We start from the raw sequence: 144,179 nt of genomic DNA on the forward strand, positions 1-144,179 counted from the left end.
GGAAAGTAAATACCTTGCTGATCGCACAGGGCAGTGCGCTGTAAAAAGCGCACAGAAACGTCCCTGATGTGAACGAGGCCTATGAGTTCCGGCCGGACGATGAGCACACATCCCGCACGTTTCTGCGCCAGCGTTACATTGGGCACTTCCAGCGCAGCATCCCGCAATGTGGGGAGTATGAACTTCTCCATAGGGTTTCATTAGGCTGCGGTAGCAGTGCGGCAATGTGCCACACCGCGCCAGTGTGAAAGGCCCCTCAAGGTGGTCATACATCTCTCGACTTGGCTATTAAATTGATCGACCATCCGATTTGATAATTATTATTGAGTCAGATGAAAATCTGTGCAGCCATGAGCATGCCCAAATTGGTGGCATGTATCGATCAGCCATGCTGCAAGATGTCAGGCCATTGTGGTTGGTAATGGCGAGCGATATCGGGATTGTGTGTGATGTCACACACAAGTCCATGTTACACCAGCAACCATGTCGGGCACGTGTATGCAGATTGCAGACAGAGCCAGCGGTGATCGCATACAGGTAAAGTATTGTACACTCCACTGGGCTGCGGGGGTGGGGTGGGGGTGGGGGATTTTGCATCAGGGGGGCAGGGTAGTGCTGGTGGGCACAAGGCAGATTCCCAAGCGATTTCATGCTGAAATTGATCGGGAATCGGCCTGCATTGTATAGGCAGATGACAGAAATCTCTCTAAATCAGATTCGATCAGCGAGAGATCTGTCTCTTGGTGGAAGTGCCCATATATGGTCTGATGTATAGGCACCTTAACGCCTGGGTACAGATTTACTTTTTTAGCACTATTTTAAAGGACATCTAAGGTGAAAATTCACAGATGAGAAAAATAATTGTATCTATACTCCTTCTCCTAAAAATGACTTTTTTGGATAGCCCACAGTTTCATTTTATCTAGTTTTTAAATGTTTTACTGTTTCATTGTCTCTGCTTGATGACACCTTCATTGAAGTATGCTAGAGCTCAAATCTATGAATTATTGGACCTTTTTGTCTCTTTCCTACTCTCAGAAGCCATTTACTGCCAGGAAAGTGTTCTATGGCTGTAATTACTTATCAGTGAGGGTTATGCTATAGTCTGACCCAGTCCGACCCAGACAGAAACTGTCACTTGCATGCCTGATGTTTAACTTTTTCAGGCAGGGAAAGAAAAAAAAGGCAGGGAAAGAAAAAAAAGGAACACAGCCAAGTTATTTGTGTGCTTGGTACTGTACATACACATGTCTATCTCATCATGTCACATGTCACCTCGGTTGTCCTTTAAGAACCTTCTCTATTTATTTGTTCCTCCTCATTCTATATGTATTCCACAGCTGACTGCAGACTGTACTAGAAACATAATTTGTAATAACATTATATTACATAATAGCTAATAAACATTATAAAAACATTTTTTAAAGCTTTTTATCAAAGTGAACTTTGACTGTTAAGACTGATGCCAAAAGTCAAACATATGTGCTGATGAGATGCATAGATAAACACAATGTGATATGTCTTGTGTGTGCATGTCTGTACTCCGAGAGTCACTCACCACCTTTACCTCAGGGAAGCAGACGCCAGCCAAGAAAAGTCATCCTGATCATCAAACTCTCCTCTGATAGGTAAGACAGATCCTGGCTGGCACAGCAAACTTGCATCATAACCACATAACCTCAGGCACCGGGGAGTCTTGCACCAGAAAGATCTAAGTGAAGTAGGTGATGGAGGCAGGGCCAGTTCTAGACTTTTTGCTGCCTGAGGCAAACTTGTGAGGCGGATGCCCCCCCCCCCAAATTGCAATGATCGCACAGCACCCCGACAATTTCCACCACACGTTATAGCTGCGGTGAGCCCCCCAAAAAACACCCTCACTATAGGTAGGTAGCCAGTTATTGGTGCCCTCAGTGTTGGTATCTAGGTACAGTTGCCCCCAGTATAGGTTAGCCAGGCACAGTTGCCCCCAGTATAGATTGGCCAGGCACTCTCTTCACTTCCTGTTTCTGCCTGGTGCCACACCCAGACTTCTGCCGCCTATGAAAGTCTCCTCACTTGGCATCATGACCGGACCTGGTTGGAGGACTCCAGTTCACTTTGAAAAGAGCCTTTAGGCCATTATTGATTCATTTATGCTTTGTGGCTTTTATGGTGACAAAACTCTCAATTGGTTGAAGCGTGGGCTTCCCAGAGGTAACCATTCATGTGGCCACATATTTCGGTAGATACAGATGGGTGTATTACAGATTAGGCTATTTGGAACTCCAGGTTTCATTACCTGCCACACCAGGTTTGTTGTGTACACCCTCTTGTTCCCCTGTCCACCTCTCTATTTTAGGAAAACAGTTAGGTCCGGTTCACACTGGCACGGATGGAAAACTGATCCATGTAAAAACTGATTAGTGGAACGGATCAGTTTTAAAGACATGGCTATACCTCTTTGCTCTTCTGCGCTGGATTTTAAGAGACTCTGTAACAAACGTTTCAGCCTTATTTCTTCTATCCTATAAGTTCCTATACCTGTTCTAATGTGGTCTGGATTACTGCAGCCTTTTCTAGTTGCACCGTCTCTGTAAAATATCTTATCTTCTTTCCTTTGTCAAGCTTTGTCGACATAGAGAGGAATGCACTGCTCTGCTGTGATAGGCAGAAGTTATGCATGTCTTCTGCAGGGGGCCTGCAGGCTCTGTGTGTGCTTTGTTTATCCCTCACAGACAGGCCTCCGCTCTCAATTTCAGCTTGTCATGCTGAAAAACTGTGTGAATCCCTGACAGGAGTGCAGCAGATAGTTCACTTTGTAATAAAAACTTGTAGTATACTGTAACATGTTGTTTGTAAACACTGCCTAAAACTGGCGATTAAAAGCCAGGATTGTGGCGGGGAGCGACGGAAACGGCAACGAGGGATCCAGGAGATCACAGTGACTCGATTGGTATGTTTTGTATTGTACAAATCGGACAGTAAAGATTCTACATTCCAAGTCCTTGTAGAGGAGGTAAACAAGATCAACAACTGTTATAGCAACAATGTTAGCATGACTACTGTTCCTTGTGGAGAGTACAAAGATGCATTTCATTGATTTATAATTAACATTGTACACTGTGCATGTATTAGGTTTGTTATATTACCGGCTTGTGTCTTTTGATCTTGGTGAATTTCTATCCACCTTATACTGCCACATACTAGCCATACATATAACATCTGCCTCTGCTGAGACTCCGACTTGTGCACAGCAGCCACCGACTCACTTTGGCCTCCCAGCTAGCAACATGCCTGGCGGATCGCTTCGGCCAAGCAATGGCCAAGAGCATTGTTCTTCCCACTCCCCTGGCTCCCCCGTGACATCATACCTGCGCCACTTCGTCAGCCCTCCCACCCTGCATAGCAACAGAACATGTCTCTAGCCTACAGACTCTGATGATGCCACTCACAGCGAATCATGAAGGGTAACAGTGGGGTGAGGGATGTCCAGCTTTAACCTTCTCTGGTAGACTTTACGGAGCCGTGGTTTCTATTTCTTTCTCACTACATCTCTTGGCTTTGCACTGGTTATTATTGCTACTCTGATACTTTCTGTTACTCTGATGCTTTCTCTTTTAACCACACTTTTTCTTAATGTTTAATTTGCACACATTCATGGTTTTAGAGCGGTTTCTTACCTGCTCTGTTCATGTTCACTGCATTGTGTGGCAGGACATTTACACCTATCCCCCCTATGCACACCCATCATCGTGGCCCCACCTCATGGACTGACTTGGAATCACCCTCTCTTGATCTCGTTCCTTGTATGAACTAATGATTTCTGTCACCCTTATTTATCATTGTATGTAACCCTACTTAATGTCCAAGGCTGCGTAATATGTTGCCGCTTTATAAACAATAATAACTTACCGGTATTTGGAATCTGCTGGATTTTTTCACATTTGGGTTTCTTATTTATGCACCCTAAAAGGGAACCTAAACTGTTGGAATAAACATTAGTTTAACTCACCTGCTGGGGCTTCCTCCAGCCACCTGTCGTCATCCTGTGCCCTTGTCATGCTTCCACGATCCTCCAGTCACCCACAGTGCCCCTCTGCCAGCTATACGCGTGGTTTCGTTCCACCCACCTCCCGATCATGCTCTTGCAGACAAGCGTTATCGAGGACACATGGACATTGACCAGCGACTCGCCAGGTCCCTTGGCTGGCAGAGGGGTACTGCGGGTGAATGGAGGATCATGAAAACATGGTGAGGGCACAGGATGACGAAAAGGGCTGGAAGAAGCCCAAGGTTAGTTCAACTGCTTTTTTTTTTTTAGTTTAGGTACCATTTAATCTACCTCACAGAACTAGATACTTTATTAGGCGAGTTATTGTTTACTGTACTAGCACTTTATTTCAAATGTATGCACTTAGCACCTTATTTATTTTATGATAACTACCCAGGAGGTTATTATTTGCATTATTTTGCTAGTGTATTGATTTATTGTTCGTACGGGCCTTTAGTTCCTCTATCCTATAAGTTCCTTTGCCTGTTCTAATGTGCTCTGGCTTACTGCAGTTTTTCCTAATTGCACAGTGGCTGTGTTATCTCTGTTATATGATCTAATCTGTTTTCTTCTGTCGGCTCTGTCGGGCTAAGGCTGGAATGTGTGGAATGTGCAGGGCTGCTTGTGATTGGATAGAAGCGATACACACCCTCGGCAGGCCCCCTGCAGGCTCTGTATGACTCACACACTCTGCTTATGTGAGCCTATCACAAGCTGGTTAGTTTGTTTGTAACCACTGCCTAAAACTGGCAATTACAAGCCAGGTTTGCAGCAGAGAGTGGCAGAAACAGCACATAGGGGCCCAGGAGAACATAATGAATAGAATGGTATGCTTTTTGCTGTAAAAAAATTAGAGCACAGATTCTCTTTAACGTAATGATTCTGTTATTAGATGTTTTTAATGTAATGGATTATAAATTGAACCTATTCATAATACATAGTGGCTTGGTTTCGTGATAGATAGATAGATAGATAGATAGATAGATAGATAGATAGATAGATAGATAGATAGATAGATAGAATATGATGTTGATCCATCCAGTCACTTTAAATGCACAAACATCCATCTATAGCCATAGACCGATTGACCATTTGCCTCTGTATGCTACAAGCAACCATTCCTTACTGAAAGATCAGTGTATTTGGAGGCTGTGTAGCCCTGAGGTATTTGTGCCAATGTCACTTGGATATTCACTAGGGCGTTATCAAAATTCAGCAGGTTAGTCTACTTGGCTTCCCTGCAGAAGGTAGGCTGGCCGTATGGAGTTTTTTATGGCTACCTTCATACTAAAACCTGTGGAAAATTCTAAGCATTTACTAGCACTTTTGTAAAAAGCTGGATACTGCTGACTGGTACTGTGGTGCTTAGGCAGTGAGGCCTTTTCCACATCATTTTCTGTGGGACATCAGGGTTAGTTCACTTGTCACCTATGCCTCCTGCTTGTTTGGTACCCTATGACTCCAGCTGAGGCCCAGATTTTATCCTGCCTGTCTATGGCTATCATTCATAAAAGTGTGTTCGGTAACAAAAATCTGTGCGGGAAAATACCAAGGGAGCGGTATTCCCCGTCCTCATACTGCTTGCTCTAATCTTTATAAATTTACTTGGTGTTACATTTGTTAAGATAATCACCGCACAAGGCGGTAATTTATCGCTCTGCTCGGTAATTGTAGCTTTTCATGCGGAAACAGCCTTTATGAATACACATTTGCTAAGTGCTCGGTAAAGTAAGCTGTTTTCAGCATTTCCGCATGCGTGAATGCTTTATGAATGATAGCGTTTGCCTCGGTTGCTTTACTGCCACAGGATCAAAAATTACCATGCCACAGGAAGTACCGCTGTTTAAATCTCAGGTCATCAGCGTTCTCCTATAATAGTGTGCTGGTAGGGGGCATTAGCAGATGGTTCCAAGATTCAGCATCTGGTAAAATGACGGCAGAGCTAGCCAGTGGAACACAAGCCAACACACATTTGCGTTATGAATTGGCTCCAGTGGTGTAGCAATAGGGGATGCAGAGGTAGCAACTACACCAGGGCCCCTGGGTCAGGAGGGCCCAGTAGGTACCCTTCTGCAACCATTTTATTAGCTCCTTATTGGTTCTAAGCTGGTATGATCACCTCTTCTTGTGCTTTGATTAGTTATAACCATTGATAGAGTGTTACCCGCCCCCCCCCCCCCCCCCCTCTTCCTTAGCCTACACTTATGTGACACTGCAGCTGTACTTCGCAGGTTTTGGTGCTCCTTATCAGTTATGTATAGAGCGCTTGAGGGGCATATATGAAAAAAAGGAGGCTGGAAAAAAGGGAGTAGGGGATTCTACTGCTGGATTCCGATAGTAAAATATTGTTAATGTTTATTGATATTTCAGTGTTCTCCCCAGACTTTTTTAGTTCGGCAAATTTTGATGAGCACTTAGCTGACCTCCTTATCCTCCTCCTGTGCTTTAAGTAGATTTGCACAAGCCTTGCATTCCCCATAGTGCCCCACCCAGCTACTTTTTCATGCCACCCAGCTGGAAAAAAATTCTGAGGAAAACACTGTATTTTACTATGGCTAAACCTAACTCTGCTCTCACACAGAACCCTTCCTCTACTGATGCCTAACCTCCCCGGTGATGCCCAGCCCTAAGAACTACCCCTCCCCTGGTGGTGCATAAGACTACCCCCCCCCCCTCCTTAACTCCCCCTCTGCCGCAAATCCTCGATATGTGGCAAAGAAGGTAAATTTTTGCGCTTGGAGGCACCTGATTAGTGGCAAACAAGCTAAATTTCAGAGTCTGGTGACGTTTGATAGAATCGTGGTCACTGGGGTCTTGTGGAAATGTAAACCGCAATATGCATTTCCACATGCCATTGCCACCACTGGGCGCTGAAATTTAGCTTGTTTGCCGCTAATCGGGCGACAAAAACCTACCTTTCTTGCGCATAATGTGGCCATTATAAAAGCCGTGATTTGCAGCATTGAAGGTAAATTGAGGTGCTTGGTAGACGGCACCACCGCACGCTCAAATTTCTGTTCTTCAACACAAATCGCGGCTTTTATAATAAGTGCCTATGGCGGCACAGTTTTTTCCGTAAGGACTCCTGTGCCCTTTTTTCCTGATTGATTCACTTGAGGGGAGTCCAGTGTAAAACTTGCGCTGGGACCCATAACTCCTAAACTACGCAACTGATTGGCTCCATAGAAAAGAACTGAGGTTCTTCTGTCCTGATTATACTTTAGCTGCATTACCAAAAGGCCATGATTTTCTGGGAAGCAATGCCAGCATGAAGAAGCCTTTATAGATCACAGCTATGCAAGTTGTTTGAAGACAGGCATACATTTTACCATCTGTTGTTTTCAAAAGAGACATTTGCCAATCCGATCTACAGTGGCTATGTAAACTTGGCAGTCAAACTGTGCATTTAACTTTTTTGACTCAACCCTGGAGGTATGAGGACACTCTGCTGCAGCTGTTGTCAGATGTCAGCTTGCACAGCCCAGTCAATGCCAGCCATTGTTTGTCTGCTCCGCTGTTTAAATTATTTAGCAGGCATGGAATCAGTGTAAAATGCTGCAATATCGCCATCTAGTGTTTATTTCTTAGTAATACATCGTCAGAAGTTAGAGCAGGTTTCTGTACTAACGATTGAGAATTAAAAAAATAAATATATGTAAACAGAACTAAAGCACAGTCTTTGTAAATCAGTGACTTTAGCGCATGTTATCTGTTTCTGGCTCTGAGTATTTATACCCCCCCTCCCCCCCCCCCCCCAATAATTATAACGCAGCAATGTTTCACCATAAAATAATCGAAATGGGGCAATGTTTCACCAGAAAAGAATCATAATGCCACAATGTTTCACCAGAAAATAATCATAATGTGGGCAGCGTTTTACCAGAAAATATTCAAAATGCGGCAATGTTTCACCATAAAATAATCGTAATGCGGCAATCTTTCACCAGAAAATAATCGTCATGCAGCAATGTTTCACCAGAAAATAATCATTTTGTGGGCAGTGTTTCACCAGAAAATAATGGACCTGTAAAAAAAAACATTTATTCACCTGGCAGAAGTCTCCTCTCCCGGCTGGCCTCTGGCACGCAGCTCATCCAACGATATACCTACAGCCAGTGCAAATCTCCTGTGCTGACACTGCAGAGCAGGGCTAGGGAAAGATGGCGCCTGAAGCCCTGTACTGGAAACACAAATAGTCTCCAGTGCAGGGCTTCGAACACCATCTTCCCGTAGCCCTCCTCTGCCTGCCAAAAGGCTGAGATAAGCTGCGGGCTGCTGGGAGTGAACTAATAGACGCCGCGGCCAGTTCACCACTGGGGGGGGGGTCACACAATCTGTAGGGGTTTTGGGCACCCCCCCCCCCCTTGCAGAGGTGCCCTCCCCCCGAATGGCGTCACAGGCGACTGCTTGGTCGGTCTGGTGGACTAGGTGCCCCTGTGTATACCCACACCACAAACTTTGTATTAATGTTGTAATGCGGTAATAAAAAACAAATAAAGACAAACTTGAATTAATGGTGTGAGTATTGAAAGTGGGCTCTGCCTCTGACGTAGGAGACCTGCGTTCAAATCTTTGCTTTTCCTATTCAGTAAGCTGCACCTTTTCAGTAAGGAGTTCTTTGGGCGAGACTCCCTAACGCTGCTACTGCTTACAGAGTGCGCCCAATTGGCTGCAGCTCTGCCGCTTTAAGTCCACCAGAAGAAAAGCATTAAATAAATGTTCTGTGTCTTGTCTTGTCTGTCTCATCCCCTTGCATGCCCATATCTCTTACCTCAAGCGTATACACTTTGCACTATATGCATTTGATGTTTGTGGACTAAATTTGGAATTAAAATCCCTATACTTTTTCAGTGCCTGGATTCAGTCTCTTCATTATTCATCATTGGATCCTTACCTTTGAGACCGGTTTTACACTAGATGTGTACGATTGTGGCGGGGTACGATGCTCCTGCTGCACTGCATTGGCATCGCACCGCAAAAATTGGCCTTCATATGACTATGCACAACTGTTCGGCCAAAGGTCGTATGCCCTGCTAGGCAGGAAGTATGTCACTGGGACTCCCGTTGGTCTGTGCATGCACTGAGCTCCTGTGGTGCACACACTGGTTGCGTAGCCCATTGCTGCATGCGGTAGGCAAAGATCATGCAGAAACGGGCTGCAGACTTTGTGTCAGATGGGATGCTTCCGGTGCATCGCACGGCATTAAGGCCCGGTTCACATCTGCGTTTTTTTACGTAACGTAACCAGAACGTATACTGTACAAACGGAACGGATGTGAAAGGATCCAATGTTAACCTATTGGACTATTCACTTGCGTCCATTGGTATGGATACGTTCCGTACGTTCGCTCTCCGGACCAAAAAAAATCCTGCAGGCCTTAATTTTCAAGACCATTCTGCCCAGCGGACCAATACAAAAAAATGTTTTTGCATTGGGGCAATGGAGAACGGAACATTTCTTCACACTAGGGAAGAAACGGACCGTTCTACGGGGGATGTGAGGACGTGAACCTGAGCAGTGGGAGGGTGAGGGAGGGTGCAGCAGCCAGGCAGGTGGGTGAGCAAGGGTAACCGGGCCTTAAATACATACCTAAAGGCTGGCGGTAGAGGCTTCCGTCTTCCTCCGCGTCATGTGAGTACATCACGCGTCATGTGGCTAGTCACGCAAGAAGAGGAAGCCTCTGTCATTATGTATGTATTTGCTGGCAAACAGAGTGAAAACCGATCCGATACATCGGTGATCAGATTAGTTTTCACAATCCGTTTGCTAATGTGCACAGAGCCATCCAGAATCGGTGAAGCGGAGACCGGATCCATTTGGCTTATATTTTCTAATGTGAACCAGGCCTAACTGTGCAAGACTTCATTGACTTTCTTGGCACCTTGTGGTAAGAAAGGGTAATGCAGTACAGGTTTTCAGTGCTAATGTGAAAGAGGCCTAAATCTTCCCTGGACACGTGCACCTGGGATCATCTCACCCACCTTGGAGAAGTGAGCAATCTAAAACTGTTTATTCACCGTACCCCAACCTTAAACTAAGTGTTTAGACCTTAATAATTTGCTTTTGTGTCAAACGTAACTTAACCTCTTGCCAACCGCGTCACGCTGATGGGCAGCCCCAGGACCGCCTAATGCTGATTGGCGTAAGGTCCTTGGGGCCTGTTTTACAGGAGATCGCACGCGCTGATATGCGTGCATCTCCGCTTGGTAGGCGGATCTCCGCTTCGCCTTCAGCCTCCCGCCTTCTAATTACTCTGTACAGCGATGCGATCTAAGGCAGCGCTGTACTGAGGACAGTCGTGTAACATGGCTGTCCCCTTTGTAGCTGCCGAAGTGATCCACTGTCACAGGCCGAAGCCTATGATAGCAGATCATGCTGATTGGCTGGCGGGGGGAGGGAGGGGGGAGTAAAAAATATTAAATAAATAGTAATGGATAACTTAGAGTCTACTCCACTTGTCTATCCTATTGGCCTCTGAAGAAGCTTTAGTGTAAAGCGAAACAGCTGTCAGGCCTCCCTCACCCCCACTGTGTACCCTGCTGTGACCTATCACCGTGGATTAAAGGTATTTCTTGTTGCAACGATTAGTGCCTCACTTGTCTCTTCTCAAATATACACTTGTCTATCCGCGTTATCATAGGGATATGCTAAAGTCACATGTATAGCAACTATCATATATTTCCTTACAGATCTGGATTGTAGCTGTGCATCAGAGAGACACCACAAGCAATAATCAGGACACAGAGGGCTATTCAGTTTCATTGTGTGGCCGCTGCAGTCCCTAAGGAAGCATCAGCAGAGATGGAGAGCTCTAAGTTTCCTGATTCATTTGCATGGGGAGCATCAACGGCAGCCTATCAGATTGAAGGTAGGCATAACATTGTTTATCATTCTTCTGAAAGTATTTATTTTATTCAGAATTACACTACGGTGGGAAGCGAAAGTTTGGGCAACCTTGTTAATCGTCATGATTTTCCTGTATAAATCGTTGTTTGTTACGATAAAAAATGCCAGTTAAACATATCACATAGGAGACACATACAGTGATATTTGAGAAGGGAAATGAAGTTTATTGGATTTACAAAAAGTGTGCAATAATTGTTTAAATAAAATTAGACAGGTGCATACATTTGAGCACTGTTGTCATTTTATTGATTCCAAAACCTTTAGAACTAATTGTTGTTACTCAAATTGGCATGGTAAGCTCAGTGACCCCTGAACTACATACACAGGTGAATCCAATTATAAGAAATAGTATTTAAGGGGGTCAATTGTAAGATTCCCTCCTCTTTTAATTTTCTCTGAAGGATAGCAACATGGGGGTCTCAAAACAACTCTCAAATTACCTGAAGACAAAGATTGTTCACCATCATGGTTTAGGGGAAGGATACAGAAAGCTGTCTCTGAGATTTCAGCTGTCTGTTTCCACAGTAAGGAACATATTGAGGAAATGGAAGACCACAGTCTCAGTTCAAGTTAAAGAGACTCTGTAACAAATTTTTCAGCCTTAGTTCTTCTATCCTATAAGTTCCTATGCCTGTTCTAATCTGCTCTGGCTTACTGCAGTCTTTCCTAACTGCACTGTCTCTGTAATAAATCAATGTATCTTTCCTCTGTCCTGTTTGTCGGGCTAAAGCTTGATTGTGTGGAATGTGCAGGGCTGCTTGTGATTGGTAGAAGCGATACACACCTTCTGCAGGCCCCCTGCATACTCTGAATGACTCATACACTATGCTTAGCTGAGCCTATTAGAAGCTGGTTAGTTTGTTTGTAAACACTGCCTAAAACTGTTAATTACAAGCCAGGATTGCAGCAGAGAGTGGCAGAAACAGCACAGAGGGGCACAGGAGAAAATAATGAATAGAATGGTATGCTTTTTATTGCAAGAATATTAGAGTACAGATTCTCTTTAAGGCTCGAAGTGGCAGACCAAGAAAAATCTTGAACAGACAGAAGCGACGAATGGTGAGAACTGTCAGAGTCAACTGACAGACCAGCACTAAAGGCCTACAACATCATCTTGCTGCAGATGGAGTTGCCATAGACCGCACGGGCCAGTCTTTGATCAAGTCAATCACTCAGAGTCAGAAACTTGGTCTCGCTGACGCTTTGCGCATAAATGCCCATATGTGGATTCGCAGTCTATGAGCCGACTAGCCGAGAGGAGCGCCCTGACTCCAAAGGATTCACCACACACGTACAATTCAAAATCTTGCCACCACCTGTGAGACAGCACAGGACTGTAAATATTTTAGCACACTGCAAACACTGTAAGTTAACCCTTAGCTGTATGCAGGGATCGGCGCCAGATCTGTTCATCTGTGCCCGATTCCAGCATACGAGTTATAAATACAGGATACTCTAGATCAGGGGTCCCCAACCTTTTTCTCTGGGGGTGGGGGGGGGATTGGGGGTGGCGGCTAGTATAGTATAGTGCCCCCCGGTGCGGCTAGTATAGTGCCCCAGTATAGCTAGTATAGTGCCCAGTGTGCCCCAGTATAGCGCCCCATGATAGCTAGTATAGTGCCCCATGTGCCCCAAGATAGCTAATATAGTGCCCCATGTGCCCCAGGATAGCTAATATAGTGCCCAGTGTGCCCCAGGATAGCTAGTATAGTGCCCAGTGTGCCCCAGTATATCTAGTTTAGTGCCTCATGTGCCCCAGGATAGCTAGTATAGTGCCCCAGTATAGCTAGTATAGTGCCCCATGTTCCCCAGGATAGCTAGTATAGTGCCCCAGGATAGCTAGTATAGTGCCCAGTGTGCCCCAGGATAGCTAGTATAGTCCCCCAGGATAGCTAGTATAGTGCCCAGTGTGCCCCAGGATAGCTAGTATAGTGCCCCAGGGGGGGGGGGGTGGTTGGGGGTGGCGGCTAGTACAGTATAGTGCCCCCCAGTGCGGCTAGTATAGTGCCCCAGTATAGCTAGTATAGTGCCCAGTGTGCCCCAGTATAGCTAGTATAGTGCCCCAGGATAGCTAGTATAGTGCCCAGTGTGCCCCAGGATAGCTAGTACAGGATAGCTAATATAGTGCCCAGTGTGCCCCAGGATAGCTAGTATAGTGCCCAGTGTGCCCCAGTATATCTAGTTTAGTGCCTCATGTGCCCCAGGATAGCTAGTATAGTGCCCCAGTATAGCTAGTATAGTGCCCCATGTGCCCCAGGATAGCTAGTATAGTGCCCCAGGATAGCTAGTATAGTGCCCAGTGTGCCCCAGTATAGCTAGTACAGTGCCCAGTGTGCCCCAGTATAGCTAGTATAGTGCCCCATGTGCCCCTGGATAGCTAGTATAGTGCCCCAGGATAGCTAGTATAGTGCCCAGTGTGCCCCAGGATAGCTAGTACAGTGCCCAGTGTGCCCCAGTATAGCTAGTATAGTGCCCCAGGATAGCTAGTATAGTGCCCCAGGATAGCTAGTATAGTGCCCAGTGTGCCCCAGGATAGGTAGTATAGTGCCCCAGGATAGCTAGTATAGTGCCCAGTGTGCCCCAGGATAGCTAGTATAGTGCCCAGTGTGCCCCAGTATAGCTAGTATAGTGCCCCAGGATAGCTAGTATAGTGCCCAGTGTGCCCCAGGATAGCTAGTACAGGATAGCTAATATAGTGCCCAGTGTGCCCCAGGATAGCTAGTATAGTGCCCAGTGTGCCCCAGTATATCTAGTTTAGTGCCTCATGTGCCCCAGGATAGCTAGTATAGTGCCCCAGTATAGCTAGTATAGTGCCCCATGTGCCCCAGGGTAGCTAGTATAGTGCCCCAGGATAGCTAGTATAGTGCCCAGTGTGCCCCAGTATAGCTAGTACAGTGCCCAGTGTGCCCCAGTATAGCTAGTATAGTGCCCCATGTGCCCCTGGATAGCTAGTATAGTGCCCCAGGATAGCTAGTATAGTGCCCAGTGTGCCCCAGGTTAGCTAGTACAGTGCCCAGTGTGCCCCAGTATAGCTAGTATAGTGCCCCAGGATAGCTAGTATAGTGCCCCAGGATAGCTAGTATAGTGCCCAGTGTGCCCCAGGATAGCTAGTATAGTGCCCAGTGTGCCCCAGGATAGCTAGTATAGTGCCCAGTGTGCCCCAGTATAGCTAGTATAGTGCCCCATGTGCAGCTAGTATAGTGCCCAGTATAGCTAGTGTAGTGCCCCAGTGTGCCCCAGGATAGCTAGTATAGTGCCCAGTGTGCCCCAGTATAGCTAGTATAGTGCCCAGTGTGCCCCAGTATAGCTAGTATAGTGCCCCATGTGCAGCTAGTATAGTTCCAGTATAGCTAGTATAGTGCCCAGTGTGCCCCAGTATAGCTAGCATAGTGCCCCATGTGCAGCTAGTATAGTGCCCAGTATAGCTAGTATAGTGCCCAGTGTGCCCCAGTATAGCTAGTATAGTGCCCAGTGTGCCCCAGTATAGCTAGTATAGTGCCCCATGTGCAGCTAGTATAGTGCCCAGTATAGCTAGTATAGTGCCCAGTGTGCCCCAGTATAGCTAGCATAGTGCCCCATGTGCAGCTATTATAGTGCCCAGTGTGCCCCAGTATAGCTAGTATAGTGCCCAGTGTGCCCCAGTATAGCTAGTGTAGTGCCCCATGTGCAGCTAGTATAGTGCCCAGTATAGCTAGTATAGTGCCCAGTGTGCCCCAGTATAGCAAGCATAGTGCCCAGTGTGCCCTAGTATAGCTAGCATAGTGTCCCATGTGCAGCTAGTATAGTGCCCCAGGATAGCTAGTATAGTGCCCCAGTGTAGCCCCCCTCCCCCCGCAGCCGCCGCTTCTGTTACCTTTTAGGAGCGGGCGGCCGCTTCCTGTCACAGATTCCCTGTAGCCGCTCTGAGGAATGCAGCATCTCCTATTGCAGCAGCGCTTGCTGCGCAGCTGCTGTAAGGAGGGAAGGAAGCAAGACAGCGCTGGTTTCCATGGTAACGGCGATCGCCGCTACAGAAAGCCGCTGCCCCGCTTTCTTCCCTCCTTACAGCAGCTGCGCAGGAAGCGCTGCTGCAATAGGAGATTCTGCATTCCTCAGAGCGGCTACGGGGAATCTGTGACAGGAAGCGGCCGCCAGCTCATAAGGTGACAGGAGCGGCGGCCGCGGGGGAAGGGGGGTGAGAGGCCAGACCCGCCGCGGCCCAGCTGGCAACTGCCCACGGACCTGCAGTGGGCCGCGGCCCGGTGGTTGGGGACCCCTGCTCTAGATCACAAGGTAACATTTTCGGAGGAGTAAGTACGATTGTGTATGTTCAGCAACAGGTCATAACCGCTAAATGATTTTTAAACGTTTAATAACAAAAAATGCATTACACACATTTACATACACTAATTAACATATACACACAAAGCTTAAAATAAAAGGAAATAATTGTGAAAAGGTTTACTTAGCCGAAATGCAGTCTGTGTGGGGATATTTCCTTCTGGGAGAATAAATGCAAAGTCCTTGGTTTCAGAATCAGAGGTCTTTAGGTATACTTTGTAAATCCGAACTGAGGTTACAGTTTCAAGATGGCTGCTAACCACATGGTCCCCTGGTTAGCAGCAGCAGGTCGAGATGTAATCCAGATGATGTTAAAATTGAGGACTCAAGTCCGCCTGCTGGCAATGTGCTTTTGATGAAGCTGGTTTGGGGGTGTGGCAACGCCTGCCCCCTCTAAATTACCCACCAATGACAGTCCACCTCCTCCTAGGAGGATTTGAACTTAAATTGTAAAATACTGTAACTCATAAACTATACATGTCATATTTGGGGGGATTGCAGATTCATAATTGTCAGAAAATACCGATTAATATGACAGCTTGCATTAGGGCGTTAGGCTGAGCGGTATCCAAGGAGGGCCATACACCAATAACCAGACAAGTTATTGTTATGAATTTTATATCAGCACATTGGGCAGATTTTAACGAAGAAGACTATATTAATTTCATAGCTGTGCTATATACGGTTTTCATGTTAACTACCGAAATCATAAACTACATTCATTTAAACCTGTTTCCTAGCAGTGCCAGCTTGTCTGTGTTCGTCAGTGGACTCCTGCGGAGCTAGCTTCCCCTGAATAAAAATACTTTTGGTGTACAATTAGCATCTGAGTGTGACAAGCCAGGACACCCTTTGATGTAGTATACCAGGCTAGGTTTCACACCTCTTGGCTACTTAACAAGTCAATTCAATGTGGGTGAGGGTTTGTTTTCACACAGCAGAGAGGGAAAGACATCTGTTTAAAAATAAAAAAAAAATGTCTTCTGTTCTGCTGTGCAGAACGGTATAGAATCGTCTCGATTTCTGTATCATTCATCACAGGAGTCACTGTGCATTGTTCAACCATTCAGCGCACTTTACACAAGGAATGTAACGATTTGTGTCAGCAAGAAACAGAGGTCTGATTATTAGGTGATCTGCAGTATCACCTATAATGCAGATATATGCCTGATTATATGGTGATCTGCAGAATCACCTATAATGCAGGTATATCAGACAGCTGATGTGACAGCAATAGCAAGTATAGTGATTGGTGCAACAGTAGTACTGATAGGTTTAGCTATACCTCACCAGAGGAGCTGGTGAGTACTAACAGTACAGCGCCCCTCACCAGAGTCAAGGGCCCTCTGGTGAGAGTAGAGTGGTCAGACTAATCGGGTTGTCAACAGACAGACAGATGCAGTACAAAATCGGAAGGCAGAGACAGGAAGGTTTAAACAGGCAGAGTCAGCAGCAAGATCAGATGGGTAAAGGTACAGAATCACTGAGCAGAAGAGTAGTCAGAACGAGCCAGAGTCATGCACAGATAATAACACAGTAATGAATAATCTTTATTGCTATCAAACAATTCCTATCTTGTGTGGAATCCCTGGTTTCCTCCCGGATCAAAGCACACCGGAACTATCTAAGGTCTGAGCGCTAACACCAAGTATTCACAACAGCAGACAAGTTGCGAGTGATTCAGCTTGGCTTATGAAGCAGAGGAGACCCCTCTGTCACGCCTACTCCTCTCAGCCATTGAGGAGCGGCGAGTGTCTCCTTTGACGTCAACCGACCGGCTGGTCAGCTGACGCACCTCCTCCCCGCATAAAGGTCCTGTCTGTGCGCGCACACACGCGATAAGGCGACCTTATGTGCAGCTGACAAACCCGTCCTCGGCATGCTAGACGCCCGAGGCACGGATAAATTGCTAGGCAGAGAGCTGGAGGCAGCTGCGGTGGTAGCGCTGTTCACCGCAACTGCTTCTCCAACGTTTGTTACAAGGAGATGCTGTATGCGAGAGGGATGCAGAGGAAGCCTTTTCTCCGCCCACAGCACAAACAGAGCCGCTTCAAGTATGCTAAAGCACATTTGGGCAAGCCATCTTCATTTTGGAATAAGGTGCTGTGTACTTATGAAACTAAAATTGAATTATTTGGGCATAACAAGGGGCATTATGCATGGAGGAAAAAGAACACAGCATTCCAACAAAAATACCTGGTACCTACAGTAAAATATGGTGGTGGTTCCATCATGCTTTGGGGCTGTGTGGCGAGTGCAGGGAATGGGAATCTTGTCAAAGTTGAGGGACGCATGGATTCCACTCAGTATCAGCAGATTCTGGAGACCAATGTCCAAGAATCAGTGACAAAGATGAACCTGCGTCAGGGCTGGATCTTTCAACAAGACAACGACCCTAAACACTGCTCATAATCCACTAAGACATTCATGCAGAGGAACAAGTACAACGTTCTGCAGTGGCCATCTCAGTCCCCAGACCTGAATATAATTGAAAATCTGTGGTGTCAGTTAAAGACAACTGTCCATGCTCAGAAGCCATTAAACCTGAATGAACTAGAGATGTTTTGAAAAGAGGAATGGTCCAAAATACCTTCAAAAAGACTCCAGACTCTCATTCTAACCTACAGAAAGTGTTTAGAGGCTGTAATTTCTGCAAAAGGAGGATCTACTTGATTTCATTTATTTTTGTGGTGCTCAAATTTATGCACCTGCCTTATTTTGTTTTAACAATTATTCCACACTTCTGTAAATCCAATAAACTTAATTTCACTTCTCAAATATCACTGTGTGTGTCTCCTATATGATATATTTAACTGATATTTTTTTATCGTAACAACCAACAATTTATACAGGAAAATCATGACAATTAACAGGATTGCCCAAACTTTCGCATCCCACTGTACATCTGTCACATTTACAAGTAAGGATAATCAATGAGATGCAAATCATTTCTCCTTGTATTCAAATATTATGTGAATGTTATACAGCTTGAACCTGGACCAATAAGAAATTGACAGGACGTTATTCTGATTGGTCCACTTTTAAGCTGCATATAATTTAAATAAAATGTGATTGTAAGGAGAAAATATTTGCTTCTCATTGATCATCCCGTATTTACAGGCTTGTTAAAGGACTCACAAGTCCAGACAAGAAATATAGTTTTATAGTTTACCTGGGGCTTCTTTCAGCCCCTAGAAGTCATTTGTGTCCCTCGATGCAGCTGTGGTCCTCTCCGGGGTCCCACTTGCACAGGGCTGGCGCTACCATAGAGGCAAAGGGGGCATTTGCCCCAGGGCCCTGACCTTTGCTGAGGCCCCCGCAGCGCCGACCCTGTTCCTTTCTGCCTTCTCCCCGGGCCCTGCAGCTATAATGGCAGCCATAATTAACTATAAGTATCATCAGGTGAGCGGGCGGGCAGTGGCTGTACTCTGAGACACACTGTCTCCCTCTCACTCTGTGACCCGGCCCGTGTTTACAAATGATGCGCCGGGTCATAGAGTAGGGGGGAGACAGCATGTCTCAGAGGACAGCCGCTGCCTATCCGCTCACCCGCCAGGACTAATAGGCATTTATGGCTGCTTGCAGGCCCCGGGGAGCAGAGCGGTAATAGTGGGGGGGGGGGGGAAGCTTTGCGCTAGGGGGCCCCAACGCTATAGTTTGCTCCAGGGCCACAGGGCCCCTTAAACCGGCCCTGCACTTGCAGAATTTAACGATCACTGATCCCTGATTAGTTGGCACCTTCTGCTTAAATGCGCCCGCGGGCTAACGCGCCCAAGTCACCGTAGTTGTCTGCGCAGGCGTAGTACGTTCCTAGTGATGTGAGGGCGTGGGCGCTCTCACGTGCCCGCTTACACGCCCCCGCGCATGCGTAGAACACTTAAAAAATTGCACTATTAAATTACACTATTTAAAGTGATGATCATAATCTGCTAATTAAGATTACGCAAAATTTTGGCCATATGTAATTACGATTTGGAAATTGAATTGATTTTGTTGTCATCCATTCATAATTTTGCGTAACTTCATGCCAACTTTAGCGGTTAATAGCAAAACCCTGTGCTGTGTTTGGTAATGTAAATAGATGAACTGTTCAAAATAATAATTATCGAATGTGATGGTCGATTGGCCGCCAAGTCTACAGATGTATTGCCACCTTAACAGTACAGCAACCACAACTGACCTTTAGCAGATCTGACTGAATGGTTTAGATATCTGAACTTTGCATAATATATTTATTCTTCAGTGAACACACATGCTTAAGTGATCGCTAGATATGTAGCTTCAGTCACAGGAAAGGGATTGTAAAAAGCTTTCAGTGCAGCCAGAATGGAACCCAATAGCCTGTTATGACTTGTAATTAGATTCTGCAGTTGTTTTCCAAACAATGAACCACTGATGTGCACAGATCCAGGGATGTGCTGAGCACACTGCACTTTGCTCAGCAGCACAGGGGGTTGTGGCTGATACACAAACACATGGCACTTGTGTCGCTCTGCATTAGGACTAAGACCCACGGGTGTTGCTTCAGCTGTGCAAAAGGGCCAGACTACTGAAAGCCAATGGAGGTGATCCCCCAAATAGCATTCTTGGGTCCTGCAGCATTTGAGAAGCAACTGCGCTCCAATACAAAATATAGGAACACAGCAAAATCGCTCTTCAATCACTCGTACAAAGTGATTTAGCAGCAGTTTTACTAAAAATGTAAATATTTACCTCTCCGTGAGCCAGCGCAGGCGCAGTAGCGGCTTTTCGTTCGGGTAAGGTGGAAATAGCCGAACCCGATCGTTCCGCTCTACTGCACAGGCGCGAGTCCTTTTGCACCTGCGTAGTAGAGCGGATACGATCAGGTTCGGCTATTTCCGCCTAGCCCAGCTACTGCGCCTGCGCTGGAGCCAGGAGAGATAAATATATCAAGCCTTGTCAGGCTTGTCGGGGGAGGATTACGGGACGCTTCGGGGAGCCAGCGCTGGATTCCCTGCAGATACAGGGATGGGGGAAGCCTCATTGGGACCCTGAGGCTTCCCCCTCCCGAGGTAAATACACCCCAGGGGAGTATTTTTTTTTATACAGAGTCTCTTTAATGATAGATCATTAATGATAATGATAGATCACCTACTGCTTTCCAGTCTTAAGCACAGTATACAAGCTAGGTGACACTAGGGATGAACACATTTCATTAAAGTGAACCTCCGGACTAAAAATCTACTCAGCAGAACTGAAAAGACTTGGTGTTTCTTTAACAGTTTCACAGCATCAGGACTTTGCTTTTCTTACTAAAGCATCATTTTTAGCTGCATTTTTAGCTAAGCTCCACCCATCAAAGAAAACTGCCCGGGGTTTTTTCCCTGATGCTGTGCAAAGCATGATGGGATTTCCTATGTTGTTATTCATGTTGTCTAGCAACTGGGAGGGGTGATCAGCACACGGGAAAGTTTGAACTGTGTCTCATGCTCCCTGTCACCTCTTTTCAACCAAAAAGATGGCTGCCCTCATGAAATCAAACATTTGACTGTTCTTTTAAAACAGGGTGGATAAGAGATTATATTACCTATCTATTTTAATTAACATAACTAATGTAACTTAATGACAGTATGTTTGTTTAGGCTGGAGTTCCTATTTAAAGTCAATGGGCCGACTTGAAACGTAAATAGCAAAATCCTCTATACATGTTAGAAAAAGGTCCAAAACACCTTGTGGTTTCCAGAAAATGGCAGTGAAAGTGACAACAGGCAAATCGTTTTTTTACATGATGGACAGCATACAGAAGGCAGCAATAGGGCGTGGAGGGAAGACCTGAAATTGAGAAAGGGAGACACTAAGTGTGAACTCAGCCCACTAGCAGCAGTCTCTGCCATCAAAACAGCAGGAGGCTGCATTGCAAGCTGGCATTAAGAACTGGATGACATCTGGGATTAATGCCACCCATAAAGGTAAGCAGCACAGTGACATTATGCCCAAGGATGGAGTACCCGAGACAAAGCATGGGTCATTGAGATCAATGGCAGTGTGTGACCTCTGGTCAACTATCAATGAGACCACATTGGTAATTGTTGTCTAGAGCTGGGTTTAGTATTGGCAGTGCCACCCAGAAGTATATAATAAAAGTTTGGTGTGTGTCATAGTTTAAACCGCCTGTCACAGGAGCCCTAGTGGTCAGGCCGCGAAATGCCTTCCAAACGGTGCCAGCGCACGGATCGTGCGAACTCTGGTCACAGTCAATGCGTAGGAACCGTTGGGAATTGGCTGCAGAAAAACCAGAAGGGAGCCTGTGAGGTACGGTAATTACAACTTTACACACTATTTCAGGGTATCTGCCACCACCTCTGTTACCATGGGACAGAGGAGCCCGCTGCCTGTCTGAGCCTAGATCTACAAATAAAACGGTTAAACACACTCTATTCTGTCTAGTTAAGCACAATACAATAGTAGCGTCTCTTCAGAGAACTGGGATCAGTTTCTGTGTATGCTGAATAATAGGGTAGCTAGAACAACAACTGACGATAGCGTTGGTTTATTGAAAGCAATATAAATAATTAATATATACAGAAAATTATTAAAATCAACAATTATTGAGACATGAGATAACACAGTATGAAAATAAAGGGGAGAAAAAATACTTAGTTTCATGGAAAATGTCCTTTTGTGGGAAAATCATCAAGTCCTTGATTTCAAGTTCCGCAGAGTTCTTTGTTTCAGCTAAGTTCAATCAAAATGGCCACCACTTGTTCCTCACGGTGGCCGTGTGTTCATGAAGGTGGAAAAATGGAGGAATGAGGGAAGAGTCCCTCGCATATGCTTTTGATGAAGCTGGTTTGGGGGTGTGGCAATGCCGGCCCCTCTGAATTACCAACCAATGGCAGTTCATTTCCTCTGAGAGATTTTAGGTTTTAAACTTACAAACTGCCGTAACCCACAAACGATATACGTCATATTCAGGTGGATAACAGATTCATACTTGTCAGAAAATACAGATTAATATGACATCAGACATGGCTAGTGCAACAGACCCAGTTCTTGAGACGGGTCATACCTCAATAACCGGACAGACTATCACAATGAATTTCACATCAGCACGATGGCCAGATTTTTTCGAATAAGACTTTATGAATTTCATAGCTGTGCGATATACGTTTTTTGTATACCGACAGGAAATCATACCACCCAGGCTTTCAGATTGGCCATTCATCGTTGCCAAGAAGTCTAGGGGGAAAGTAGGTTTGGAGTAGCCCCCTGTTGGGGAGGGAAGCCTTCTCTGAATAGAGTCCCCAGCTGGTGACTAGAGAGGTAATGAAAGATAAACATTCTAAGCTAATTAACACATCAAAAGACATCCTGCATCTAAGTCAGGGGCAGAGGAGAAAACTTGTACTTTAAAAAAAAAAACAGGAATGTCCGTTCTGATTCCTGTAATGGCTGCACAAATTTAGCCAGACAGCGATCAGAAATTGGACTGCGCGGCTCCTTCCAATTCGCCCGCGTTTCTCACGGCTGTTCCGTGACACCGCCTTATCAAACATAAACTGCATTCAATTTGGGTGTGCCTTCATGGATTAGCGGCCTGGACATTCCTGTGTGACAACAAAGCCATTCTCAGGGAATCACTTAATCTGCAGGTAACTGAATAACCAGCTGAGAGCAATACACCAGCCAACGGACATCCACTGGTGATTGAGCTGATGACCAGAGTCACGGCTCCCAGCCCAGCCTCGCACAGACTCCCTCTGATTTCGCCACCTCAAACCTGACAGTCATTTTTCTGTAATTTACCGTATGTTGTAGATTTTTTATGAATTGACATTTACTGACATGTGTTGGGGTGTTTACCGCGCAAGTCGGTAATTTACCTCACTGCTCGGTAATTTTAGCTTTTCATGCAGTAACAGCTTTTATGAATTGACATTTTCTTAAGTACTCGGTAAAGTCAGATGTTTTCTGCATTACCGTATGCTTTATGAATCTACCCCATTGTCCCCTCAGGCTCCTCACTAGGAAGTGAACAGGAAGTGCAAATATATAACCAAACTTGCTTTATATGACAAAAACGCTATTAATCCCCCTGGTGGTCTGATTATTTCCGGATTTTAGGGTCTTTTTAAAAGATTTCAGACATTAAAATCAGGAAAAATTCCAGCGCTGCAATTTTACCTCCGTTGTTCAATAACTTTTTGGTAAGATCGATGACGGCGATCTCACCAGAGTGATTCAGAACCTCTGAGGACAGAAAGGAGAGCGGCTACTGACGTCTGGATCCCCCAGCAGGGGAGTTAAAGCTCCCGATGCGCGCAATACTCTGCATTGATCTCCCGGCAGCTAGCCCGAATGTTAAGGTTAACCTCCCTGCTCTTGAATGTCAAAAAAAAGGTTAACCTCCCTGGCATTTAATTACCCTACAATTTTTGTACCAACAGCGGTACAATTTTTTAAAAGTGTTTCTTTGTATTGTAAGCATTTTTGTAGACCACTTGCAAGTTGCAGCCTTGTAAGAATGTGTACAGTATATTAAAAAACACCTGTCTTTTAATTTTTATTCAAATATTTTTTAATATATTTTTTTTCTCACTTTATTATTTGCTGCTATGTGCAGTAGTGCTGCCCATAGCTTTTTTTTTTACACTTTTTTTTTCATATTGGATCTAGTACAGATGTTTGCATTGGATCCAATACAAAAAATTTGAATGTGCTGCCTGCTGACTGATGACGCTGCGTATGCCCGACACCAGGTGGTGCATGCAGTGTCATCAGAGGGACACACCGAGGGCCGTGACACCGAGGGACAGGAAGCGATGGAGGAAGAAGAGTAGATCGCCACCGAGGATCACTGAGAAAAAGACTGGAATACATGTGTAGTCAAGCCGCGAGGTGCCGGCGAGGGATCCCGTACGCCAGCGATGCCACAGGTGAGTAGTTGCAATAACTGGACGAGTCTGACTCTTCCTTACCGATAGTAGCTAATTTTTTAGGATGAGTCTGGTTTGTCCATAATGCTAGGGAGGTAAAACACACTACCTCTGTACCTCCATTGACATGCATTATGTGTATTTTAAATGCATTTTCGAAAAATATGCAGCAAGTTGTGCATTTTGCAAACGCACATTGCAGAACGCAGAACTATGCCTTTTTTATGCGGCGTAAAGGTGCCCATACACGGTACAATAAAACGTTCAAATTTCCCATTTATTCAACCAAAACGATCAAATCGAATGAAAGTTTAAAAGAGTTTTTTTCGATCAAGAAAAAAGAATCAATTATTCAGTTTTTTTCAATAAAAATCCGATCGGACATGGAAAAATCTTTAAATTCGATCTAACGGAACAATTGAACAAAATTGTGTAATCGAAAAAAAATTGTACCATGTATGGGCCCCAATAGACTTCCATTATGTGCGTTTTACGCAGTGTTAGTGTTTCTGCTTAGTGTGGTCCTAGCCTGACATTTGTAGACCTTTTTTTTACTTCTGTCTGGTCATTTCTTTTCTTGCTTTTTTTTTTTTGAAGTCTTGAAAACTTGTAATTGATTTGAATAGCAGCCATACTGTCAATAATACCTGCATAAAGTTTAGTACAAGAGGACTAATACTTCCTTGGCATGCAGTTTATTAATTGAGTTATTGGCAAGGAAGGCCACTTAACTAGTGATGTGTAGCTTGCTTATGCTCTGCCACACAGTGTGCATCTGCTTGCTCTACTTAATTATCTGCAAGTAATTTTGTTAATTATCTTTGCATAATAGAGTTTATAAGGCTTGTGTGAGGTGTATAAGAAGTATGTGCTCTTTTCATTTTAGCCTTAATAAATTCAGTGAGCGGATAATTTAAAGCAGGCCACAAAATCGCCCCCTTCCAGTGCTGTTCATTTAAAGGGAAAATGTGCCTTTCTTATAACATTGTCCTGGGCATATATACAAGTCTCTTTGTAATGTAATGGCAACCAACTCAATGATGGTTATACCCACCTGTCTGACTCCAGATCTCCAAACATGCAGACTGCCATTACTCTTCTGAATCACACTCACGTGATGGTCAGTGTGACTGTGGAGAGGGATGGCAGTGCATGCGGGTGGGAAAGGACTGCAATGTGGAGCAAGGGAGGTGATTATAACCATCACACTACTGTACACTATTCTGCACTGGAGATAGGGGTGCACAGTGGGGCATAAACAGAGGCATTCTAGTGAGTGAGCCACTGTGATGAAACTATATGAGTGGCCCACTAATAAGCACACTGTAATAAAGGGTGTACTATTGGGGATACCTTAAAGAGACTCCGTAACAAAAATTGCATCCTGTTTTTTATCATCCTACAAGTTCCAAAAGCTATTCTAATTTGTTCTGGCTTACTGCAGCACGTTCTACTATAACCATCTCTGTAATAAATCAACTTATCTCTCTCTTGTCAGACTTGTCAGGCTGTGTCTGGAAGGCTGCCAAGTTCTTCAGTGTTGTGGTTCTGCTAAGAACTCTCCCATTCAGGCCCCTCTCTGCACACTGCCTGTGTATTATTTAGATTAGAGCAGCTTCTCTCTTCTCTCTTACAAGCTGGATAAATCGTCCTCTGAGCTGGCTGGGCTTTCACATACTGAGGAATTACAGACAAGGGCAAAGCTGTTTGCAGGAAGAAAAGAGCAGCCTGAAACTTCAGTGCATGAGAACAGGGGGAAAGAAACACACAAATGATCTCTTGAGATTCAAAAGGAAGGCTGTATACAGCCTGCTTGTGTATGGATGTATTTTCTATGTGTGGACATACTGTACATCAACCTACTTCCTGTTTTGGTGGCCATTTTGTTTGTTTATAAACAAACTTTTTAAAACTGTTTTTAACCACTTTTAATGCGGCGGGGAGCGGCGAAATTGTGACAGAGGGTAATAGGAGATGTCCCCTAATACACTGGTATGTTTACTTTTGTGCGATTTTAACAATACAGATTCTCTTTAAAGAGAAACTGAAACGAAAAAAATATGATATAATGAATTGGTTGTGTAGTACGGATAAATACTACAAGATTAGTAGCAAAGAAAATATTCTCATATTTTTATTTTCAGTTATATAGTGTTTTTTATAACATTGCATCATTCTTTAATATTTGCAGTTTAAACACTACTCAGCATTCTAATTGTTTTTTTTTACAGAGCAGTCTTGTGAACTATTGACCAGTCCTCTGGGGAGAAAAAGAAGATACAATGGCTGACAGTTGAGATACCAATCTTCAGAAGACGGAGCTCTCTGTGACTTTGAAAGTCGTGGAGCTCAATGGCTCTTTTGCATAGATAACAACTGGAGCTTCTTAACTCTTCCTGTACAGGAGACAATATTAGACTTATGTCTCTGCTCCTAATGTTTTATTTCTTAGCTGTACTACACATACAAATAATTATATCATGTATTTTTTTTATCGCTTCAGTGTCTCTTTAATGAAGGGGACATAAAGGAGTTTATTATGATGAAGAGATCACTGTGGGGGGGGGGGGGGGGGGGTAAGGGGGACTGTAATAAGGAGAGCACTATGGGATGGAAAACTATAGTGAAAGTAACATCGGTGGTTTCTTAAACCGAGGAATCGGAGTTGGAGTCAGATGATTTTTGTACCCACTCCATAGCCCTGAAAGAGCTGTGGAGTTGGAGTTGAGGAGTCGGAGTCGGTGGTTTCATAAACTTTGGAGTCGGATGATTTTTGTACAGACTCCCCTGCCCTGAATGGAAGGCACTGTAAATTCAAGACCACTATGAGGGCACTAAAATGAAGACAGAACTGTAGAGGCATCATAATGAACAGATTACCTTTTGGGGGCACTGTAACTAAGGGAGCTCTATGTGGGACACCATAATTAGGGGAAAACTACAAGGAATGCCATGCCCCATTTTTGCCATGCTCAGAGCTGATTTGAAGATTGATAACTACGCATGAAAAGTTTAAGAACCATTGACCATAACCTATCTTAGATAGAACAATAGCTTAAAGAGACACTGAAGCGGAAAAAAAAAAAATGATATTATGATTTGTATGTGTAGTACAGCTAGGAAATAAAACATTAAGATCAGATACATCAGTCTAATTGTTTCCAGTGCAGGAAGAGTTAAGAAACTCCAGTTGTGAACTCTATGCAAAAAAAGCCATTAAGCTCTACGACTTTCAAAGTCATGGAGAGGGCTGTTTTCTATCTTTTATTATCTCAACTGTTCCTGAACAATTTTCTTTTTCTCTGCCAGAGGAGAGGTCATTAGTTCACAGACTGCTCTGAAAGAATCATTTTGAATGCTGAGTGTTGTGTAATCTGCACATATTATTGAATGATGCAATGTTAGAAAAAACACTATATACCTAAAAATAAAAATATGAGAATATTTTCTTTGCTGCTAATCTTCTAGTAATTATTCATAGTACACAACCAATTCACTATATCATATTTTTTTTGCTTCAGTGTCTCTTTAAAGGTGTCTCCTAAACAACAGTAGTCTTTTATTTCTCTGGACAAAAGTACACGGTAAGGACTGTATGAGGCCAACATTCAACAGTTGGAGCTGTAAAGCTGTTTTTTTTTTTTTTTTTTTTTTACAAACCAGAGTTTACTGGAACAAAATTCTACTGTAATAGCTTTTCATGGAGTTTGAATTTGAAACTGAATATCCAAAGTCAACCATCATTTTTGAAGGGCTTCAGTTATAGGAAAGTGGAGGAATATCTCTTTGTATTTTGTTGTCTTATAATTTGTGTACTTTGTATTTGCACGAAACTGAAACAAGGTGAGGCAGATGTCTGTTTTCAAAACATTTTAATGTGGTATAAACACAGATGAATGTGAAGTTATTAATTAACTACACCTTAGCCTTCCAGCTCAGTAGTCACAGAGCATGGTCTTAATAAGATGCTGAATAAAATCAGGTGGTCCAAACAAAACAATCTGTGGGGGGTTCGATAAGTCTTTAGGTTTCTTCACTAGTACCACATCTGACTCTATAGCCTTTCCTTATTTTCATAGCAGAATGGTGCCCTTCCAGTGTTGCTAGAAGTCTCTTTCAGCTTGCTTGAAGAATCTCATCATGTTGCTTGAAGCCAACATTCTCCACAGTCTAGTCTGCTTGCTTGGAGTCTTCTCCAGTTTCTTGAAGAGACTTTTGTGTCATCCTTCCTCTTTAAAGTAAATGTAAAGGCCCCCCCCCCCCCCCCAAAAGTTAGATACTTACCTACGGACAGGGAATCCCCTGGATCCTGTAGAGCCCTCCCTGTCCTCTCTTGTACCCCTCGATCCAGCGTTGTTAACCCCATTTAATTTGCCATCTCGTGAGGCTTCGGAAGCACTTGTGTCGCCAAGTGCTCTTGAAGATGGGTGGCTCCGTACTGCACATGAGCAAGTGCGGGCGCAAGCGGGCTCACGCATGCGCAGTATGGAGCCGTCTGTCTTTGGAAGCACGCAAGGACACGAGTGCTCCTCAAGCTTCCCAAGGGTGCACAGTTGTGTATTCGACAAATTGGTCAAGTACCCATAATGGGAGTGACAGTGTTAGAATGAGGGGAGCAAGAGAGGACAGGGAAAGCTCTATAGGATCCAGAGCCTTCCCTGTCCATAGATAAGTATCTAACTTTTTTTTTTTTTTTGCCCTTATATTAACTTTAAGCTCCAATGCTGAACTGGTGCAATCCGGCTGGCAACTTCCTGTAGCTTTAGGCACTCAGCAGAGTGATGTGGCACAGTCATAGCTACCCAGCAGAGCTTGAATGAATGAATATGGAGGTGGCCATATTTTTTTCATTTTAAAGCGGACCTGTACTCAGTACTTCCTCTCTGCTCTAAAAGATAAGCAACAGCATAATAACCTTTAAATTAAAAACATTTTTTTTGTTACAGCTAATACAAATCCTGTAATAAATCTGCAGCATGTCTATTTCCTGCTTTCATGGAAGCAGACATAGTGTTAACATCCTGTGTTTACAAATTAGATGTTCTGCTGAGGCATCCAGCTGACAAAGCTGAGAGATCAAATTACAGTTGAGATTTGTCAAAGATCAGGAGGGCTAGACATGTTAAACTCTTTAAATACATACAGGGTGTATTTCTCTGTGTTTTCCTTCTGCCCTGTGCAAGAGTTCATGTCCACTTTAATATTAGCTATCCAATGTATATGTTACGGCCAGAACCCGAAGTTTGGCCACTTCTAGTTCTGGCCGGCCACTTCGGGTTCTGGCCGGCCAATTCGCGAAGTGCCCGCTGCGCTGCGGCCAATGTTAGAAACGGATCGTTTACTCTGATATGAATGTATCTTCTGGCCGCAGCGCAGCGTCCAAACGTATTAATTTGTTGCAATTTTTAAGCCGGCGGCAATGTAACGATTCAAGCCGCCGGCTTTTTCATCTGCCTCATCTCTCTCCCTCTCTCTTCTTATGGCCAGCCGGCGGGGGGGGACACGCGAGTCCCCCCGGGAGTCGTTCGTCGCAGCAGGGGCAGCAGAGCGGGGAGGCTGCAGACATTGCTTCTGCCAGCACCCGCTCTGCAAGAACGGCAGGCTTCCCTGCCGCGACGAACGACTCCGGAGGGACACGCGTGTCCCCGCCCGGCTGCCCATAAGAAGAGAGAGGGAGAGAGATGAGGCAGATGAAAAAGCCGGCGGCTTGAATCGTTACATTGCCGCCGGCTTAAAAATTGCAACAAATTAATACGTTTGGCCGCTGCGCTGCGGCCAGAAGATACATTCATATCAGAGTAAACGATCCGTTTCTAACATTGGCCGCAGCGCAGCGGGCACTTCGCGAATTGGCCGGCCAGAACCCGAAGTGGCCGGCCAGAACTAGAAGTGGCCAAACTTCGGGTTCTGGCCGTAACATATAAACTAAAGTCAGCAAGAGCCCAGAAATATGGGAGAAGACAGGAGGGTTGAAAACACTAAAGATTAGTGTTTTTTTATGGCCACAAGAGGGAGACCTCATCAAATAAAAGAAGATGAGCATTGGGGAAAAAAATCCCTTTTCTGATATAATGTAAGAATTGCTTTGGTATTCATCTGTTCTTGGATAACACCTGATGCAATGCTGTTAAATTATTGCTAAGAACAGAGTAAGTGAACAGACTTATTTATGATTCGCAAATGCTCAATCTGTTTTGAAGGCTTATATACTGTATAGTAGTGCTGCTTGATATTATATCCTACTTGCTATGTCTATGCCCCAGCTATATATATATATATATATATATATATATATATATATATATATATATATATATATATATATATATATATATATATATATATATATATATATATATATATATATATAATTCTATTACACCAAAGCTATAGTAGTGATTCCTGTAAAAACCTTATACTACCTATATTTTGAATAATGAAGTGAGGAAATATGATTTATTTATATTGGTTGCCAACCTAATTTCTATATTTTTGATGGTCAAAAGGCCCAAAAAAGAAGGACACCCACAATTTTGGACAGACAAGGGGCAGAGTCAGAAGTGCAGTTGAGTTGGGGAAGGGGTTAAGCTCTGGGCATTATTATTTTTTAGTATTTAGATAGCACTGACAGCACTTTACAGAGTACATAGTCATGTCACTGACTGTCCTCAGAGGAGCTCATAATCTAATCTAGTAGATATCTTACAAAACACAGACTTTTGAATAGCCCTGGTTATTAGCTGTCCATAATGGTGACATGGTGGCTTTTTTCTGCTGTCCAGACTCTTATGAGGCTATACAAACAAAGTAAGGCACTAAAATACTTTTTGGAAAAAATTGGCCTGTACAAAGCCACATGCACACTTTGGAGTTAAAGCGGACCCAAATCAAACATTTTTTAATTCAAAATATTTAATTGCACCACTCTGACACATACACAGATAAATAAGCACTCCTTAAAGCCTATGAGCATTTCAGTGCATGCTTTTCACCCTTCTCTTTTCATAACTAGGGTTATACAGGTGGCAGCCATTAGCAATTCCTCCTTTGCCAGACACCACCTACTCCACCAGTCTGCTGGATTCTGTCCCGGCAATATGAAAGGAAGGGAGGGGTTCCTCCAATAAATGTAAAATATTTTATATTTGTCATCATGCAGCTGAAAAAAGGCTGCTATTTATTATTATAATTTAGAAAATAGATTTTATTTTTGAAATCTTGTACTTTTAATTTAGGTCCACTTTAATGGCCTGCAAGATCCCCAACTAGCTATTAACTGAGACATATGTAGTATTATTTTAACCCTGATTGTAGAATAGATTTTAGGTTGTTTTAGGGTTGAGGTTTATGTCTTGTGAATTCTTTTTAGTGATAAACTGATTCAAAAGCAATACAATTTTTATTTTCATATATTCTGTACCAACATAAAAAGCTTGTAAAAAAAAAATGACAGAAATGTATATTGAATACATACATTGTTACCTTAGGGATTCTGCTTTTTAAATATGTATGCCATGAGGGTATATTATTGTTATTTTTGCAAATAAGTTCTTGCAATTATTGCTAGGATACAATGATAAAACAAAAAACACGACATAGAAAAAATACACCTTTATTTCCAAACATTTTATTTTCCCCATACTAGGTACTTAAATAAAATGTTGGGATTACCAAGATAAATGGGGAAATAAAATCTTTGGCGTTTGTCTACGGTATAATTGTTTATTTTAAAACTATGGTGAATGGAAATAGACAAATAGTGTATGTATATGTATATATATATATATATATATATATATATATATATATATATATATATATATATATATATTTCTTTTTCCCCTTTATAATGCATAGAAAATACCATATTTTCTAAAGAAAAAATCAGCCACAAAAAGCCTTATTTTTTTGGGGGGAAAAAACAAGCTAGAGACCATTTAGGTGTGAGGTACAGTCAGAGCCGGGACATGGTCTTCCAGCACCCAAGGCTGAGACATCAAAGCCCCTCCATCCCTCCCACCCCAGCCGTCACACACTGACTGCTATTAGAGTAAGAGGCGCCCCAGGGCCCCCAACACCTTCATCTCTAGTTATTTGGATTGCAGTCACTGCCATGTATCCCCTTTTCTTATTTCTCTCTGCTTCAAACACAATAGGGGAATGATAGCTGAGTGAGCTGTGCGCCCCCTCCAACACTTTGCCCTGAGGCTGGAGCCTCTCTCGCCTCTGCCTCGGCCCGGCCCTGGGTACAGTGATAAAGTTATTGACAAATGAATAGGAGGAGTGTTGAAATGTGACAATTACTTGCATCCATAAGGTGACAACAACCCTGAGTGCTAACGTGGTTAAGGAGACACTGAAGTCTCTTTTTTTACCTTATTTTCTTATAAAGTCCTCCAGCATTAAATTCTAAGCTGATTCGCTGCATCCCCGCAGCAGAACAAGTTATTTATTGCCCAGAAATAGCTATGCAAAGTTCCAGGGCTTGCAGATTTTTCCTACTGGATAGAGGCAGAGCTTTGCACAGTATCTCTTCCTCCTTTCCAGTTACTCTCCGCCTCTCTCCGCCCCTTTCAGTCTTCTTTCACTGAGTGGGGCGGGGAGAGGAGAAGATCAGCGGAGATTGACTAGATAGTAGGCAGAGCTACTGTACAAAGCTCTGCCTCCCCTGACAGCAAATTCTGCGACCAGCAAAGTCGTAAAACTTTGCAGGGCTATTTTGGGGCAATAAACCATCACTCGTTCTGCCGCGGGGATGCGGTAAATCCGCTTAGAATTTAATGCTGAAGAGGACTTTATAAGAAAATAAGGTAAAAAAAGAGACTTCAGTGTCTCTTTATGGAAGGAGTGTTCATCCTTCGTTAGAATACCCTTGCCAAAAGCATTCGCTATCGGCAAAAAAATTATTCTTCATGAGGAAAATTTCAGTGGGACCCTTAGGGCTCGTTTCCACTATAGCGAATCCGCATGCGGGCACTGCACGCGGATTCGCATAGGCAATGTAAGTGGATGGGGCTGTTCCCACTTGTGCGGCTGCGGCAGCGTTTTTTGGTGCGGCAGAAATCTGCACGGCAGGGCTGTCAGATTTCGTGTGCAGAATTAATGTGCGCGAATCGCCGCTAATGTAACTAATAGGGAAATCGCATGCGGGGTGACCATGCGTTTTTTGCCGCGAAATTGCATGCGATTTCGCATAGGTATTAATGTTAATTTACTCAGGCAGTGACATGGTTAAATTCGCATACAGCCTTACTTATGCGGAATCGCATGCGAAATCGCGGCAAAAACGCATGCGGAATCGCACCCGCATGCGATTTCGTCCGCGGTGGAATGCAGGCGATTCCGCAACGCTATGGTGGAAACGGGCCCTTAGGGAGTTTTCTATCGTAGGTGAAGTCACTCAGAAGCTTTTGGGCCTCGTTCCCCCACACTTCTGAGCGACTACCACTCCTCCATTATCAGCTTCCCTTATCACGAGTTTGTTGTTGTTTTTCAACATTTGAATGGCTTAGTTTAGACCTATTAAGGTTTTTATTTTTTAGTGGTAGTGGCACCTGTCAAAAAGCTCAGGCTAGTCATTCATTGGTCGTCACCTATCATGCCTACCTGTACATTCGAGTCTCGTATGATATTCCGTTTGGATTTTAAAACAAAATAGCACCGTGGAAAAAGTTTTTGAACAAACGATTGAATGGCTACTAGTAATTTATAGTAATTAAAATGTGTAGGTTACTGTTGAAAGAGAGGCACATGAGCAGGAAAGAGGGACATAGGGATTTGGTGCAAAAAGAGGGACTGTCTCCCCCCCCCCCAAAAAAAAAAATCCCCCACAAACCATTGGAAGTTGCAGTTGACCGAATAGCAGTTTTTCAATTAAAAATATTAGCATTTCCTTAAAAGGAATTCAGCACGCCACCCGCTGCGATCGTTCGTTCGACCGCCATGCTGGGTTAACTCGCAGAGGATCGATCCAATCCTCATTGACTTTTGCAAGGTTTTGCCGCGATCATGTAAACAATCATTTACATGATCGTTTATTTTCACAGCGCCAATGCAAATTCAGCCAGATGGATCAGGAAACGATCGTTTATCGGTAGTGTTCCCAGATCCATCTGGCCGAATGTGATCTTTCGATGCGATTTTTACAATTGAAAATAATTGGAAGGTATTAATCGTTCAAATGTTCACATTTACTGAACGACACTTTCTTCAAATTTGATCATTAAATCCATCTTTCAGATTGATTTTATCCTATTTAGCAATCGACCAAAAAAAAATCGCTTCTTATCGATTGCCTTCATCATTAGAATTGCATCGAAAAATCGCATTTGGTGAAAAAATTGTACTGTTAATGGGCACCTTTAGGCAGAAGAAAAGGTGTTCAGGTAAAGAAACAGCCCCTGCATCAATTCACTACCGGGTCTCTTCAACCATAAACAGATGGATTGGGTGACGAGATTGTAAAGTCTGTATGTAGTTTAAGCAACATGAGGTGAGGATTTTAAATGCATTTTTTTTTTTTTTTTGGTAAATGAAAAGTTTTCTTTCCCACAGCAGAGAGCTACATCAGAATTTGAGCGTTAATTGACCAGGCCTGTGAGTCACTTGCATCTGCATGAACAATAGACAGCGGTCAGAAGGCCTTCACAACATATCTGGTGAAGCTCAGCCCTCCATTCACTCATTGATTGGATTGCTTAGCCGCACAGATGTTCCCAGCATTGACCAGGAAATGCTGTAGACTGTATGTGAGGCAAATCTCACCAGAGACATGGAGACTTTCGACAGCATTTATTCCTTATGTGAAGCTTTTATTTATTTGTTTTGTAAAATAAATGAGGATTTAAAAAAATATGAGAAATGTTTAAAGCAGCTCTGAAAATAAAGAAATAGCTGCGTTAGGGCCGGTTCACACTTGTAAAAACATATCCGTGGCTCCACTTTTGGGCCCGGACCAAAACCGGAGCCACGGATTACAATGTTAAAAATAGCAGCCGTCTTCATGCACTTCAAAAACGGATCCGTTGGCAATCTGTGGTATTTGTTTTGAAAAACTGAGCGGAGAGTCCGGACTTGTCAGTCCTCTGCTTGATTTGTTCCCCCTTCACCATAGAAAGTGCATTGTCTCAGCATGAGAAATATTGGCCAATCAGAGAGGAACAGAGGTGTGGGAGGTGAAAACAGGAGGGAAAGAGGCTTCAGCCAATCGGGCTGCATTAGTTAAGTCTAAGAGGAAGTAGAGAAGCAAAACAGAACAACCCAGCATGCCCTGCAACTTCCTTTTTGTGTACCAAATTTTATGTGTACCAAATAAGAATCAGGTAAACCGGGAAATGATCATTTATCAACAAGAAAAGTAATAGTGATTTTAACTTTTGGATTGCCTGTTTAGTACCTTTATTACTTGTTTACCAGATGATAGTAAAGAATTGATTTTTGATTTTATGTCCGACAGTTACACTTTAAAAAGAATGACAAAGTTTATTGCTTCAAATTTCAAACAATGTACTGTCAGTATGTTATACAGAAGCATCACTGTGTACAAATTCTCCTAAAAATTGTTGCCTTACACTAATGAAATGAAAATGAGAAATAAAAGAAGAAAAAAAATCAACTTTATTTTTTATGACCCCGATTTTAATGAAGGCCTGTTCACTGATAGGAAAGCATTAGCCAGCCATTAATGCCAGCTCTCAGTACATCAGAGCCTGAGGGAGAGACAAGTGCAGTCACAGCAAGAGAGGAAGATATGACATAAGTGCTGCATTTTATAGAACAAAAACGAGCTGCTACTGATGAAGGTCATTTTCAGCATTTTAATGGCAATATCCCTTGGCAACTCTTTTCATGCTTAGGCTGTCAAAATGTAGATGTATGCATTTCCGATCAATTAATGCACGCCAATGTGTTTTTCCCTGCCCACTCAATAGCAATAATGAAAGTGTTAATGATAATTAGTGGTAAAACCCATCTCCAGGCACCGATCTAAATATACCAACTAATGGCTTAGTAATCAGTGTGCTAAGACGTTACTTTTTTGTGTGAAACGAGACTTCCGCTGATTAAAATTCTGAAGTTTTTCTCAGATCAAAGCAGGAAGCAGGTTTAGGGAGATAGTTTTAGGCCCCGTGGCTGTGGGTGGAGATGCTTTTCCCTGGATTGCATCATCCTGCTGTTCAAACTATGTGTGGGAGGCACAGCCTGGCTCTCACTGAGAAGATTCAAGCATATAGCGCAGACAGCATGTTTTGCAGCTAGTCCCTGAGAGCAGGTGCTTTAAAAGTTAGTCATGTGACATCAGCTAATCAAATAAGCTTGTTGACAGGCCGAACTAAACCCAGTAACAGAGTGCCTAAACAGATCTAGGAAAACATTTGTGTCTAGAATGAAGCTTTAGGCTGCTTACACACTAAGACGTTACAGGCGCACGTTAGTGCGCCTGTAACGCTCCCCCAATGCACAGCAATGTAACACAAGTGGGTTGTTCACACAGCCCACGTTGCGTTACATGTAACGCTGCACGTTCTGCCGAAAGTGCAGCATGCTACGGCGTTAGATGCTCAGTGGAGGGCGGAGAGGAGGCGGGGAGATGCAGCTACAGTAGCCACGCACATGGCTACTTAATATTCACTGCACTGGCGGCCGCTAATTGGCCGGCGGGACCACGTGATGTGGAGTGTCTTGCTCCGCATCACGTGGTCCCGCCGCCCAATCAGTGCCACTCTGGGAGACCTTATACGGATAGAGCCGCCTAACGCGGCTCACTCTACCGTCCTCTCCCGCACCACCATATGTTGCGTTAGGTGCACGTAATGCGACCTTAACGTAGCACCTAACGCAACGTCTTGGTGTGCAAGTAGCCTAAAGGTTAATCTGAACCAGTGGTGTAGCAATAGGGGTGCAGAGGTAGCGACCGCATCTAGATCCTTGGGCTAGAGGGGCCTCGAGGGGCCCACCCCCCAACCACAGTATTAGCTTTTATTGGTCCTGTGCTGATAATATTCACTTCTATAGTTGATTTGAATAGTAGTGATCATTAAAGGAGTTATCAGGCAAAAAAAAAATAGTTTCACTTACCTAGGGCATCTACCAGCCCCATGCAGCCATCCTGTGCCCTCGTAGTCACTCACTGCTGCTCCAGTCCCCCGCTGCCAGCTAGTTTCGTTTTTGCCAACCTCGGGGTCGGCAGGCCGCATTGCGTACATTTTTACGCATTCCTGCTAACACATACATTTTACGCGTTGGTGGTTTAATGTGTAAAAATTTACGCATTGAACCACGACCAAAATGTATGGGTTGATGTTCCTGCATCAGCGGGAATGCGTAAAAACGTACGCAATGCGGCCCGCCGACCCTGAGGTCGGCAAAAACAAAACCAGCTGGCGGCGGGGGACTGGAGCAGCAGTGAGTGACTACGAGGGCACAGGATGGCTGCATGGGGCTGGTAGAGGCCCCAGGTAATAGAAACTCATTTTTTTTTTTGCCTGATAACACCTTTAATGGACTGTTTCCCACCCCCTTCCTGCACCTCTGACACTGTGGTTGTCCTTGATTGGTTTTGGGGTGTTGTATCAATTGTTATCTATGGCATGCTTGGGGGCCTAAGCTTGCACTGGGGCCCACAGCTTCTTAACTACGTCACTGATCTGAACACAACCTAATTAAGCTTTGGGTATACCAGGGAAGTCGGCATCTTTCAATTAATCGTGTCTGTGGGGCAACACCTTATGTCAGTGTTTCTCAAACCTGTCCTCGGGACTCCCCAACAGTGCATGTTTTGCAGGCACCTCACCTATGCACAGGTGGGGTAATTAGTGTCTCAGATAGGGGGATTCCATGTAGCAGAGACACTAATTACCCCACCTGTGCATAGGTGAGGCTGCCTGCAAAATATGCACTGTTTGGGAGTCACAAGGACAGGTTTGAGAAACGCTGCCTTACATAGATGAGTTTAAAGGGAACCTTCATTGACATGTGACATAGGGGTTGATTCATTAAAACAAAAAAGCAAGGTGCACACGCTACGCAGGATAGTGCTGCTTAACATGCATTCCTAAGTTACGCGCACACTTGTCTAAGTTACGCACGCTTCTTTAACTGCAGCACGCTGTGAAGTAGCGCAACCACGATACTTCACTAGCACAACCGCTATAACATTAATTAATTAACGTAGTAGTAGCCGCGCTAATGAAGTATAGTCTGTGCCTACCCCTGTTACTCTGGGCAATGGAATAATGCAAATTAGGCAGTAGCAGCCAATCCACCCATAGAGACTCAAACTCAGTTCCTGGTCTGCTGCTTCTGGTCGTATTGTCAAAAATTCAGGGAATGCTTTTGAAAACAAAGAAAACCCTGATAATCCCCTCTGAGGATATGCACTAGTCCAAAACCTGTTGCTTCTGTCAGATTTTAACTGCTTACTTTATTCGCTATAGTGATCCTTAAAGGGGAACTGAAGAGAGAGGTATATGGAGGCTGCCATGTTTATTTCCTTTTAAGCAATACCAGTTACCTGGCAGCCCTGCTGATCCTCTGCCTCTAATACTATTAGCCATAGCCCCTGAACAAGCATGCAGCAGATCAGGTGTTTTAGTCAGATCTGACAAGACTAGCTGCATGCTTGTTTCTGGTGTTATTCAGATACTACTGCAGAGAAATAGACCAGCAGGGCTGCCAGGCAACTGGCAATTATTAAAAGGAAATAAATATGACAGCCTCCGTATGTATACCTCTTACTTCAGTTCCCCGGGTCTACATGAAAAGGGCGCCGGTAAAAAAGGGTGCCTGGTGGAGCCCATATATATACCAACTTCGGCTACAAAAAAGGCGCCTGGTGTAGCCCATATAAAGTTCGGCTACAAAAAAGACGCTTGGTGTAGCCCATATAAAAACTTCGGCTACAAAAAAACCAAGGCGCCTGGTGTAGCCCATATAAAAACTTCGGCTACAAAAAAACTCTGGGATGTGTTAATTACTATTCCCCCTCCAGGCCGCCATGGATAGTGGGGAATGAAATAATTCGGCTTCCAGCGCTTGTAGCCCATATACAAACTTCGGCTACAAAAAAAAGTCAATAATATGGGCTACAGAGGGGCACCTTACTGTAGCCGAAAAAAAATATGGTCTACAAAGGGGAGCCCGCTTGTAGCCGAAAACCTTGTAGCCGAAAAAATATGGGCTACAAAGGGGAGCCCACTTGTAGCCTATATCAAAACTCGGGCGCCCTTTTCTACACCTTGTAGCCCATATTTCCAGAAATAACATTGATGTCTATGGCGGCGCCCTTTTCATACAGGCAGCTCGGGCGCCCTTTTCAACCGATCCCCAGTTCCCCTTTAAAGGATACCCGAGGTGACATGTGACATGATGAGATAGACATGTGTATGTACAGTGCCTAGCACACAAATAACTAGGCTGTGTTCCTTTTTTTCTTTCTCTGCCTGAAAGAGTTAAATATCAGGTATGTAAGTGGCTGACTCAATCCTGACCCAGACAGGAAGTGACTACAGCGTGACCTTCACTGATAAGACATTCCAACTATAAAACACTTTCTTAACAGAAAATGGCTTCTGAGAGCAGGAAAGAGATAAAAAGGGTCATTAGTTCATAGATTTTAGCTCTGGCATACTTCAATGAATGTGTCATTGAGCAAAAACAATAAAACAGTTAAAACTTAAAAAGTAGATTTAAATATAAAATAAAACTGTGGAATACCTTAAAAAGTCATTTTTAGCAGTAGGAAGATAGATACAATTGTTTATTTCATTAGTTTATTTTTGCCCCGGGTGTCCTTTAAATGTATTTCCAGCTCGTAAAACCCAACACCTTCATACATGAGATTTTTTTTTTAGAAAAGCATATAGGAGGCAGAGATACACTTTACCAATGGCTCCATTGTCATCTTCTCTTCTCTTTTAATTTTGTTGAAAACATTACACAAACATCTACAATGACGGAAATGTAAAAAGATCACAAGTCTCACACTCTCATCCTGAGAATTCCCAGGTACTCTCAGTGGAAGCTGTAGGGCAACATATACATTTCATATAACAGGGACTTTGATGAAGGAAATCCATGGTGCGTTGCCTTGACATCCATGGGTGATTGCTGTAGAAGAGGCAGACTTACATTGCATTTGACTGCTTCCTTTTTCTCCAGGAGGATGGGATGCAGATGGAAAAGGCCCCAATATCTGGGATACATTCACCCATCAGGGAGGAGATCGAGTTTATAAGAACCAGACTGGAGATGTTGCTTGTGGCAGCTACACTCTGTGGGAGGAAGATTTGAAATGCATCAAACAGCTTGGATTGACTCATTACCGCTTCTCTCTTTCCTGGTCACGTCTGTTACCTGATGGGACGACAGGTTTTATCAACCAGAAAGGTAATTGTTTCTTACGGATACAAGGTTGAAGCTTTAATCAAGGTTATTGCTATTGTCTGGCATAATTAATTCTGGGTGTTCACCACCATCAATCTATGTAGGGGTACATTGGGAAGATCAAATAAAAGGCTCTCCACTATATTCGCTGTCTATTAATAACATGTTCTAATTAGTATAATATGTGATATATTGACTTTGTACAACCTCTTCGCTGTCAATTCAACATCTGAATTGTATCGCTAACGGTGGAACAATATGTGAACATGTAAACAGATTTGGAAGCCTCGCATAGACAAATTAAAATCTTCTGGTACTAAGACTACCCTGGAGGGTAAACAAGGAATCTGTTAGATTCTGGGCAGCACCAGACTCCTTTTTAGATTCTTAAGGCACATTTCCAAAAGTTTTAGGCCCTTAGTCAATTTACTTTTTTCTCCTAAGTTTTCTCCTAAGTGATATTTTCACACCGTATCAATAAAGTTCCCTTTAAAAAGGAAAGAAAAATAGTTGTTACAGCTGATAGAAATCCTCCAATAAATCTGGAAGCAGACATAGGGTTAACATCCTGTGTTTACAAATTAAGGTTAGAGAAACCGAGAGCCCAATATAGTGTAGTATGTTCAGCATAAAATTAGTAAAGATAATTAGTGAGAAGAGTATACTCACAAACGTGGGTTACCACAAAGGCAACCACTGTATAGGCAGGTGAGGAGATTAGACCTGTCCTCACTCAGGATTAAGAAGTCGCTCTCTGTAGATCAGAAAAGGGGTAGATCACCCCTCCACCAGGGGTGGACACGGTACCTCAAACGGGGAACAGAGGCGCCAGCAGGGTAAAAGTGGATAAAACCTTCAAAATTTGCTTGGAGGAAGCGGTGGACTTACCTCCATAAAGCAGACACGAAAGACTGTATAATGGTAATTACATTTATTATATAGTACCCCAAAAATGCAACGCGTTTCGCAGGCCACGTCCGCTTCATCAGGCAATAAACGTGGGGACAAACAGAATTTCAGCAGTAGCAGGTGTAGCGCCTCAGTCAGAGGCGCTACACCTGCTACTGCTCAAATTCTGTTTGTCCCCACATTTATTGCCTGATGAAGCGGGTGTGGCCTGCGAAACGCGTTGCATTTTTGGGGTACTATATAATAAATGTAATTACCACTATACAGTCTTTCGTGTCTGCTTTATGGAGGTAAGTCCACCGCTTCCTCCAAGCAAATTTTAAAGGTTTTATCCACTTTTACCCTGCTGGCGCCTCTGTTCCCCGTTTGCTGTGTTTACAAATTAGCTACCCTGCCGAGGCAGCCAGCTGACACAGCTGAGAGATCAAAATACATTGGTGATTAGTCACACAGATGAGGGGGAATTAGACAGGCTAAACTCTCTAAATACATACAGGGTGCATTTCTCTCCGTTTTCCTTCTGTCCTGTGCAAGAGTTCAGGTCCATTTTAAAGCCACCAACAAGCAAAAAAAATACTTAGAATAATTGTGATAGTACTTTTCACCTACTTTTTGGTACTTTTTCAGTTGCAGAGTGCTAAAAAATTATTTTAAACAAAAAATGTAATATTGTCTCGGCGCAAACTTAGGAGAAAACATTGAATAAGGGCCCTAGGGCCTACCAAGGACAAAAACATTTGAAAGAGGATGAAAATGGGAAAAAGAAAATGATTGTGAAATATAAAAATCACAATCAGTTCTATTTGTATAGTGAGCCCGCCCCAAACTGTCAGTGTATAGTGAGCCCGCCCCAAACTGTATAGTGAGCCCGTTAATAGCTGTCAGAATACGGAAATAGACAATTAGATGATTGGGAAAAGGCACAATGTACTGCCCAGCTAGAGTAAGGTGTAGTGGTTAGATGGACACAGTGGATGATCTGCACAGAGCAATATTAGTTTGGCTGTGGCACATGGGTGAGCTGTGGTGGTTATCAAGTGTGTGTGAGTCTAGCAGTACATGCCAAGAAGTTTTGAATCAGGATGATACCATTTATTGGCTAACTTAAAAGAATAAGAGTAAATTAATAACAATACTCTACTGCTACTACCAGCAGTAATCATGATTTGGCAACCTGTTTAGTAGAGCTGAATGATGGCTCACTCTGCAGCTAATGAAATACTGGGCGGCGTTGAATACTATTCCCCCTCTGAGATGACTGTGGGTCGTTTTCCACCAGCCGAGGCAAGTGAAACCTATTCAAGTAAATGGACAGCTCCGGTAGCATAGTTTACCACCTTTTGACCCTTGAAGCTTCCAGGTTCAGTTACTGCTAAGTCTCAGTGTCCCTTTGCGGGAGTGGAAACCACCGGAACCTGTAAAAAGCTGTCAAGATGTCAAATGCTTTTCTGCACACTTGTAGAAAAGCATTTGACCGACATACCAGCAGACGCCCATGTGAACCAGCCCTAACACCTTCAACTAAGCAGAGATTGTTGAGTCTACATGTCCATAGAAGGTGGGCGAGACCTTGAACCATCCCAAGGTCAATCTTATTCAGGGCTTCCTACACTAGCGGTGGATGCATACAAATACTGCCCAAGTGCATGTCCTACGAGATGCATATCTATATCGATTTAAAAAATGGTGTTTTAAAAATTGTAAGCATGTATGTAATGCGATCGCACTGTGATGTTATTGCGCTTCTTCCCAATTTCTTCTGCTGTGACTGGGCTGCGATCCATCAGTGTGTGGTGTGATTGCAGTGCGTTTTGCATTTGCAATTTGCACCAGAAAAATAAAAAAAACAAAGTGAAAGATAATTTCAATCAACAAATTGTGAGAAAATTGCATAGCGGTGCTATTTTCCTGCACTCCTGTACAAAGCGTAGGAGATCAATCTCACAGAAAACACAGCAGGGCGCCAATCGTGCTCGGGAGAAAATGGTGTCGCAAACAGATCGTCCTACTGTACGTATATATACAGTGGCTTGCAAAAGTATTCGGCCCCCTTGAAGCTTTCCACATTTTGTCACATTACTGCCACACACATGAATCAATTTTATTGGAATTCCACGTGAAAGACCAATACAAAGTGGTGTACAAGAAGAAAGCCATTGTTAACAGAAAAGCATAAGAAGTCCCGTTTGCAGTTTGACACAAACCGTGTGTGGGACACAGCAACCATGTGGAAGAAGGTGCTCTGGTCAGATGAGACCAAAATGGAACTTTTTGGCCAAAATGCAATACGCTATGTGTGGTGGAGAACTAACACTGCACATCACTCTGAACACACCATCCCCACTGTCAAATATGGTGGTGGCAGCATTATGCTCAGGGGGTGCATCTCTTCAGCAGGGACAGGGAAGCTGTTCAGAGTTGATGGGAAGATGGATGGAGCCAAATACAGGGCAAACTTGGAAGAAAACCTCTTGGAGAGGAGACTGCAAAAGACTTGAGACTGGGGCGGAGGTTCACCTTCCAGCTGGACAATGACCCTAAACATAAAGCCAGGGCAACAATGGAATGGTTTAAAACCAAACATATCTATGTGTTTGAATGGCCCAGTCAAAGTCCAGATCTAAATCCAATCGAGAATCTGTGGCAAGATCTGAAAACTGCTGTTCACAAACGCTGTCCATCTAATCTGACTGAGCTGGAGCTGTTTTGCAAAGAAGAATGGGCAAGGATTTCAGTCTCTAGATGTGCAAAGCTGGTAGAGACATACCCTAAAAGACTGGCAGCTGTAATTGCAGCAAAAGGTGGTTCTACAAAGTATTGACTCAGGGGGCCGAATAATTACGCACACCCCACTTTGCAGTTATTTATTTGTAAAAAATGTTTGGAATGATGTATGATTTTCGATCCACTTCTCACGTGTACACCACTTTGTATTGGTCTTTCACGTGGAATTCCAATAAAATTGATTTATGTTTGTGGCAGTAATATGACAAAATGTGGAAAACTTCTAGGGGGCCGAAAACTTTTGCAACCCACTGTAGATAATTTCCAACATGTTGGAAATGATCTATCTAACCATCTATCTGCCTAGCAATTAAGCATTGTTCTACTCAGCAGGAGATGACCAGAAGACAATGCACCCGAGATAATGACCAGTCTCTACCAGCACTTTACAGAAAATAATCTAATTACAGAAAATCCAATCAGATTTCTTGTTTTTTTTTTCGATTTTTATCTATCTGGAATACCAGATATTTTTCTTCAATTCTTCTAAAGATTGTATGGTGTGTGTTACATTGTCAATTTATTGATTTACACATCCAAGCAATTTTCTCAGTTTCCAATCATTTTTATCATAATTGGGGAAAATTGAACATAGGTGTGTGGTACATTGGTCATATTTTTGAAATGTTACAATCAGTCAGAAAAATTGATTGCAATTCTAAAATTGAACAGATATTTAAAAAATTGTATGGTGTGTGCCCACCTTGAGAATGATGATGGGCGAGTGGTCCAAACAGCTTTCTGTCCAGTAGCCATGCACTGTCGCCTCAACAGGAAGTGGAATTACAGGAACCAGCCAACCAGGTCATTTTAATATCTATAGTGCAAAAGGTGCAGATGGGCAATGCACAAAATATTGTGTATTGCTAAATAATGCATATTTATAACCATAAACATAAAAAAAAAAAACAGGACGATGAGGTGGGTTTTAGACATAGCCATGGTCCTTTATGTCATATTACAATAATTTGTAAAAGCACAATATACAGGTAACGGTCTACACACAAGACTGGCACCGCTGTCTGCAAATATAGCTCTTTTATTCCATACGAAAAGGCAGCAGTGACAGACTGCTGTTTCGAGTACACAACTGTTTATCAAACTGCTTATAGCCATAAAATCAAGTGATCACATTCCTTTTAAATAAGCCCTCCCCAAAGCGGGGGAAGGATCCCAGAGCAGACCTGATGGAAGACTGTGCCCTCACAATATGTAAATGCCCAGTAGGTGTACCTTACCTGTGGAATGTCTAAAAAGAAGGAGTAGCCAGCCCCACACGCAATAGGAGCAGCCAATAGGATGATCCCACTGACGTCAGCGGCCCGAGTCCCCTTGTCAACGTCCTATACAAATAAGCAGGCCCTCTTATAGGCCGTGTTACCTTGTGCATAGAACGCACCGCGCGCTGGCCAAATGACATCATCAGAGGCACTTATCAAATGAAACTGAGCGGCCAGCTTCCCTCAAGCGGTGCACCGTCCTAGCAGCACGCCCATCAGTCCAGCCAGGCCCCCCGGCGGCAAAGGCACACCGGGCGGGCGTAATGACATCACAGAGGCGCTTGTCTCCAGTCAAGGGAAAAATGTAGGCTGTAGTATCAAAAAAAGGCCACAAGATGGCAAAAAATATCGCCTACTGATGCGACCAAAAGGTTGCATACAAAGAGAGAGAAAAAAAATAAAAATTAAAAGATACACAGGGCAAAATTAACAAAACAGTGTCTCCTACCTGGTCCGCTACCGGGTTACATAAAAGCATGTTCCTAGGAATAAAGAATATAGAAAGTGTCAAAACTTCATAAACATCACATATTCTATACAATCTTCAAATCACATTGTATGCAAAAGCTCAAATCATATTGGTGGTTAAGACCCCCCACACCACAAGTGTTTAATTAGCTTCCTTATCCAGAAGGCCTCCTTCTACAGCAGGCAGGGCCGGGCCGAGGCATAGGCTGGAGAGGCTCCAGCCTCGGGGCGCAGTGTAGGAGGGGGCGCACAATTCATTCAGCTGTAATTCCTAACTGTGTTTGAAGCAGAAAGAAAAAGGAAAAGGAGATACATGGAAGTGACTGCAAGCCAGATAACTAGAGATTAAGGTGTTGGGGGCCCCGGGGAGCCTCTTAGTCTAATAGCAATCAGTGTGTGATGGCTGGGGTGGAGGGATGGAGGGGCGCACTTTGGTGTCTCAGCCTTGGGTGCTGGAGGACCTTGTCCCGGCTCTGACAGCAGGGCCCTATTTCTGTCAGACACCCTCCATGTATCGGGAACCCCATCAATCGCCATGATCTTAAGCTGTGAGATCGTATGTCGATGCACATGGAAGTGTTCAGCAATAGACAATGTGCAATTAGGGTCATGTATGTTAGACTTATGTGAGGAAAAACGGTCCTTTAAACGTTGTGTAGTCTTTCCCACATAAGCCAATCCGTGGTCAGTTTAGCTGCGATTTTTCCTATGTCGTGTACTTAGTGAAGTGTCCATGCGGATTGGCTTATGTGGGAAAGACTACACAACGATTAAAGGAACGTTTTTCCTCACATACGTGACCCTAATTGTGATCGCTTAATTTTATGGCTATAAGCAGTTTGATAAAAAGTTGTGTACTCGAAACAGCAGTCTGTCACTGCTGCCATTTCTTATGGAATAAAAGAGCTATATTTGCAGACAGCGGTGCCAGTCTTGTGTGTAGACTGTATTGTGCTCCCCCGGAGGCACTGGGGTGAGACTTGGGAACGCTGCATACACCTTTTGGTACGGTGCTCCCTTCCTTTTGTGTCAATATACAGGTAACTACATATATGAAAAATTGATAAATATGCAGTAGATATAAAGCATGATTTTTGCAATGATTAATAAAAATGTAAATTGATGTAAGGTACAAATATAAAAGTAGCGCAGGCTTTATTTTCTGAAAATGAAAGGTAATAGCTTATGACAAATCTACATACCAAAAAGCATTCACTGCTATAAAGGCAGCCATGACGCTCTGTGAGAATCTCTATGTTCCTGTTCAGTGTACTTGAGCCTAGTATATGGCGTCTGAGTCAGGGAATGGCTGCTGTGGCCATATAGAATAGCAGTTGTTCTTGGGGCCATGTACCATGTAATATGTTTCTGTCATTACATAAAAAATGAGATTCTGCAGCAGAAGTCGAGAATGGAAGAGAGTTCATGCCCTTGTTTTTTTCCCCTTCCGATGAAAGAATGTTTGGAAGGAAAATACTAAAGTCCTACCTTCTATATTAACTAAGTAGTCCAGCTGTACCAACCTGCCCACAACCAATAAGAGTTTGTAAGGGGCTTAGAGGAACCAAGAATTCCCCTTACTAAAAAAGCAATGCTAAGTATACATTTACCTTCTTAAAACAGAAGAGAATTGCAATTATTCAGCTTTAAGTGAACAAGAATGAACTCCCGTAATGTTGAATATGAAAACCATTCCTTTATGTCCCAGAAAGTCAGACTCACAAGCCGTTCAGCAGATCTAAATGTGCTTTCTGGGGCATAAAGGGAGGGTTTGCACATTTAGAAGTAATGCATCATGGGAGTTCCTTCTTGCTTAAATGAAGCTAAATAATTGAATGTACCTTTTGTTTTATATTTATACAACACCCAATAATGACAATGTGAAAAAAAGTTTAAATGAGATTTTTGCAAATGTATTAAAAAGAAAAAGAAAAAAGAAAGCGTATGTACATAAGTATTCACAGCCTTTGCCATGAAGCTCAAAATTGAGTTCAGATACATCCTGTTTCCTCTGATCATACTTGCAATGTTTCTGCAGTTTAACTAGAGTCCACCTAAATGCAGTTGATTGGACATGATTTGGAAAGCCGTACACCTGTCTATAAAAGGTCACACAGTTGACAGTTCAAAGGGTTCATGTCAGACAAAAACCAAGCATGAAGTCAAAGGAATTTTGTGCAGATTTGACTCTGCTGTGGTAGAATATTGGCACAGTTTTCAGCTGTCTGTATTGAGAAAAGTACAGGCCGGATGTGTACTTTTTACCGCCCTAAGCCGACTATCTCCAACCGCCCAATGATTACAGTGAGGGATTATCCGACATGGGGAAGGGGGGTGGTTAGGGACACTCATAGATCAAGTATATTTAAAGTTAGGCAAAAGTAACAAATACAGTTAGTGGAGATTAGGGCCACATTCACAGTGGTGTGTTACGGTGTATAGTATGCACCACCTATGTTCAAATTGTGGCAGGTGCATTGCGGTATAACAGGTTGTGGTACTGTATCATACTGCATGCAGTGTGTTGCTACTAAATGCTCGCAATAACAGTGAAAGTGATGCATGCTTTTAATTGACTGTATACTTCACTGTACCCGACACAAGGCTAACATAACATGCAGCACCGCTGTCCCGATCTGTTGCGTTCCTGCTGTCACAGGAAACGCAAGGGCCACTGTGAATGTGGCCTAAAAGCTAGGCCCTTTGGCAATCTTGGGTGAGACTACAAATTTGAGAATAGAATTATGGGAAAAGGGATAACAAGTATCAGCTTAGGGTTACTCATCACAAGATTAGGGCGATTACATTGACTTAGGACTCAATGACATGTGGCTATGTAGCATAAATATTAATAATAATATGGTAGGACATTAGACTATGACGATGGTAGGATTAGATTGTGACAGAGCTGTGGAGTCGGAGTTGGAGTTGGAGTCGAAGAGTCGGGGCAATTTTGGGCACCCGGAGTCGGAGTTGTAGTCGTTAATTTCATAAACTGAGGAGTCGGAGTCGGGGGATTTTTGTACAAAATCCACAAAGTAGATAGTCATGTCACTGACTGTCCTCTGAGGGGATCACAATCCAGGGCTGTGGAGTCGGTATAAAAATCTTCCGACTCTGACTCCTCAGTTTATGAAACCACGACTCCGACTTCAACTCCGACTCCGGGTACCTAAAATGGCTCCAACCCCTCGACTGCGACTCCTTAGTCTAATACTTAACAGGACATTAAGTATTAGACTAAGGAGTCGGAGTCGAGGAGTCGGAGTCATTTTAGGTACCCGGAGTCGGAGTTGAAGTCGGAGTCGTGATTTCATAAACTGAGGAGTCAGAGTCGGAAGATTTTTGTACCGACTCCACAGCCCTGGATTGTGAGCCCCTCAGAGGACAGTCAGTGACATGACTATCTACTCTGTAAAGTGCTGCAGAAGATGTCAGTGCTATATAAATACATAATAATAGGACATTAGATTATAAATATGGCAGGGTTAGGTTGTGAGCTCTTCTGAGGACAGTCAGTGACATGACTATGTACCATGTAAAGTGCTGCAGAAGATGTCAGTGCTATATAAATACATAATAATAGGACATTAGACTATGACTATGGTAGGATTAGATTGTGAGCTCCTCTGAGGGCAGTCAGTGACATGACTATGTACTCTTTAAAGTGCTGCAGAAGATGTCAGTGCTATATAAATACATAATAATAGGACATTAGATTATTAAGATGGCAGGGTTAGGTTGTGAGCTCTTCTGAGGACAGTCAGTGACATGACTATGTACCATGTAAAGTGCTGCAGAAGATGTCAGTGCTATATAAATACATAATAATATGGTTGGACGTTAGACTATGACTATGGTAGGATTAGATTGTGAGCTCCTCTGAGGACAGTCAGTGACAGGACTATGTACTCTGTAAAATGCTGCAGAAGATTTTTGAGGGGAGTTACAGACTGCACCATAGGATAGAAAAGAGAGCACTAGATGACAGAGAGGGGAGAGGAAAAGACAGCATGTGATGGTGAGGAAAGTGTAGAGAGAGAAGGAGAAAAATAATTGCAGTCTCAGCTGTAGAGTTGGACATGCTGGTCCAAGAAAAACAGTCAATAATCAGCAGCAGCCCCCCTCCCTCCTGTACATTAACTTATCTTTATTACAGCTGATAGTAGATAACTTTAAAAGTGCTGTTACTTGCCTGTGATAGTAGAAGCGTTTGCCACTATTTACCACTGACAGCAGCTCCTGCAGTATGAATTAAATCTCCCGGCAGCGGCTGTGCGTGTGACAAGCAGCCCGGAGAGGAAGGGGGCGAGGCTCCGTACAGGGAGAGAGAGGGGAGGGGGAGGACTCAGGGAGCGACAGGCTGCAGGCATACACGTCATGCCTGCAGCGTCATCACCTCCCACTGCCTCCGGCTCCTTCTACATCCCTGACCTGGCTGTCCGTGGCCGCCCGCAGCTATATGCAGAAAACTCAGAAGCTGGGCTGCCGCGGATGGGGTCTGGCTAGCTGCACAGAGGACCCTCCACAGCACACAGACAGGACTATACGGCAGTCAAACAGTCTCTAGGAGGGTGAAAATCGCCCTTGCTCTTTCAGGCGCGTAGGCCACGGCCTATGTTGGCTAGGCTGAAATCTGGCTTTTGTGCAGGAAAGGTCAATTCACATATCCAAACTGAGTTGACATATACAGTCAGTGCAACATAGTGTGTCCCCAGTGCGCAGTCCATTATAGTCTGCTGCAGAGGTGTGCCATTTATCATAAGTAGAGATGAGCGTAATGACGTAATTACGATTTCGCGTAATTAGTGTAATTACGATTATGGCCGTAAGTACATAATCGTAATGAAGAAGGATTTCGTAAAATTTCGCGTAAGCGTAATTTTCACGTAATTTTCGCATTACAGTTGGTATTACGAAATTAATGCGTATGGCCATGCTCCCAAGCGGAAAAGTTGACGCATGGATCAATGTTAGGTAGCCGCCGACTTTAAGGGTTATTAGCAAAGCCCCCTTAAATGCTAAGAGCCTGAAATTTGGAGAATATATTAAGGAGATCAGAAGGAATAAGAGGAAAAAATTTTTTGGGTGGTTATGTTTTTTGTTCAATTAAAATACTTTTTCTAAGTGTTTGTGTGTTTATTTACTTTTAACTATTAAAAGAAATGGGTAAGGGGTACAAGTACCTCTATACTCATTTCTCCTGGGAGGGGGGGTGGGCATCTGGGGGACCCCTTTTTAAAGGGGACTCCCAGATGCCACCATGAACCCCCCCCAGGAAATCGCGACCTCCACCTCCACCGCCCATCGGAGGTGGAGAAGAGCCCCTTGTCCTTGGATTGGACAAGGGCTCGGAGGGGGAGGGGAAAGCTTGGCTGCCCCTCCCCTTCCGAGACCCCCCAATCTATGGACCATGCGGGCTGGTATAGTCAGGATGCGGAGCCCCACGCGGCCGGTGCTCCGCATTCTGGCTATCCCAGCCTGTATGGGGGACAAGGGGTTAAAGAGGTCTGGGAGGGGGGACCCCACGTCGTTTTTTTTTTATATTTCCCACACTCAGAACGAAGTAAGTAAAACTCTTCCCACTTGGGGGAATCTATGAAAATAATACACTATTGTTACCTGTGCAAAAAAAACTGACATTTTCCGCATTTGAAAGACATTTTTCCCCTTGAAACTTAAAAATCGATTTTCTCAAAAACTATAAGGTCTTTTTGAAAAAATTTTTTTCCTCTTATTCCCACTGATCCCCTTAATATACCCTGGGAATTTGGTGTTCCTAAACTTTAAGCAGGCTTTGCTATTAACCGTTAAAGTCGGGGTTTTTTAAATGTATACATTTTTCCTTTGAAACTTTAACATCAATTTTCTGAAAAACTATAAGGTCTTTTTGAAAAAAAAATTTTCCTCTTATTTCTTCTGATCTCCTTAATATATTTTCCAAATTTCAGGCTCTTAGCATTTAAGGGGGCTTTGCTATTAACCCTTAAAGTCGGCGGCTTTTTTATATTATACGGGAGCGTTACGGTTCAATGCGAAATTACGGTATGAACGAAACGTGAAATTACGCGTTGAAAATTACGCTTACGGTATTTTCAATTACGATTTTAATGGACATTACGCTACCGTAATTTCGCATCGTAATCGCAAATTTCACATGCGTAATTATAGTAACGCGAAATTACGAAAATTTCGGCTCAACTCTAATCATAAGCGCCAATACCACTGCCCTGATAATATGCAGTTCACATAGCTCCCAACTGTCCCTCTCTTGGAGGGACAGTCCCTCTTTGGGAGCCCTGTCCCTCTTTCCTCCTCATTTGTCTTTCTTTCTATTTAAATATATATATTTCTCTACTAAAAAATGTGTTTGATTGACTCTAAACTTTATTCCCATCCTTTAAATTGATATAATGCTAATTTTAAAATGTTAATATGAAGGAACATAAACCAGGATAGAAAGGACCAGTGTGAATTATATTATTATATTTTTCTTATGTAATCTTTATGGTATGCGTGACTAGGGGTGTGACAAGGTGTGATCATGGGTGTGGCAGGGGCATGGCTTAAGTGTCCCTCTTTCTCATCTTAAAAAGTTGGGAGGTATGAGTTCAATATTGTACTGTAGTTCACCGGATTGCAAAAGATATACATGAATGGGTCCATGGGAAAGCATAAATCCATTGCACATGTCCGCACCTTGTCTGGCATACACTATAATGCAGTCTGCACCAAGAACCTGAAAAACAGCAATAGTACTTTTAGGGCCCTTTCACTCTGCGTCCCTTGCATTGTGGTGCAACGGACCGTATAATCGCATAGCAAGCAGTACTGCTCGGATACCCCTTTTCAAAATCCGTGTTGAATTCGGATCCAGATACCCAGATATCTGATCCGAATCGGATATCCGAGTTTGAAATTTTGAAATCCGAATCGGATATATCCGAATCCAATATCCCAGATATCCGGCCGGATATCTGGATAGAAAACCCGGAAGTGGCCTTTAAATTGCTGTTAAAACGTTTTTTTAGGGTAAATGAGGCATGTAGCATCATTTTTTTTAAAGGGAAACACTGGTTGATGATGTGGGGACTTTAAAATCCCCCCCCCCCCCCAAAAAAAAAAAATGGCTGTAAGGCCTAGTGCACACCGGAGCGTTTCCGCTGCGGTTTGCGATCTGCTTGCGGGTGCGGATCCGCTAGGGTAATGTATTTCACTGGGCTGGTGCACACCAGAGCGGGAGGCGTTTTGCAGAAACGCATACTCCCGGGCTGCTGCAGATTTTGGATTGCGGATGCGTTTCTGCCTCAATGTTAAGTATAGGAAAACCGCAAACCGCTCTGAAAAACGGCACTTCAGAGCGGTTTGCCAGGCGTTTTTGTTACAGTAGCTGTTCAGTAACAGCTTTACTGTAACAATACATGAAATCTACTACACCAAAACCGCTACACAAAACCGCAAAACGCTAGCTGAAACGCTGCAGAAAAATAAGAAAAAGCGTTTCAAAATCTGCTAGCATTTTGCGGATCTGCTAACGGTTTTTGGTGTGCACTAGGCCTCAATTAACATCAGGACTAGGTTCCAGACAGCGGTTGTGCAGCCCACAATGGGCTTGATTCACAAAGCAGTACTAACTGTTAGCAGGCCTGTGAAAACTTTAGACGTGCTAAGTAGGTTAGCACCGCTTTGTGAATCAAGCCCATTGTGTCCAAAGTCCAACCGCACAACTGGGACATGGCAGTTTTCAGCATAGACACCTCCAAAAAATTACGCAGCAATTGTGTTTTGGGTTAAATATAGGTGGTATCAGCACAGCAGCCGTGGCCTATGGCACCCTGGCGGTGGAAGCAGCAAAGGCAGCAGGAACAGGGCAATGCAGCAGCAGCAGGTGTAACGTCTGCCAGGAGCATGCTGGACATGACACTTCACTTGGCAGTGGCACTTGGCATTTGGCACTTTGCACATGGCCAAGTGCCAAGTGCAAAGTGCCACGTGCCGAGTGACAGTCAGACAGCAGAGAAGATACTAGTGCACACTAACTGTCACACTGGCACTGATCAGCAGCACATCAGTTCTGTAGTAAGCTAACACAGTAGTACTACTACTCTAACAACTAACTAGCATTGACTGCAATAGCACAGTACTAACTACACAATAACACAGTAATCCTATTCCCTAAACTAACCTATACTGTACCTAAGGCTAGCTGGCCAGCAGGCAGCAGCTGGCCTGGTCTGTACACAGCGCACACACACAGACACATACCAGCTGCCTGCAACAGCCCTGCAGCACACACTCTGACTGTCACTGAATGAAATCTAGCTAGCTAGCTACCTAACAATACAATAGTGTAGTGATAGTGAAGGGGTTAATCACTGAACAGCTTTAGGTTTATCACTGTATACAGCACTTGCTAGGCCAGCAGCACTGGAGCATGTCTCTCAGTGAGCAGTCACAAGCAAAGGACAAGATTTCTCATCATGGCACCCCTCCTTATTATACAGGGGGGCCTGGCCAGGGTTCCTTTCTGTGATTGGGTGCTAGGGCTTAGGCTGGGAGCCCTCTGATTGGCTCAATGAGGTCAGGTGGGGCTGGCCAGGGTTCCCTTCTGTGATTGGTTGCTAGGGCTTCTGCTGGGAGCCCCTGGGAGCCCTCTGATTGGCTCAATGACGTCATGGACGTCATCTCCTTAGTTACAGTTTCTCAATAGTCGAATATCCACGGATATCCGGATTTCCTGACAACTATCCGCGGATTGCTATCCGGATTTCGGCCCAGGTATCCGGAATCCGAATCCGGTCGGATAGCTGAAAAAAGTTCAGATATCCGGGTTACCCGGATATCCGGATTCCGGATGAGCACCACTGCTATTAGCAAGTATATTTCAATGGCGCTTCCACACTGGTGCAGTTGCGGTGCAATGATTTTCTGTTGAAATAATGTGTTACAACATGTGGGTTGAACAGATAATTTACAACAGGTCCGATCTGATTTCTGATATTTTTTTTCTGATCCATTTTGTATAGACATGATTGGAAAATCAATCAGAAATCAGATCGGACCTGCCGGAAATGATCTATTCAACCCGTCTATCTGACAGGAAATTGCATGCTATATACCAGACATTAGGCCTGGCAGCCACTAGAGCACTTTTTTGAGCATTTTTGGAGCTCCAACAATCGATGGCGCTTAAAAAAACCTTTGCTAATGTATTGTAAAAAGTCTATGTTTGTGAGCTCACTGGAGCGACTGCAGTTTTGGAAATCGCAATCACAGAACATGCAGTATTTTGTGAACGTGTGGGCTCAATAGCAGTGGCTTAGCAATAGGGGGTACAGAGGTCTCGACTGCACTGGGGCCCTTGGACCAGAGGGGCCCCGTCGGGCCCTCCCTCAACTGCAGTATTAGCTCTAAATTGGTCCTGCGCTTGTAATGATCACGTCTATAAATGCTTTGAATGATAATCATTAACAAGCTGTTCCCCATCCCCTTCTTGCACCTCTGACACTGTGTTATCCTTGGCAGGTTTTGGTGCGCCGTATCAATGTTACGTATAGAGTGCTTTGGGGGCCCATGTAAAACTCGCATCGGGGCCCATAGCTCCTTAGCTATGCCACTGCTCAATAGAATACCTAAGTCGCCAGAAAATGCACCTCAAAATGCTTACAAAATGCTTACACAAAGCCCCTGAGATTGCAGTATCGCTTTGCAATTTTTAATGTGTCCATGGCCTTAGTAAACACATCTCTTTCACATTATAGTAGTGGATTCATATGCCTGGATTCACTACCCAGTTTGGTGGGGAGTGGCATGTTCTACAATGTTCTTTCAGTAGCAGGAAAAAAGAGCGCCATCTCAAGGTGGATAGATTTTAATGCAATTATCGTTAATACGGCAAAAAAAGGGTGCCACAATAAATATCATTAACAACATTAGAACATTAAAGTTTTTGAAGTATGTTATCGTTTTAAAAGCTTGCAACGTTATAGTTTTTATCATATTTCGTTCGTATGTATAGATTCTATATTATCAAAGATATTATCGTTTCTATGTGGAAAAGGGTGTTTCTGCAGAGGGAGTGGTTAGGCAACACCGGGGGGAGTGGTTAGGGTTAGGCGCCACCAGGGGAAGTGTAATGATCTGCTCAGCTGCCTGTGCAGGCAGGCAGCTTTTTGACCATTGTTTAGGTTTGCATGCTGCAGGACTCTGGAAAGGAGACCTTCTGTCAGTTTTGCAGCTTGTGCTTGCTGAGGAATTTGCATACGTTGTCATGCAAATTGCCTGGCCACATTCATTGGAGGCGTGTACTATAAGTACTATGTGTTTCCCACAATGCTTGGCTGGTCATAAGGATTCCTTCCTGTGAAACACTCCTGGAGGAGTGTCAGCCTTGCTCTTTGTTTGAAGTTCAGCTTAGAGTAATTCCTGAAACTGCGCTAGGCAGGTTCCCCTAGTGCAGTTAGGATTGCTTATCTGTTTTGTTTGTTCTGTTGTGATTGTCCTGTCCCAGCGGTGGTCGACAGGAAATCGTTCTGATCTCTGTTCTTGGAGTATAGCTGGTGCAGCGGTTGCTACCAGCTATCTCTTCTGATCTGTCTCACTTGGATCGCACTAGCATCTTGCGCTAGCGCTGTGGATCCTTCTGTTCTGTCCTCTTGGATCGCGCTAGCCACTTTCCGCTAGTGCTATGGATCCTTCTGTTCTGCCTTCCTGGATCGCACTAGCATCCTGCGCTAGTGCTGTGGATCCTTCTGTTCTGCTACTCTGTCTGCCTGGATCGCACTCGCCTAGCGCTAGTGCTGTGGATCCTTCTGTTCTGCTACTCTGTACCTGGATCGCACTAGCATCCTGCGCTGGTGCTGTGGATCCTTCTGTTCTGTCTTCCTGGATCGCGCTAGCCACTTTCGCTAGTGCTGTGGATCCTATCTCTCGCTTGTCCCTGTTTTTGTGTGTCTGTCTCGTCTGCTACGAACGCTTGCTGGAGGCTCGGTGAGGTAACCGTTAAGCAAGCGCTCGCATCCTCTGTTACATGTTTGTGTGTCGATGGTTAGTTAGGCGTGCTTGTCTCTATTGTGCTTATCATGTGGAGGCCGCGCATGAACGCGTGCACTTCTGCGAATGAGTGCGGTGTTCGCGTTCAGTTAGCGTTTGTTATTTTCCGTATCTCCTCATTGTATGATTTGCTGTGCTTTGCTATCCTCGTATTCTGTTCTCGCCTTTCTTGCGGTTGCGTTTCTGTTTCGTATCTGCTGTTGTGTGTGCGCTGTCGCGGGGTGGCGACTAGATTGGCGCACACACATACAAACTGTCCCTTTGCTCGTTCTCATTCGCAATCGCTTCCCTTGCGATTGCGTTCTGCGCTTCGTACAATTCCTGTCTGGCATTTGTGGAGGTACAGAGGATTGGTTCCTCTGCACTCCTCAGCGCCATCTGCCAACAGGACGTTCCCTCTACGGGTGCGTAGCACCTTTTGCTGGGTTCCTGCAGTTATACGCTTGTGGGGGATTTCCGCCGTATCAGCGCACGCATTGTGCGCTGATCACGGAGGAAGTTCCACAATCGTTACAGGAAGGTTCTGTGTGAGAGTAGGGTTGGGTTAAGCTGTATTGTTGAATTACGTAACGATTTTTAACGTTAATATATTTTGGTTATTACTTCCCGTCTGTTTTAACAACGGTATTTTTTGTTAACCAAGTTTGACAGTGAGGTCTATTGTTATCAGATTTCGTTATCAACCGGCGCCATTTCGTTGTCCAGCCGGTTTCTTTGTTTCACGGCGCCCTTTTTTCATGCACACGTTCTTTCTGCCCACACTTGGGTTTTAGGAAGACTTTTTGAAGGATTATTAATAGAAGTGTACTGAAAATAACCTTGTAAGTAAATGGTTATTTGTTCACAGCGCAGCACATCAATCACTCATTCCTCGGCTGTAATATTTTGTTTTTAATGAGCGACTGTTCCATTCATTAAGATTTACAACTGTGCGGTTATACTGAGAAATATGGTTAGTATCAGCAAATAACCTTTTCTACAGTTCTCTTCTAAATGTTTATGCAATAATAAAACAAATGGGAATTCGGTATTTCAATTGATATTTTGCAGTCATGATTAACATCCTTTGTGCGCTGTGATGTGAAAAAGTATTCACCTCTCCCTAATTTCTCCTGTTGCTACCCGTTTTTCTGATCGTAACCTGTTTCCCAGACCTGGACTTTTTTTGTTGTTGGTAAAGGTGAATTGTGAACTATTATATCACTCTCACAATTTTTATACTTGATGCAGCTATTCCAGAGAAATTCCCTTTGAAGACGTCATGTGACTCCAGAAATGCCTTTAAATAGCATAAAGCTAGAAGTACCATGAATGTTTTTTTCAATAAGAAAACAGCTCTCTGTCTCCAGATCTTCCCTGTGCCACTGAAAAATTAACTCATGTGAGCAGCACTGGAGCTGAGCAGATTCTTATCATTATGTAACTCTGTGGTCTCTGCAGTGCTGGCCACAAAGAGGCAATCTCTCACCAGCAGAGGGAGGAGTTGGGACAGGTGATCTATGTTCCCAAATGGAGATTGGCTACTGCCCCTCATAGCTCCTCAATGGCTACTTCATGTGAGTGACGATGGGATTGGGGAGGAGTCTGAACAGCTTTCTGTCCAATAAAATCCTTCTCAAAAAGGATGGAAGCTGCAGGAGCTTGCCAGGAATATTCAGTACTTGTTTTACAAAAACTACAAGCTCCCAATGTACAAAACATGGGGCCCAATCCAATTCACTTTTTTCAAGTTTTGTTCAGGTAATATTTTCACATCAAAATGCGTTATAAGCAAGCCACAAGCAAGCAAGAGAATACTCAGAATAATTTTGACACTACATTTTTAATTTCAGAATGCTGAAAAGTTATTAAACAGAAGATGAAAAGTATCTCACAGGAGAAAACTTAGGAGAAATAGTAAATTGGTTCAGGCCCATGGTGTTTTGCCAGCTAATGCAATGTTATATGTATGTTGGAGGCTGTCCTTGGGACTTTGTTAGATCAAAGGAATCTAAGTAAACATATAGCACAGGATTTATTATCTTATTTCCTTATTTTTAGGCTAATTTCACACCAGGACGTTGCGTTAGAGGGGGCGTTAAGGTCGCATAATGTCCCCCTGACGGAACGCCTGGTGGTGCTGGATCTGGACGTCAGAGTGAGCCGCGTTGTGCAGCTCACTCTGGCGTCAGTGATGCCATGATGCGCACTCTTGTGCGCATGCGGCATCACGTGGTCCCGCCGGCCAATCGCCGCACAGAGCGGCCACTCCAGGAAGTAAACACTGCACGTCACAACGTGCAGTGCATATTAATTAGTTATGTGCCTGTCCGCTCTCTGCTCCTCCGCAAGATTACTGAGCATGTGCAAGCAGTCTAACGCGGCTCAGCCACGTCTAAAGTACTGCATGCAGTACGTTGTCTTGTGACGCAGCGTTACAATGTAACGCAACGTGGGCACTGTAAACAGCCCCATTGATTTTTCATTACTGTGCGGTGGGCTGCGTTACAGGCTGCTCTAACGAGCGCCTGTAACGTCCCACTGTGAAACCAGCCTAAAGGTAGAAAGGGCCTGATTCATTAAGCTGCGCTGCATTAGCTCGTTAATCCACACTTTACATAGTGCAGCGCTTGCTGCTATGTAGGAGCGTTCTTTCCCTTAGTGACATGCATTGCTTTCTTAGGAACGTGCGTAACTTTCGATGCGGGTGGTCCTGTGAAGTGTTGCTCCTGCGATACTTTACTAACAGCCGCTACTATGACAATTAACATGATAATGAAGTATCAGTTACCACTGTTCCTAAGGAAGCGAGCGATGCTATGTAAAGTGTGGATTTGCGAGCACTAGTGCACATTAAGCTGCGCTGCTTTAGCTTTGAATCAAGCCCAATGTTATTTAAAGCGGGATTGTCACCATAGAAATCAAATTTCAACAGCAACTGGTCTGAGTGTAGTAAGTGATAAAGATGCTAATCCTGCATTCAAAACTTTCAAAACTTTTTCTGCTCTTATGATTTGGAGTTATCACATACTTAACCATTTCAGCCGCCCAGATGTGATCCTCATTTACAGGCGGCTGCTCTGCTGCGGTGCCACACTTCAGCGCGCGATCGCGCCCCCGTACTGTCCCCCGATAGCCCTGGGATCAGTGAACGGGAACCAATCCGTGTCCCCAGCAAAAAAAACGAAGCGCTCTTACTAGAGGCTTCAGTCTTTCTGCAAATAAAATTTCCCGCGTCCTCCTTGTGCTTCCGGTTAGCAAGAAGCCCAAGGAGAAAAAAAAATAATGATTTTTTTTCCACTTTTTTCTTATTAATCCTGTTAAAATGCATTTATAAAAAAAGAATTCTTAGCAAAATGTACCACCCAAAGAAAGCCTAATTAGTGGCGGAAAAAAGATATAGATCAATAAATTGTGATAAGTAGTGATAAAGTTATTAGCGAATAAATGGGAGGTGAAAATTGCTCTGATGCATAAGGTGAAAAATCCCCGCGGGCTAGAAATAGTTAAGGAGCACTGGTCCTTTAGTAGTCAGTGCCAAACAGTTGCATGCTGGGGGTTATTTTTATCTGTAATATAGTCCCCTTCCATTTACTTCCCTGAAACACGATCCTCTGCTTACTTGTGTTTACAAGCAAGGCTGAGGTGACTCAGCGATTTGAGAAGAAAAGAAAAAAGTAAAGGGCAGAAATGGCATCAGGATTTAGCCTAAACTGTGGGCAAAAGACATGGTTCCCACCAGGAACAGAATTCTCTTCATTGACTATATAACATACACTGAAAACAAAACAAACAAAAAAAGTAGATGAAGTATTTATCTACTTATATATGTGTTTTTTCCCTGGCATAGTATGGCTAATCCTACTGCTTTAATACCTATGTCAACCATGTAAAAAGAATAAGTGCCCTATTAGGCAGGCAATCAGCCGTCGGCTGCTTTAATTGATGAGTAAGTTTAGCTGATTGAACTCAGAAATGATTGCAGTTAGCCTTGCTAAATCGAATGCTGGGAATACACGAAGAGTTTTTTTCGGCAGATTTACTGACCGATCGATTATCCGAACATTTTTCTAATCCATTTCCATTCACTTCTATGAGAAAATCGATCAGAAAAATGATCGAAATCTGTCTATCGAGTCATCTATCTGCCGAAAAAACTCTTTGTGTATTCCCAGCATAAACCTCACTACACATTCAGCTTTAAGCGGGGCATTTGATGTTAGATCAGATAAAGACAACATCAAATCTAGTGAGGATATTTTTAACCACTTGATGACCCAGCCTTTACCCCCCTTAAGGACCAGCGCTGATTTCGCAGATCTGTGCTGGGTGGGCTCTACAGCCCCCAGCACAGATCGAACACCAGGCACAGCGACCAGATCGCCCCCCTTTTTTCCCCACTAGGGGGATGATGTGCTGGGGGGTCTGATCGCTCCTGCCTGCGTGTGGCTGGCGGGGGGGGGGGGCACCTTAAAGCCCCCTCCACCGCAGGATTCCCCCTCTCCCTCTCCTCCCTCCCTTCCCCGGAGATCGGAGGCTGCACAGGAACGGATCTGTCCTGTGCAGCCTCTAACAGGCTCCTGCCTGTCATGTGACAGTGATCCCCGGCCGCTGATTGGCCGGGGATCGCTGATCTGGTATAACGCTGCTACTGCTAGCAGCGTTGTACAAATGTAAACAAAGCGGATTATTTCCGTTTGTGTTTACATTTAGCCTGCGAGCCGCGATTGACGGCCCGCAGGCTATTCACGGTGCCCCCCGCCGTGAATTGACAGGAAGCAGCCGCTCGCGCAAGCGGCTGTTTCCTGATTAATTAGCCTGTAGCCGGCGACGCAGATGTGCGTCGCTGGTCCTGCAGCTGCCACTTTGCCGACGCGCGTTATGAGTGCGCGGTCAGCAAGTGATTAAAAATGCAGCGACCTCCACTGGTGTGTTATCTTATTGGTCAAACATTGATTGGGAAAGGCCATTCTGTATAACAGCCAGGATTGCTCGGATACCCCCAATCACGAATCCGAGTGATCACAATCATGACTCCGCCCACTTCCGAATTGGTCGTGATCGTCATCATGGATAGAAGCGAAATACCGATTTGAATGCGGTTTCGAGTCGAAATTCCGCATTGAATCCGGAATCACGAGTCGGAGTTTGTGATTTCCTGCCGACTTTAGTGGTTAATAGCAAAGCCTCCTTACATGCTAAAAACACCAAATTGAGAAAATCGATTTTACATTTTTAATAGGAAAAAAGTATACATTTAAATGCGGTAAATGACAGATAATGTACCAAACCTAACGGTAGTGTGAATTTACATATATGAAAAGAAAGAGCATATAAAATTGCCTCAGGCGGCAAAAAGTCTAGGGCCGGCCCTGGCAGCAGGACAGCTTATTGTTGCAGCGAGTACTACAGATCTTGTGGCTGCTGTGGGAAGGGTATATTAGCTGATGAGAACTGATCTAACATTGGGAGGCATCGTAGTAGTAGACAAGGTAGTAAATGATTGGTATCAGTTGGATATCAATTGTTTATCACATCTACTATATATATGCCCAGCATGGGATCCACTGCAGTTCATTAGTAGATCCCATCATGTCTGACATATAGCAAATGCAGCATTCCACAGGAGAATATTTTTACCGGGGATCAGAAATGGGCTTGGTTGTGTCCTGGCCTTGGGGACGTCTCTAGAGCCAGGAATCTTGCCATGATTGATGGCATCAAGAACTCTGCACTGTGCCTCAAAGGTGTTTGGTATTATACATTTAGGCTACTTGCACACCAAGACGTTGCGTTAGGTGCTACGTTAAGGTCGCATAACGTGCACCTAACACAACGTATGGTGCTGCAAGTGAGGACGGTAGAGTGAGCCGCGTTAGGCGGCTCGATTCCTATAAGGTCTCCCAGAGTGGCGCTGATTGGCCAGCGGGACCACGTGATGCAGAGCGAGACACTCCGCATCACGTGGTCCCGCCGGCCAATCAGCGGCCGCCAGTGCAGTGCATATTAAGTAGCCATGTGCGCGGCTACTGTAGCTGGCTCTCCCAGCCTCCTCTCCGCCCCCCACTGCGCATGTGCAAACAGTCTAACGCGGCTATAGCCGCTCTAACGCCGTAGCATGCTGCACTTTCCGGAGAACGTGCAGCGTTACATGTAACGCAACATGGGCTGTGTGAACAGCCCACTTGTGTTACATTGCTGTGCGTTGGGGGAGCGTTACAGGCGCACTAGCGTGCGCCTGTAACGTCTTGGTGTGTAAGCAGTCTAAAGCCCCATTTACACTTGAAAGCACAAAACGCCGGTGATTTCCGCCGGCGTTTTGCGGGAGTGATTTTTTCCGTGATTTAATGCGGAAAAATCACTGGACACTGCAGCGATTTTCCCACGATTGCGTTTAGTGCTTTCATAGCATTGAAACGCGATCGCCGGGAAATCGTCTGAAAATGGTGCAGGCTACGCGTTTGCGTTTGGCGATTTGCGTTAATCGCCGGCGATTAACGCAAAATGCCCAATTCAGAATGGGCCCATAAGGTATCATAGCACTAGCGCTTTCAAAAGCGCTAGCGCTTGAGTGTTTTGCCGAAATCGCTGGCAAAACACTCTAGTGTGAATGGGGCCTAAGGGCTTGTTCACACCTAGAGCGTTTGGGTTTTTTTTAAGCACCAGCGGTTTTGAATATCGCCCTAAAAGGACTTGCACAATGATTCCCTATGAGAGTGTTCACATCTGAGCAGTTCCATTGCGATCCGCTTCCAAAAGCACTGCCTGTACCATTTTCTGAGCATTATGGCTCAATGGAAGGTATAGGGAAATCGCAAACGCTTTGTATAGCGATTTCTACAGCGTTTTTTTAAATAAATACATTGTAGTTATTCATTTCCAAATGAAAGCGTTTACTTCCTGACTAACGTCAGGAAGTGAAAAAACAAATCGCTCTGCAAAAGCAATTAGAAAAGCGCTTTTCTTAGCGCAAAGCGCAGGACAAGCACTGAGAAAAACTCTTAATAAATCGCTCAGCACTTGCGATAGCGCAGGCAATTTAAAATGTGAACAAGGCCTTTACTGCCTTTATAAAGCGCTAACGTATTACATATTGCGATACACGAAATAGGGGAGACATTTCAATATTTAAGGCGTAAGTATAACAGATGAGTCATTGGGCTTGATTCACTAACCGGCGCTAAGTGTTAGCGCTGGTGTGAAAAGCCCTTTTTGGCCGCTAGTGTGCGCAAACCTACTTTGTGCGCGGCCCCGTGCACTGCGCGGACACTGCGGGTGTGCCGATATTAGTGCGCGGTGCGACGATAACGTTGCACCCGCTGGCCCTTAAAAGTCGCACCTGATGCGACGAAAATGAGGGTGCCCCCGAAGTGGCGCATTATAGCGCTGCGTCATTTTCGTTGCATTGGGTGCGACTTTTAAGGACCAGCAATGCGCACTATTATTCGCAGTGAGCAGGATTATTTCAACTTTGTGGGCGCAAACCACCTAACGCCGTGGTTTGCGCCCACTAACACTTAGGGCACACTAACCGGCTTAGCGCCGGTTAGTGAATCAAGCCCATTGAGTCCTTATGGTGGCGTTGAAAAGCACATGGGACCAGAATGGACGAGAGCATAAGCAAATGGATCCAATGTTAGCCAATGGATCAGTTCACACTGGTCAGTCAGACATTTCGCTGCACAGACCGCATGTTTGGGTCTGCTGTGATTTTTCCAGACTAACGGATGTGTCGCATTGACCGCAACGGAACAGATGGTCAGAGATGGAAAACAGCCTTTTAAAAACTGATCTGTGCCATGGATCAGTTTTTAGACGGATCAGTTTTCCATCCGTGCCAGTGTGAACCGGGCCTTACTGACACAAGTATCTTGTTTTTGTTTGTTTTGGTTTTTTTCAACTCAGGTTTGCTTTAAAGGGCTACTGAAGTGAGAGGGATAATTCAGAGCCGGGACAAGGTCCTACAGCAGCCAAGGCTGAGACTCCAAAGTGTGCCCCTCCATCCCTCCCACCCCATCCGTTACACACTGATTGCTATTAGACTAAGAGGCACCCCAGGGCCCACAACACTTTAATCTCTAGTTATCTGTCTTGCAGTCACTGCCATGTATGCCCTTTTTCTTATTTCTCTCTGCTTCAAATACAATAGGGGAATGATAGCTGAGTGAGTTGTGCGCCCCCTCCTACATTGTGCCTGTGGCTGGATTCTCTCTCGCCTCTGCCCAGCCCTGGGGATATGGAGGCTGCCATATTTATTACTAGCTATAGACCCTGAACAAGCATGCAGATCATATTTTTATGACAAAAATCTTACAAAATTCGCTGCATGCTTGTTTCCGGGGTGTGATGCAGATACTACTATGCAGAAAAATCAGCAGGACTGCCAGGCAACTGGTATTGTTTAAAGGGGAACTGACGTAAGAGGTATACGGAGGCTCCCATATTTATTTCCTTTTAATCAATACCAGTTGCCTGGCAGCCCTGCTGATCCTCTGCCTCTAATACTATTAGCTATAGCCCCTGAACAAGCATGCAGCAGATCAAGTGTTTCAGACTTGAAAGTCAAATCTGACAAGACTAGCTGCATGCTTGTTTCTGGTGTGATTCAGGTATTACTGCAGAGAAATAGACCAGCAGGGCTGCCAGGCAACTGGTATTGATTAAAAGGAAATAAATATGGCAGCCTCTGTATACCTCTTACTTCAGTTCCCCTTTAAAAGGAAATAAATATGGCAGCCACCATATTCCTCTCACTTCAGTTGTTCTTTAAAGGGAATGTCCAAGCAAAATAAAAAAATGAGATTCACTTACCTGGGGCTTCTACCAGCCCCATGCAGCCATGCTGTGCCCTCGTAGTCACTCTCTGCTGCTCCAGTCCCCCACTGGCAGCTTTCCGACCTCGGAGGTCGGCGGGCCACATTGCGTACATTTTTACGCATTCCCACTAGGGCAGGAACATTAACACATACATTTTTACGCATTACTGGTTCAATGTATGTGTTAATGTTCCTGCACTAGCGGGAATGCTTGGACATTCCCTTTAAGTAAAAACAGGAAAACTGTGCTATGTGTTTACTAACATTCTCTTTGTTTCATTTTATATTTTATCAAGCATCGGAAAGCATCAGAAAGATACGGGGTGGGGGGAAGTTCTTTTTCACACCACTATCTACATAGCAACAAATCTCTAAGTGCTCACAAGGAAAATGGCCTATTTATAAAACACTGATACACTGACGGAAGCTGAGCATTATTTCTGTTTATAAAGGGGCCATGTTTGTTTTTCCTGGCTAATTATAACTGTACTTGTGTGTAACAACTGAAGGGAAGGAACAGATGAATAACAAGATGATGTTTATTTTCTAACCTATAATGGAAAATGACAGCTGGAATCTGGTTGTCTGCTGTGGGCAACATCATCATTTTCTTTGAGTGCAGTTTTCATCTTTGAGGTCCATTGTGTTTCACTTTAAGCAGAAGTACTGTGTGTAGTGACAAGGCTGTCAGCGGTAAGGTGATAGGAGCCAGCCATACTGCTTTCCAGCTGTTGTTGAGAGAATAAGGTTCACATTTTGTATGTTTTGACATCCAGTGGTTTGGCATGATAACAGTACTATGGTAAGAGACAAGAAGAGCCTAGAATATGTTGTACGCATTGGCCTCAATTCACTAAGTAATAACGTATTTGGTAATGCTGATTTTACCTATCATTGTCAAATGCCAATTCACTAAACCTATTACTGGATTCAAAATTAAAGTGACTGACTAGAGAGGTAAATTGCTGATATGTGAGTTAAATACAAATCACAAAATTCTGACTGATCAATGGATACACAGGAATTTCCCTGAGAGGGACTGAATACTAAAACGTAACCTTTAATAGTAAGTTTAAAATCAACTGAAAATGCTGTCCTATAGGAAATAGACAAATACCATTAGACTGTGTTGGAAACCATTATAAGGTAAGTATTGTATTAGGGAAAACCCATTCCAATCGCAGTGTTTGTATATTAAAATTAAACACCCTCCACCATAAAACCCAACATGTTTCAATTTATAAAGAACCTTTTTCAAGGGTAAATGCAGACAGTAAAGTGCTAACGCGCCAAGGTGCAAAAATATACATTATATACAATTATAGCATAGCGTATAGGCCGTATGACAGCAGCCGAAATGAACATGCTGCAGACCTAGTGCTTTTATACCTAAGATGAAGGGAGTGGTTAGAGGTCCACCCATCTCAGGTCGCCACCCCTTCATTAAGGTCTGCTGATTGGTCATCAAAGCTGTATATCACATATTAGCCAATCATATTGTAGCTCTATCTGTACATATATCCTTCCACTCAGAATATAGATCCTGAAATCAGGGATCTAATGGATGTTCAACTGGTGCGTGCACAAAATTGTTTAAAAGTATAAAATGCTTCCAGCCGAAAATCGTTGTATATATATATAATTATACACCTACCAGTGATGACACCCGGCTTTAAGTACATCCTTATTGGTCGGCTGGACATGGTCACATGACGGTGTATTAGCCAATTGGAAACAAGGATTTTCGTCTGGAAGCACTTTATACTTTTAAATGATTTTGTTGCAATTTGTTGTGATGGTCTCTTTGATGAATATCTTGACCTGCTTCTGTCTAGAGAAAGTGCTGTTACTTTTGCAGAAAACTAACGAACATGAATAATCACGTCTTCATATCCGCTAATGTTGTTTGTGTGTAGGACTCAGGAAGAAGCGTGATCAGTTTTACCAGGTGATACTTTTATAAGGTTCTGATTTGCTGTGATCAGCTTTATTGTTCACAAGAAACAGGAGTGCCAACTTATTGTATCCAGCACATCAGAGCCTTAGAAACCTATCTACTGGGGATGTTTATGCATTTTATTTATGATATTGTTTATTTAATGTGTAATTTAAAATCTCTTTTAAAGCAAACCTTTAATGTTCTAGAAAAATAAAACTAATGGCTGTTGCACACCAAGAGCGCTTCTGAGCGCTTTTTAAAACGCTTGCACTTCAAAAAGCGCTTGGTTAATGTATTTGAATGGAATAGATCACACCAGAGCAATGTGCTTTTTTCCCAAACGTGGGTCCTGCAGCATTTCTGCTGATTTCTGAGGTGATTCAGCCTCAATGTTAAGTATAGGAAAGTGGAACATCGCTCTGAAAAGATCAGAGCGATTTTCCAAGCGGTTTTGTTACAGAAGCTGTTCAGTGTACAGCTCTACTGTAACACAAATTAAAATATGCTACACAAAAACGCTCCAAAAATAGCTAGACATGCTAAGATAATAACTAAGCACATGCCTAGAATCGCCTTAAAAAATCACTTCAAAAAGCGCTAAGCAATTGCTTTTACGCTAGCGCTTTTTCGTGTGCACTGGGCCTTAGATACTAAAGAAGAGAAAAGCCTGTAGATGCTCCAGAGGCTTCTTCTGTTCTCCCCTACCCTACCCCTTCTGCCCGTGACCCTCTTCCTCTTTGGCATGAAGCCGTTCATACTTAAGTTGCTTTTGGTCTGCTGTGCAGGTGTGGCCGGACTCTCACATTCGCATTGTATTTGTACATGGAGGAGAGGGGGCGTGGCCGTGACAACATATCCAACATGCTCTTGTTGTCAGATATGTGCAGTAGAACCCTGCACAGGAACAGCAAACTCCTGGATGGATTGGGAAGCCTTTGGATTACTGGATTACCCAGAGGCTTCCCTCTACTGAGGTAAGTATCAAACTTTATCTTTTGCTGAAGTTACAGGTTCTCTTTAATCAGGGACATTTTAAATGATCAATTATCACTATAATAGGAAATAATGGAAATTAATGCAAAATAAAGATTAATGAAGTGATTAAAAATGACCTTGATGGACTGGAATTTCTTTGACATTTGATCTAATGTACATCCTCCATAAACAGTGATGTAAGGCCGAGTCCTTCAGTAGTATAGCTCCCATTGGAGGGTAGAGTGTTCTTCTGTGTGCCTACTTGACAAGTCTCCAAGCACTTTCACTGTAAACACACCATTGTTCCCTTTTGGGAAATAAGCTCATAGCTGTGAAAAGAAATATGTAATACGTGTTTCATAAGTGGAAACAGTCTGCAAGATAAAAATCACATTGAGAGAAAAGTAGTGCCACATCTGGCACCTTTTGTCATACTCTTGCCATCAAGCCAGTGTTCTTTGCAAGACTGGGACCATGCAGGATACATGCATGTAACTTATACTGCAGATACCATCTAGCTTGGTACTACAAGAATGGACCCATAAATCTGCCAAGTCAGAAATTGCAGATCAACTTAAAGTGTACCAGAGACGACATGTGACATGATGAGATAAATATGTGAATTTACAGTGCAAAACTTATTAATAACCAGGCTGTTTTACTTGTTTTATTTTGAAGCCTGAAAGAGTTAATTTTTAGGCATGGAAGTAGCAGCTTCTGTCTTGCCAGTACTTTGTTGTGAATATAGTAAACATCACTGATAAGAAATTGCAGCCATAAATGTTTTCCTGGCAGAATACAACTTCTGAGAGCAGAGGGAGGCCCAGTGCACACTAAGGTGCGATCCGCCGGCCGCATCCGCATGTAAATACGCTTGGCTAATGTATTTCAATGGGATGGTGCACACCGGCGGTTTGAGGTTTGTAGCAAACCGCAAACGTGCCTCCTGCTGCACGTTTGCGGTTTGCAGAAGCGTTTCTGCCTCAATGTAAAGTATAGGAAAAAAGCACACCGCTCTGAAAACGCTACTTCAGAGCAGTTTGCCAAGCGTTTTTGTTACAGAAGCTGTTCAGTAACAGCTTTTACTGTAACAATATGTGTAATCTGCTACACAAAAACGCAGCCAAAACCGCTAGGTATGTTTAGAAAACCTCTCTAAGCATACCTAGAATCGCTCTGATATCAGCTCCCAAAACCACTAGCGTATTGCGGATCTGCTAGCGGTTTTGGTGTGCACTGGGCCGGAGATAGTAAAAGGTCAGTGTTCATGTATTTTTATTTAGGGACACTTAATAGGCTGCCACTGAGCAGAGACAACAAAACAGTCATTCTACTGTACCATGTAAATGTGTAAATATAAAATAAAACCATGGGATATCTAAAAAAAAAAGTATTTTTAGGAGTAGGAGGATAAATTCACTTGTTTATCTCATCAGTTTATTTTCACCTCGGGTTCACTTAAATAAGCATATATGAAAATATGAAAGCTCAGTCGTTGAAAACGATGGTGTAGATATGTATGCAAGATATGTATATACCCTAACTGTTAAACGCATAACAGACAGGAAAGAAGGATTCTCCTTGTTCACGACCACCAAAGAAAACCCTAATTCCACATAAAACCTTTCTACAAGATTATTTTACATGGACAGTTTAGATACAAATCTTACTTACCAAAACTTTAAATGCCCAACAGTCTTTCAACACTACAGCATTTAGCAGTTAAAGAAATATTTTGTTTTTCTTTGCCCTAGGTGTTGACTATTATAACAAGCTCATTGACGGTCTGTTGGAGATGAATGTCATTCCAATGGTCACTTTGTGTCACTTTGACCATCCTCAAGCTATAGAAGACCAAGGTGGTTGGCTTTCTGAGAAGACTGTGGAAATCTTTGAGCAGTACGCACGGTTTTGTTATGCCACCTTTGGAGACAGAGTTAAACTTTGGATTACTATTAACGAGCCATATTTTGCCTCCAAACTGTCCTACGAAGTAGGTAATTTTCCACCAGGGAAGAAGGAAGTTGGTGTGGGAGCATACCAGGCGGGCCATAACATGATTAAAGCTCATGCCAAAGCCTGGCACGTATACAATAACTGTTTCAAAGATAAGCAAAAGGGGCGTGTGTCCATAGCTCTAGATTCGGATTGGGCAGAGCCTCTAGATGCAGATTCCTTGGCTGATCAAGAAGCTACAATGCGATACATGATTTTCCGCCTTCACTGGTTTGCAAACCCAATCTTCATTGATGGAGATTATCCAGCCATCATGAAATCTGTTATTTCTCAGAAAAGCAAAGAGGAAGGTTTGAAAACTTCTAGACTCCCGGAGTTTACAGCAGAGGAAAAGGCCATGATTAAAGGCACTGCTGATTTCTTCTGTTTGAACTACTACACTACTAGAAAAGTAAAACCTCTTGATAGTACATCCAGCCAACCTCTTGGTAATTCTGACGTTGGAGCAGAAGGTGTTACAGATCCAGACTGGCCATTAGCTGGACCTGAGTGGCTGCTTGTTGTTCCGTGGGGCTTGCGTAAGCTGTTAGCACACGTAAAGGTAAGGCTTCAATGTTCATTTATTAACAGATATCTACAACTTTGGAAATATTCACTGTACTAAGGATTAACATCATCAGACATTTATAGCTCTAGTTGAATAAAGTGAGGAAGAAATACCCAGAACTTTTTCTAATCCTAACACACAATTACTCAAGGATGACCTAGTTTGTGAGCTTTGCGGTCTTTGGCATCAATAATTGGCATTAAAATGAAATAAATCTAATTGGCTGTGGCTCCACTCCTTTGAAAATCAATAGGTGAATTTTGATTAGCTTTTGTAGGCTCCACCCACTTTTCTGAATATTAATCCCAGTCACCCAGTGACCAACTGTGCAAAGTTTAAGAACCCTGCCATTGACAGTGTAAAAAAAACAAAAGTTTGCTTTCTTAAAACAGAAAGAATTTGCGATAATTCAGGTTGGAGTGAGCTTGAGATGTCTCCCAGTGCATCACCACTGAATATATGCAAATTAACTATTCTACCCTTAGAAGCTAAACACACCTCCATTTTCCAGTGAAATTTGTATTTGTCTCCGCCCCCTTTTTGGTTATGGGAATAAAAAGTATCCTATACTTTATTCCAGGTAATGTGCTTTGTGTGTGCCAAATTTCAGTTTACATTCTAGCAGTGAAATTTGTATTTTTCTCCACCCACTGATGTCCTAATGTTTCCCGGGTATGTACTTGGCTGCTGTTGGCTGTGGCCACTTTTTCTAACGCTAACACACAATTGTCAATACTCAATGACCAAGTTTGTGAGATTTGTGGTCTTTGGCATGAATAATTTTCATTAAAATTACACACATCTGATTCGCTGTTTGTGGCCCCACCCCTTTTCTAAATATTTAACCCCAGTCACCCAATGATCAACTGTACCAGGTTTGAGGCTTGTGCCTTTAACAGTGCAAAAATGGCAGCAATTAAATATTTGCCTTGAAAATCAATAGGTGAATTGCGATTGGTTTTTGTAGGCTCCACCTACTTTTCTGAATATTAATCCCAGTCACCCAGTGACCAACTGTGCAAAGTTTTAGAACCCTACAATTAATAGTGTAAGAATGGCTGCAGTTTACATTTTCCCAGTGAAATTTGTGTTTGTCTCCGCCCACTGATGACTTGGCATTGGCCAGGTATGTATTTGGCTGGTGGTGGCTCCGCCCACTTTTTCTAACCCTAACACAAAATTACTTAATGACCAAGTTTGTGAGCGTTGCGGTCTTTGGCATCAATAATTTGCATTGAAATAAAATAAATCTGATTGGCTGTGGCTCCACCCCTTTTCTGAATTTAAACCCCAATCATCCAATGGCCAACTGTACCAGGTACAGGTGATTAACAGTGCAAGAGGCTTGTGCCATTAACAGTGCAAGAATGGCATCAATTAAATATTCCCATTAAAGATTAATAGGTGGATTTTGATTGGCTTTTGTAGGCTCCACCCACTTTTCTGAATATTAATCTCAGTCACCCAGTGACCAACTGTGCAAAGTTTGAGAACCCTACCATTAATAGTGTAAGAATTGCTGCAGTTTACATTTTCTCAGGGAAATTTGTATTGGTCTCCGCATACTGATGACCCGGCATTGCCCGATTATGTATTTGGCTGGTGTTGGCTGCGCCCACTTTTCCTAACCCTAACCCTAACACACAATTACTCAGTTACTCAATGACCAAGTTTGTGAGCTTTGCGGTCTTTGGCATCAATAACCTGCATTAAAATGAAACAAATCAGATTGGCTGTTTGGGGCTCCACCCCCTTATATAAATTTAAACCACAGTCACGCAATGATTAACTGTACCAGGTTTGAGTCTTGTGCCATTAACAGTGCAAGAATGGCAGCAATGAAATATTCCCCTGAAAAATCAATAGCCAATTTTTGATTGTTTTTTGTAGGCTCCACCCACTTTTATGAATATTAATCCCAGTCACCCAGTAACCAACTGTGCAAAGTTTGAGAACCCTACCATTAACAGTGTAAGAATGGCTGCTGTTTAAATTTTCCCAGTAAAATTTTTATTTGTCTCCGCCCACTTATGACCCTGCGTTGCCCGCTTATGTATTTGGCTGTTGTTGGCTGTGCCCACTTTCCTAACCCTAACACACAATTAATCAATTACTCAATTACCAAGTTTGTGAGCTTTGCAGTGTTTGGCAACAATAATTTGCATTGGAATGAAACAAATCTGATTGTCTATTTGTGGCTCCACCCCCTTTCTGAAATTGAACCCCAGTCACCCAATGATGAACTATACCAGGTTTGAGCCTTGTGCCATTAACAGTGCAAGAATGGCAGGTTTGAGGCTTGTGCCATTAACAGTGCAAGATTGGCAGTAATATTCCCCTTGAAATTCAACCAACTGTGCAAAGTTTGAGAACCCTACCATTAACAGTGTAAGGAAAACAAAAGTTTGCTTTCTTAACACAGAAAGGATTTGCGATAATTCAGGTTGGAGTGAGATTGAGATGTCTCCCAGTGCATCACTGCTGAATAAATGCAAATTAACCGTTGTTACCCTTAGATGCTAAACACACCTCCAGAACCGCTGGAATGCAATGATGTGTCAGCTTGTTAATTTGTACAGAGCCATAATAATCCAACATGCATACAGACTGTTTTGGATTGTTTGATCCTCATCAGTGCATGGCATTGATTACTTTGGCTCTATGTAGTAGGGCTTGTAACACCGAGAGTTACAGACTAACCAGCAAGCTCATGGTGACCCAGAACTCATTGGAGTGTGTAAGGGACTACAATGGTCCTAAAAGCCCCCTTACTGAGATGTTAAGAAAAACAACAGTTTGCTTTCTTAAAACAGAAAGAATTTGCGATAATTCAGGTTGGAGTGAGCTTGAGATGTCTCCCAGTGCATCACCACTGAATATATGCAAATTAACTATTCTACCCTTAGAAGCTAAACACACCTCCAGTGTAACAGTGTAAGAATGTCTGCAGTTTACATTTTCCAGTGAAATTTGTATTTGTCTCTTTTTGGTTATGGGAATAAAAAGTATCCTATACTTTATTCCAGGTAATGTACTATGTGTGTGCCAAATTTCATTCAAATCCGTTCAGCCGTTTTTGCGTGATCAAGTAACAAACATCCAAACATCCGAACTTTCCCATTTATTATATTAGTAGGATTAGTACTTATATTTGTAATTTAAATTACTCATATTTAAATATATACAAACCCCGCGCCCATTGTCATTTGGGCCCTCCGCCTAGTACCTAAAATGACCCCCCCACCTACTCTTAAAAGTAATCCGACCTCCTGGTGCCTAATACTAATTCTCAAGTAGTAGAGAGACCTCAATGCTGCAACCCCAATAATTGACTAGCACTGTGTGATTCGCAAAATAAATTTGGCCCATTGGCCTGAAAATTCAGGTAGAGACCCAGTCTTTTTTCCAGTTGGCTTAATACTAATTCTCCTCACCTAATGCCTAAAGCTAATTCCCCCTCCTTGTGCTTAAAATGAAATCCCCCTACCCCCACCTAATGCCTAAAGGCTCATACACATGCCGATAACGACCCTCTCTGCCGATAGTCATGGGTGTCTACAGCAGCCCCTGGGCCCTGACCACCGCTTCACAAGCGATCCGCTTGGTGGATGAACTTCCCCGAGTGCGGCCAACATCATTGCCCTCGCACTCCCGCCACGTGACGTCATGTATGCACTGCTTCATCATCCCACAGCCCCCTTGGCTCAGCGATGTCACCCGAGGGATCGGGTCCTGATCTATGATGGGAGACATCAGTCATCAGTGAGTACAGGCCTTACAACCAATCCCCCCTCCCAATGCTTAAAACAACCCCCCCACCTAATGCTTAGAACTAATGCCCCTTTTTAGTGCCTAAAACTAACCCACCTATCTAAAATAAATACCCCATCTAATACATAAATTGAATCCCCCTCCTACTGCCTAAAACTACCCCCCACCCAATGCCTATTCTAATACCTCAACCTAACTATTCCCTCCAGCACCGCTACTCTTCTACAAACCTATTAAGTATAGGATCCATAGCTACTTGGGCGATTTGTTCACTACTCATGCATTAGGCACCTAACTCCCACCTGGGCGCTTTATTACCAACTAGTAAAAAGGCCCGCCCATTAAAAAAATGGGCGCTAGGCCATGGCCGCTACCACCCACAATGCGCGCACAGATGTGTCCCACTTGCTCATCCTCCACCGCTGTCCGAAGTATTTGCACACAGGGAGATGCTGCTTGCTTGGCAGTTAGAAAAAGCAGTTTTTTTCCCACAATGCAATGAGGCTCACAGACAGCAAACTGTCAGGTGTGGAAGCAGGGACACACGCACACAGGGACAGGATGCAGAGACACTTAGGTATTATTATATAGGATACTCGCCAATAGCGAGTGTGAAGCTTCCCCGCCCAAATCCCCTGCTTTGTGTTCAATAGTGTGTACTATTGTTGGAACATTATTTCTGCATGACAAGCTGCTTGAAAAATTGTTTGTTAGCCATTTTCTAAACAAAGTATTATTCAGTACCTGCTCCATCCACACTGCACTTACTGTACAAATAAACATATCAGCTTGGACCCATGCCCGTTTCTAGAGGCGTGCGGATAGTGCCACCGCACGGGGCGCAGTGCAGCACTGAGGAGAAGGGGGGCGCAGGCAGAAGGACAGGAATGACAGAGAGAGGGTGACGCGCGCTGAAGAGGAAAGAAAAGCAGCGCTGCGATCACCTCTCTCTCTTGACTGACTCCTCCTGGGCGTCCTGTTGCCTTGGCTGCAGACTGAAGTAACCACCACGTGGTTACACTGACATCCTGCAGCGGCACTGTAGCAGCCATCAGGCCACACAAGGAGTTGGCTGCTGTGTTCCTGCGCGTAGTGGAGACTGGGGCAGGAGGAACTGACAGGCAGCGGAGGCTGATTTGACTGTGCTGCTGGGGTCACAGTCAATCAGGACTACAAGCAGCTGCCCCCATCTGAGACACTTGGGAGAGGTTTCCTGGCCGCCATAAGCCCCGCCCCCCACATGGGACTCGGATGGTAGGATGGCTGGCTAAGGTGAGCCCTGCCATCCACATGCAGGAAAGGCCATCTGCAGCCCGTGGAAGTTCATTTAGGTCGGAGCATGTGTCTGGAAGGTGGAAGTGTGCCTAGAGGAAGCCCCATCTCCTGTTCAGAGGAAGCCCAGCCCCCCTGCACAGGGGAGAGGTCACCCCCAGTCTCCTGTGCACTAAGGAGTGCTTGTCCAGCACAAGGAAGACTTGCCTGGAGGAAGCCTTGCCCCCTTAGGAATGCGGAGTGCGGAAGAATGGACACCTGCAACCAGAATTTAGTAAGTATGAATCTACCTGCCCCCATTGTCTTCAGTGACCTTTCCACTCCCCCCACTAGCTCCAGTGACCTCCTCCCTCTTCCAGTGGAATAATAGCCCCCTCCACTCCAGTAGCCCCAGTGACCTCCTCCCACCCCCACTAACTCCAGTGGCCTTTTGCCTACCCCAGTTGACCCAGCGAGCACCTCCCCCCCCCTCCCCGAGCTCCAGTGACCTCCTCTCTCCTTCACCACTAGCCCCAGTGACCCTCTGCCTTCCCCCACTAGCTCCAGTGACCTTCTCCCTCCTCCCACTAGCCCCAGTGACCTTCTACCCCCACCCCCCCCCCCCAGTAGCCCCAGTGACCTCCCCCCACGTAGCTCCAGTGGGCTCCTCTCTCCTCCCCCACTAGCCCCAGTGACCCACTGCCTTCCCCACTAGCTCCAGTGACCTTATTCCTCCTCCCACTAGCCCCAGTGACCTTCTACCCCCCAGTAGCCCCACCGACCTTCTGCAACCTCCCACTAGCCCCATCAACCTCCTCCCTCCCTCACTAGCCCCAGTGACCTTCTCCATCCCCTCACTAGCTCCAGTATACTTCTGCCCCCCCCCCCCACTAGCTCTAGTGACTTTCTGCGTCCCCCACTATCCCAAGTGACCTTCTCCCTCCCTCCCCCACTAGCCCAAGTGACCTCCCTCCCCCACTAGCTCTAGTGACTTTCTCCCTCCCCCACTAGCTTCATTGACCTCTGTCGCTTTTTCCTCCTGTTGTGGCCACTCTCAGTGGGAAGAGGGGGGGATACGTCTCTCCGCCCTGGTCTGAGAAGTACTCTAATACCTGGTACACACCATGCAATTTCCCGTTAGATTGGCAGATGAATCAGTAATTTCCAGCAACAGCAATCTGATTTCTGATCATTTTTCTGATCGATTTTCCAATCACTTCTATACAAAATCGATCAGAAAAATGATCAGAAATCAGATTGGACCTGTTGGAAATTATTGATTTAACAGTCAATCTGATGGGAAATTATTGATTCAACAGTCAATCTGATGGGAAATTGCATGGTGTGTACCAGGCATTATCTGCTATATAATCTTGTGTGTGTGATCCATGACTTTGAAGCTGGTAGTGAGTTAGTTTAATTCCTAAGACAATCTGCTATGTGATCTCCTGTGTTGGCTTAGTAGGTGTTTTCTTTTCTTTCTGATTTGGCTGCCTTCAAAAAAAGGTGGTATAGCCAGTTACAAATTGTAAAGGCCTATACCCAATACGAGTTTTTTATGGCATTTTCTACAACTGTCCATTTTTTTTTATCGACAAGCGGTCCCGCGGTCTCGGGATGTGAGTACAGGTGTGTTATTTACACAAATGACATTTCGCAATGTGTGGTGATAACAACCACAAAGGATCGGATCTTTAAGATCCCCTGCGACTCTCACGCAAAGTACCGTGAATGTTGGGGGGGGGGGGGGTATTTTTTGACACTCGCCCTGGGAGAAATTTATCCTAGAAACTGCACTGCTTTGACCAGTGGTGAGAGGGTGGTATCTCCATGACTGGATGCCCTCTGACATCCAGGAGAATCTCTCCGTAATCAGAAAACATGGCCCTAATATCATGGCCTACTACATATGTCTTGTTGATTTACATAAAGTGTACTAGGCATAGGTCAACTTATACCACTTAAAAGGGTACCTCAGCTGAAAATAAACAGCAGTTTACCTTATCTGGGGCTTCTTCCAGCACCCTGTGGTCCTTCTGTGGCCTTTCCGTGTTTCCTTATCCTCCAGTCAGTCGCAGCACCTCTCTGTCAGCCTGTCAACCCAGCGAGTTGCCGGCCACTGTGCATGTGTGATTTTTATGTGCTACGCATACGCAGAATGCTCTGTGCACGGGAGCACAATCAGGAGGCACATGGTACAGAGCCACACATACAGCTGTCAGAGGAGCACTAAAGGTGATTGGGGGAGGGGGGACACCAAGAGCCCAATAGTGTGATATTGTATAGATGATAATTAATAATGAGTAATATAACAATTTAATACTCACAAACCAGGGTTACCATTAGGCAACCACTGTGAAGGCAGGTGGGGAGATTAACCTGACCCCACTCAGGATTAAAAGTCGCTCTCTGTAGATGGGAAGAAGATGGGTACAACCCTCCACCAAGGGTGGACTTAGCAATATGTAGAAGCTTTCCAGAGGCGCCAATAGAATAAAAGTCACTTAAACGAGCTTAAAACCGATGGGGCAGTGGTGGGCCTATCCCATCCATGCAGACAAAGCAAACAAGGGAAGGACTGTGGCATCAACAGTCAAACAACAATTTATTTATACTCCTCAGTAAAAATAGGCAACGCGTTCCACGGGCTCAATCCCGCTTCATCAGGCCAATCAAAAAGGAGCATACAGCTTAACAGCAGCAAAACCACACTGAACGCCTCTGTCTAAAGGTGATTGGAGGATTGTAGAAGCACTGGGATGACTGCAGGGGGTTGAAGGAAGTTTAAGCTGCTGTTTTTTCCCCAGTTTATGTTCCCTTTAAGTACTCTTCTGCGTCTACTGTTCATAGAGAAGGCTATAGAAATAGTGATTATAGGACTCTAAGCTGCTGACAATATCGTGGTAAGCCGTGAAAGGCAAAAAAATACCTTTGCAAAGATGCTCTTATGACTTATTCTTTAAATGCTGATATTTCAGGCTGTGTTCCTAATGATGTTGACGGGATCATAAGCTGTAATGTCTACAAATTATATCTATGGGGTGGGTGCCAAAAACCAGTGTACTATTTAAAAAGTAGACCTAAGAGTGACGAGAAAATTACAGGTTTATGTGCTTGAACATCGATAGCACAGCTCTATTACGGAATAGCATTCAGCAATCCCTCTCATAAAATAATATATATTACTAATAATCGTTATGGTTTTATGAGTCTTTAGAATAAATTCCTTTTCTAATTGGCAGGCTGAAATCCATCTCCTGATTTTGCTTGCTAGGCTTACATTATTTGCAGTGGAAACCCAGGATGGGTATTTTATTCTGTATAGGAATAAACCCAAGCATGAGAAATTATTCTCTGCGATGAAGGAAGATGAGACCTCATTATTCAGCAGTTTGGCACCGTGGCGGGATCCCGGCAAACATGCAATGGCTAGCAGGGCTTAAAGGGAACCTGAACTGAGTAAAATTATTTAAAATAAACACATGATGTACCTGCAAATAAATATTACATCCTTACCTCACTATCAGTTCCTCTCAGAAGCTCATCATTTTCTTCTAACAATGATTCCTTCCAGTTTTGACAAGATTTTGTCTTGTCAGAACTGGAAGCAGACACACTGCAGATTTATTGCAGGATTGATATCAGCTGTAACGAAGAAATGTTTTTTTCTTTAACAGTTATTATGCTGCTGCTTATCTTTTAGAGCAGAAAGGAAGTTCTGAGTTCTGCTCCACTTTAACCTGGTCCAAGTATGAAGCGAATGAAATCTCAAAAGTCTCAATTCCCATCTAACAAAGTGACGGGTGGTACATTCTCGGGCCTCTTTTCCACGGACAGATGAACATTCCCGGCTCCCGGCCACAAGCGCTGTTTGGCTGCAATTGCATGCAGCTGAATGCCAGCTTTCTGCAACACCGATCGCGTCATGTTTGGCACGCAGCAGCATTACCCAGCTAAGAGAAACCATCTGATGTTGTGTGTGAGCATGGCGACCGCCACGCTTAGATGCAACCAGGGTAGGATTTCTGGTAAGGTCACAAAGGTCCAGGCTTTGGGCGGCTACAGCCCAAGGGCGGGCGGCTGGGCATGGAAGAGGGGCAGCTGGACATTGAAGGGTTACTGCATATAGAGTGGGAGGCTGGAAATTGAAAAGGAAATCAGTAAATGGGGAGCAACACAGGAAAAAGAGAGGCTGCACAAGAGAGAAATAAAGAGGATGCTGTACATGTATTTTACACATGGAAAAGGGGTTGCGCATGGAATAGGAGGAGTGCTGCTGCTCATGGAAGGACAAAATCCGGCAAACTGGTGGAGTAGAAGGTGTCCAGCAAAGGAGGAATTGCTAATGGCTGCCACCTGTATAACCCTAGTTATGAAAAGAGAATGGTGAAAAGCATGCACTGAAATGCTCATAGGCTTGAAGGAGTGTTTATTTATCTTTGTATGTGTCAGAGTGGTGCAACTAAATATTTTAAATTAAAAAAAGTTTGGTTTGGGTCCGCTTTAGCCTAAAGTGCTGGCGAGGGTGAGCATTTGTTGTGGGGAACAAAGTGACTGGATTTCATTTACTCTTGTTATAGTTTTCCTCTTTAGGCGCCTATTCCTGGACTCCATCCTAATTGTACTGCATTGCTCCTGTTTATTTGTGTAATTTGTCTATTTTACCCTATATACGAGGTAAGGCTGTTGTCCAGTTCCAAACATTTGTTCCACTACTTGTCTTGGAATACAAAGGTTCTTGTTACAGAGTTGAATAATAAACAGTGTATTCTCACTGATCTCTAAGGGCCCTTTTCCACTGCAAATCGTTTGACCTATTTTGATGCGCGTTTTTTATGTGTTTGCGTTTTTCTGTTTGACAAGTGTTGTTTTGATTTTTGAAAATAGATAATCGTGGTTCAATCAAAACAAAACACAAACCCATTTCTATGCGTTTTTCGGGTCCTTTTCCACTGCAAAACGTGCGTTTGCGTTTTTGACCAATTTTGATGTGCGTTTTTTTGTGTTTGCGTTTTTCTGATTGGCAAGTGTTGTCTTGAATTTTGAAAATATACTAGTGGTTAAATCAATACAAAACGTAAACGTATTTCTCCAAAAATGTACTGGATATATATTTTTTTAATAATGGATGCCTATAAATATACTTTACATAGGTTTCTGCATAATCAAATACACCTTCCCCCCTCAAAAAAAAAAAAAAAAAAACATCTTCCAAAGACTATCCTAACTTATGGAAGACAATTAACCTGTTGTTGACAGCCCCAGGACCGCCTAACGGCGATCGGCGTAAGGTCCTGACTGAGGGCCTGTTTTGCAGGAGATCGTGCACTGTTTTGCAGGTCTCCATGGATCCCCACAGTGTCTGTGCCGTGCTCATGTCACTGTTTCCAGCCATCGTATGCTAATGGACATAACATGTTGGTAGGAAACATTCATGGCAACAGCAGCCAGCTAAGAGACATCGGGACCAGTGACCAGACTAGAGGTAGCAGCGTGGCGGTAGTAAGAGAATTGAATAAGGAGAAGGTGAATGGCAGCCCATGGATACTGATAATGCGGGTCAAAGCTACATTATACTGATAACGTAGTCTCTTGCTGCATTACTGATAATGGGGACAGCAGGCTGCTTAATACAAATAATGGGGGCACAGTGACAGGGCTATGTAGACAGGTAATGGGAGCACAAGGCTACATAACACTGATAATGAAACCAGACTACCTATTGCTGACCACCACCAGGCTACTTTTTTCTGGTATTTTGGGGCATGTGGATACTTAGCTCTGGTATCTGAAGAGCACACAGCTGCTTAACCTCAATGTCTTGTATTTAGCATGGGTTGCTTGATACATCATATAAAAACATACCCCAAGTGACCTCTGGAATTGAAACAGAACTTTTCACACCAGAGGACCACTATCAAGAAAGAGTAGGTTGAAAACTTAAAATACATGGTATTCCCACATAAAGCTATACATCTGTCCCGGAGAGAAAAACAATGCACTGTAAATAACATTGTTGATATGTAGCTGTTACTTAGAGTAGGAGGCATGGAGGACATGTTTTTGTTCCATGCATTTCACTCTGCCCTAAATACAGCATTATTGGTCTTGTTTGTGAATAGACTCCATGTCCACACCTCTTCTAGCCATTCACAGTCATTTCTCTACTCCAGGACTCATTTGGAGACCCAGAAATATTCATTACTGAAAATGGATTTGCTCAGACAGATCCTCCGCTTCTCCACGATGTGCAAAGATGGGGGTATTTTCAGGAGACTCTGGCAGAGATTCTAAAAGGTAATGTCTGATGTTTTATGCATTTTTTTTTCTTTTTTGCTGCAATGGTTTTATTTTCATAACTATGCATAATAATGAGTGTGCATTATGAACCATTTATGTTTATAAATGAATAAATAAATCTGCTCCGTTAGGTGTCATTTTATTTTTTCATGTGTACGCATAACTCTCAACTTTTAGAGATTTGAAAGAGGGACACTTAAAGAGAACCCGAGGTGAGTTCTAACAATGCTAACAGCACACGGAGGCTGGGTCTACATATACTGCCCAGCCTCTGTTGCTATCCCAATCCCCCCCAAGTTCCCCCTTCGCTCTGCTATGCCCCCATAAATCATCAGCCGAGCTGTCACATGGTGTCGCAGTGTTCCCACAAGACAATGAGGTTCACAGACAGTCAGGACCTAGGTCATGACATCATACTGTGGGTGAGGTTTCACCACAATATCAGCCATACAGACCCCCCTGATGATTAGTTTGAGAAAAGGTAAAGACTTCTCATGGGAAAGGGCGTATCAGCTTCTGATTGGGATGACGTTCAATGCTTGGCTACAGTTTCTCTTTAAAGAATAAGAAGAAAACAGCATAGCACAACAGCCAGTCCAGTAAAACACCTGATCTGCATACTTGTTGAGGATCTGTGACTGAAAGTATGGCAAAAGATCAGCATAAATAATGTATAAAAGGAAGTAAGCAATGTCTCACTCCTCTTTCCTTGTGTCTGCGAGTACACATGCAGTCTCCAGTTCATCCTCCTAAATGTTATTCTGCTCTATTCACCGCATAGCAACCAGATATGAGCTAATGTTTCCCATAAGTGTCCCTGAATCATATGGATAGGAAGAGGATGAAATATAGCAAAGCTTCTGGTTTCTTTGAAACTGTGAACAGACAGGACAGATTCTTTTGATCAGAGCGGTGTATATAGGTAGCTATTTACACTCCGGTCCTGCTTACTATAGATTCTATCAAATCAAGCCTAACCTTAAAGACAACCCCCACGTTTAACCTTACAAACACTCCCCACGCCTAACCTTAAACCCCTCCCCCAATGCCTACCCTTAAAACGTTCTCCATGGATACCCAACCTTAACCATCCCTGTCCCTAGCACAAAAATGTTAATTATCGGATGCCCCATGCCCATTTTGGCAAGACTGTGAAATCTGGGCACTAAATATCAGGCACTTGGGGCTGCCCGAAATGAAAAATGTGGTGCTAATTTCTGCCGCTTACGGACACCCAAATTTCAAGTTTTTTCGGTCTTAGGTATGTCAAAATTTGCTATACACGAATTTTGGTGGATTGCATAGAAATCATTTTTGCATTATTCATTTTTATTGCTTGAGTTTTTGGATTTGCAAAGCTGTTTCTTTCTGCTGATGTCAGATACTGCTTGGTTAGACTGAACAGCAGTATATGAGCAGTCAAACTCCCCCCTACCCCCATCCAATCATCAACCACAGGAGGTAGTCAGGCTGGAGCTGTGAGGGCTTGCCAGCCAGTCTGTAAACACATTTCTGACACAACCCACAGGAAGAAGCAGAGGGAAGAGGTGGGGTTTGGTGGCTCTGTGCAGAGGAAGAAGCTCCCACTCTGCTGTCCGCTCTATACTTTGTGCTCAGATCTCATGTGACTGTGCTAAAGAGTATTTCTCTAGAACAGCTGCATCAAATATGAATGTTGTGTGAGTTATGTCATAGTATTCATCTTTTTTAATAATGAAAATTATGAGAGATTGAACCAGGGCTATAAATGATAGGCAGACATGGAAATGTGATTGGAAGTGGTGATCAGACAGACTGGCAAAAACAGAAGCCTACTAGAAGCCTTCAACTACAGCCATGGATTTCCACATTTTAACCACTTCAGCCTACAGGCCATTTTACCCTTACCGCCAAGAGCCATTTTCACCTGTCAGCGCTCCTCCCATTCATTTGGCCATAACTTTATCACTGCTTCTCACTTCTGAATAAATTATACTTTGGGCTTTTTTTGCCGCAAATTTGGCTTTTTGTGGGTGATACTTGTCTACAGTAATGACTTTATTTTCTATGCAATTTATAGGGATAAATAAGAAAATAAATGGAAAAAATACTCTATTTCTCCAATTCCATCCTCTATAGTTTATAAATAAGCAATGCTACTATAAATTAAACCCACACATTTTATTTGCCCATTAGTCCCGGCTATCACAACATTTAGATTATGTTCCTAGTACAATGTATGGGGACAATATATTATTTGTAAATAAAGGTGTTTTTTTTTCAGCGGTCAACAATTACAAGCCCTTAGGGCCCGTTTCCATTAGGAGTGGTGCGATGCGGCTACATAGCCGCATCGCACTGCGGGTGTGCTGAAACACATGCATGCCAGTGGAAGAGTTTCCACTGCATGCATGTTGTGCTGTGCGGTGCGGTGCGGAGCGATCCGAAAATCTGCAGCATGATGCAGATTTTCGCACGGCGGCATCCGCCCGCAGCCGCGTCCCATCTCCTCCATGGACTTCCGCATCGGGAGATGCGGAAGTGATGCGGCCGGCGGCGGAAGTGATGCGATGCGGCTAGGTAGCCGCATTTGCATCACTTACTAGTGGAAATGGGTCCTTATTTACTAAAATAACAGTAATATACCTTCATGACTTACATATAAAAAAAGCTGAGTCCCTAAAGCAACTATTATTAAGTGTTAATTTAAAATATATCCTAACTGATTTTACTTTTTTTGCCACTATCCTGGTTTACTAGGAAGTGTTCAACAGTAAGCAACGGCCTGAAAGCAACTGAATGCCACTTTTATAAGTGTGATAAAATTAGATTTACAGGAAAGCGCCACTGAGGGATAGTCACTAAAATTACCATGCGCGCACAGCAATGTACTAGCAATGAGTGTGATGCATAGGTAAAGAGAATTGCGCTAATTCTGCATTGCGTGCTATATCAGTTACATAAAAATTGGCAAAATTGCTGTTCGTTGTGTAGTTTTCCTGGACTTTTGTGAGTAATAGCGGTCCTTTTATTGAGATCATCTGATTTCCACATTTCTAAATATACCCTTTAGCATACCGTACTTAAAATAGGGCCCTGTTGAATAATGGTATACAACTTCCTTGTTTATTTTACTCCCATTCTAAGATCTTGGAATGTTAACCCCATTTAAAATGTACTTCCTCTACCTGGTTGTAAGTTGTCATCTCCACTGCTTATCATACCTGTGCAGATGTTACCAGCACCTCAGAAAACATTGAGTACTGGAGTACACATTAGTGTTAAAGAGACTTCGTAACAAAATTGTTTGCAGTATTTCTCCTATCCTACAAGTTCCTAAGGCTGTTCCATTGTGCTCTGGCTTACTGCAGCACTTTCTACTTGCACCGTCTCTGTAATAAATCAATTTATCTTTCCCCTGTCGGATTTGTCGCCTGTGTCTGAAAGGCTGCCAACTCTTCAGTAATGTGAACAAGTTAACCCCTTCCACGCCCCACCAGTGCTCATGTGATTTTTATTCCTCACAGACAACTTCCCTGCTCTCACTGTCAGCTTGTCTGCTATTTGTGAGGCTGATAAACACAAACTGATAAACTGAACAAAGAATACAGTGGTGTGAAAAACTATTTGCCCCCTTCCTGATTTCTTATACTTTTGCATGTTTGTCACACTTAAATGTTTCTGCTCATCAAAAACTGTTAACTATTAGTCAAAGATAACATAATTGAACACAACATGCAGTTTTAAATGATGGTTTTTCTTATTTAGTGAGAAAAAAACCTCAAAACCTACATGGCCCTGTGTGAAAAAGAAATTGCCCCCTGAACCTAATAACTGGTTGGGCCACCCTTAGCAGCAATAGCTGCAATCAAGCGTTTGCGATAACTTGCAGCGAGTCTTTTACAGCGCTCTGGAGGAATTTCTGCCCACTCATCTTTGCAGAATTGTTGTAATTCAGCTTTATTTGAGGGTTTTCTAGCATGAACCGCCTTTTTAAGGTCATGCCACAACATCTCAATAGGATTCAGGTCAGGACTTTGACTAGGCCACTCCAAAGTCTTCATTTTGTTTTTCTTCAGCCATTCAGAGGTGGATTTGCTGGTATGTTTTGGGTCATTGTCCTGCTGCAGCACCCAAGATCGCTTCAACTTGAGTTGACGAACAGATGGCCGGACATTCCCCTTCAGGATTTTTTGGTAGACAGTAGAATTCATGGTTCCATCTATCACAGCAAGCCTTCCAGGTCCTGAAGCAGCAAAACAACCCCAGACCATCACACTACCACCACCATATTTTACTGTTGGTATGATGTTCTTTTGCTGAAATGCTGTGTTACTTCTACGCCAGATGTAACGGGACACGCACCTTCCAAAAAGTTCAACTTTTGTCTCGTCGGGCCACAGGGTATTTTCCCAAAAGTCTTGGCAATCATTGAGATGTTTTTTAGCAAAATTGAGACGAGCCTTAATGTTCTTTTTGCTTAAAAGTGGTTTGCGCCTTGGATATCTGCCATGAAGGCCGTTTTTGCCCAGTTTCTTTCTTATGGTGGAGTCGTGAACACTGACCTTAATTGAGGCAAGTGAAGCCTGCAGTTCTTTAGATGTTGTCCTGGGGTCTTTTGTGGCCTCTCGGATGAGTTTTCTCTGCGCTCTTGGGGTAATTTTGGTCAGCCGGCCTCTCCTGGGAAGGTTCATCACTGTTCCATGGTTTTGCCATTTGTGGATAATGGCTCTCACTGTGGTTTGCTGGAGTCCCAAAGCTTTAGAAATGGCTTTATAACCTTTACCAGACTGATAGATCTCAATTACAGTACTTTTGTTCTCATTTGTTCCTGAATTTCTTCGGATCTTGGCATGATGTCTAGCTTTTGAGGTGCTTTTGGTCTACTTCTCTGTGTCAGATAGCTCCTATTTAAGTGATTTCTTGATTGAAACAGGTGTGGCAGTAATCAGGCCTGGGGGTGACTACAGAAATTGAACTCAGGTGTGATAAACCACAGTTAAGTTATTTTTTAACAAGGGGAGCAATCACTTTTTTACATAGGGCCGTGTAGATTTGGAGTTTTTTTTCTCAATAAATAATAAAAACCATCATTTAAAACTGCATTTTGTGTTCAATTATGTTATCTTTGACTAATAGTTAACGGTTTTTGATGAGCAGAAACATTTAAGTGTGACAAACATGCAAAAGAATAACAAATCAGGAAGGGGGCAAATAGTTTTTCACACCACTGTAGCTGGCTGAGGAGGAAGCTGCCTGTCAGGCTGACACCAGTGCAGAGCCGAGACACCAGGCTCTAAAGACAAAGCTTGTCATGCTTCATTGACACAGAGCTCTTTCAAAACTTGCACATAACCTCTGGAGACTGAATTCAATGTGTAACTCACTGAATTCTCTGTGTACTCACTGTGTATTAACTGAGTTCACTGCTCTGCTGATGTACTTCCTGTTTTGGTGGCCATCTTTTCTGTTTACAAAACAGTTTATAAAACAGTTTTTTACCCTCATTATTGCAGCGGAGAGCAGCGGAAATATTACAGAGGGGGCTAGGAGATGACCCCAAACAGGCAGGGATGTTTGTTTATACTTCATTTTATGAATACAGATTCTCTTTAATGAGTCCTTTCTGTAATGTAAAAAGAGAATGGAATTTTTAAAACAGACCTAATATAGCTAAAATAATTAATGTGAGCTTTCTTGATCACCAACTTTTTTTGTCTTTAAAAAAAAGCACATTTAAAACTATAAACTAACACTAAATTGGTAAGTCCCTTTTTCAGACAGGCTGCATAAACAACTTCAACTTTTATTATGATATATTAGTACTGTATAAGCATATTGATATAGTCTACTGGCTGTTCTATGTGGCTTATATTAACCAATGCTATTGAAAACTCAATAACAAACATAGATTGAACAAGGCTGTATGTAATAAAATCTTAGAGCAGTTTGCAGTTGGTCTCTCTGTATCTTGTTTCTTTTTTTTTTTTTTACTGTATCGTTTGCAATCTTCCAGTTCTCACCCATAATTCCTGTAGCCGTGGACCATTACCAAAGGATGAAAAAATTGTATAGAAGCCACAGTGCATCGAAATAGGAAGTGTAAAGGTACCTCTGCCAGTGGGGTTAGCATTTGGCAATCTAGAAGTGCTATTCTCAGATTTTCCTTGCACAATCCCTGCAAGCACAACTCATTTCAAGCATTCAGGAAACAGAAATACAATTCCAAGACTGGCTGCCAGCATTAGTTGGAACTGTAGAGGGCAGTGTTCTGCTGTTTCTCCTGATATCTATTTAAAATGCAAAGTTAAAACTGAGATTCCCGCAAAAGTCGCCCAACTTCATGATGCTAAGCATGTACACCTGTTCTAAACTTGTTATAGGAAGCAGAGATTAAGGTGATTTGAAAAATGTCTTCACTTAAATAAAAAGCTTTCCTAGAACTTTTCGATTATTAACACATCTAACATATGTAAGTGACGGTAATAAATGCGGTGATAAAAGCTTCTCTTGAAGCCACAAATATGGCTTTGTCCTAAGATAAAGCTCCTCTCTCATAAAAAGGCCTTTAAAGCACACAAATGCATGGCGTGTACAGCAAGTTGTTGCTGCATTACGTCGTTCAGTGTCCGCACATGGCATTTGAGCTTATAACTGGGGGTGATACAATCTGATGCCATGACAATATGCTGAGTCACAAGAAGCAGTGCTGCTCTTTGTAATAAGTAGAGAATCTTGAACATTTGAATAGCTTGCAGCAGATGACTGCGAATGCCCTGGAGCGACAGGGAAAGCTGATCTGTATGTCAGTGGAAAAACTTGCTAATCTAACCAGCATATGAAGCTAGGGCAAAGCTTACTAGAGTCATGGGTGCTGTGCTGGAGAATCTTGAACTGTGTCTCATTATCTGCTATCACCTCTCAGATAGCGATAGGCTATCAGTATGGACACACTTGGAATTGTCCTGCCCATCTAAAACACCCACAGCATACATGTCAAACTCACAGGCCAATTTTCCCATCAAATTTGGCTTGCAATTGATTTTCCACTTTGCATTATATTTGGTCTACGAGCACCTGAGCCCCAAGCCTATATGGATAAGTGCTGGGACTATGAAGCCACATAATGGAGGGTGGCTGCTAGACACCAGGGATCTGTATAGAGAAGGGAGGGGGTCACTAGACACCAGGAAACTGTATAGGGAAGGGAGGTGGCCACTAGACACCAGGAAACTGTATAGGAGATGGAGGGGGCCACTAGACACCAGGAAACTGCATAGGGAAGGGAGGGGGCCACTAGACACCAGGTAACTTTATAGAGAAGGGAGGGGGCCACTAGACACCAGGAAACTGTATAGGGGAGGGAGGGACCACTAGACACCAGGAAACTGTATAGGGAAGGGAGGGGGCCACTAGACACCAGGCTAGACACCAGGAAACTGTATAGGGGGAAGGGAGGAGGCCACTGGACACCAGGAAACTGTATAGGGGGAAGGGAGGAGGCCACTAGACACCAGGAAACTGTATAGGGGGAAGGGAGGAGGCCACTAGACACCAGGAAACTGTATAGGGGGAAGGGAGGAGTCCACTAGACACCAGGAAACTGTATAGTGGAGGGAGGGGGCCACTAGACACCAGGGAACTGTATAGGGGAGGGAGGTGACTACTAGACCCCAGGAAACAATATAGGAGAGGGAGGTGGCCACCAGGAAACGTTATAGGGAAGAGAGGGGACCACTAGACACCAGGGAACTAGATAGGGGATGGAGGTGGACACTAGACACCAGGAAACTGTATAGGAATGGGAGGAGACCACTAGACACCAGGAAACTGGATAGGGGGAAGGGAGGTGGCCACTAGACACCAGGAAACTGGATAGGGAAGGGAGGGGTCCACTAGACGCCAGCAAACTGTATATGGGGAAGGGAGGGGACCACTAGACACCAGGAAACTGTATAGGGGACGGAGGTGGCCACTAGACAGCAGGAAACTGTATAGGGAAGGGAGGGGACCACTAGACACCAGCAAACTGTATATGGGGAAGGGGGGTGGCCACTAGACACTAGGAAACTGTATAAGGGAGGGAGGGGGCCTCTAGACACCAGGAAACTGATAGGGGAGAGAGGCGGGCACTAGACACCAGGAAACTTTATGGGGAAATTGCCTAGATATCGAGGTTGGCCCACATTTTGGTTCCAGTTTTCAATTTTTGCCCACTGTGTGTTTGAGGTTGACACCTCTGATCTGTAGTGAGACCAGGAGTCATTAGAGTGGCGGTTAGTGATGTTGTATTAGCAACAACCAGCCTTGAAAAGAAGCACCTCCTGCTGCCCTCTCACATCTTCCATGGATCAGACTGCTCATCCCAAGCCTCATGTCCTGCATCCCAGCAGTATCCCAGTAGCATCCCTACATCCCAGTAGCATTCCTGCATCCTTGCAGAAGTAAAAATACCTCCACCACGGAGAGTAAACACATCATTGCAGTAGAGCATCGGCACACGCAATCTCCTGCAAAACACACCCCCAGGACTGCACGCCCATTGGCGTTAGGCAGTCCTGGGGCTGCCGCCACGTCCATGCCAATTGGCGTGGAGCGGTCCTTAACGAGTCAATAAAGAACCACGCTGATTCTGAAACTTACACTTGAAAATGGAAAACTGGAAAATGAATGCTTCATTCTGTTATTTTAACTCCTATACTGTCCTTGATTTGTAATTATCTATTCTGTCCTTGTATCAGGTGTACTAGTAATAAAAAATATTGTTACTTAGACAAAGACCACCTATTGGCCTGTCTTTAATCCCAGAATTTAAAAAAAATCAAGAACCCACAAGTGAATCCATAAGGGTGGTTTATTATAAACCAGTGATATAATGCTGCTTTATATAGCACCCATCTTTCGTGAAAACCACATTGGGTGTGTGCTCACTGCAACCACCAATCTCTTGGTTGGCCAGTGAGATGGTGGGAGAATAATCTGCCATTTTAGGATGTGATTTATGGATGGGGTTGAAAGGAGGTTAGCACGTTGGGTGAGAAGGGCTTGCACCTACTGTCAAGCATAGCTACCTCTGCCTTTTGAGGGATTGGTCAGTGTTCTGTGTATTTATTTTGTGTGTAGTTAAAATTGGGATTATGGTAATCCGTAGTTACAACACACACAAAAATGGGACTTTTATCTTACCACTTCTGATAAAGAAAAAAAATAATTTGAGGTGAAGACAACATGGAAGGCTAGCAATCAGGACTTGGGACAGAGAATGAGGACACACAGCTAGGTTGCACCATCACAAGAATGGATTTAGATAGCCAGGAAGCGGTATCTCCAGTATAGATAGCTAGGCATGGGTGTTCCCAGTATAGATAGGTGTCCCCAGTATAGCCAGCAGCCATTACTCACGTCCCCGGCTCCAGCGATGAGCAGCTCTATCCCCCTCTGGTCTGCCCAGCATCCCTGCTCACACTGCCGCTAAATTCCGGGTCCCGGCTTGATGAGGTCATCAAGCCGGGACGCAACATTAGAGACAGAGTGAGCAGGCATGCCGGGCAGAGCAGAGGGGAGTGATGATCCCTGGTGGAACATCAGGAAGGTGAGCCACAGTCCTCTTTTTCCCCTCCTACCGCCGCTGCACTACGATTGGCTGGCGAATGTAGTTATCTTATGTTCAGGAGCCAATCCCCATGGCTCCTGATAAGTGAGTGGAGATGTCGGCTGTCATATGACAGATTAATCTCCCCTCTTGGGTGTGCGCGATCGATTGCGCCAGGAACACTGAAAGCAGGTGGCATAAATCCTACACCGCATCAGGCTTAGGCAGCCACAAGTGTGGCGTGGGAGTTACTACAGGTCCCCCTCCTCTACACAGGCACGTCGCCTCTGGCCAAGCAGCCTAACTTACAGTAAATGCACCTGACCTATTGGAAGGACTCCACTGCAGCGCAGTTTGTAGTTGTCTTCACCCAACATTGGGCTCAGTTCACTAAGCATTAATGAATAATGCAGGAAACAGCTGATTTTACAGAGCAGCTTGTCAAACATCAATTCGCTGATGCTGTTGCCCCCATGGAAAAGTGAAATTACTGACTAGTGAGGCAAATGACTGACTTGTGCGGTAAAGACCTCAATAAAGGTCAATTCACAAAGACTAGAGCATTTTGGTATCTAACAGCCGTTTGGTAAAATGGCAATGCCAATAGGAGGAGGGGCCACACTGTCTAACTACTCACCCCATTAGTACAAATGTACTGCTGGACGGGACATCAGAAGGTAAAAAAAAAAAAAAAACACGAGATGCAGGTGCACGGCACATTCATAGAGGTTTCACTGTATCCTTTTAGACGTGCACAGGGAAAGACTGATTCACAGAGAGTGCCCTCTATTGGCATGAATGCAGATCTAAAGGGATGCTGGGGATGCCTTTTACTGTATGCTGTCACAAGCAGCTTTTACAAAAGAAGGCTCATGTTTCAGGCAGACCAGCTGAAGAATGGCCAGAAGTGGGAAAACATCACCATAGCAGAACACGGCTTGCTGCCAAGACCTACTCCACCACAGCTGGTTATACTTCTAATTTTTACTGAACAGGTTTTAGTGACTTGAAGCCTGTTCTCCAACAACTTTACCTCATCCACTGACTCTGTGAAGGTCATCATCAAATTTGCAGATAGCACTACCATCATTGGCCTCATCGGCAGCAACGGAGAGCACGAGTTTCGCAGTGAAATTGGGGGAATATGCAACTGGTGCCAGGATAACAACCTCGTCCTCAACGCAGACTGTTGAACTGATTGTAGATTTCAGGAAGCACTCCTCTCTCCCAGCAGTCCTCATAGGCTCGAACAAAGTCTCCAGAGTACCATCTGTGGGGTTCCTTGGCATAACTTTAACTAATGACCTCAAATGGAGGCAGAACACCAACAAAATTCAGAAGAAAGTACAGCAGAGATTGTTCTTCCTGCGCAAATGGAAAACATTTGGCATGCTGCAGGAGCTGCTGACCAGTTTTTACACCGCTACCATGGAATCTATCCTTTGCTACTCAGTCATCATCTGGAATGCGGGTGCAATAGCTAGTGACAGATATAAACTGCAAAGAGTCATTAGCGATGTGGAAAAGATCATCAGATCACTCCTGCCACTGCTTGATCTCCTGCTAGGATGAAGAAGAGGGCCACCAGGATCTCTCATGACTCCTCCCACTCAGGCAATCGCTTCATCAAGCTCCTCCCATCTGGTCGCTGTTGTAGAACTGTCCCATCCAGAACCATCATACGCAAGAACTCCTTCCCCAAGCAGTTCTTCTGTTAAACTCCAGTCTTCCATGCCAGGCCCACCCTTCAGCGTGGCTCTATTCTCTTAGTTCAGCATAACTCACAGTCGCCCATCCTGATCCTCATAGCTCTCTTTGGACAGTACTGCTCCAAGCCCTGGCTTATAATTGCTCTAAATGGTTAAACGTATGCTCCACAGGGTTCCCTCAATCGTATATATCCTGTAAATGTCATATGTACTATTGCTTATCGGTAAGTGTCTGTCTTATGTACGCTGACTATGCCATGTGAACCACAAACAATCCCGAGTGCTACACCTGTTGTACTTGGCGAATACAAGTGATTCTGCTTTTCTGCAAATAATAACTAAACTGTTGCCACATGTGTGAACATTTTAGTGAATTCTGGAAAAAAAAAGTCTAAAATACTGAATGCAGTATTTGATAGACCCGGTCTTAGTGAACTGAGCCCACAGTGGCATGCAAACCACTGGCAAATCAAACTTGTATCTGTGGTTTACATCAGAGGACAAAATTAAAGTAACCAGATGGGAGGAAATCATTGAGTAGTACTTTCAGTTTTCAGCCGTGTCTGGTGGCAACACATTTTGAGGATTTAAAGGTCACTCTACTGATGAAGAGATGGAGAGGGACAGGAAGGAATGAGAATATAAATTGATGTACAAATGTAATCTATGAATTACATATTTGAACAAAAGCAAAAGCTTCGTGTACCTCTGTGGTTTTAACTGACTTGTCATTTTTGTGTATCTTGTAAATCTGCTGCTTGATGGATATATCAGATGGAAGGGCAATGTAAAAAGGATTCTCAAGATCAAACGGTGCTTTTTTTCTAAAGCTCCAACACTAAATAACTGGCGGATTGCTTCCTGCCACCATCTATAAATAGGTGCTTGCATTAAGTCATTGTCTCACTGTCATTATCAATAAAATGATTAATGTTAAATGAAATTGGTAATATATTATTATTTAGTATTCATATAGCGCTGACATCTTCCGCAGCGCTGTACAGCGCTGAGTATATATAGTACTGTCACTAACTGTTTCTCAGAGGAGCTCACAATCGAATCCCCACCATAGTTATATGTAAATTGTAGTCTAGCAAAGCCAATTAAAGTAGTCTAACACCCAGCATTTCAACTTAAAATATTGCTTACAGCTTAGAAACTATTATGCCAGATTTTTTTTTTTTTTTAGCAGAAATTCACTGAATGGGTTAAACATGACATTTTAGTGTTGCATTTAGCTAGAAATCCGAGTCAGTGCTGAGGTTTAGATACAAATGTATCTATTTACAATGTAAATAAACGAACACCTCTCTGAGAGAGCACAGAGGGCTTCCCAGACAGGCTTTTCATAGGTCTATTTGCATTCCAAACAAAGATACATTTGTATCTAAACCTCAGCACTGACGGATTTCTAGCTAAATGCAACACTAAAATGTCATGTTTAACCCATTCAGTTAATGTCTGCTTAAAAAAAAATCTAGCATAATAGTTTCTAAAAAAATCACTAAGAGGTAGCGCTCTCAGCTATTAGACTCTAGGAAAGTATTAAGTAACCCCCTTGAGCTCCAAACAACACCTGTTCGCTTCCTCTTACTCCAATATGAAATTAATTCAAAGAGGCAAGCGCTCACGATGTGTCTAGAACCCCAAGCAATTGCATATAAAATGTGATCACAGAGGTAAACTCCTTGTTGACATGAGAATAGGAGGCCAGTAAAAGTCAAGACCATAGGTTCACAGGCAAAAGTCCACAGATTCAGGCTATCAAGCCCACAATATGCGAAAGTTCAATTTTCATAGGGTAAAAGGTTCCTCAATAATACAGAGATGGCCACCACCACACCCTTTTGTGTGCCACTCACCGCATCCACTGACCAACCGGTCAGTATAAGCCTTGGGACAGTTCCCGGGTCGTCCCTCACCTCTTAGGCAATATCAGCAGACTTCCTCTCAAACAAGTTCTTCAGTATATAGCCACCTCAGAGGGAAGAACTCCACATAGCGTAATACCGTTTTTAAAAATGAATTTATTAAAAAAACCAATGCACTCACATGTTCCAGGATTTAAAATCGCTCAGAGTTTTATCAACGGGCTCTCCCCCGTATTGATGGCATAGGCTGGCAGGCTTCCGTCCTACTGGGCTCTATCCCAATCACCGCCGCGCGCTCGGTGTTTTAGGGGTCCCTTCTTAGGTCAATCTCGCCTCCACGCCGTTCCGTTGTACGCCAGTCCACTTCCGCATCAGGCTCCGCCCTATCGATTTTGTCACATGTGACTCATCAGGGGCATGGAGCCTGATGCGTATAGCGGACATTTGTATGGGTCAGTACGTCATTACGCAAACATTCTGACCCTCCTCTCCCCAAGCGTATGCCATGTACCCTTGCGTGGATACTCTGTAATAGCTAGATACTCTATTTCCTCGGTGCCTGCAAGCCTGCCATCTTGTGTCCAATAATCAAACTGCAGGTTCCATAATACTTTATAAAATACATCTAAAATAACATTTAAAAGCTGTACTCTTCTCTACATCCTATCATCCATCTCCTGATGTTAAAGGATGGTGTAGGCATCTGATTTTATACAGTTCATACATTTCTCAATTTTAAAAGATTTTAAAAGAACAGCTACACCTAATTACATAGCATTTTAATACATTTCAACCTATGCTTATGGAATTACTATCCCTATCAGCCACCCTACTGGAGGAAAAATTGGTTCGTTTTCAGAAAGAAACATCATCATACATTATTATGTTACATGAAAGCCACTTCACTCAGCTCCAGGGAGGCTCACATCCATACCCACTACCCCAAAACCTGTATATACCCCAATCCCACAATCTTTAACCCCCTACACCTAGATTTCGGTCCCAGATTAATTTGAGCCCGCCTCTCCAGGTCTGGTGAGATGGCCCTCATGTCTCACCACATCACTCCAAAACCCCTATTTACTTTCATGTTGTATTGGTCTACCCCCCTGTATCCGGGTGCCGGGGTGCATGCACACACATCACACCCCTAGTCACCCAGAAAACATACCAGGTCAATATCTATGTTTAAACCATCAGGTCTGAGCGTACCCATCCTGTGTATCCACCTGGTCTCCTCCTGTGAGACCCTTTTGGTCCTATTACTTCCCCTCCAGTCGGGCAAAATCTTTTGGAGTGCGCAAAACGAGAGATCTTTAGGGTTGCAATTATGGTGGCTCCCAAAATGCGCCGATACTCCATGATTGGGGTAACCTTTCAGGATATTACGGATATGCTCACCCATCCTTTCCTTAAGGGTCCTAGTGGTCCTTCCTATGTACTGCCACCCACATGTACACCAGGCAAGGTACACTACAAACCTGTCATTGCAGCTGATAAACTCCTGTATTTTGTAAATTCTCCCATTACTAAATGATGTTACCCTATCTATTCTAGTTGGGTTTGCTTCTCTGCATGCCCTACAACCTCTGCATGGAAAGAAGCCTGCTGTCTGCCACCCTTGCATGCGTGGAACTTTTTTTGGTTCCACGCAGCTTGGTGCTAATATTTGTTTTAAATTTTGGGCCTTCCTATAAATAAATTTAGGTTTGGGGGGAATAAGGCTCCTCAAGGTTAGGTCCGTTTCCAGGATCCCCCAATGTTGTCTTATTATGTTCTGAAGTTTCTTATATTGAGTATTGAACCCCGTAATGAATGCAAAGTCAAAAGCTCCCCCCTCCTCTTTTTTCTCATTATTTTTCAACAATACCTGTCTGTCCATACATCCAACCCTTTCTATTTCGTTTTGTAAATCTCCCTCAATGTATCCCTTCTCCATAAATCTATTCTTTAAGATATCTGCCTGTGCATAATAGTCATGGATTTTTGAACAATTCCGCTTCATTCTCAAAAATTGTCCCTTAGGGATTGCTTTTATCCAGGCAGGGTGGTGACAGCTATTAGTTGAGATATATCCGTTTCTGTCAGTTTCTTTAAAAAAGCTCTTAGTTCCCATCATATTTCCATCTCGCATTATCTCTAAATCCAAGAAACTGAATGGACTCCTTGCTATGCTCCATTGTGAGGGAGATGCCCAAATTGTTGTTATTAAGTTGCTCGACAAAAATTTCCAAACTCTCTTGTCCTCCCCCCCACACAAAAAACAGATCATCAATAAATCTCCGCCACATTCTTACTTGCCCCCCCTCCTCCAGTACCGACTGTTCCCATTTCCCCATAAAGAGGTTTGGAAATTTTTGTCGAGCAACTTAATAACAACAATTTGGGCATCTCCCTCACAATGGAGCATAGCAAGGAGTCCATTCAGTTTCTTGGATTTAGAGATAATGCGAGATGGAAATATGATGGGAACTAAGAGCTTTTTTAAAGAAACTGACAGAAACGGATATATCTCAACTAATAGCTGTCACCACCCTGCCTGGATAAAAGCAATCCCTAAGGGACAATTTTTGAGAATGAAGCGGAATTGTTCAAAAATCCATGACTATTATGCACAGGCAGATATCTTAAAGAATAGATTTATGGAGAAGGGATACATTGAGGGAGATTTACAAAACGAAATAGAAAGGGTTGGATGTACGGACAGACAGGTATTGTTGAAAAATAATGAGAAAAAAGAGGAGGGGGGAGCTTTTGACTTTGCATTCATTACGGGGTTCAATACTCAATATAAGAAACTTCAGAACATAATAAGACAACATTGGGGGATCCTGGAAACGGACCTAACCTTGAGGAGCCTTATTCCCCCCAAACCTAAATTTATTTATAGGAAGGCCCAAAATTTAAAACAAATATTAGCACCAAGCTGCGTGGAACCAAAAAAAGTTCCACGCATGCAAGGGTGGCAGACAGCAGGCTTCTTTCCATGCAGAGGTTGTAGGGCATGCAGAGAAGCAAACCCAACTAGAATAGATAGGGTAACATCATTTAGTAATGGGAGAATTTACAAAATACAGGAGTTTATCAGCTGCAATGACAGGTTTGTAGTGTACCTTGCCTGGTGTACATGTGGGTGGCAGTACATAGGAAGGACCACTAGGACCCTTAAGGAAAGGATGGGTGAGCATATCCGTAATATCCTGAAAGGTTACCCCAATCATGGAGTATCGGCGCATTTTGGGAGCCACCATAATTGCAACCCTAAAGATCTCTCGTTTTGCGCACTCCAAAAGATTTTGCCCGACTGGAGGGGAAGTAATAGGACCAAAAGGGTCTCACAGGAGGAGACCAGGTGGATACACAGGATGGGTACGCTCAGACCTGATGGTTTAAACATAGATATTGACCTGGTATGTTTTCTGGGTGACTAGGGGTGTGATGTGTGTGCATGCACCCCGGCACCCGGATACAGGGGGGTAGACCAATACAACATGAAAGTAAATAGGGGTTTTGGAGTGATGTGGTGAGACATGAGGGCCATCTCACCAGACCTGGAGAGGCGGGCTCAAATTAATCTGGGACCGAAATCTAGGTGTAGGGGGTTAAAGATTGTGGGATTGGGGTATATACAGGTTTTGGGGTAGTGGGTATGGATGTGAGCCTCCCTGGAGCTGAGTGAAGTGGCTTTCATGTAACATAATAATGTATGATGATGTTTCTTTCTGAAAACGAACCAATTTTTCCTCCAGTAGGGTGGCTGATAGGGATAGTAATTCCATAAGCATAGGTTGAAATGTATTAAAATGCTATGTAATTAGGTGTAGCTGTTCTTTTAAAATCTTTTAAAATTGAGAAATGTATGAACTGTATAAAATCAGATGCCTACACCATCCTTTAACATCAGGAGATGGATGATAGGATGTAGAGAAGAGTACAGCTTTTAAATGTTATTTTAGATGTATTTTATAAAGTATTATGGAACCTGCAGTTTGATTATTGGACACAAGATGGCAGGCTTGCAGGCACCGAGGAAATAGAGTATCTAGCTATTACAGAGTATCCACGCAAGGGTACATGGCATACGCTTGGGGAGAGGAGGGTCAGAATGTTTGCGTAATGACGTACTGACCCATACAAATGTCCGCTATACGCATCAGGCTCCATGCCCCTGATGAGTCACATGTGACGAAATCGATAGGGCGGAGCCTGATGCGGAAGTGGACTGGCGTACAACGGAACGGCGTGGAGGCGAGATTGACCTAAGAAGGGACCCCTAAAACACCGAGCGCGCGGCGGTGATTGGGATAGAGCCCAGTAGGACGGAAGCCTGCCAGCCTAGGCCATCAATACGGGGGAGAGCCCGTTGATAAAACTCTGAGCGATTTTAAATCCTGGAACATGTGAGTGCATTGGTTTTTTTAATAAATTCATTTTTAAAAACGGTATTACGCTATGTGGAGTTCTTCCCTCTGAGGTGGCTATATACTGAAGAACTTGTTTGAGAGGAAGTCTGCTGATATTGCCTAAGAGGTGGGGGACGACCCGGGAACTGTCCCAAGGCTTATACTGACCGGTTGGTCAGTGGATGCGGTGAGTGGCACACAAAAGGGTGTGGTGGTGGCCATCTCTGTATTATTGAGGAACCTTTTACCCTATGAAAATTGAACTTTCGCATATTGTGGGCTTGATAGCCTGAATCTGTGGACTTTTGCCTGTGAACCTATGGTCTTGACTTTTACTGGCCTCCTATTCTCATGTCAACAAGGAGTTTACCTCTGTGATCACATTTTATATGCAATTGCTTGGGGTTCTAGACACATCGTGAGCGCTTGCCTCTTTGAATTAATAATAGTTTCTAAGCTGTAAGCAATCTTTTAAAGCAAAGATGAAATGCTGGCTGTTAGACCGCTTTAACTTATCTGTATTTTTTGGGGATGTGGGAGGAAACCAGGGTGCCCAGATGAAACCCATACAGACATGGGAAGAACATACAAACTCCTTGCAGATGTTGACTTGGCTGGGATTTGAACTCTGCAAGGCGAGAGCGTTCTCCACTAGGCCATTTCTATGGTGTTGTAAGAGGGGCATAGATACAAATTATGGGACCACCCCAGGAAAACCTTTATGGCCCTCTCAACTTACACGCCCCTTGCCTGGGGATCTTCTGCCAGGAGTCATAAAACAAGTGTGGCCATCATAACCCCCAACCCAGAACAAGTGTAGCCATGTAGCCTTAGCAACACTGATCTGGAGGATGGAACCCTGTATTTGAGTGAGGGTAGATAGTTGGACCCCACACAGCTCTGGGCCTCCCTGCAGTTGCTTTATACAGTAACTGCAACCTGATTGTATGATGCGAACTGTTGAGAAGGTGGCAAGCATTTAATTACCTTTGGGGACAGCTGTCTAGCCCCCAGTCTGTATGCAGCCAACCATCTTCTCTGTCCCAGACACAGATTTAGTCCCATTAATGGACTAGATTTCCTGGTACCCTTGCAGCAGCCAGAGGCTCAACACACACCATACAATCTTGGTTGTTCAATCTTACCACTTTCATGTAGTATAAGAGCTTATCCAATCAATCTATCAAGGTATTTTCAATCTGTTGGCCTTTATACTACATAGAATTGGTAAATCTGTACAACCAAGATTGTATGGTGTGTGTTGAGCTATAGGCAGTCAATATCAGCTTCAAACTATGGTAACTGCAGATGGGACAAAGAGGAGGATGGGCCGCATACATAATGGGGCTAGTGAGCAGTCCCCAATCGCCAACACCATTTACAAACTCCCGGGGGGGGGGAGGGGAGGTCATTTGATATATTTTTTATTCTAGCTGCCCACCATCCCTTTCTTCTGATGAGTCATGCTGTCTGCTCTCTGTGCAGAGACAAGACTGTTGCTCTGTATGTTCAGTGCTTCCCCCAGGTGTCTGTTTCCACACAACATAGTAAAAGGCAGGGAAGTTGGAGGAAGGAGTTAGTAGAGAAGCTTGGCAAATCTGCAAATCCATTCTTGTTATGGTCAGATTTCGAAACAGTTTTCAGGAAGGAAGCACAGTATAATAAGTGTGAACTGCAATAGAGAGCGGTCATAGACTTTAATTTAAAGCCTGCATGCAGCGAGTCAGAATTACACGATCAGTTACAGTGCAGTACTTTGAATAGGCCTGTAAAATAGTATGACAGTGAGTTAACATTAGTGTTGGGCGAACAGTGTTCGCCACTGTTCGGGTTCTGCAGAACATCACCCTGTTCGGGTGATGTTCGAGTTCGGCCGAACACCTGACGGTGCTCGGCCAAACCGTTCGGCCATATGGCCGAACTAAGAGCGCATGGCCGAACGTTCCCCGAACGTTCGGCTAGCGCTGTGATTGGCCGAACGGGTCACGTGGTTCGGACCCGAACGCGCTCTGATTGGCCGAACTGTCACGTGGTTCGGGTAAATAAATACCCGAACCACGTCATATCTCCGCCATTTGTCTGTGGGTTTAGCTTTGGGTAGGCAGGCAGGGTAGTTCGCGCTCCAGCCACGCTAGCCAGGGTCCCCCCCAGTCATTGTGTGTCGCTGCTGGGAACAGTAGTACACCGCTCGTTCAGCCACACTATATAGCATTCTGTGTACTGTTCTGTGTCTGCTGGGAACAGTAGTACACCGCTCGTTCAGCCACACTATATAGCATTCTGTGTACTGTTCTGTGTCTGCTGGGAACAGTAGTACACCGCTCGTTCAGCCACACTATATAGCATTCTGTGTACTGTTCTGTGTCTGCTGGGAACAGTGGTACACCGCTCGTTCAGCCACACTATATAGCATTCTGTGTACTGTTCTGTGTCTGCTGGGAACAGTAGTACACCGCTCGTTCAGCCACACTATATAGCATTCTGTGTACTGTTCTGTGTCTGCTGGGAACAGTAGTACACCGCTCGTTCAGCCACACTATATAGCATTCTGTGTACTGTTCTGTGTCTGCTGGGAACAGTGGTACACCGCTCGTTCAGCCACACTATATAGCATTCTGTGTACTGTTCTGTGTCTGCTGGGAACAGTGGTACACCGCTCGTTCAGCCACACTATATAGCATTCTGTGTACTGTTCTGTGTCTGCTGGGAACAGTAGTACACCGCTCGTTCAGCCACACTATATAGCATTCTGTGTACTGTTCTGTGTCTGCTGGGAACAGTGGTACACCGCTCGTTCAGCCACACTATATAGCATTCTGTGTACTGTTCTGTGTCTGCTGGGAACAGTGGTACACCGCTCGTTCAGCCACACTATATAGCATTCTGTGTACTGTTCTGTGTCTGCTGGGAACAGTAGTACACCGCTCGTTCAGCCAGACTATATACCATTGTTTACTGACACTATATAGCAGACTATATAGCATTGTGTGTACACCGCTCAGCCAGACTATATACCATTGTTTACTGACACTCTGTGTACACCGCTCAGCCAGACTATATACCATTGTTTACTGCCACTCTGATTCTGCTGGGAACAGTAGTACACCGCTCGCTCAGCCAGACTATATAGCATTGTGTTTACTGCCACTCTGTGTACACCGCTCAGCCACACTATATAGCATTGCGTACTCTGCCAGTCAGTGTGTATATTGCTGGGATCAGTAATACTCCACTCACCGTCAACCACTATATGAGCTCAACATGAGTTCCCCAGAGACCTCCGCTGTGAGCAGCACTCCCAACAACAGCAACAGCCAACGCCCCACGCAAGCTATAACATCCACCCCAGCAGCCAGTGGTCAGCAGCAGCCCTCCCCGGAGGAGAACGTTGTGTCCATCAGTCCGTCGCCAGAGCGATTAATGAGGGCTGCCATTGAGGAGATGATGGGGCCTGATGTGGAGGAGGAGGTCTGGCTCAGGCCAGCATCCCAAGTTAATGTTGAGGACGATGAGGGGTCTGTGTCTGGGGATGTTGGGGTGGCAGAGGTGGTGGGTGGGTCAGACTCAGGAGAAGAGTTGTATGATGAGGATGATGATCGGGACCATCTGTATGTGCCTCAGAGTCCGACCCCGGAAAACATGTTGTATCGTGTGTTTAGGTACTAAAATCTGCGATCCCTCCCAGTAGTGTTGGGCGAACAGTGTTTGCCACTGTTCGGGTTCTGCAGAACATCACCCTGTTCGGGGTGACTATATAGCAGACTATATAGCATTGTGTTTAATGCCACTCTGTGTACACGGCTCAGCCACACTATATAGCATTGTGTTTACTTCCACTCTGTGTCTGCTGGGAACAGTAGTACACCGCTCACCCGCCACTGTATAGCATTGTGCTCTGTGTCACTGCTGACAATAGTGGTACACCGCTCACCCACCACTGTATAGCATTTCTGTACTGCCACTGTACTGCTGCCAGTCAGCGTGTACTTTAAGTGAAATGAGGAAGAAATCCGGTGAAAGAGGGAGGGGCAAGGGAAGAGGTGTTTCCCCTGACGGTTCACGTACAGGCCACAGGGGAGCACCCAAGAAAACCCACTCAATACTGCCCATGTTGTCCAGGACAACAACCCTCACAGATCCAAAAGAACAGGACCAGATAATTACTTGGATGACCTCTCAAGCGTCCAGCAGTGGGTTAAGCAGCACCAGCACATCACGCACGAGGTCCGAGTCCTCAGCCAGTTAAAGTCTGGGCTTTCTTTGAAGACTGCACTGAGGATGTTACCATGGCGATTTGCAAGGTGTGCAAGACCCGCCTGAGCAGGGGGAAAAGTATTAACAACCTCTCCACCACCAGCATGAGCCGCCACATTCTATCCAAACATCCCACTCTGTGGGCAAACGCGGCAGGACAGGGTACCACCGTACCACCAGCAACACTGCCTCCCTTGGGTTCACCAGACTCACCACCAGACCCGCCTCAGCAGCAGCAGTAGCCCAGCCATTGCGTGGTTCACAACATTCACAAACATCAGACGATGCTGACACTGTCACTTTCCGGACTAGTGCTCTTGAGGTCTCCCAGTGTTCATCAAACACAACAACCAACAGCCCTTCGGTGTGCAGTGCTACGGTTGAGTTGTCTGTCTCTGAGATGTTTGAGCACAAGAGGAAATTGCCAGCAAATGACCCGCGGGCCGTGGCAGTAACAGCCAGCCAGCATAGCCAAGCTTCTGGCCTGCGAAATGCTGCCATATCGAGTGGTGGAGACAAACAGCTTCAAGGGCATGATGTCAGTGGCCATCCCACGTTACGTGGTTCCCAGCCGCTACCACTTTGCGCGCTCTGCAGTGCCTGAGTTGCATGAGCACGTGGTCAGCTAAATAACCCGAAGCTTGAAGAATGCCGTTGCCTGCAAGGTTCACCTCACCACTGACACCTGGACAAGTGCGTTCGGCCAGGGTCGATACATCTCCCTTACCGCGCACTGGGTGAACCTTGTGGAGCCTGGCAGTGATTCCTCACCTGCTACAGCGCGGGTGTTGCCCACGCCGCAAACAGCTGCACCGCCGTCCCTCCCACTGGATAACAACAGCAGCACCTACCTCTCTGACTCCTTCTCCTCCAACGCATCTCAAAGCTGTACCTCATCCGGAAACGCTAACCCAGCACCAGCAGCAGTAGGATCGTGGAAGCAGTGCAGCACAGCTGTTGGCATGCGTCAGCAAGCGTTGCTGAAGCTGATCTGCCTTGGGGATAAGCAGCACACAGGGGAGGAAATTTGGAGGGGAATAAAGGAACAGACGGATTTGTGGCTGGCACCGCTGGACCTGAAACCGGGCATGAAGCTAGACACCTGGCACGAACTGGCAATGTACGCAATAGAGGTGCTGGCTTGCCCGGCAGCCAGCGTTATGTCGGAACGCTGTTTCAGTGCTGCCGGAGGCATCATCACAGATCGGCGTATCCGCCTCTCCACAGAAAATGCAGACCGTCTGACTCAAATTAAAATGAATCAATCCTGGATTGGAAACGACTACGCAACACTCCTGGACCCCAACCAAGTAACATGACCGATGAACATCTGGGATGGTTTAGCGTTTCCGGTCCCTGTTTATTGAACCTCTCATCTGTATTACATTTATGACTGCATGGCGGCAAAAAGCATTGCTGCTATATCCGCACGCTTTTTGTCCTCATGCAAGGCCTGGGTTGTTGTGTCTCACAAAGCGTGGCCTTCTCCTCCTGCGCCTCCTCCTGTTCCATCACGTGTGCTGCTGCTGCTGCTGCTGCTGCTGGGTTACCGTTGCCGGTCCCTGTTTATGGAACCTCTTATCTTTATTACATTTATGACTACATGGCGGTACAAAGCATGCTATCCGCACGCTTTTTGTCCTCATGCAAGGCCTGGGTTGTTGTGTCTCACAAAGCGTGGCCTTCTCCTCCTGCGCCTCCTCCTGTTCCATCACGTGTGCTGCTGCTGCTGCTGCTGCTGCTGGGTTACCGTTGCCGGTCCCTGTTTATGGAACCTCTTATCTTTATTACATTTATGACTACATGGCGGTACAAAGCATGCTATCCGCACGCTTTTTGTCCTCATGCAAGGCCTGGGTTGTTGTGTCTCACAAAGCGTGGCCTTCTCCTCCTGCGCCTCCTCCTGTTCCATCACGTGTGCTGCTGCTGCTGCTGCTGCTGGGTTAGCGTTGCCGCGTGGTCCCTGTTTATTGAACCTCTTATCTTTATTACATTTATGACTACATGGCGGTACAAAGCATGCTCTCCGCACGCTTTTTGTCCTCATGCAAGGCCTGGGTTGTTGTGTCTCACAAAGCGTGGCCTTCTCCTCCTGCGCCTCCTCCTGTTCCATCACGTGTGCTGCTGCTGGGTTAGCGTTGCCGCGTGGTCCCTGTTTATTGAACCACTTATCTTTATTACATTTATGACTGCATGGTGGTACAAAGCATGCTATCCGCACGCTTCTTGTCCTCATGCAAGGCCTGGGTTGTTGTGTCTCAAAGCGTGGCCTTCTCCTCCTGCGCCACCCTCCTCCTGTTCCATCACGTGTGCTGCTGCTGGGTTAGCATTACCGGTCCCTTTTCCTGGAACCTCTTATATGTATTACATTTATGACTGCATGCCGACAAAAAGCATGTTACCTGTGCAAAGAAAACAGACATTTCCCGCATTTAAAAGACAGTTTTCCCTTTGAAACTTTAAAATCGATTTTCTCAAAAACTATAAGCTCTTTTTGCTAAATTTTTTTTTCCTCTTGTACCCACTCCCAAGGTGCACATACCCTGTAAATTTGGGGTATGTAGCATGTAAGGAGGCTTTACAAACCACAAAAGTTCGGGTCCCCATTGACTTCCATTATGTTCGGAGTTCGGGTCGAACACCCGAACATCGCGGCCATGTTCGGCCTGTTCGGCCCGAACCCGAACATCTAGATGTTCGCCCAACACTAGTTAACATGCAGAATTATTTTGCAGTGCAACTGAGCACTGTGAACAGAGTAAGAAGCAGAAACGGTGCTTTTAGCAAACACTTCTTATCAGAATATAGTAATGGATTCATATACTTGTATACCCTACAGGGTTCCTTTAACTTGATCCCATTCACTTATACACATAGGCAAACGCAGGGGGGATTACAGCTGCCCAGAATCCCCCCTCAGACCAGGGTCGGTGCAGTGTCTGGGGACAGGCACAAGTTGAGACACCAGAATATCTGCAGCAGGTATACTGCAGCTCACAACGCTGCCACTTTCTTTACTTGCTACAGTTGACTTTGGATGTAGCAGCAGTGTGTGTACAGAGTATGGAGCAGCTCAGGGGAACTTAACAGAGTCAGGTATGAGCACAGCCCTGTGCTCTGCTGTGTGAATGCTTCACTTTCATTACTGATGCTGGCTATCCTCATTATTATCTGTATCTAAACTGCTCCTGATCAATCTTGTTGTTGATCTGGAGCAGATCAGACATTTAGGAAATAATTGTCAGATCCTGTCAGTCGGACAGGAAATTGCATTATGTGTACCCAGCATGATGTCCTACCATATTATTATACTGTATTGTGCGTGGCTGAGGGAGACCTTTCAGGAATCCCCCCTTGCAAATCCTGGGTTTACCCCTGATACAGTAGAATCTCATTATAGTTAACTCTGATATAGTGAACCTCTGACTACAGTAGACTCAGTCCTCCCCAGTTCCCGTCCATGCGCCTGTATGAATGTACAATGTATAACCAACTCTGATATAGTAAATGCCTGCTATAGTAAACTACTTAGCCAGGTCCCTTGAAGTTTGCTATAAGTGATTTTTTTACTGTACTACTAAAAAAAATAGATAAAAAATATGATAGAGATTTCTTTTCTAGGATCCCAGTAAATTGTCTGGTGTCATTATATGACATTATATACGGCACAGTAACTGGAGAGGAGTTGTTACCACCATAAATCGTACAGCGTTCAGTTATGTCTTAAGAAAAGAGAGAGCGAGAACTCCCAGAGGGCAGAGGTCTCCCCTATCACAGTCTAATTGCTGCTGACAGTCTTGTAATGTATGAAAATGGTGGCGGTAATAAGTGGCTAGTGAGAGCGGGTGAGAATAGTCGCTTACATCTCGCTGCTTGGCTCCCACTCTTTCTTCTAATACAGTCTTCAGGTAAGACGAGTGAATGTTCTTGAAACTCGAGAAAAGCACAGCTTATCACATTTGTTCCAGTTTCCTTGGATCCACAGTCATTCCATTCTGTCTGTTATCTTAAAATTCCACTCCGTTTTAAGGAGAAGTTGAACACACAAAGGTTGCTTTTTTTTACTTTACTTTCACTGCTTCAGTGCTTCATAAATCATATTGGCATATCACGCTATTACATTTCTTTGCCTTTTTTTCCCCTTGGTTCCTTTGGATGGATTATAAAAGTTTTACTTGGATGTCTGCATTTTTCGACAGTATTTAGAAAAAAAAATAAAAAAAGATGGCATTTCTGCTTTTACCATCTTTATATAAACAATTTTGTCTAAAAATGGAAGGATTATAGCTAGATCAACAGAGTCTGTGTGTTTTCTTCTGAGGAAAATGGAAATGGTTTAGAAGCTTAAAGGAGAACGCCGCGTCATGTTACTGAAGTGTTTAACCCAAGCTATATCAGTTATTGCAGTTAAAGGTTGTTGATCTTTTTCCTCCTTTGCTGTGTAATCTGCCTATAATGCAAAATTAACTAATAGGTAAGAAAGTGCGGATCTGGTCAATTGGGCACCGTGATTGGCTGGCGTCTAATAAATGCCTTTGTTCATTTTCAGTAATCAGGCGCTCAGGCAATCATTTGAGTGCCTGAGGCGGGTTGTAGATCAGCTACAACTATCGATTGTTTGGGTGCCCAATTTCTAGGTTAGTGTTAGGTACTTACTGGGAGATTTAGGCTGGTTTCACACCAGGACGTTGCGTTTTAGGGGATGTTAAGGTCGCATAACGTGCCCCTAACGCAACGCCTGGTGCTCTCTGATGTGGACGTCAGAGTGAGCCGCGTTGTGCAGCTCACTCTGGCTGCCGTGATGCGTACTCTTGGACGCATGCGGCATCACGTGGTCCCGCCCGGCCAATCACCGCACAGAGCGGCCGCTCCAGGAAGTAAACACTGCACGTCACTGAGTGCAGTGAATATTAATTACCCATGTGCCCGGCCGCTCTCCGCTCCTCCCCAACATTACTGAGCATGTGCAAGCAGTCTAACGCGGCAGAGAGTACTGCATGCAGTACGTTGTCTTGTGACGCAGCGTTACAATGTAACGCAACGTGGGCACTGTGAACAGCCCATTGATTTTTCATTGCTGTGCGGTGGGGTGCGTTACAGGCTGCTCTAACGTGCGCCTGTAACGTCCCACTGTGAAACCAGCCTAAAGGTTAGGCATTAGGTGCCAGATATTGCATAGTAAAATAATGGTAATGTAAATTACCAATATTTTACTATAAGTGGCACCATCCGGCATTCTGCAATATGTACTCAAGAAACAATATTTGTAGACCTAATACTAAGTAGACCTTTCCTGGAGTCCCGTATTATTATTTTGTGTTTAACCACTTCGCATCCAGACCTTGTTTCCCCTTTAGGGACCAGAGCAGTTTTGACATTTTAGCTATGTCCCTATTTAATCAGCAAAACGTTATCCCTTCTTATGACACCTAAATGAAATATACATCGTTTTTTCAAGACTAACTAGGCTTTCATTGTATGGCATTTTTTTTCCCTCGAACAATTTTGTTTTCTATGCATTTTAATAGGAAAAAGAGGAAAAAATAGAAAAAACACTTTATTTCTCAATGTTACAAGCAGTAGAGTGTTGTACCATATTAGCCATGAGTAAATGCAAGAAGTTTTAAATCAGGATGATACCATTTATTGGCTAACTTAGCGATGGATAAACAGTGAGCTTTCGACTTAAAGGGACTCCGAGCAGTGTGGAAACTATGGAAAGATGCATATCATTTTAAAGCTCTCTTTCTCCTCTTTCCAATGATATATAAACCACTGCCCTACGCCTTTTAGTTTTCAAGATTTTCGCGATTGAAATTGCCGCGGCCGCGAATTTAATCGCGAAAATAGAGAAAACTAAAAGGCGTAGGGTGACGATTTAGGGGTCGTCAGAAAGAGGGGAAAGAGAGCTTTAAAATGATATCCATCTTTCCATAGTTACATTGTATTACACAGGGCGACTTTTTCCTAAAGTCAGCAGCTTCATTCTGCTGAATGGATCTGCTGACACTGGAGAAAGTGTCGTCCTGTGTAATACAAGTAACTATGGAAAGATGGATATCATTTTAGGGCGGTGGTTTATATATCATTGGAAAGAGGAGAAAGAGAGCTTTAAAATGATATGCATCTTTCCATAGTTTCTCCTCTTTCTGGCAACACCTAAATCATCGCCCTACGCCTTTTAGTTTTCTCTATTTTCGCGATTAAAATCGCGTCCGCGGCAATTTCAATCGCGAAAATCGTGAAAGCTAAAAGGTGTAGGGCGGTGGTTTATATATCATTGGAAAGAGGAGAAAGAGAGCTTTAAAATGATATGCATCTTTCCATAGTTTCCGCACTGCTCGGAGTCCCTTTAAAAAGCCTTCTTCGGACTGGTTCCTGACCAAAACTGAAAAACACAGCTTATATACACTGACATACAGAGGAGAAACATTCTTTAGCAAACATAAATGTAATTAGATTTAACTGTTACTGAGGAGGCTTTCCCAGGCATCCTGGCTAACTTGATAAGATCAACAGAATCCTCAACATGACATAAAGCAGACTCTGGTGATGGGGAGGCATCGTAAATTCCGAGTTCAAATGGTAACTGGCCTGGTTACATGCACAATGTTACCAATTGCAGTTTAAAAATGAAAAGTACTATTGTAGATAAAATATGCTAATTTTGTTTTGCTATTTCTACTGTTTATCACAAAACTTAAATTATGCTCCTGTCACAATTTATGGTGAAGATATTTGATTCTGAAATAATGCTACAATGTGTATTTTTCACTATGAACTGAGAAAATAAAAGTATTTTTAATGGTAAAAATCAATCTTATTGGCTCAGGGAACATATATCTGCTTTCAGCAATTAGTGCTGGAGGTTTTGCACAGGAGCAAGGCCAATCATGAACAGCTGTGCTTCAGCTACAGTTACACAACTTATATCTGTATGCATGTTGGATTATTATGGCTCTGTACAATTTAACAAGCTGACACATCATTGCATTCCAGCGGTTCTGGAGGTGTGTTTAGCTTCTAAGGGTACAATGGTTAATTTGCATATATTCAGCAGTGGTGCTCTGGGAGACATCTCAAGCTCACTCCAACCTGAATTATCGCAAATTCTTTCTGTTTTAGGAAAGCAAATTTTTGTTTTTCTTAACAACTTATATCTACATCCTCATGGCTTAAATGAAGTCACTGAGGACGTAGATATACTGTAGTGGTGGAAAAAGTGGTTATTTGATTTGGGAGAGTTATGGAGGCTGAAATATTTATTTACTTTTAAACAGTACCAGTTGCCTGGCTGTCCTCCTGATCTTTTAATACTTTTAACCATAAATTCTGAACAAGCATGCAGAATAGATGTTTCTGACTGGATTAGCTGCATACTTTTTCAACTGTGTGAATGAATCACTATTGCAGCCATATAGATCAGATGGACAGTCAGGCAAGCATTGTTTAAAAGCAAATACATATGGCAGCCTCTCTATCCCTTTCACTTCATTTGTACTTTAAGGGGTGAAACGCTCATTACTACAGTTCATTCATCTTCCTGAGATATGATAACCTTTTGAATGTCTAGTCTCTATTCTATTATAATAGATGTTTTCGCACCCACACAAAAGTTTTTTGGCTTCTAATTTATGTTCACCAGATCTACTGCTGCAGTTCATCTGCAGAGAAAAATAACTGGTTTATCAACTCTGGCAATGAAAAAATTAAACTGTGCACGAAGGCATGTTCTAAGTAGAATTGGTACTGTATGTTGTTCATAGGTTTATCTCATTATGGCACGTCCGTTCGGGTACCCTTTAAAGAGAATCTGTATTGTTAAAATCGCACAAAAGTAAACATACCAGTGCATTAGGGGACATCTCCTATTCCCCTCTGTCACAATTTCGCCGCTCCCCGCCGCATTAAAAGTGGTTAAAAACAGTTTTTAAAAGTTTGTTTATAAACAAACAAAATGGCCACCAAAACAGGAAGTAGGTTGATGTACAGTATGTCCACACATAGAAAATACATCCATACACAAGCAGGCTGTATACAGCATTCCTTTTGAATCTCAAGAGATCATTTGTGTGTTTCTTTCCCCCCCTGAGGGGGAAGTGCATAGCAGAACCACAACACTGAAGAACTTGGCAGCCTTCCAGACACAGGCTGACAAGTCTGACAAGGGAAAGATACATTGATTTATTACAGAGATTGTGATAGTACAAAGTGCTGCAGTAAGCCAGAACACATTAGAATAGCTTTTGGAACTTGTAGGATGATAAAAAACAGGATGCAATTTTTGTTACGGAGTCTCTTTAAAGAGACACTGAAGCAAAAAAAAAAAAATGATATAATGATTTGTATGTGTAGTACAACTAAGAAATAAAACATTAGGAGCAGAGACATAAGTCTAATATTGTTTCCAGTACAGTAAGAGTTAAGAAACTCTAGTTGTTATCTATGCAAAAAAGCCATTGAGCTCCACGACTTTCAAAGTCGCAGAGAGCTCTGTCTTCTGAAGCTTGTTATCTCAACTGTCAGTCACTTTGTTTTCTTTTTCTCTCCAGAGGGCAGGTCAATAGTTCACTGGCCTGCTCTGCAAAATAATTTAGAGTTCTGAGTAGTGTGTAAACTGCAAATATTAGAGAATGATGCAATGTTGTGCAAAAAAAAATACAAATAAAAACACTATATAACTGAAAATAAAAAAAATGAGAATATTTTCTTTGCAACTAATGTTCTAGCAATTATCCGTACTATACAACCAATTCATTATATCATAATTTATTTTTTGCTTCGGTGTTTCCTTAAAGAGCACAAAGCAGCCTTCTCTGCTTGTGTAATGGTTGATTATTTTGCCATAAGATGGGTCAAACTTGTAAGTATCAACTCTCCCACTCAGCCAATAGTGAAATACTTTTTCATCACTGCAGAACCCGCTATTTCCATTGTCTGCACAGGGGCCTGTGTTGTACTCAATGCTGTCAGTCATGGAGTTTGTCATTTTCCCAGGCTATGCAGCTCATTTCCAGGGCAGGAGTCACAGACCTGTCTAGACTCTTGAAAGTCAGTTAAAGGAGTATCAAAAACTTTTGCTGTGGATAGCCTTTGAAGGACTTTTAAAAGATGTATAGTAAAAATGTAATTCTTATTCATTACCTAATTCGGTGACGTGGAGAACATATTTACGTTAGAGTTTGAAGGAAAGCTTTTACTCGGAAGGCTGAAGGCAGTGAATTCACCAGCTGTCAGCTACTCCCTTGCACAGGCCGGGTGCTTGCTAGTGCTTGTTTATATAATTAAACTTATTTTTAGATACCATCCTGCAAGCAATTTCCACTCTACTAACAATATTCTCCTGTCTTTTTCTCTGGTCACCTCTTCTCACTCCCACTTACAAGTCTTCCATCGATCTTCTCCCCTCCTCTGAAAAACTCTCCCTCAACATATCCACCACTCACCCACTCTCACTCTTTTTAGGCACAATCTCAAAACTCACCTCTTTAGGCAAGCATATTCTCCTACCTAGGAAACTTCAACCACTGACCACCATTTCTACCATCTCATACGCAGCTTCCCCTTACCTACCTTTAGACTGTAAGGCCTTATGGCCAGGGCTCTCTTCCCATTTTGTCTCACAATGCTGTGTAATGCAAAACAATCATACTTCTCCTCCCTCATATCCTCCCACTTGCACAATCCAAAGCGCCTGTTCAGTACTTTCAACTCCCTTCTCCGTACACCCCCTCCTCCTCCTTCTTCATGCTTATCAGCTGAAGAATTTGCAACATACTTTACAGATAAAATTGCAAAAATCCGTAGTGTGTTTTCCACGCAGACATCAAACTCCATCTCCACTCCTCTTGTTAACTGCTCTCTTTCCAGTTTCTCTCCACTCTCTGAACATTCGCTCTCTTCCCTTATCTCCAAATCCCATCTAACCACCTGTTCTTTGGATCCTATCCCATCACATCTCATTCCACAGCTATCCACATCCCTCATCCCTACCCTAACATCGCTGTTTAACCTATCCCTCTCCTCCGGAATTTTTCCATCCTCACTCAAGAGGGCTGTTGTAACACCACTACTTAAAAAACCATCTCTAGACCCCACCGAACTTGCTAACTACCGCCCAGTGTCACTTCTTCCATTTGCATCTAAATTACTTGAACGCCACATCCATGCTGAACTAAGTCAGTATTTATCTGCAAATTCCTTGCTCGATCAGTTCCAATCTGGCTTCCGGCCAAACCACTCCACAGAAACAGCACTCACCAAAGTAGCTAATGATCTCCTCACAGCTAAATCCAAAGGCTTTTATTCGATACTCATCCTTCTAGATCTGTCATCAGCATTCGACACTGTCGACCACACTCTACTCCTACAGATCCTTTCATCTATAGGAATAAAGGACCTCTCTCTCTCCTGGATATCTTCCTACCTGTCTGGAAGGTCTTTCACTGTTTCCTATTCAGATCAGGCCTCCTCTTCACATCCTCTGTCTGTAGGGGTACCTCAAGGCTCTGTCCTCGGTCCCCTCCTCTTCTCCATCTACATGCACGGTCTTGGTAACTTAATCAGCTCATTCGGTTTCCAATACCACCTATATGCAGACGATACACAGCTGTACCTCTCGGCCCCAGACCTTAACTCCCTCCTCACACGGGTTCCCGACTGCCTGTCCGCTATCTCCTCTTTCATGTCCTCTCGCTTCTTAAAACTCAATATGAATAAAACTGAACTAATAGTCTTTCCACCATCCCTGTCCACCCCTTTGCCTGATATTACAATAAATGTTAACAACACGTCTATAACATCAGTTCCCAAAGCACGGTGCCTGGGAGTAATATTTGATTCTTCTCTCTCATTTACTCCTCACATTAACTCCCTAACCAGCTCCTGCCATTTCCAACTGAAAAACATAGCACGTATCCGACCTTTTCTCTCCCATGACACAACCAAAATGTTAGTACATGCTCTTATTATATCTCGATTGGACTATTGCAATATATTGCTTGGTGGACTTCCAACTAACCGACTATCACCGCTCAATTCTGTACTGAACTCTGCTGCTCGACTCATTCATCTCTCCTCTCGCTCTTCCTCTGCTGACCCTCTCTGTCAAGCTCTTCACTGGCTACCAATTAATGAGAGGATTCAGTTCAAACTCTTAACCATAACCTACAAAGCTCTCCACAATCTCTCTCCCCTGTACATCTCCTCACTAGTCTCCAGATACCAACCCAACCGCAATCTCAGATCTGCACACGAGCTTCTTCTATCCTCTTCTACAATTACCTCCTCACATTCACGTGTACAAGACTTCTCACGTGCCTCACCCCTCCTCTGGAATGCCCTTCCACAACACATCCGCCACTCTCCCACCTTTGAAATCTTTAAACGCTCCCTCAAAACCCACCTTTTCCGACAAGCATATTCTCTAGCTTAGGCCATGCACCCACTAAATAACCTAATTACGCACTGCCTGTACATATACTGTATACTTCCCCCACCTCTTGTTTCCACCCCATTCCTTCAGATTGTAAGCTCGCAAGGGCAGGGCTCTCACCCTTTTGTGTCATGGAATGTTATTAATTCAATTGCTTGCACACTGTTAGAAATTTATACATTTTAGTCATCCTGTTAAATCAAATTGTAATCAGCAGTGCTGTATCTTGTATCAGTGTTCATATTTCCATGTATATCATTGTCTGTATCATTATGTATCCCTTGTTTGTTTTCTTACGTTGTACAGCGCCACGGAATATGTTGGCGCTTTATAAATAAATAAATAAATAAAAAAAAATAAATAAATGTGTGCGCATACCTTCCACCCATGTGTAAAAATCTGTAGTCAATTTGTTTGCTGCATCAGCGGTAATCCAGCAGTGTCTTGTATTAACTGTTGTATTGTTTATTTTGTATTGTTATACCCTGTATGCTGTTGTACAACACCACGAAAGATGCTGGCGGTACAAAAATCAATAATAATAAAGAAATGTTCTCAGATTGGGGCACAAACAATAAAAAAACCTGACACAAAGCTTTGGCTAACTTTGGAACTATATCTAGTTTTTCAGCACTTTTTGTCATAACTTTCTACCAAATGTCATTCTTCATGTTTGTAAAGATTCCAGGCAAGAGGCAGTTGGTATTTTTCAATAAAATGCTAGCATAGAAGAGTGAATCTGATTGGATCCAGCTGCAGAAATGTACAATTTTTGCTGCCAAATGATCTGTAACGTACAAAAGCCACCATCGTTAACATATTGCCCATTAATTATATCTAACTCGTTTCTCCTCTTCTGTTGGCAGCCATCACAGTTGACGGGGTGAAGCTAAAAGGTTACTTTGTTTGGTCCCTTATTGACAACTTTGAGTGGACTCTTGGCTACAATGTCCGGTTTGGATTGTTCCATGTGGATTTTGAGCAGCCGAATCTTCCAAGAACGCCGTACTTTTCTGCTGTGGAGTATGCCAAAGTTGTAAAAGGAAATTAACTCATTTTTAAGTAGACAGAGTGCCAGGATCCTGCAAGTGCTAATTTGTTTTCATGTGCCACACAGATTTTGCATTGTATTACAAAATAAATAATTTGTATTAAATCATAGAAAATATCCTTCTTAAAGGAAAATGACACTCTCAGGAAAACATTGATATAATTTTATATAATACTTGCTCCGGTCATTCTGAGTTTGCATTTTCTGAACTTTGGCAACGCTATCATTTTTATACAATACTTTGTACAATTGTCATCACCTGCTCATTTAATTGGGTCTTTGCCTTCCTAAGTAGTCCATACAGAGGTGTCAACGAAATACCCAAGCAGCTCGGGTGATCCAAAACCACTAGGAAAGTATACAGGACTAAAAGAGACCAAAAGCCCACGTACTGAAAAGCCTACGCTCAGTGTAGTTTTGTCTTCTTTAGACAGCAGGTATTTGCGATAATTCAGCTTTAAGTGAACAACTATGGTCTCCCACAATGCATCACTACGGAATACCACATTAACCCAACATGCAAACAGCCTGTTTCGGACTATTGGTCCTCCTCAGTGCATGGCAGGGATTCATATGACTCTGTGGGATAGGGGCTTGGACCAGAACAACAGAATACCAGCAGCTTGCTTGGGTTGACCCAAAACTACTAGGAAAATATAGGAGACTAAAGGAGACTGAAGAGCTGTACAGAGGTTTAGAAAACATTGCAGGCATCCTTTGATTTACTGCAGTGAGCCAATCATTTTTCCAAAATCACATCAATAATGTTAAAGTAAAAATGAAGTGAAAAAAAGTCAGATACATACCTATACAGAGGAAAGGCTTTGGATTCTATTGCGTCTTCTCTGTCCTCTCTCAGTCCCCTAGTTCCAGCTCTGTCACCCCTGTTACAGCTATTTGACCAAATAGACAAATATACCTCCTTGAGCCCTCTTAAAGCATCCAGAGCACTTGTGTCACTGACTGAGCGCTCCTGAAGATGGGCACTGGGGCAGCTCTGTACTGCGCATGAGTGCGTGTATGCCCAGTATGGAGCCACCGGTCTTAGGGAGTGTTCGGGATGTTACCGATGCCTTATGAGGGCTCCCGGAGGTGGTTAATTAAAATGGGTGACAGAGCTGGAACCAGGACACCGAGTGAGGAGCAGTAAGGCTCTTTAGGATCGGAAGCATTCCCACTCCATAGGTAAGTTCACTACAGATTTGCTTTAAAGAGACTCTGTAACAAAAATGTCATCCTTTTTTTACTATCCTACAAGTTCCTAAACCTATTTTAATGTGCTCTGGCTTACTGCAGCACTTTATACTATCACCGTCTCTGTAATAAAGCAACTTATCTTTCCCCTGTCGGATTTGTCGCCCTGTGTCTGGAAGGCTACCAACTCTTCAGTGTTGTTGATCTGTTATGCACGCCCCTCCTCCATGCCCCTTCTATGCACACTCCCGTGTGTGTTACTTACATTAGGCAGCCTCTCTGCTCTCTTGTCAGTGAGAGAAGAGAGCTGCCTTTTACAAGCTGGATAAATTGTCCTCTGTTAGGCTGTGAAAGGGGCTGGGCTGTCACATAATGAGGAATTACAGACACTTGCAGAGCTGTCTGCAAAAAGAAACAATCATCCTGTCACTCTTCAGTGGATGATAGCTGCAGGGGGAAAGAAACACACAAATGATCTCTTGAGATTCAAAAGGAAGGCTGTATACAGCCTGCTTGTGTATGGGTGTATTTTCTATGTGTGGACATACTGTACATCAACCTACTTCCGGTTTTGGTGGCCATTTTGTTTGTTTATAAACAAACTTTTTAAAACTGTTTTTGACTACTTTTAATGCGGCGGAGAGCAGCGAAATTGTGACAGAGGGGAATAGGAGATGTCCCCTAACGCACTGGTATGTTTACTTTTGTGCGATTTTAACAATACAGATTCTCTTTAAGATTAATACACACTTGTAACCCCTGTTGCCCGGCAGAGATCGAGACTCAATCCCTCGGGTGAAAGTTTTTGACCAAATTGTATACAAACTCATGCAGGCTAGTGACACGTGTGTTGCCATGGAGGAAGGTGGAGGGACGGGGAGCGGTGCCCAACAGCGCGGCTTCCAGTGATTGGGGGGAGTGGTAAGAACAATGCGATTGGTGGCTGCGCAGGCGTCGCTAAGGATCCGGCGTGTCAGATCTTTAAGCGATGTCAGGTGGCTGCTGTGCGTGCACTAGATGGTGCTTTTAAGGTGAAACTCCACTTGAAAATTGCTGCAAGCATATCCCCATGCTCTTTCATGACTTTTTTTTGTAATGTTTTGTTAATAAAAAGTATCTTTCTATTACAATGTGCAGTTATCTGTGAATTTCCAAAACTGACAGAGAGAGGATGTCATTTCACTTCCTCTTTGCAAGCCTGGGATTTGTACTCATGATGTTTGAATGTGAACTCATGATATTATTCACTTTATTTTCTCCAGACAACTGTGCACCAGTTCCTGCTGTCCAATTTTACTTCTTGCAGGATGTCAGATTGCCCTTGTTGTTTTGCTTGGTAATAAGCGATTTCTTTGCTGTCCTCATGCCAAGGCCCAAAGTTTTTGTTTCAAATTCGCTCAAACTCACCTACTGCCAACACTGACACAAAGTCTACACTGGTGGCAGCATGATTCTGTAGCTCCTCAGAAGAAGCTGGTCCTGATGCTTGCTGGGCACTCTTGGACATCCTGAAGCCTTCTTTACCTCAAATAAATGATGAAATATTCTTAGCTGCAATATCCTTATCTTATATCTTAATATCTTATGAGGCCAATAGACAGGTACACATGTTTATTTGAAGGTAACCAGTGCTAACAGAAGAAGACAATGATTCTGAGCACATCTGCCCCTTTATAATAGCAATCAGTTTGCCTTTATAATTTAATTAGCATGATAGAGTGCTTTCACCTGTGCTGATCAGAGTAAGGTAGTAGATTTTACGCTCCCTTGTAGTGCTTTTGGTAAGCTGAAGTGGAGAGAGGTCAGAGAAGGTGGCTGGTGGGCCTATCGACACCCACTAGGCCCCAGGCACCTGTCTAGGTTAGTTTGGTGGATGATCCTGCTCTGGTGCTGATGATATACTAAAATTTAAATATGCCCAATTTTTTTTGTGCCAGGGCCAAATACAATTAATATGTTTTTTTTTTAATAAAGTTAATTTTTATTTTTAACACTAATAAACTTCTTTGAAATTAATTAATATGCATGGCATTCTACTAAAGTGAGGATGTGACGTGAGTCCCATAATAATAATCATAATAATCATATACACTGGAAATTGTCCTCCATACCTGAGGGAGGAGTCCTACAGAGAACCCCTACAGAGAACACATGAAAAAGGCTAGCAATTTAAAATGTACCCGCGGCGAAGCTAAGAGTAAAAAACGTTATTTACCTGAAAAGGGAGAAGCCTCTGGATCCTGCCGAGGCTTCCCTCGCCCTCCTGGCCCCCACTGCTGCTGTGATAGGACCCCCGAAAGAAATCTGACAAGAACTTGTCAGATTAAATTTAGGAAGAACCACCACTCTTCAGAACTTTATGTCAAAAATAGTTTATTGGTAGAAAAATATGTAACAAACACCCCTCTGATACACCCTAACCCCTAAAAAATACAAGGACACGGGCATCCATTTACAGGAGTACTCCTGGTACACACAATCTGACACTCAATCCACATACACTTCAGATTTAGATCAAACGATCTGTTATACTGCATGTGCCTGTGATTTGCGGAATTGGAACAGGAATCTCTTTTCACATCAAACTTAGGACAGTCCAGATATTGACAGATATATTTCTGCTCTAAAGCATATCCATAGTCCTAGATGAATTCATGTGCATAAGAATAGTCCTTGCTCCATACAAGCCCTCCGGCAACAAGTAGCTCCGCAGACAGCACTCAGTGCATATATCATTCTAATGTAACTAGATCTCTCTGGGCTACTGCCCCCTCAGATCATTGAAAGGTCAGGTTACCTTCTCCTCTTGGAAAAGAACTCCTCTCCAGGAATCAACTCACCACGGCGTCCCGTGGGTCACAGGTACCTGTGAATGGATGGATGTGTCTGCAGCTCCCAGTCAGGGCAATCAGCTTACAATTTGCTGTTCAGAGTCATCAGCGTGTCAGCAACTTGCTGTATCCAGGAGTCACTCCAACCCGGCGTCCTCACACACACGCCCACACACGCGTTCCGGGCCACTAACACGTGGCCTTCATCAGTGTGATTATACGCTCTGCTGACAAGAGCTTGTCGGATATCTGATTGCGACCACACTCCTCTCTTTGCATGAGCACAGTTATACTGCGCCTGTGCGAATACGGCCATGCCTGCATAATAAATTAAAGATGCATGAGCACAGCTGTACTTGTGCAGCACGGCTGCGCTGCTGCATGAAATAGAGTATGGTTACAATCTTCAGCAGACGCATCAGGAATAAGGAAAACGTGGGAAGCCTTTACAGGATCCTGAGGTTTTCCTCTTTGTGGCCTTTCCAGAAATCCAGCCATGCTCTTAGGAATGTATCAGTTTTTTACCCTTCGTTTCACTTTAAGTTCCCTTTCAAATAATAAAACACAGCTAGGGTAACAAGAGAATGGTTAAAGAGACACTGAAGTGAAAAAAATGATGATATAATGATTTGTATGTGTAGTACAGCTAAGAAATAAAACATTAGGAGCAGAGACATAAGTCTAATATTGTTTCCAGTACAGGAATAGTTAAGACACTCCAGTTGTTATCTATGCAAAAGAGCCAGAGAGCTCTGTCTTCTGAAGCTTGTTATCTCAACTGTCAGCCATTGTATTGTTTTTTTTTTCCTGGAGAGGACAGGTCAAAAGTTCACTGGCCTGCTCTGTAAAATCCTTTAGAATGCTGAGTAGCAGCCATGCTCATCACAGCCGAATCACGAGTAACCACGGTGGTTACTCGTGATTCAAATGAGCTTTGATTGCCGCAGCTGAGCGGCTGTATGCGGCGGAGTTAATTACCCATAATGCCGTAGGCCGCCCTGCGTTTTAACAAGCTTGCAAGTGACCTAATGGTCGCGTTGCAAGCCTCGCTATGGCGCACTTCCTCCTTCAAGCCGGACGGCGGCATTATGGGTAATTAACCCCGCCGCATCCAGCCGCACACCTGCCGCAATTAAAGCTCGTGGTTACTCGTGATTCGGCCGTGATGAGCATCCCTGCTGAGTAGTGTGTCAACTGCAATATTAGAGAATGATGCAATGTTATAAAAAACACTACATAACTGAAAATAAAAATACGAGAATATTTTCTTTGCTTCTAATATTCTGGTGATTATCCGTACTACACATACAATTCATTATATCATAATTTTTTTTTCTGCTTTAGTGCCTCTTTAAATAAACACAAAACATATATATATTTTTAAAACATAGTTTATTTTACTGTAACTAAATCCATATGTATGATTTCTAGTTCACATTAAAATTTCCACCGAATTAAAAAACTCTACCAAGTACAAATTTGGTTTCCAAACATTTGTAAATATTTAGCATCAAATGAGCAAGATCTTCCCAAGAAGTTTTCTGAGTATGCAAATCATTCCTTTATGGCATACACTGAGAACTGCTGCTTTATGCAATTATTGCTATACGCTATTACATTACAGTTTCTTCTGATACAGCTTGATTTAGACTGTTTTGGTGGTTTGGCTTAATTTCCTCAAAATGTCCTTAAAGCAGACCCAAACCAAACATTTTTTTTATTCAAAATATTTAGTTGCACCACTCTGACAGATACAAAGATAAATAAAAACTCCTTCAAGCCTATGAGCATTTCAGTGCATGCTTTTCACCCTCCTCTTTGCATAACTAGGGTTATACAGATGGCAGCCTTTAGCAATTCCTCCTTTGCTGGACACCATCTACTCCACCCGTTTGCCGGATTCTGTCCCGGCAATATGAAAGGAAGGGAGGGGTTACACCAATAAATGTAAAATATTTTATATTTGTCATCATGCAGCTGAAAAAAGGCTGCTATTTATTATTATACTTTAGAAAATAGATTTTATTTCTGAAATCTTGTATTTTTAGTTTGGGTCCACTTTTAATCGATGCAAAAAAAAAAATTCTGAAAGTTTGTATGCGGATGTCCTTATGTACTTCCACTTCACCGCTTGGCTGGGGCACCAGAACTAACTCTGTGAGTGGATAAAGAGTGTGCTGACATACTTTCAAGTTCATGGACAACTGAGTCGGGAAATGGAGTCACAGTGGAGCATTCATGCAAAGTATTTTGGTAGGTTTTTTAAACTCATTAGTGCTAGATAGATTTCAAACTTTAGTTTCGATCTACTTAGAAGCCTCACTAAAGTGTAGCTGTGTTCCTTCAGCAGAGATCTTCACTAAGGATGGGCAGGTGCTGAAGAATGTGGTCTGATTAGACACAAAACAATATTAACTATTTGTACAAAACAAAATACTTACTGCAACCTGTGACACCGCTAAATATGTAAAAACACTAGTCTCCTGCAGTGATGTTATAAAGGTTCCCTCCTTAGAACTCTTCCCTACTTTAACCCAAAGAGATCAGCACACAAGCAGATACTTTATGCATCCAAACCAAAATTCATCCCCTTCATCATGGGGAACCGTACCTAGTCACTTAAAGCTGAACTATTGCTTATATTTTCTTTTTTAAAGTGGGATTAAACTCTTAAAAATAACATTTCAGCAGCTACTCTTAGATACATAAAAGAACATTTGAAAGCTTTCCCTGTATTTAAAAATGTTTACTTTCACTGCAGAGAGCAGTACAGGCTTGCTTATCTCTGAGTAAGAATCTTTCTGCCTGCGTCTTAACTCTGCCCCACCTTTCGGCCTAAGTGACTGAGCTATTGTCAGGGTGATGTGTCTATTCAGCAGAGTGAGGAAGGAATGAGGAGAATGAAGACACAGGCAGATATTCTTGCCTGCAAGGATTACAGTACATTTGGCGTTTAGCCAGAGATAAGCAAGCCTATGCTGCTCAAGTGAAAGTAAATCTTTTTACACACAGGGAATGCTTTCAAATGTTCTTTTATGTACATAGGAGTAATTGCTGAAATTTTAATTTTTACTATATACAGTATAATCCCACTTTAAGCAGGCAAAATTATATGTAAAGGAAACCTAAAGTGAAAAAAAAATTGCCCATTTACTTACCTGGGAGTTCTTCCTGCCCTCTGAAGTCTTCCTGGTCTCTTGCTGTCATCTCGTACTCTGCCGTTACTCCGGTGTCTCTCTCCAATGCTGGATGCGCAGACCCATGCCACACGCCTCCTCCAACACGCTCCCACAGGCAGGAGTGCTCTGGATTTGTGCAGTAAGCAAAAATTGTTACTGTGTTTGCACAGAATGCTCCCGACCACAGGAACACAATAGAGAATGTGCACGGCCGGCCCCACACATGTGCTGTGGCCGGCTGACAGTTGCCCAGATTATGGAGGGGACAGCAGAAAATCGCCTGAGCGCGGAGTCACAGCGAGGGTCCAAGAGGACTTCAGGGGGCTGGAAGAAACCCCAGACTTTCGGTTCACTATAACATCAAATGAAAAATCACACACAGAAAATGTGAATGAAATGCAATTGCAGAGTACCGTAAAGCCGAAAAACATCTGAGATGTCACCAGGACAAGTGTGTTTCCTGCCTTACAAATGCTTAATTTATTACTTCATTCCTTCATTAATTTATTTCTCAGAGCAGAACACATTCACAGTTATAGTTGTTTATGGGGTAAGATCAGCCCTGGGCCGCCCATGAGGCGGGGTGAGGCAGGTTCCTCAGGCGGCAGAAGTAGGGGGCGGAGCCCACCTGGCAGTAGGTGGGGTGCCGCCAAGCTGGAGGTAGTACCAACCAGGAAAGGGGAGCAGCAGGCACAGCGGTGGGGAGGGGGGTCAGACCCCCCTCCCTCACCTGGGGCTCCCCCGTCCGCTCTCCCCCTCCAGCTATTTGCGCAGCATTTTATTTCTGTCAGGCAGTGGGGGAAGCAGTGACTCACCTACTTCCGTGATCCAGCGAAGCGGTCCACCGCTCGCGTCACTTCCTGCAATGCCGCCCACTGTACTGCCGCAGTAGGTGAGTCACTGCTTCCCTCACTGCCTGACAGAAATGAAATACTGCACAAATAGCTGGAGGGTGAGCGCAGACGAAGAAGCCCCAGGTGAGGGAGGGGGGTCTGACTCCCCTTTCCCACCGCTGTGCCCGCTGCTCCCCCTTCCTGGCTGCTACCCCCTCCAGGCTGCCTATACTGGGGCAATTACTGTATACTACCTATGGGGGGGGCATCCTCACAAGTTTGCTTCAGTCGGCAAAAAGTCTAGAACCGGCCCTGGGAAACATATTATTGATTATTAAAAAAATGTGTGAGACTGAACTTAATTACTTTGGAAGCATCATCTACTTATTGCTGTTTTGACAAGTGCGCCTGGATTTCAGCTTTCAAAGCGTCTGCGTCTTATTTGAAGTTACATATGTGTTTTGTTGTCTGTAGTAAAGTTTATCAAATGGAAAAAAACCCAGACAAACACATTTACTGCATCAGAGGCTGCGGTACAGGAACATCATCAACACCTTTGCTTTTATGATCCTTTATTTATACGCTCTTGATAACTGCAAGATAAAAAAGCAGTGTGTAAGAACCCTACGGCACTCTCTCCCAGAGGGATAATCACCGCAAAATTTTATTTTTTATTTTTTTTAATTTCACCACATGTGATGAACAGCCCTTTAGTTTTAATCAGCATAAATATGCGACAAGAGTTTAAACGCATCTCCAGCGAGCATATAAACCTGTCAAGCTGGGGGGGAGGACAGGACGCTGGGGCTTTCTCATTGGATAGGCTTGCCGACTTCAGGCTTATACTATAAAAAGATGAGCCAGGCCCGTCTGGTAGGATATGCAGATGTGAGCTTTGTTGTTGTAGCACAAAGTCAGGCACACGCTGTGGACAGTAGGTGTTGTAGTCAGCAGAGGCCAAGGACATAAGGAAACCAGTGAATCAGCAAAGTCCAGGAAACACAGCAGTCTGGACACACCTCAGCAGATTGGGAACAGAAGCACAAAACACACGGTCTGTGTGGCTGCGACGGTGGTCTGGATAATAGTGTTTGAACAAAATCACAAATACAGGTGTCCCTTCAGTTAATAGAATGGTTTGAAGTCTACGAAAGAAAGCATGTCAGATGTAAGTGATAAAAGATAAGAAATAATTTCATTCACACAGCTGCATTACTGCATGGGTGCAGTACAAGGACTTTGAAGGGCCAGTATAACTAAAAGTAATGCTTACAAGATGAACTGTACTACCTTGTGTTATAGCATGGTGACTTACCGAGCAGGCAGCATTACCTTAAAGGACACCTAACCTGAGGCAGAGCTACCTATGGTAAGCACAGAGGTACGTTCATGCTGGATCCACACACCTTTGTGCATCGTCCATTCCTCTCCTTTCCCCACCCCAATTCCTATAATCACTATAAAAAATTTGACTTTCAGCTATAGTCAAATTTTAAGACAGGAAGAGGCAGGCTTGCAATGATGTTCCTTCTTATCACCCTCTCATTCCCTTCTCTTCTCCACCCCAGAGGGAAGTGAATGGGGCAGGGAAGAAGAAAAAATGGCATGGCGATAGAAGGGAACATTTCCACTTCCTGTCTGAAATTTTGACTTTAGCCATAAGTTACATTTTTCAAGGAGTGGTTACGGTTACCAGGGGGAACGGGGAGAGGAAAGCACAGAGTTATGTGGCTCCAGCATGAACATACCTCTGTGCTTATCTTAGGTAGCTTAGACTCGGATCAAGTGTGCTTGAAAGGCCTACACTTAAAATGGTCTTGGCCTAATTTGGGTGAAGGGTGAAGCCAAAAGATGGCTCACCTTGCTCCAGCTGAAACTCTGGGCCTTCTTAACCACTTAAGTACCAGCAGGCTCTGCCCCCTTAAGGACCAGAGACTGCTGGTACAGAAACGACAGAATCCAGATGGATAACGATGAATCGCCGCACATACCCACCGCAATCGCTGTCACCGCCGCATGTCGAGAACCTGGGCCACCCACTCTGCCGTCTTTATGACAGCAGAGTGCCTGTGAGCCGGTCAGGAGGTACATTCATTGGCTCCTGACCGGGTCTATCAATGTAAGCCAATGGGAGTTGCTTACGTTGAAAGACAGGGCCAGGAGCCAATGAAATCGGCTCTTGACCCGCTCACAGGGCTCTGCCGTCATAGAGACAGGCAGAGCAAGTGAGCTGCAATGGGACATGGCAGAGATTCAGCGGCAAGATCGGCGGGAGCATCGAAAATGGCGGATGTGCGCAGCGGCGGCTGATTGAAATCTACACCCTGCCAGCCAAATTTATCTAATTTGAGCTCTACCAAATTTGAGATCCAAAAATAGTCACTAAGCACTGCTATAGCCATAATTCTCATTATGGCCTAAGGCGGCACCAAATGATCGGTGCAGCACAAGGCCAAAATTTGCCCTGGATTGTACACTGGCCACAATTAAGGTAGCCACACACCATACAATTTTTTTAAATATCTGTTCAATTCAAGAATAGCAATCCATTTTTTCTGACTGATTGTAACAAATCAAAAATTTTACCAATGTACCACACACCTGTGTTTTTCCCCAATCATGGAATCAATTGATTGGAACTGTACTGTAAGTAATAGACAATCCATCACACACCATACAGTTCTTGATAAAGTTGGTCTGAAATGTTCAATGTCCAAAAACTGAAAAAAAAAATGGAAATTCGATTGGATTTATCAATCGAAATCAAATGATCAAAATTATCGAATTGGGGGAAAATTGGATCTTTTAATTGTTTGGTGTGTGGCCACCTTAACAGTCAGTAACACAATCTACCTGACCCTTAATAACGGATACGGTTAATGAGATGCAAATAATTTCAGCTTCAGATACAAATAATATGCAAGTTGATTCAATCAAAATCGACATAAAGTTAATCTGGCCCAAGCCGGCATCTCATTGTTGGCACAATATGGTCAGAGAGAGACAGAGACAGTTACTGATCCAAGACAAACTCAATGCAATAAAGCTACTTACATAGTTACACAGTTATTTTGGTTGAAAAAAGACATACGTCCATCGAGTTCAACTGATCAAATCTGCATGGTGCTAGCGTCAGGTGATACCACTCCATACTAATGAGGATCACATACATGGCACTCACTACAAGTACAGGAAAAGACCTACATGGGCCTGTGTTTGTATGTTCCTCACTACCGGTTCCTTCAAAGCACCAATCCAGGCAAACTTCTTATGCATTTAACCAAGCAATTTGTATGAATTATGCATAAAAAGTTTTCTACTGTATTTTGAAAATGAAGATACCTGCTGGACCAGTACATAGATTCTCATCTCCTCACTTTGCCGTCATTCAGAACAGGTCTGTTTCTGGCCATTTTGGCACCAAGGCAAGGTAGCTGCTGCCTCCCCGGTTCCTAAACTTATGAATAGGAAGTCAGTAGCCTGCAATAATTGGCTTTGCAGACAGCAATGGGAATTGATTCTCCAAATGTGCAAGCTAGCACTCAGCTGTATTCTTATATCCACCACCATTCACCTCGTGAGGGAGTAGACTCACCCCGCAAATTTGACCACTGTCAGATACCCAGGAGGCAATGGGGGAGAGCCTGATTAAACTGTATGCCCTATTTCCTGCAACCATACTGTGAGTGCATTTTAATAATTTTAATAATAAAATTACTATTTTTATAACTGAATTACGCTATGTAAGCATTTCTCTTTATGTGAGGTACACATCCATCTGGAGACACCACCCAGGACCTCAGTATAGTAAGAGGAGTTGGCAACCCTAAAGTGCTGGAAACACACATTGCTGAGCGCTTACTGACCAATCTGACAGTGGTCAAATTTGCGGGGTGAGTCTACTCCCTCACGGGGTAAATGGTGGTGGATATAAGAATACAGCTGAGCGCTATCTTGCACATTTGGATATTCTTACATTAGCCTGCCATGGCTGACACAGAAGTGCAGCTGTACTGAAGCACTTTATCTGGTGTACATACAAAGTGGACTTACTGTCAGAGACTTTTAACTCATATGAACTTTTATTAATTGTTATTTATTTGTATTATTTTTTTTTGGAGTATTAGTATTTAATTAATTGTATCTACTGTATATTTATCACTGTAGCGCTTTTGAAATATTGCATTAGTGGGAATTGATTGATTAGATACAAAAGTATTGTTTCTTAAAATAAAGGATATACGCATTAATTTATAACAAGGCCAGATACACCTTGCTGGCTCAAACTCACTCAACCCACATTACAAGTCCTTCCTAAAAATATTGAGAGGTGTGCAGTCTGTTGGTGTGGAGTTTGGGTTTTATGGGCCGGACCATTGTCCTTGAAATCCAGAAGAGTTGCAACTGTCAATATGGAAAGAATCAAAGCAATTACAGCTGGGAACTTCAACCTAAACAAACATACTGTCATTAAGTTACATTAGTTATGTTAATTAGAATAGATAGGTAATATAATCTCTTACCCACCCCATTTTAAAAGACCAGGCAAATGTTTGTGATTCATGGGGGCTACCATCTTTGTCATGGGGGCAGCCATCTTTTTGGTTGAAAGGAGGTGACAGGGAGCAGGAGACACAGTTCCAACTGTCCTGTGTCCTGATCACCCCTCCCAGCTGCACGTGCTAGGCTTCAAATGTCAAATTCAAAATGTAAAAAAAAAAAAATTGCACCAAAACAGCAGAACGAGAACAACATCAGAAATCCCATCATGCTTTGCACAGCATTAGGGGAAAAGTGCCCGGGCAGTTTTTTTCTATGCAGCTAAAAATGAGGCTTGTATAAGAGAAAAAAAGTTCTGATGCTGTGAAACAGTTAAAGAAACACCAGGCCTTTCCAGTGCTGCTGAGTCAATTTTTAGTCTGGAGGTTCACTTTAATTAGCTCATGAACCGTACCTGCCATTCATTGTTATGCTATTCGGGCAACTTGTGTTGGGTTATGTTAATCAGTAGTGTCAATTTAAAGCAAACTTGAATTGATAGTTCTTTAGAAAGTGTCATTGGGGGACACAGTGGAAGAACCCAGGAGGATGGCGATGGAGCCCAATGCCGGCATGAGGCTGGAGGAAGCCCCAGGTAAGGGTCGGTTCACAGTTCTTTAAAAAAACGTATCCGTGGCTCCGCTTTTTGGCCCCGGATCAAAACTGGAGCCACGGATACCAATGTTTAAAATAGCGTCCGTCTTCACACACTTTAAAAAACAGATCCGCAGGGTTACATTTTGAAAAACTGAATGGAGAGTCTGCATTTGCAGATTTCTTACGGATACATTGAGGGGTAGTGAAAGGTTACACAAAAACGGATCTCCCTCTACACAGAGAACTTTTGCACACAAAACAGAGGCAAAAACGGATTGCTACTGCCTGCTCCTCCCCTCAACATCATCTCTTATCCAATAGAAACACACATAAAGGAAGGACATATGTTTAAACGATCAGCGCAGAGTCCAAAAACAGAAGACGACTCAAGTCTTCAACAAAGAATAAGAGCAGGCAAATCTCCACCACAATAAATATTGGGGTCATGGCACAGCTCTGCATTGATGGATACCTAGAAAAAGGAAAGAGGCTTTCCAGCTGGTGACAACCCACATTATAAGATTGTATCAACGATTTGATAGGACATCAAGAAGCAACAGTCTGTCCAGGATCCACCAATTCAGCAATGATTCATCTCACTAATGGATATCAGTAGTAAACATCATAAAAACAAACAAACGGCAACTCTAAGTGTAAACCGTTTAATATAGAGTTTTCATAGTAAAAACAGCATAAAAAATAGCATAAAAACAAAACTTACATACGGGGCCCATGCAATGGGAACCCTGAGAAAGTTGCATATGTGTATGGGTCAGTAGTAAAGGACAGTATAAAGGTGCCGCGTGTCTCCTTCCCAACTGGTTTCGCAAACTACCATCATCAGGTCATCCCCTGATGATGCTAGTTTGCGAAACCAGTCGAGAAGGACACAGGCGGCACCTTCATACAGTCCTTTACTGCTGACCTATACATGTGTGCAACTTTCTTGGGGTTCCCATTGCATGGGCCACGTATGTAAGTTTTCTTTTTATGCTATTTTTTATGATGTTTTACTATGAAAACTCTATATTAAACGGTTTACACTTAGAGTTGCCATTTGTTTACTACTGATATCCATTAGTGAGATGAATCATTGCTGAATTGGTGGATCCTGGACAGACTGTTACTTCCTGATGTCCTACCAAATCGTTGATACAACCTTATAATGTGGGTTGTCACCAGCTGGTAAGCCTCTTTCTTTTTTCTGGGTATCCATGAATGCAGAGCTGTGCCGTGACCCCAATATTTATTTTGGTGGAGATTTGCCTGCTCTTATTCTTTGTTGAAGACTCGTCTTTTGTTTTTGGACTCTGCGCTGATCATTTATAATTTACCTGTTTGTGAACTCTGGACATTGTTCTTCTCTCAGCAGCGGCCACTTTGTTTCCTTGGCGCTGATACACATATGCAAACTTGCATATGTTTAAACCGACTGGAAATGTAATCTACAAAAGGACAACATTTTGAAAAACTGATCAGTTTTTCATCAGTTTTTAGGGCTGGTCAACACATGCGTCTGCCGGCTTTCGGCGGCGTTGCATTCAGGGTTTCAGTTGTGGTCAGCATTATTTTTCCCCATAGGGGGACATTAGCTGTGGCAGTTAACCACCCCAGGACGCTACATGTAGTGTCCAGGGTCGTCTCAAACGCCAGGGAAAATTCGAGATCCGAACGCCGCGTTTGCATGAACACCAGTAAAAGCCTGGTACAAATGCTCCCATTCACTTGAATGGGAGCGTTTAACGCCAAGTCTTGAACGCCGACGGTAAACGCGGGGCAGACGCCCGGGTGAACCAGCCCATATAAAAACCGATCCAATCTGCAACAGTGTAGACTGAGCCTAAGTATAAAAGCTGGTTATTTCATAGCAACCTCCATATCCCTCTCACTACACGGTCCCTTTAACCTGTGCATTTAGAGATTCCATTTGCTAGCCTAGTCCTGTGTAGGCATTCAGAGAAAGGGTCCGTATTTATCTGTGTATAAATGTATTTCTATGCCGAATGACAAGACTGTTGTGGCAGAATTAAGTGTCAAATCCAATTACTCCTTTTACTCCTACATTTTTTTTATTCTACTTTGTATCCTCGGTTGAAAATCAAGAACCCTTAAGTATTATAGCGTGTTCCGCAACTATAACTTTCCAACTTTGACAGAAAATCATTTTTAATACAACTCTTTAGTGTCCAGCTGCCTCAAAAGAAACATCAGTGTGAATCAGATTTCCTTGGAGGAGCTATTGTCATTGCTCACTGACAGCATGCAAAGTAACACTCTTCCTAAGTGCAGTACAATTATCTATTCAAGCATGGATTTCTGAAAGGCCAAGGATGGATATGTTTGTCAAACCTTATTAAGTTAGTCAATTAGATTTAAAATGAATGGCACAGAAACAGTAGGTCGTCTTTTGATCTTTGGACTCTAATTTAGTGATTTTTCTGTTGATTACAGTTTGCTGCATATGCATAGGTCCGAAACTTTCAGCTATACACAAGCATATCCGTGAATGTTATTTAACAGTACCGTGTGCTGTTTTATAAAGGGCGACTGTAGAGCAAAATTTTTCTTTGCATTAAATCTTAAAAGTAGACCTTGATCAAATGCAGTGCATTAATGATTGTGCTCTGTGTTTACAACCAGTTTCTTGGATAGTAAATCAATATCTGGACAAGGAATCGGCGCTGATGATTCCGGCACGAGCTGAAAGGCTATGTTGGCTGACTGTGGTTATTTTTGGTACCAAATTTGGCTTTCCAGGGTTATTTTTGGCATCAGTCAAAATTCTTTGCACACTTTTCAGTGGTGGCAGACTAATTACGGTGCTGGGCGATTGGTTGCTGCAAAGCCACGTTGTCAAGCACCGATGACTATAAAAGATATATATTAGTTTAGGTTAGGCATAGATTAGGAAGATTAGGGTTAGAGGAAGATATTGGGGTTGTAATGGTTGGAAGGTTAAAGCTTTGAATGCACGCTAGATAGTTCTTGGCTGAGATGGTCATTTGGGGCCAACTGCCGAGAATCTAGCATGTGTATGGGGGAATCCCATCCCTTACCCCTTGTAACAAAAGTGTCCGCAGGATAACAGGTTTCCGATTATGTGGTGATCTGCAGTATCACCAATAATACAGATACTATATCTGATTATATGGTGATCTGCAGAATCACCAATAATACAAAAATAATTAGCAAATGGCGTGTAAGACGTGACAAAGTTACTAGCTTTATTGCACAAAGTGTAGTGATTGGTGCAAACAGTAATTTTTTGATAAATCCTCAGCGGTAACCTCACCAGTGGCGATGGAGGTTACAGATAGAACCACAGCAGTAACCTCACCTGTGGCGAGGGCTAGTGTTGGGCGAACACCTGGATGTTCGGGTTCACGAACGTTCGCTGAACATGGCCGCGATGTTCGGGTGTTCGCGCCGAACTCCGAACATAATGGAAGTCAATGGGGACCCGAACTTTCGTGCTTTGTAAAGCTTCCTTACATGCTACATACCCCAAATTTGCAGGGTATGTGCACCTTGGGAGTGGGTACAAGAGGAAAAAAATATTTGAAAAAGAGCTTATAGTTTTTAAGAAAATTGATTGTAAAGTTTAAAAGGAAAAAATGTCTTTTAAATGTGGAATATGTCATTTTTCTTTGCACAGGTAACAGGCTTTTTGTCGCCATGCAGTCATAAATGTAATACAGATAAGAGGTTCCAGGAAAAGGGACCGGTAACGCTAACCCAGCAGCAGCACACGTGATGGAACAGGAGGAGGGCGGTGCAGGAGGAGAAGGCCACGCTTTGAGACACAACAACCCAGGCCTTGCATGAGGACAAGAAGCGTGCGGATAGCAATGCATTTTGTCGCCATGCAGTCATAAATGTAATACAGATAAGAGGTTCCGTAAAAAGGGACCAGCAACGCTAACCCAGCAGCAGCACACGTGATGGAACAGGAGGAGGTGCAGGAGGAGAAGGCCACGCTTTCAGGCGTAACCCAGGCCTTGCATGAGGACAAGAAGCGTGCGGATAGCAATGCATTTTGTCGCCATGCAGTCATAAATGTAATACAGATGAGAGGTTCAATAAACAGGGACCAGAAACGCTAACCCACAACAGATGTTCATTGTTCATGTTACTTGGTTGGGGTCCGGGAGTGTTGCGTAGTCGTTTCCAATCCAGGATTGATTCATTTTAATTTGAGTCAGACAGTCTGCATTTTCTGTGGAGAGGCGGATACGCCGATCTGTGACGATGCCTCCGGCAGCACTGAAACAGCGTTCCGACATAACGCTGGCTGCCGGGCAAGCCAGCACCTCTATTGCGTACATTGCCAGTTCGTGACAGGTGTCTAGCTTCGATACCCAATAGTTGAAGGGTGCAGATGGATTGTTCAACACAGCTACGCCATCTGACATGTAGTCCTTGACCATCTTCTCCAGGCGATCGGTGTTGGAGGTGGATCTGCACGCTTGCTGTTCTGTGGGCTGCTGCATGGGTGTCAGAAAATTTTCCCACTCCAAGGACACTGCCGATACCATTCCCTTTTGGGCACTAGCTGCGGCTTGTGTTGTTTGCTGCCCTCCTGGTCATCCTGGGTTTGCGGAAGTCAGTATGTCGGCGTACAACTGGCTAGAGGAGGGGGAGGATGTCAATCTCCTCTCTAAAGTCTCCACAAGGGCCTGCTGGTATTCTTCCATTTTGACCTGTCTGACTCTTTCTTCAAGCAGTTTTGGAACATTGTGTTTGTACCGTGGATCCAGAAGGGTATAAACCCAGTAATTGGTGTTGTCCAGAATGCGCACATTGCGTGGGTCGCGTTCAATGCAGTCTAGCATGAATTGAGCCATGTGTGCCAGAGTCCTGCCAGAATCCTCATCATCCTCTTGTGAGCGTTGTGATAGTTGTGATGCATCATAGTCGTCACCTTCTTCCTGGTCTGCTTCTGCTGACCATTCGCGCTGAATTGTGGAAGTCCAACGTGCACCGCTCTGGCCCTCGTCAGTGGTGGCATGAAATTCCTGCTCCAACTCCAGCTGTTCCTCCTCCTCTTCTTCGTCATAGCTGCTGGGGCCAGCGTTTCCTGAGGCAGATGGCCTGATGTTGGTATCATCACGCTGATCGTTTTCTCCTTCAGATTCCCCCAGTTGCATCATGACAGCTGTTTCCTTGATTTTCAACATTGACTTCTTCAGTAAACACAGCAGTGGTATGGTAATGCTGACTGAAGAGTTGTCACTGCTCACAAGCAACGTGGATTGCTCAAAATTTTGGAGGACTTGGCAGAGGTCCAACATGTTGGCCCAATCGGATCCACAGAAGCTTGGCAGCTGTCCGGATGCGCCTCGGTACTGTGCCGTCATGTACTGGACCACTGCACTCTTCTGCTCGCAAAAGCGGGCTAGCATGTGCAGCATAGAATTCCAGCGCGTAGGGACATCACACAGCAAGCGATGGTGGGGGAGATTGAAGCGCTCCTGCATCTTGGCGAGTGCCCCAGAAGCAGTACTGGAATTTCTACAATGTTTGGCCACTTGTCGCACCTTCAACAGAAGATCGGCCACGCCTGGGTATGTCCTCAGGAACCACTGAACTACTAGGTTCATCACGTGCGCCAGGCAAGGGATGTGTGTCAGCTTAGCCAACCTTAAAGCGCGAATGAGATTACTCCCATTATCACACACAACCATGCCCGGTTTCAGGTCCAGCGGTGCCAGCCACAAATCCGTCTGTTCCTTTATTCCCCTCCAAATTTCCTCCCCTGTGTGCTGCTTATCCCCAAGGCAGATCAGCTTCAGCAACGCTTGCTGACGCATGCCAACAGCTGTGCTGCACTGCTTCCACGATCCTACTGCTGCTGGGTTAGCGTTTCCGGATGAGGTACAGCTTTGAGATGCGTTGGAGGAGAAGGAGTCAGAGAGGTAGGTGCTGCTGTTGTTATCCAGTGGGAGGTACGGCGGTGCAGCTGTTTGTGGCGTGGGCAACACCCGCGCCGTAGCAGGTGAGGAATCGCTGCCAGGCTCCACAAGGTTCACCCAGTGCGCGGTAAGGGAGATGTATCGACCCTGGCCGAACGCACTCGTCCAGGTGTCAGTGGTGAGGTGAACCTTGCAGGCAACGGCATTCTTCAAGCTTCGGGTTATTTTGCTGACCACGTGCTCATGCAACTCAGGCACTGCAGAGCGCGCAAAGTGGTAGCGGCTGGGAACCACGTAACGTGGGATGGTCACTGACATCATGCCCTTGAAGCTGTTTGTCTCCACCACTCGATATGGCAGCAATTCACAGGCCAGAAGCTTGGCTATGCTGGCTGTTAGTGCCACGGCCCGGGGGTCATTTGCTGGCAATTTCCTCTTGCGCTCAAACATCTCCGAGACAGACAACTGAACCGTAGGGCTGCACACTGAAGGGCTGTTGGTTGTTGTGTTTGATGAAGACTGGGAGACCTCAAGAGCACTATTCCGGAAAGTGACAGTGTCAGCGTCGTCTGATGTTTGTGAATGTTGTTGTGAACCACACAATGGCTGGGCTACTGCTGCTGCTGAGGAGGGTCTGGTGGTGAGTCTGGTGACCCCAAGTGAGGCAGTGTTGCTGGTACCCTGTCCTGCCGCGTTTGCCCACAGAGTGGGATGTTTGGATACCATGTGGCGGGTCATGCTGGTGGTGGAGAGGTTGCACACCTTGCAAATCACCATGGTACCATCCTCACTGCAGTCTTCAAAGAAAGGCCAGACTTTGGAGCACCTGCCTTGCTGGCGATTTCTGTTTGCGCCTCTTTTGCGTCTCACTTGAACTTCCACGCTTGTGGTGCCTGAAATTTCGCGCCGCCTACCTTGTGGCACAAGGCGAACTCGTGCAGCAGTGGGTTCTTCAACAGACTCATCTGTGCTGCTACGATGGTGATGTTCTCCTTCACATACAAAATCTGGGTCTGTGTCCACATTGTCCAAACCCTCCTCTTCCATCTCGTCATATGTGATTGTGGGCCGCCGCCGTGGAGTAGAGCTCCCCAGAACAACCTCTGCGCAGCTCACTCCAACGTCGTCTTCCAGATCTTCTCGGCCGACCTCCTGCAATTGAAACCCCTCCTGCCCAACTTGCTCTGGGATTTGGGTTTCAAAGTCCTCGGACTCGCCTTGCATTTCAGTGCGCGGTGCATTTCCCACAGTAAATGGTTGTGAATCCGGGCACAACATTTCTGGCTGTTTCATTGACCTTTGAAAGGTGGAAGTTTGTTGGGCTGGGAATAGCTCCTGCGAACACCCCATTGTGTCCTGAGGAAATTCTTCGGACTGGTTATTTGGCAGTTGTGTGCGTGGTGTCGCTGCCGGTTGTGTTAGCTTTGTGCCCACTGGCTCCTTGTAACTGGCTGAGGACTCGGACCTCGTGCGTGATGTGCTGGTGCTGCTTAACCCACTGCTGGACGCTTGAGAGGTCATCCAATTAATTATCTGGTCCTGTTCTTTTGGATTTGTGAGGGTTGATTTCCTGGACAACATGGGCGGTATTGAGTGGGTTTTCTTCGGTGCTCCACTGTGGCCTGTACGTGAACCGTCAGGGGAAACACCTCTTCCCTTGCCCCTCCCTCTTTCACAGGATTTCTTCTTCATTTCACATATCCTTAAAGTACACGCTGACTGGCAGCAGTACAGTGGCAGTACAGAAATGCTATATAGTGGTGGGTGAGCGGTGTACTACTATTCCCAGCAGCGACACAGAGCACAATGCTATACAGTGGTGGGTGAGCGGTGTACTACTATTCCCAGCAGCGACACAGAGCACAATGCTATACAGTGGTGGGTGAGCGGTGTACTACTGTTCCCAGCAGCGACACAGAGCACAATGCTATACAGTGGTGGGTGAGCGGTGTACTACTATTCCCAGCAGCGACACAGAGCACAATGCTATACAGTGGTGGGTGAGTGGTGTACTACTATTCCCAGCAGCGACACAGAGCACAATGCTATACAGTGGTGGGTGAGCGGTGTACTACTGTTCCCAGCAGCGACACAGAGCACAATGCTATACAGTGGTGGGTGAGCGGTGTACTACTATTCCCAGCAGCGACACAGAGCACAATGCTATACAGTGGTGGGTGAGCGGTGTACTACTATTCCCAGCAGCGACACAGAGCACAATGCTATACAGTGGTGGGTGAGCGGTGTACTACTGTTCCCAGCAGCGGCACAGAGCACAATGCTATACAGTGGTGGGTGAGCGGTGTACTACTGTTCCCAGCAGCGACACAGAGCACAATGCTATACAGTGGTGGGTGAGCGGTGTACTACTATTCCCAGCAGCGACACAGAGCACAATGCTATACAGTGGTGGGTGAGCGGTGTACTACTATTCCCAGCAGTGACACAGAGCACAATGCTATACAGTGGTGGGTGAGCGGTGTACTACTTTTCCCAGCAGCGACTCAGAGCACAATGCTATACAGTGGTGGGTGAGCGGTGTACTACTATTCCCAGCAGCGACACAGAGCACAATGCTATACAGTGGCGGGTGAGCGGTGTACTACTGTTCCCAGCAGAGACACAGAGTGGCAGTAAACACAATGCTATACAGTGGTGGGTGAGCGGTGTACACAGAGTGGCAGTAAACACAATGCTATATAGTGTGGGTGAGCGGTGTACTACTGTTCCCAGCAGCGACACAATGACTGGGGGGACCCTGGCTAGCCTGGCTGGAGAGAGAGCTACCCTGCCTGCCTACCCAAAGCTAAACCCACAGACAAATGGCGGAGAAATGACGTGGATCGGGTATTTATTTACCCGAACCACGTGACTCGTTCGGCAAATCAGAGCGCGTTCGGGTCCGAACCACTTGACCCGTTCGGCCAATCACAGCGCTAGCCGAACGTTCGGGGAACGTTCGGCCATGCGCTCTTAGTTCGGCCATATGGCCGAACGGTTTGGCCGAACACCATCAGGTGTTCGGTCGAAATCGAACATCACCCGAACAGGGTGATGTTCTGCAGAACCCGAACAGTGGCGAACACTGTTCGCCCAACACTAGCGAGGGCCCACTGGTGAGAGAGAGTAGTCGGACAGTTTAGGTAGGCAACAGACGGGCAGACAAGGTACAGTTTCGGCAGGCAGAATCAAAGTGGAGTTCAGGCAAAAGTCGGCAACAAGATCAGATGGGCAGAAGCACAGAATCACAAAGTAAAAGGATAGTCAAGAGTTCAGGCAAGCTTCATACACATAAAGACAATAATATCAATTATAATTATAGCTATCAAACAATTCCTATCTCTGTGTGAAATCCCCGGTTTCCTCCCGGATCAAAGCACACCGGAACTATCTAAGGTCTGAGCGCTAACACAAAGTATTTGCAACAACAGACAATGAGCAAATTACATCTCCCAGCTTAAATACAGAAAGCAAACTCAAGCCGCCCGCTCAGAGGGCTGGACCAATCAGCAGCGTGTGATTGGCAGGTTGGTGTCAGCTGACTGCAAGATCAGCTGACCCGTCTCCTCAGATTATAAAGGTCCTGCCGCCCCGCCAGCGAGCATGCTGACCTAATCTGATGTGCAGAGGAGAGACCTGTCCTGCCAGGGGCTGTGCAAGATGACTGAGAGGATGTGGATGCCGCTGGGGCGACGTCAGATGCGGAAACGGCGGCCGCAGCACTCTCCGCTGGTGAGGTAATACTGCTATACCTGACACCCCTCCTCCTCAATGTAATGGTTAACCTTTTAGCAGCCACTAAAGTAAAACTTTATCTGGCTGCAGGGCCAAATTTTTTCTGCCTTCCTGTAATGAGCGCAACCGCGGCGGACTGCATTGCCGCCGCGGCTGCCTCTGGGCTCCTGTCCATCCATCCGGCATCTAAGACGCCGAGGACGGAACTACCTTTTGCCTGCAAGGTCGCTGTCTCACGCGATAGAAAGGACCTTTATTCTGGGAGAGGGCTCGTCAGCTGACCGGCTGGTCAGCTGACAGCGGAGGAGACTCACGGCAACCCGGATTGGCTGCTGCATGGGGCTTGCCAGTGGGGTCTCCTCTGCTTCTTAAGCCTTCGGGCTTTAGTCTGGCGCTGTCTGATGTCATGAATGCTTGTGTGTCAGCGCTCAGACCCTAGATTAGATCCCAGGTGTGATGCTAAGGATTTCACACCTAGACTAGGATATTGCTACCTTGCTTCTGTTATCTGTTAGATTAGATCCCAGGTGTGATGCTAAGGATTTCACACCTAGACTAGGATATTGCTATATTGCTTCTGTTATCTGTTAGACTAGATCCCAGGTGTTATGCTAAGGATTTCACACCTAGACTAGGATATTGTATTGTATGGATTTCTGTGTATGACTCTTAGCTAACTACTCTGACTCTGATCCTGCTTTCTGGTCCTGTACTTCCGCCAGTCTGTCTTCTAGTTGCTGAACCTCTGCTTGATTACTGATTACTCTCTTGTTTCACGATTCTGTACCGATACTTGTCTCCCTGTTGCCGAACCTTTCCTGTCAGACCACCCTACTCACCAGTGGGCCCTCGCCACTGGTGAGGTGATAACTTCACCAGCTCCTCTGGTGAAGTTATTCATTAATGCAGTACTATTTGTATCTCCTGCTCCTAGGCTGCAGTACAGTCTGAATCACCTGCTAGTGCAGTACTGTTTGTATCTTCTGTTCCTAGGCTGCAGTGCAGTCTGAATAACCCGCTCCTCTGGAGATTCAATCTCAGTTTCCTCAGCTTGCTGGGGTTTGTACTTTATTATACGGACGGCCTGTGTATCTTTAGTACCTCACCAGCATCTCTGGCGAGGTCTTGCCAAACTATACTGTTAGCATATCTGTTAGTATGTGCTCTGAGGGCCCCGGAGGTCTGGCTGTATTTAGCAGGGCCGTGTAGCTGGTGCCAGCCAGCACCTCTGTAGAGATCTAGCCTTTATTAGTTTCAGCTAGTGCCAGCCTGCTTCACTGTAGGGGCCTAGTCTGCGTGGTGTCTGAGGCTCATCAGCTCCACGGATGAGCACCTGTTGTGTATTTACTATCCTCACCTGCTCCACTGGTGAGGTAGAGCTTAGTGATTGAAGGTACCTTCTCAGCTCCTCTGGAAGGTTTAACCATAGCGGTCTAATTCACTTGCGTCACCTTTCCAGTTCCACTGGAAAGGCCTGGGGTAGCTTTTGGCTGCCAGTTAAGCTAGCTCCTTGCCAGCTCCTCTGATAGGACTAGTCTGCTATCTGGTGAATGTCTATTATTATCTGTCTGATTGGTTCTTGTCTCTTGCCGGCATTCCTGGCAGAGACCAGCTATACTACCTCCGTATTCTTTCTCTGTAATCGTCACACTTCCCCACACTGGCCGACTATGTGAGCTATGCGGAGCAGCGCAGAGAGCTTTTATAGTTACCTGCTCCAGGCACTGGACTGGCTTCTCCTCCTCATCCACCTGTGGCACTGCACTCCTGGCAGCCTCCTCTGACTTCCGATCACATGTTATTACATGAGATCTGGGCTCAGAAAATAGTGTCAGCGGTGCAACCCCACCTGGTGATGACTCTTCCTTCACCCTTCTTCCAACTCTGGGTGGAAAAGTATAAGAGTATACTGCTGTATATCTCTTCATCTCATGAATTATCTCTCCTTACAGTTGAGGTCAAAAGTAAAGCCTCATGCACGTGCCTGACTTTAGTTGGCTGAGGCGGCCAATAACCACTGCCTCAGCCGACAATCAGGTGCATGTGTATAGCAGCTGGCAACCCCCGACCCAAACCCATTAGTGATCCACCAGATGTATCTACTCAACCCCAGTGATGCTGAATCCCCCACCAATCCCATTGTTTGTACCATTCCCCTGCCTGCTGCATGACCTCATGCACATGCCTCTCGATATCTCTCTGTCGCCCCCCCCCCATTGCTCTCCTGCATAGAAACATAGCGCATCATCAGCCACACAGCTGACAGGCGTGGGTGCAGCCCAGCAATCCCAAGGGGATCAGGTCCTGATCGCCGACAGGCAACATCTGACAGACATTGAGTCTGTGTACGTGTCCTAAGTAAGGTAATATCATTTGTTAGATTATTTTAGTGCATAAACCCCTTTGCTCTTAGGTATTAACAAAATGTATTAGCTGAATCTGATTAGTGGTGAATCTTCGTTGCCATCTCTCCTTCAGTCAAGCATCAATTCACCTGATCTGATACAGTATACTCAGCGCCCTCTACTGACCCTGCTCTGAAGTCTAACCACTATGTTCTGCTTTTTTCAGTGCGTTTTACTTGTTTCTTCTGTGGGGCTTGCTTAAAAAGAAGGAAAGAATGAATAAATAAAAAACAGTATGCTTTAAATAAGAAATCAGTGAAAGAGCAAGCCCTGGTTGACATCTGGACATTATTAATCAGTGGCTTGGACACTGTCCCTTTTGTTAGTGATATGAATTATGAAATATTTGACCTGCAGCAATGACATCAAATATACTGGAATCTTTGGTTTAATAATAAATTAGAAAGCATGCTGGAGATAACAGATATCTCTGCTGGATTGAAAGTTGGAGCATGATGGCTACCTGAATTTTAAGTACTTTTTATTTACAGTGTATTTGTTTGAAGTTTCCTTGCCTTATTACTGCCATTTTTCAGTTCTATTTTTTTTAATTGTGCATGCAGCGCCATAACAATAGGGGCATCAAGCTTTGAATCCGTGTGTGTGTGTGTGTGTGTGTGTGTGTGGGGGGGGGGGGGGGGGGCAGGAGGGGTCGCAGCATGAGGGGAGAGCATTGGCCACACATCAGCGGGCTCTCCCATCAGTGCTCCCCCCCCAGCATCAATCAGTGGCAGCAGGCGGCGGGTAGGAGGGAACACATACCTTCATACGTTCCTCACGCAGGAGGTTCCGCTCTCTAAGTGTTTGACGCTACTTCCTGTTTAAACAGGAAGTAGCGTGAGGCACTTAGAGATCGAACCTCCACGTTGGATGGAAGTATGTGTTCCTGCTGATGCTGCAGGGGGAGTGCTGAGGGTAGGTGCCGATGTGTGGCCAATGCTCTCCCCTCATGCTGCGACCCCTCCTGTCCCCCAAAACAGGCCTGAGCAGGGGCGGTCATCCACATTTTTGCAGGGGGGCCCCGATGATTTCTAGTTACGCCCCTGTGTGCATGCTATGTGCATACTTAACGTTAGTCTGCTCTTTCCAAATAAGGTCACGTTTATGCCAGCCAGTGATGAGCAACATATTTTTATCTGCTTGCATTTCATACATTTGTGTTCATCACCCTGTTTGTAGTAAAATAGACCCTATTCGTATAACCTTTTTCTCCTAAGTTTTCTCCTAGATGATATTTTTGCACCTTATCACTAAAATGCCTTTTAAGAAACTAGCAAGCAAGAAACTATTCCGAATAATTTCAATTATACTTTTCACTTACCTTTTCAGTTGCAAAGGGGTGAAAATGTACAGTAATTAAAGAGAAGATGAAAAATTATCTCTCAAAAGAAAACTCGGGAGAAAAAGGGGATTGAATAAGGGCCAATGGAGACAATTTTTCATTTTCTCTTAAAAACTTGTTAGCGTTTTACAACTTAAAAAGGGTCAAAAAGTTGGTGAAAAAGTAAAAATGTTCTTGTTTGTGCATGGAAAGCATCTCTTTTCAAGTTTCCAAAGAACAAAGCTTGTGTTGGGCCAGGTAACCCATCCTGCCTTGCTGCAGAAGAGAAGGCCAGCAACATTGTAGTACTCACTTTAGATTTCAAAGATGATAACTTTGGCTGAAGCGGCTGTTGGCTGTGAAACGCAATGTCAATTTTTTTTGTGCTGAATAAAATGTGTTCAGTGAATTATTAAGGCCCCTTTTACACTTAATCAGTTGGTACGTGTTTTTTCCATAGCAGTGCATTGGGAAGAAGATTTCAGTTAAATTGCGTTAAGTGTAAAAGGTGTCATAGGAAAACATGGGTATTACTTTGAAAATCAGTTTTCTTTCAGTTTTAACTGAGAGCAACTAGTGTAAAAGGTTTTCACCCTAAAACCAATGGCCAGACTGAGAGAATGAATAAGTCACTGGAGCAGTTCCTCCAATGCTATGTGTCTGATTCACAGCAGGATTGGGTAAAGTTTCTACCCTTTGCGGAATTCGCCCACAAT

At 44.1% G+C, this 144,179-nt stretch overlaps 1 protein-coding gene across 1 annotated transcript; it reads left to right on the top strand.

Moving 5' to 3' along the window:
• Nucleotides 1-10,728: 10,728 nt before the first annotated feature.
• On the top strand, nt 10,729-119,177 carry LOC137564340 (cytosolic beta-glucosidase-like). The gene is made up of 5 exons (XM_068278107.1): nt 10,729-10,899; nt 40,313-40,540; nt 70,494-71,296; nt 82,498-82,621; nt 116,733-119,177. Exons 1-5 carry the CDS (start codon nt 10,833-10,835, stop codon nt 116,915-116,917), a joined length of 1,407 nt encoding a protein of 468 aa, XP_068134208.1. The 5' UTR covers nt 10,729-10,832; the 3' UTR covers nt 116,918-119,177.
• Nucleotides 119,178-144,179: the final 25,002 nt, after the last annotated feature.

Source organism: Hyperolius riggenbachi, chromosome 1, assembly GCF_040937935.1.
Source record: "Hyperolius riggenbachi isolate aHypRig1 chromosome 1, aHypRig1.pri, whole genome shotgun sequence".
NCBI classification, from domain to species: Eukaryota; Metazoa; Chordata; class Amphibia; order Anura; family Hyperoliidae; genus Hyperolius; species Hyperolius riggenbachi.

Coding starts and splice junctions, on each gene's coding strand:
- LOC137564340 (XM_068278107.1), top strand. CDS start 10,833: ATGGAGAGCTCTAAGTTTCCTGATTCATTTGCATGGGGAGCATCAACG. Junction 40,541..70,493: donor AGGTTTTATCAACCAGAAAG/GTAATTGTTTCT, acceptor TCTTTGCCCTAG/GTGTTGACTATTATAACAAG. Junction 71,297..82,497: donor AGCTGTTAGCACACGTAAAG/GTAAGGCTTCAA, acceptor TCTCTACTCCAG/GACTCATTTGGAGACCCAGA.